Source organism: Podarcis raffonei, chromosome Z (genome assembly GCF_027172205.1).
Source record: "Podarcis raffonei isolate rPodRaf1 chromosome Z, rPodRaf1.pri, whole genome shotgun sequence".
Classification (NCBI taxonomy): domain Eukaryota; kingdom Metazoa; phylum Chordata; class Lepidosauria; order Squamata; family Lacertidae; genus Podarcis; species Podarcis raffonei.
The window spans coordinates 33,725,083-33,847,241 of NC_070621.1; the positions used below are offsets into that span (position 1 = coordinate 33,725,083).

At 45.5% G+C, this 122,159-nt stretch overlaps 3 protein-coding genes and 3 long non-coding RNA genes across 7 annotated transcripts; 4 read left to right on the plus strand and 2 right to left on the minus strand.

Annotated features, from left to right (window-relative positions):
• Positions 1-2,336: 2,336 nt before the first annotated feature.
• XKRX (XK related X-linked) lies at positions 2,337-42,436 on the plus strand. 2 transcript variants are annotated; one of them, XM_053373804.1, is made up of 5 exons: positions 2,337-2,455; positions 18,024-19,243; positions 22,259-22,351; positions 28,306-28,565; positions 41,332-42,436. In XM_053373804.1, the coding sequence occupies exons 2-5, from the start codon at positions 18,882-18,884 to the stop codon at positions 42,075-42,077; spliced, it is 1,461 nt and encodes a 486-aa protein (XP_053229779.1). In that variant the 5' UTR covers positions 2,337-2,455; positions 18,024-18,881; the 3' UTR covers positions 42,078-42,436. The 2 variants fall into 2 exon arrangements, with proteins under 2 accessions (XP_053229779.1, XP_053229780.1); XM_053373805.1 differs by lacking the exons at positions 2,337-2,455; positions 22,259-22,351 and having other exon boundaries at positions 17,700-19,243.
• Positions 42,437-45,794: 3,358 nt separating this feature from the next.
• LOC128406744 (uncharacterized) lies at positions 45,795-62,347 on the plus strand. Its single transcript, XR_008328599.1, has 5 exons — positions 45,795-45,894; positions 48,997-49,076; positions 50,731-50,817; positions 60,606-60,752; positions 62,248-62,347. It is a non-coding gene; the product is annotated as an uncharacterized LOC128406744 (long non-coding RNA).
• Positions 62,179-62,977, minus strand: LOC128406746 (uncharacterized). The gene is made up of 2 exons (XR_008328600.1): positions 62,637-62,977; positions 62,179-62,269 (listed from the first exon to the last, which is right to left on the minus strand). It is a non-coding gene; the product is annotated as an uncharacterized LOC128406746 (long non-coding RNA).
• An 8,493-nt stretch (positions 62,978-71,470) lies between these two features.
• NOX1 (NADPH oxidase 1) lies at positions 71,471-91,568 on the plus strand. The gene is made up of 12 exons (XM_053374248.1): positions 71,471-71,561; positions 72,966-73,076; positions 74,115-74,199; positions 75,969-76,111; positions 76,927-77,108; positions 77,870-78,005; positions 78,624-78,716; positions 83,229-83,464; positions 83,996-84,158; positions 88,376-88,522; positions 90,752-90,876; positions 91,120-91,568. Exons 2-12 carry the CDS (start codon positions 73,017-73,019, stop codon positions 91,244-91,246), a joined length of 1,497 nt encoding a protein of 498 aa, XP_053230223.1. The 5' UTR covers positions 71,471-71,561; positions 72,966-73,016; the 3' UTR covers positions 91,247-91,568.
• Positions 91,569-94,609: 3,041 nt separating this feature from the next.
• Positions 94,610-99,704, minus strand: CSTF2 (cleavage stimulation factor subunit 2). Its single transcript, XM_053374476.1, has 4 exons — positions 99,261-99,704; positions 97,151-98,322; positions 96,125-96,253; positions 94,610-95,051 (listed from the first exon to the last, which is right to left on the minus strand). Exons 1-4 carry the CDS (start codon positions 99,454-99,456, stop codon positions 94,923-94,925), a joined length of 1,626 nt encoding a protein of 541 aa, XP_053230451.1. The 5' UTR covers positions 99,457-99,704; the 3' UTR covers positions 94,610-94,922.
• Positions 99,705-108,937: 9,233 nt separating this feature from the next.
• LOC128406637 (uncharacterized) lies at positions 108,938-110,594 on the plus strand. The gene is made up of 2 exons (XR_008328561.1): positions 108,938-109,138; positions 110,263-110,594. It is a non-coding gene; the product is annotated as an uncharacterized LOC128406637 (long non-coding RNA).
• Positions 110,595-122,159: the final 11,565 nt, after the last annotated feature.

Genomic DNA, 122,159 nt, shown 5'->3' on the forward strand with positions numbered 1-122,159 from the left:
GTATAGGGAAGGGTTGGGTTTTTAATTTTTTTAAAAAATGTTTTATTGTGTTTTATGTATGTTGGAAGCTGCCCAGAGTGGCTGGGGCAAGCCAGTAAGCCAGTAAGATGTATGGGTTATGCACCTATTTTCACCTGAGAAATGTTGACGGTTGACCTCTGAGCTCTATAGCCGCATTGTGACTCGGGATAGGCCCTGCCAGTGAGAAGGTGTTATTTTAGGTACCCTGGTTCCAAGCCATCTCTTTAAATTTGGCCTAGGATCAGACTGGGAGTCCGGCAGCTGGCAAAGTACAGATGTAATGTGGTAAAAATACTCAGTCCTTCCAGTTTAAAGTCTGGACCAACCACAGTTTCTGAGCCATTTACAATACATACATGTTCTAGGTGGTGTTCATGGCACTTTCAATGTGTTTTTTTTAAAAAAACAAACAAACAAACCAACGATTCCAGACCTCATAAGCACACTACTTTTTTAAGAAGTTTTGTCACTAGCAATTTTTGAAGACTGCGTCATGCGGCAGCTTGGAAATTTTGATTTTGAGTTCTCTCCATTCCTTGATTCTCTCCCCCCCCCCCCAGTCCAGTTCTTCGCATTTCTTTATCAGTTTGCAAGTTTTTAACAAGGAGTCCTCTCCAAAATTTGTCTTCATCTTAATGCTAATTCATCCTAATAAAAACATTTTTGGGTATTTTCAGTAATACGTGAAGTTTTAATGCAAACTTCCCCCTAATGCAACCATTTTTGTACACATTTTTGTGGTATCACAAAATTGAAATTTGTAATGGTATAGTTGCTGGGGTCTTTTTAAAAATAATAATAATGGCATGCTACCAGACTATGTCATCATTATTCAGCTTCTGTTCCAGAATAATGTACTAAAAAAAGCACCCCTGCTTTATTTTCTACTGACCTTTGTTGGAATGGATCCTCACTATTTTTCATTTGTGTGACATGTATACAAACATTGTCCTGCTTTTTGTGTGTAGGGGCTGAGGATTGGTGGGTGTGTTTTGGGAGCGTCTGTTTCTTGCAACCTCCCTCTCACTCATGTGGGCTGTCATTTTGCAAGCTCATTCCAGAGGAGAGATGTAGCAGACAGAGATGATGGTATTAGGTCAAAGTACTGCTCATGATAGCTGTTGTTAACTGCAGGCAAAATTACATTACAAATAACCAGGTTGCCATAGGTCAGGCAGGCGCATACCGTAATTTCCCTTCTGATATCCTAAACTCCCGCAAGATTAGAATTCTTGAACAGCAGGCATTAAATGAATAATGAAATAGAAAAAAGCTCTGAAAATGCCAACCCAAATGTGCATATTCATAACAGAAACCTTTGCTGGCTGGAGGAACAAGAAAGGTACCGAAGGGATGTGACAACAGCCACACAACTTTTCTCAATTCAGGCACAATCCACCATTAGTGTGGGAAGGACACACACACACACACACACACACACACACCGTCTCCAATATCAGCAACATATGGCCAAAGGTGCATACAAGCAGCTAAAAATTATTTTTGAAAAACATTACATCATACAACTGTTTACTTACTGCATGCAGAAAGGCCCAGAAATGTGCTTTTGCAAGGATAGTTTTTTCAGTTTAAATGTTGATTGGCATCCACCTGTCTCTGGAGACAGTGGAAGAGTGCAACTTCGGGGCTGAAGTCGAACCGTTGGAGAGTTACGGCGCCTGCTGTGGCTGTAGAGACCGAAATGGGGAGAGACATGCTTTGTTGTAGCAGGGGCAGTGAAGATGTCTGGTTGAGCTAATGCAGGTGTACCCTGGATTTGGATGTAGGCTCACATTAAATTGTAAACCAAACTAATTTCTTCCCCAAGCCTAACTGTGGTGCACTAAAGTAGTATGTTACATTACATTTATTAGTAACTTAGATGCAACTTGACGCTTGGTTGGTTTGCCTGCAACCAAGACTGCTCAATATAAGATTAGAACAGGAGAAGCGGTGTTAGTTTCGCTGGTGACCTTTATTTGGCTGGCTGGCTGAGCAGGCATCAAGTTACACAGCTGGACCTCTTAGCTGGGAGCATTGAGATAAGCATCTCAAGTTCAACAGTCTCTCGTTTACACAAGTGTACAGCTATAATAATCCACTCTCAGGCTGATCCAGAGGAGCCTCATGAAAGCAAGCACAGTTGTTGTCAATTTACACTTGAGTAGTCAGCAGCAGATACCAACCATAGCTTCCTTGGGAGACCTATTGTCTGGACCTTTGAACTGGCTTTGTGATGTGAGACCAGGTTTCCATGGGAACAGTTGCCCAGGGATACGCTCCATAGTAGAATTTGCATCCTTAGGTGATAACAGAAGCTGCTTGGCTGTTAACCAGTTTAGATGAAAAAGAGAGAGGCTCTTTTTCATGTTCCACTGGTCATTCCTTAGAGGCAACCTGCTGTGGAATGGATTCAGAGATGAGACAGTCACATGTGAGTATTTCTGGGGTATAGTTGGCTGTCTTCATGCAGGCATCCTTTTAAGACTTTTCAAACATTTTAAAGCATTTCCCCAGCACTCTCAAACATCTCCTGGTGTTTCTTGAAGATCGAAGACAGAGGACTGCTGATGACAGGCAAGGCCTGCCCATTTGTTCTTGTGCCAGCTGAGACATCAAAAACGAATGGGAAGAGCTCAAAATTAACATGACTAAAAGGGAGCAGGCTATGTCTGAAGTTGCCAGACCCTGGGTGCCTCTAAGACAGGGATCAGCAAAGTTTTTCAGCAGGGGGCTGGTCCACTGTCCCTCAGACCTTATGGGGGGGGACGGACTATATTTTGAAGAAGAAAAAAAGAATGAATTCCTATGCCCCACAAATGACCCAGAGATGCATTTTAAATGAAAGGACACATTCTACTCATGTAAAAAACACGCTGATTCCTGGACCGTCTGCAGGCCGGATTTAGAAGGCAATTGGGCCGGATCCGGCCCCCGGGCCTTAGTTTGCCTACCCATGCTCTAAGACTAGCCCAAGATGCAGCAATTAAACCCGTGGACCATCTTCCAACACTTCATCTCAATGGCAGGGAAATGCCTCACCTGTTACATTTCAGCATGTCAGGCTGTCATTAAAGGGCAGGGCACTTACAAAAAAAAAGAAAAAGAAAAAGAAAGGAAGGAAGTTAGCCATCTTTATTAGCAGCATTTGATTTACCAGGAAGTAAACTCCCTCTGAATGGCAGGACTTACTTCTGATGAAGCATATTAACACAGATCATGAAACTTCTGTGAACATCATTAATGCGGTATAAAAAGTGAAATAGAACAGGTCGTTTTATACTCAGAACACACATTTTCAACAGTGTGCATTTTTCATTCAATTTACAAATGCAGGATGGAGGCGGCGGGGTGTTTATGTGATTTAAGCAACATTTCGGAATGAATGTCTCTATATCTTCACCCGTGTGATATTTATATTTATCAGTATGTATCGGTGGCGTGCGGTGACATTTTTCATAGGGGAACAGTTAGGGCCAGAGGCACTAGCTTGCAAAGGAGTTTCTTTTGGGGGGGGGAGGATGACGTTGTTCCCTTGAGCATTGCTCCTCCTTCTCTAAGCAGGGAAGAAGCTTTGGGAAGGAGGCACCAGGGAAACATTAAGTCCCTCTTGCCCAATGACTGCGCACCACTGTTTAGTAGGGCTTTCCCTATAGTCTATGCCACCATTTCATAGAATCATAGAATTGTAGAGTTGGAAGGGGCCACTGCGGGCCTCTAGTTCAACCCCTGTGCAATGCAGGAATCTTTTGACCAATGTGGCGCTGGAGATTAAGAGCCTCATGCTCTTACTGACTGAGCTATTTTGGCCAAGCCACGCCCACCTGCCTGACCTTTGCCATCAAGCATGACTTGCTTCTGATTACAGTGGTACCTCAGGTTAAGTACTTAATTCATTCCGGAGGTCCGTTCTTAACCTGAAACTGTTCTTACCCTGAAGCACCACTTTAGCTAGTGGGGCTTCCTGCTGCCGCCGCGCTGCCGGAGCACAATTTCTGTTCTCATCCTGAAGCAAAGTTCTTAACCCGAGGTACTATTTCTGGGTTAGCGGAGTCTGTAACCTGAAGCGTATGTAACCCGAGGTACCACTGTATCTGCTCTTGTTATGAACTCATGCTAGTTAGGGTACAGAATCAAGAAGTTTCAAAGCTACCAGCAGAAATTAAGGAGAATAAACAGCTTTTGAAGAATAACATTTAGCAATTTCCTTAAAACCCTTTTATTTAATTAAAATGCACTCAAGCTAGGATTGCACTTAGAAACACACACACACACACACACACACACACACACACACACAGACCCCTGTGCCTTGAAACAGCTGCACAAGGATGGGGACACTCAGTGCTATTTTTCTAGAAAAAGAGGTGCCGGAATTCACCACAAACACCTCCCTTGTTCTCTTAGAAGGGCAATGGCACCCACCTGGGGTGTGTCAGAACTGAGTTCCAGTGAGTTCTGCCTGGAAAAAAAGCCATGGGGACACTCAACCCATCACTTTTACATAAAATAGTACCTGTTAGGATTTCAGGTTGTTGTATAGTTGTAAAAGACACAAGTGCTTGGCACAATCTCTTTAAATACTTGTGCCTTCTCCTCAGTGTTTCCTCCCTGCCCCCTTGCAAACTCTGGCTGGTCATGATAATAAAGCCAGTAGAACTAATTGCATACAAACAAGAACAGACTGGCATCAGAAGGTAACTGTGGCCTGGCTAGTGACTGGGGAAGGAAATGGAAAGGCAGCTTTTGATAAGGGCTTGGGGTGCTGAAAGCGGAGATCTGCCTCTAGTCAGCTGAAGGCAGGAGGGAGAGAACAAGGGGCTTGGTTAAAGTTTAGCTTAGCCTTTTAGATGTGTTACAAGTAAGCATCAGATCCTGGTTTCTGTTGGCACAGGACCATTTGGCCCTAAGCAACGCTGCAAACTACAGTTCCTACTGTCCCCTTTTCTAAATTCGAGTGCTGTAGCTCAGTGCTTTGCATGCAGATGGTCCCAGGTTGAATCTCCAGGTAGGACTGATTGAGACCCCTGCCTGAAACCATACAGAGCCACTGTCAGTCAGTGTTGAGAATTCTGGGCTAGATGAACCAATGGTATGATTAGCAGCCTCCTATATAGACTCATGTAATGCAGGGATACAGAATGTGTGACTCTTCTGTTGTGGGACTACAGTCCCCATCATCCCTGGCCATTGGCAATGCTGGCTGGGGGGCTGATGGGAGTTGGTTCCCAACAACACTTGGAGGGCAAAGAATGACCCACCCCTGGCTGAAATCGTATCTTGAGCCAGAGAGGAAACTTTTCATTTTCTTGTGTTGCTTATTTTAATATTACATTTATACCTCACCTTTCCTTCAGGGAGCTTAAGGTGGCATACATGGTTCTCTTCCTCCCCATTTTATCTTCACAACAACCCTATGAGGTAGGTTAGGCTGAGAGACTGTGACTGGTGTAAGATCATTCAGTGAGCTTCGTGAATGAGTGGGAATTCAAACCCTGGTCTCCCACATCAAGCCCAGCACTCTATTATTCTTATTTTTTCTAATTGAAGTTGCTCAATTTTTTATTTTACGAAAAGTAATCTGAACGCAACTTACAAATACTGGCTTCTCACCATGTACCTATCTGTTGTGGGGCTGCCAGCTGGCCAGAAAATAAAGTCTGGCCTGTTCTTGTCTCTTGCTGTTGAAAACCAACCTTAGCTTGCAAGGAAGAACAGATGTTTGATCTGCAAAAATCATCCGCAGGGGGATTCAACATGACTACCTGCAGCTCAGGAGTGGCCCAAGCCATTTTGCTACCTGAGGTAATGGGCAAGATGGTGCATTTCCCATGCCGTGCACAAAATCTGATTAGACTGGTAGTTGAATCTTACTCCACAATTGGTGATTGAACAAAGTCCTCTACCACAGCCTTGGGCAGCAAGCAAGCTTAGGGGCTGCAGAGCAGAACACAGGGCACACATTTCTAACCACTTTCCACCCCTTGAAATTTGCCACCTGAGGCAGCTACAGCATGTTGCCTCACGGAAGGGCCAGCCCAGTAATTAAAGGGACAACAGCAGAAGCCAATGCAAAGGTTGTAAGTCCTATGCAAGCAGGCTGCTAGATGACCCTTCTTCTAACAGGCAGAAAGTAGTTAGGTATTCTGTACCTATAAAACAATATTAAGAGACAGCATGTAAAGGGGGAAATGCTTACCTATCAGGGCATTACCTTTCTAAGAAAAACAATTGCTGAATATTTTCCTGTTGCACAGCTGTAAGAAGCATATGAGCTCTTACCTGGGGCAGGGAGGAAACCCCAACTTTCTTCATGGGTGGTGCCCATTGGGACTGGTGGAGTGGAAGGCAGGAAGCCCAAACAGAAAGTAGAGTCACAGCCAATGAGAAGCAGAGTCCATCAGTTTCAGTTTTCTCCCCATCTTCCATTCTGAATTCTACCAGCGCACTGCTGAGACTAAGGAAGAGGAAGCTGATAGGCTGTGTCACCCCTTGGACTGCTTGTTAAGTTAGAAGGCAGACAGGCAGGGTCTGGCTGAGGATAGACGGAGGTTGGTAGGGCAGTGCCCCATTTGTCCTAGGGGGTCAGCCTCCACTGGTACAGATTCTAAATCTATGCATACACATTATGTGTACTGGAAGAAGCAAAGATCACCAGTGTCAAAGCAATGATTCTTCAACATTAACTTTGTTGGACTGGTCATGTTGTTTGGATGTCTGATTATCGTCTTCCAAAACAACTACTCTATTCCAAACTTAAAAATGGAAAAAAATAATTCCTGGTGGTCAACAAAGGAGGTTTAAAGACTCTCTCAAGGCAAATGTAAAAAAAAATCTAGTATAAACGCTGACACCTGGGAAACACTGATCTGTGAGCACTCCAGTTGAAGAACAGCCTTTACGGAAGGTGTCGTGGACTTTGAAGATGCTCGAACTCAGGATGAAAGGGAGAAATGAGCTAAGAGGAAGGCACGTTTGGCAAACCCTCACCGTGATTAACTTCTGCCTGGAAACCTATGTCCCCACTGTGGAAGGACATGTGCATCCAGAATTGGCCTCCACAGTCACTTACGGACTCACTGTTAAGACCATGTTCATGGAAAACAATCTTACTTGGCTATGAGTGATCACCCAGGAAGAAGAAGACTGAACACAAACAGATGGCTGGCCTAGGCTCTTGTAGTGCTTCCAGCAAGCACCCCTTGCTAGCAGTCCTTACAAACTATGCAGGCATCAAAGATGCCCCAGGAGGAGGCTACAGAGGCTGCTAGAATGCCTTCTGATCACAGTCATCCTTTGATCACAAAGGGTGCTGGTCAGGCCAGAAGCAAAAGTACACAGTGTGCATTAACATGAATTGAAGACTCAAAACAATTAGCCAAATATGGTTGCCAGTGCTGCTTTCTCCTTACATGGCAGGTAAGCCAGCTCTGGCAGGGATGCTTCAGATACATTATCTTGGCTGGAAATCATAAGTACACCAGGCCTGACTCACTGTACCCATTTGCTGGCAGGTCGGTTTCCATTTCAGAATGGGGGTGGAGAGAAGGAGACGAGTGGGTGGGAGAGTTGCCAGTTTGTTTACTGCCCTCTGCATCATCTTTGTTTGCAAGGGATAAACAGTGATCATGCTTTTTCCCATGCTGCTGAGGGTAGCGGTGGGAAATCTTCACTGGTTAATTCCTGAATACCCTGTGTTCAAGTCACAACCTCACTTTTTCTTTGACCAAAGTATGTGGCTGGCCTCAAGGTATTTTCTGGAACTTTATTCAGGAGTAGCATGCCTATGTTGTAAAATGTTTTTTTTAAATTTTAAGGAAGATGTTGCAGCAATTGCTGCTACAGAATCGTTTGGGACCTTGTAATTTGCCCCTTGTAATCTGACTCAAATAGTGCCTCTGATTAACACTCCTGCTTTCTGATGCCGGCACAAGACAAGCCTACTGAAATTGCACCAAAAAATTGTGCAAAGTTCAGTTGGCAGGAAAATCCTCACTCAGAATAGGAGGAGCCCCTGCTGAATTCACTGGGGCTTAGTAAGTGTACATAGGATTACAGCCTTAAGCAATACCTAAAAAGATATGAACTGGAAGGTAGGCGAGAAATTTGCACATATGTATTTGATAAGGAGAGACGCGGGTGGCGCTGTGGGTTAAACCACAGAGCCTAGGGCTTGCTGATCAGAAGGTTGGCGGTTCAAATCCCTGCGATGGGGTGAGCTCCTGTTACTCGATCCCTGCTCCTGCCAACCTAGCAGTTCAAAAGTATGTCAAAGTCAAGTAGATAAATAGGTACTGCTCTGGAGGGAAGGTAAATGGCGTTTCCGTGCGCTTCTCTGGTTCGCCAGAAGCGGCTTAGTCATGCTGGCCAGTAAAGCGAGATGAGCGCCGCAACCCCAGAGTCGTCCATGACTGGACCTAATGGTCAGGGGTCCCTTTACCTTCACTATTTGATAAGGAGAGCCTGTAGATTCAGACAAATGTCCCCACTCTTCATTGTGTGTTGTGAACCCAGTGTCATTCTTTTTTTCAGAAGCAGATCTGTGAGCTGTGGGGGGGGGGGTATGGGGAAACAGCTGCTTCTAACAAGTTATGTTTCATGTCTGATGCACAGTAACTGCAAATGTCACTGTATACTGAGGCAAGTGTTTGCTTCAATCTATCTGTGAGTGTACATCTCACACCAATGCACAGTGCGAGTCTTTAGTGTAATCCATTGACTCATTTAAAATTGGCAGTGTCAGCCCTTGATAGATAAACGAGGCTACCTCTCCCTGCTATGCCATGAAGAGGAGAGTTAAATTGCCACAAGTGTTTAAATTGCCTTGACCTACAAACCCGGGAGTAAGTACAATTGAACCCCGTGACATCTGAGAAGAAATATACTGGATTGCACTGCTAATTTTGTAGTGCCAGGTTTTAGTCTTCTTTGTTTGCAACTGTTCTGGGATTTGCAAAAGAAGGGCCTTGCTCTGGAATCAATTACTCCAAAGGCCACCTTGTTTAGCTTTTCTTTTTTCTTCTTCTAAATGTTGCTAGCTGGATGCTCCAGTCTCTGGCCTTTGAAGGCTGCCTGCCTCTATAGCTGAAGATTCTAGTGGCAGTTTAGCTATGTGAAACATTCCTTCAGTTCATTGTCTCTAGAGAGTATGAGAATTTAATTGTCTGAAAGGGCTCCGAGTAAAATCAAGCAGCAGGTACATATGCACAATTTTTAACAAATGTGCTTACAGAAACTGCAGGTGACGAAAACCACAATAGAGGCATTTCCTCTTCTTTCATACATAGGAAGAAAGCCTCTTCTAAGATGATGCCTGTTATATATATCTGCATCTTTTAAAATAGGGATAGTGAGCCTTTTCCCAATCCCACAGGTTATTGAGAAAAAAGTGCTTGGAGTGGCGTATGCCTTTAACTGAGCAGCAGCCCTAATTCATAATTATGGATAGACCTGGATTCCATTTATCTAAGCTTTTTCAGAACAGCAACCCAAGTTGGTGGCCACCACAATACCTTGTGGCAGTAAGTTCCATAGGTTAATGGCTTAGCATGTGAAGAAATGCTTCCTTTTGTTAGTCCCGAGCCTACAGTCAATCAGCATCAGTGTGTGACTTCAAGTTAGAAATATGAGAGAGAGGAGGAAAATACATTTCCAGCTACACCATTCATAATGTTATAAGACTTATACTATGCTGCAAAGGTATAATGAATTTAGCCCTCCCCTCCCCCCTATAGTTTTAAAAACCTTTTCTTAACTAATAGTGGCCTGCTTCCTGTTGCCTTCAGAAAGCTCTTTTTCAGGAATTTGGCCTTGTCAAATCAAGCATTATCCACTGCTTAGCACAAATGGTTTTTTTGCGGGCAGATTTAACACTGGTTTCTCTGTCTTCCCTTAGTCACCCATCTGCTTCCAGACCCAGAACTTTACTATATTTGGGAAAGGGACCATGTAAGTCTCTTGGCAGGGTTTACTGGTTTCCTCTTAGAGCCACGCTGTCTCCTGGGTCCTAACACAAACCAATCCAACAGTAAGGGAGCAGACAGCTGTACACTAAAGTCAGGTTGCTTGGGCCTTTAAGGGGATTTAAGTTACCTTCAGTTTTCTTCCAGTTATTGTCTCTTAGATGCTTTTCAGGGCAGGCAGGAGGGAGGCAAAATAAAGATGAATGGCAGGCAAGGGGATATTTAAACAAAAGACTAACTGCATATTTTGCAATCACAGGATTTTTTTAGAAGTCCCACACCCACAAATAGACAAAATCATTCTGCACGAAAAGGAATTCTTTTTCAGACTAATTCCAGACTAACAGCAGCATAGGGAATAAGATAGTCTTCTTTTTTTAAAATAATAATTACCTGGAGCAAACAATAGGGTTAACAAATTAAAATTGCTCTGGATTGTAAACAGAGGGGGGTTGTATTTTTAAATAAATGAGCACTGGCCAAATCAATTTAAAATCAAATCAATTCAGAGAAACATTCTCTGCCCTCATCTTGAAGTTTCCATAAATGCAATGGGACTTATTTACGAAAGTTGTTTGTTTGTTCATTTGTTTGTTTATTTAAATGATCTCTGGTTGATATGAAATAATGTGGGGTGGGGAATAAGGTACTCAAAATCCACTGCTGGCGTGTTATTGATTTACTTTTCTACCAGCCACAAGGAGAGGAAGACTATTAGGATAATGTTGTTGCTCTCTGTTCCATTCTGGGGCAGTCAGTTCCAAAGGTTTGTGATGTGACTAGAGAGAAAACTTGAGCTTGGAAGATAAATACCAAATAGCTTGAAGCTTTGTAATAGTGAAGAGAAGGGTCCCTTCTATCTTCTCGCTTTGCTTTCACTATTTGCCTTTTATTCAGGGCAGGCCTGAAAGAACATGTCAACCAAAAACAGTTCTCTCAGCTGTGAATTTATTCATTACATGTGAATCAGTGCCCACAGCCCTCCTGGTTTTGGTGCCTGTCTAGGACTACATATAGAGCTTGTTAGGCACCCAGCAGGGCCCCATTACAAGGCTCAAGGGCTGCGTTTGGTCTGAAAAAACATGCCTTACCCAGACCCATACTGGGTGCTAGGAACAGTTCCAGCTGTCTTGTGTCCCAAAGTTGATTTATTTGTTGTGGTGTGGTGACTGACCTTGCTATCAGCTCCCTGCCCCCCCCATGGAATTTACCACCTTTGTTCCTTACCAAAGGTTTGTTTTCTGCCAGATTCATCTCTTCTTGTTACACATTGTCTTGAACAGAGGGTTCAAGGGCTTCTCAACAAACCCCATAAGCCAGTTTTGGCAATCAGTCAGAAGTGTGTCCTGCCAAACTTGCTGCATCATACTCCACTTGAACGTAAGAACATAGGAGTCCTGCTGGATCAGGCCCAAACTCTGTTCTCACAGTGGCCAGCCAGATACCCATAGGTAGCCTGCAGACAGAAGCTGAACACAACACCACTTGTGCTCCCCAGTATATTGCTTCCAACAGTGCGGGTAAAATATAGTCACCATGGTTAGCAGCCACTGGCAGTCTTATCCTCCAAGAATAATAGAATTGTAGAGTTGGAAGGGACCTGAAGGGTCATTTAGTCCAACCCCTTTAAATGCAGGAATCTCACCTAAAGCATCTAAAGCATCTCAGCTAAAGCATCTATGACAGATGGCCATCCAACCTCTGCTTAAAAACCTCCAAGGAAGCAGAGTCCACAACCTCCCAAAGGGAGCTGTTCCACTGTTGAACAGCTCTTGCTGTCAGATAGTTTGTCCTGATATTTGGCTGGAATCTCCTTTCTTGTAACTTGAAGCCAATGGAGCAATTTGTTGGACGCTACATTCTTGGCAGAGTTTGAGTTCCAACAGATATTGGGGAAGTCGAAGTCACTCGTGACTACTCTGTCTCTCCTTTTTGAATGTTTGGTAATCTGCTCTAGGAAGGCGCCATCCAAGTCATCAGTCTGGCTTGGAGGTCTTTAGCGGACAGCCACACTAAGGTCACTGTTGTTTCCCTCTCCTAGTTTCAATTTGCTTTCTGTGCTCCAGGTCATGGATTTCTTCACAAGTGTACACATCCTTTACATATAATGCTGCTGCTCCTCCCTTTCTGTTTGGTCTATTCCTTTTGAACAGGTTATACCCCTCAATTCCTACATTCCAGTCATCCCACCAGGTTTCAGTAATGCCTACCAGGTCATACTTGCCATCCTTTATTAAAAGTTCCAATTCATCTTGCTTGTCTCCTATACTCTGTAGAGTACAGTGGTACCTCGGGTTGCAGATGCTTCAGGTTACAGACGCTTCAGGTTACAGACTCTGCTAACCCAGAAATAGTACCTCGGGTTAAGAACTTTGCTTCAGGATGAGAACAGAAATCATGTGGCGGCGACGCAGTGGCAGTGGGAGGCCCCATTAGCTAAAGTGGTACCTCAGGTTAAGAACAGTTTCAGGTTAAGAACAGACCTCCAGAACGAATTAAGCTCTTAACCTGAGGTACCACTGTATACTCATTTGTGTAGAGGCAACTGAGATCATGAGTAGTTCACTCCAGCTGCTTCCTTCTTGTAGTTTCTTGCTCTTTAGCAAGTTTCTGGAGCACCACCTCAGTTTCCTGTGCATCTATGAAGTGATTATCCCCAGTACCAGGTGTTCTTCTGCCACCTGTAAAGTTGTCTCCCTCTCCCTCAAGATCCAGTTTAAAGCTCTCCTGATCAGGTCTGTGAAACTCTTAGCAAGCACGTTATTTGTCTAATCCACTGTTTAACTATGCACTATTTGAAGAAGTAATTTCTTTTGTCTGTCTTGAAATATTTGAGCCTGCAGCTTAAATACAAGTCCCAAGGTCTAGTATTATGGGCGGGGGGCGGGACTTTCCTCCATCTACTTGCCCCATGACATGTTTAATTTTATACATCTCAGTCATGTCTCCTCTTACTTGCCCTATTTTTCTAAATTGAAAAGCTGCCGACTTTATGCATTATGCAACTTGTTACTTCGGCATCAAACCTTGACTCAGCTACCTCCTCCAGGTTGGTAGCTTTGAATTCTCAGCCAGGAGTCACAGGTTGTGCGCATGTGAGTGTGTTCAGTTAGTGTGATGCAAGGATTTCTGGTGCAAGCCATGACAACTGCTCAGAAATTGTCAGATCTTGGAGCAAAAAAAAAAAAAAAAAAAGAAAGAAAAGAAAAAGAAAGCATTTCAGTTTTGAAATCAGTGATTAAAAATTAGTGCAGTTTTGAAAAGTTTCCAATTGTATCCAAGCACAGACAAAGCCTGCTCCTTCTTCTCAGGGACTATCATGCAAACATTGCTTACAATATCTTAAATTTGGTTAAAAACAATACAGCTTTGAAAGGTTTAATTCACCGTCTTGATTCAGAATAGTTTCCAAATGTATCTAGACATAGACAAAAAACTGTTTCCTTGATCTGAGGAATCACCATGCAAAATTTAGCTATGAGACAACTTTTCTGATTAAGGATTCAAATTATAAGAATGGAAATTCCAACTGAACACCAAAGTAACTTTTGGGCAGTAAGAGCTGTTCAACAGTGGAACAGACTCCCTTGGAAGCTGGTGGAGACTCCTTTCATGGAGGTTTTAATGCAGAGGCTGGAAGGTAATCTGTCAGGGATTCTTCAGTTTGATGCCTGCATTGCAGAGGGCTGGACTAGATGACCCTCGGGGGCCTTTCGAACTCTACAATATTATTTATTTATTTATTTACTTACTTACTTACTTACTTACTTACTTACTCTAGTAGATGTATTTTATTAATATTTACCTAAATATGTTCAGATGTATAGAGGTTCTGGCTGTTCTATATTGACTTGCCCATGTCCCCTATCTATACCACCCCAAAGTAAGGCCTCCTCAGTAAAAAAATGACTGGCTATGGGCCTGCACTCAACTCTTTGCTCAATATGATACCCAGTTCCCTCAAACGTTCCTCTTAAGTACCGGTTTCCAGACTCTTTGTCGCCTTCCTCTGCACAGATTCCATAACTGGACAAAGTATTTCAGGTATGGTCTGACCAAGGAAGAATAGGGCATTAATATTCCTTCCCTTGATCTGGACACTATACTTTGATGCAGCTTTTTTTTGCTGCTGTGTCACACCGTTGATTCATGTTGTTGTCTACTAGGACCCCCTAGAACCCTTTCATACATACTGTTGGCAATCCAGGTATCCCCCATCCTGTATTTGTGAAGCTGGTTTTTCCTGCCTAAGTGTAGAGCCTATTGAAATTCATTTTGTTGGTTTGGGCCCAGTTCTCCAGTCTCTTAAGATCTCACCAACTTGGGGAACAACCAGCAATGCTCCTTCAGATGGTCTCAGGGATTGAGCTGGGATATGAGAGTTCAGGCAATCCCTGAGATACCCTTGACCTAAGCTGTTGTTCAGGGCTCTGCAAATTGATACAAGAACCCTGAATCTGGTTTAGTAGTAAATGGACAGCCAATGCAGCTGTTGGAACAATGGTGTTACATGATCTCTGCCAGAAGCTGTCAGCTGTCTGGCCACCACATTCTGCACCAGCTGGAGCTTCCAAGGCAAATCCAAGAGCAGCCCCACATAGAAAAACATACAGCAACCCAGACTTGACCAGTGCATGGACTACAGTGATCAGGGTATCCCAGACCAGGAGTAGTCATAGTTGCAACCTATATGAAGATGATAATAATAATAATAATAATAATAATAATAATAATAATAATAATAATTTTTTATTTATACCCCACCCTTCCCGGTTCAAAAACTGGGCGCAGGGCAGTTAACAACAAATTTAAAACACTTAATTGTAAAAGCAGCATAAAATACAGTATAAAAGCATGCATAACAATAAAATTCAAAATTCAGAAATCAATTTAGGGAAAATAAGCATTAGAATAATCCCCAGGGCTAGCTGGCTAAATTGGTCCTACTTGGGCCAGTGAGGAGGCCAGGGGAGAATTAGCTGTGGGATCTCAGAGCAGGTAATCTTCATAAAAGGGGAGGGGGAAGGAAGAGAAGGGAAATAAAAGATCAGGCTAAGTTCAAATTAAAGGCCAGGCGGAATAGCTCTGTCTTACAGGCCCAGCGGAAGGAGGTTAAATCCTGAAGGGCCCTAGTCTCATAGGACAGAGCATTCAACCAGGTCGGAGCCATCACTGAAAAGGCCCTGGCCCTGGTGGAGGATAGTCTGACTTCCTTAGGGCCCAGGACCTCTAAACTATGGTTATTCATGGACCTTAAGGTCCTCTGCGGGGCATAGCAGGAGAGGTGGTCCTGTAAATACGAAGGCCCTAAGCCACAAAGGGCTTTAAAGGTCAAGACCAGCACCTTGAACCTGACCCTATACACCACTGGGAGCCAGTGCAACTGGTAAAGTACTCCTAGACACAGAAGACACTTTGGCGTCTGGTGACAGAGACATACTTGGGCCTGGAGCATCAGCCCAGCCACATGATGGTTAAGAAGTGCAAGGGTTATGCAGTTGGGTCATCCTGAGAGCACTGGGTGTGTGGATTTCTGCAGCATGCCCTTTCATACACAGCGCTTTCTCAGCCTCAGTTCAGCAAATGGAAATAGCACTGAGACAGATGATTTCCTGTTTCACAACATCATGGCCAGATTTACACAACCACTTTGCAGACTTCTTTTCTTTTTCTTGAAAAAGTTTTGAAAACATCTCCCCCCCAATTCCAACAGTAAGCATGTTTCTTTAGAGGTTAAGTAGGTCCATCCACATTCTACATTTAAAAGACTAGCATACGACCATATGCAGTCATGGCTCCCCCCGCCCCTGAATCCTGGGAAGTGTAGCTTGTTAAGGGTACTGAAAGTTGTTAGAAGACTCCCTATTAACTACAATTCCCAGAGTTCACTGGGAAAAGAGGCTGATTCTTAAACCACTCGGGAAACCTAGCTCTGCGGCAGACACCAACTTTGATGGAGGACGTGGCAGTCAACAACTTCTAGTCGTGATGGCTGGTTACTGCTTCCAGTCCTGGTGGTGATATGCTTCTTAATTAGGCCATGTCCACATTCCTGTTTACTTTGTGTTTCTGAGGGCTGAGAAACATCAGTGATCACCTGATGTTATCCAAAAGGCATGTGTATCTTGTATTTTGTTAGAAAATACAACTGTTTGATGTGTTGTTTCTCAAGCCAGCTTCACACCCATTGGAGTCCCTAAGTTCTGAAGTCATCTCTAGTCAAGGTGTGAACAGCTTTGCATAGGGCACATATATCCTCACCCCATTAACCTCTCCTGGAGTGTACAGAAATGAAGCTGATACTAACGAAGCTGTGCTGATGTGAACAGTTGTGTGGGTGGGTGGGGAATAGCTGTGAAAAAAACTAACTTAACCGAGCTGTAAGTGTGGTATAGAGGTTAGAGGGGTCAATTAGGGGTGGGGACCTGGATCCATTGAGCACACCAGGTCCTTACTTCCTCCATGGGTCATGTTTTTGACAAGTGAGCCCTGCCCACTTGTCACTCACATGATGTCGCAGTGATTCCAGGTGACCCATGATGCAGTTTGGAAGCAAAGAAACAGCATTTTGCAAGTGTTGGTGATCAGTTGGGCAGATGCCAGGCATCCTCATTTGGCCTGCGAGATTGTTCTGGCTAAGCTACATGCACCTGCCCCTACACCTGATATCCAGTGTGACATCAGATGTGAGGCAGGTAAAGACATGGTTGGGCAGAAAGTGGGCTTTGCGGGCCACTGCAAAACCTGCACGTGGGTTGAAATCAACACTCAGCAATGATGCCCACTGGTTGATTGTAGGGTCTGATGGGAAGAGTAAATGGAGGAAAGACACATGTACACCACCTTGAACTTTTTGGAGGAAAGGTGGGATGCAAATGTAATTAAAATGATGGTGGCAACAACAACAACCAGTTGCTATGGAATAACACTGGGAGAGGTTTTATTATTGGGTGCAAAACAGGAAAAAAAGATGCTATGACTCTCAGGCTGTGCACCCAATTACTGTTTACTCCAGTTCCAATGTGCTCTGGCGTTTGAAGTCACACATGTGTTTAGCCACAATCCACCTGTGTCCTTCAGTTTCTTGAGATGCCTTTTCTCTCAACCCTTCCACCCAGTTTGAATATGTAGGCCATGGCTAAGCTGAGGTGTGTACATTTCAGACATCCATTGCACACCCAGATTACAGCGTGCGCGCAGAGGGTGGCTTCATTGAAAAGGAGCTTCAGGAATTGCAGGCATGGGAAAACAAATCAGGCCATTTGCATCAGGTTAAGAAATTCATTTCCCCTCCCTGCAATCTACAGCAAGATTAAATTGTGACATGAAAAGTCTCAGCCTAGTCTTGATCTGATGCAGCAGGCCTCCTGGCTCTCTTCTGCTTTTCTCATCCCACTTCAGTATTGATAATGTTCATAGGCGCACAAGCCAGAGGCTGAAAGGCACTCCCCCCCCCATCTCCTTTAGCAGCAGTGTAGCAGTTAGAAATTCAACAGGTGAAACTTCTTCATCTCATGTCTATGCTGGGATAGCCACATCTGTTGAATTTCTGCCTGCAGCAATTAAAGGCACAGGTCAGAAAGTAACGGCAGACGCTGGTTAAGTTACAATCCTACTGCTGATCAAGCGAGGAGTTGCAGATGGCGGCGTCTTAAGGAATTAAGTCTGCCCTTAAGCAGGCGTGCACTAGGACCCAGCGTTGCCGCCAACAGCGAGTGCAGACACACCTGTTTTCCAAGATAAGACCAAACAGACAGGGCGAGCGAGTGCGCAGGGGGCGAGACGGAGAAGGGACGAAACCTCACGTCTGGCTCCCAATCGGGCTGCGCAAAGGGGCTCTTTCTGGCCATCCTTTCCCTCTGCTTGCTCTGCCAATTCGTGCGCTTAGCGGAGCGCACGGATCGGTCGCTAGCAAGACAGCTGGAAGGAAGCGATCGCCGACGCCTCCAGCCCGACGTCCTTCGTCGTGGCATCTGGGCTGCTTCTCGCCCCCGCCCTCCGCTGCTGACTTCTTGTCGTTTTCTCTCTTTTCCCCTTCAGCGGAGCTGAGCTGGCCCGAAGACCCCCGACGGCGACAGCGCGCTCTGGCGGAGTGAGAGTGACTGCGGACGCCGCCGTCTTCTTCTCAGCGGAGAAGGGAGACACGCCTCCCTCAGTTAAAAAGCGAGGGACTTCGGGTTTCGCTGCGCTTTAGAACCGGAGGGTGCTGGAACTCCCACGTGGTTTTTGGAGCGAAGGAAATAAAAAGCGGCTGTTTCTGGGAAGACCCCCTTCGCCTTGAATCGGTCGCGAGGGACTCAGGACTTCTTCGGAGGGTCGAAACACGAAGTCCCTCTGCAGGATCGATTCCGGAGAAGCCACCGGGATCAAGCCTGGGTTTCTTCGTGTGAATGTTCTTGACCTCATCGAAGCCCATTTCTCCCTCCGAGTCATCTGACTCGCTGATTTCTGGATCTGTCTAGGGTCGCCTTTGCGCTTGGCTTCCCGGTATTGTCTCTGGGAAAGAGCCATACTAAGTTTTCTGGCGTTTTGGAAGAACAGCCTCTGAAGACGCGCCCCGGTTGCCGTAGAAACTCGGTTGCTGGGGTCTCAGTTTTGCGCTTCTCTTCCCTTCCGCAAATGGGTGTGGGTGTAAAGGGGAAAGAACGCTGCTGGAGCTGGACCCCTTAATCGCCAGCTCTTCACTCCATATTGTAGGCTAGAGTCTGAAAAAAGAGAAACCGTGCAGAGTGGTGCGTGTGCTGGTTTGTTTGCAGAGACAGACTACCTGCTGGTGGAAAGAGACTGTTGTCTGTAAAAAGGAACTTGGGTCAAAATTACTGGTCGCCTCCTCTTTAGGGTCCCAAAGCCTCCATTGGAGGAGATCAGCTCTGGACTGGAGGGTCAGTGGGCCCCAGGATGGACACTGTGTGTAACATTTCCAGTGGGGAATGGTCAGAGCAGGTCCTTCCTAGGGTGGCAGGGTACCGACCCCGCCACGTAGTGCGCAGAGTCGCATCCCAGACTGTGACCAAGGTGAACCCGCCCATAGGGATTGCATTTATCACCCTCCTCTACTGTGCAGAGATTTCTTCTGCCTGCGCCGTGAGCTATGCCTACAGCTGCTCCAATGATGTTTTCTGGCTCTCCCTGACTCTCCTCTTGATGCTGATACCTGCCGTCATGGACCAACTTACCCTCATCTTTGTGAACCGGGACCTGACTAGTGACCAGCCCTTTATCCTTTTCATGCATCTTGTGTTGCTGGGTCCTCTCATCAGGTGAGCCGTGCTAGCAACTTTGTTTGGAGAAGGTGCTGTGTAGCTCAGGGGTGGAGCATCTGCCTCACAAACAGGGGGGTCCCAGGTTCGATCCCCAGCATCTCCAGGTAGCATTGGGAATTCCTCCTGCCTGAACTCCCGGAGATACTCCTGCTGTAGATAGTACTAAGCTAGATGAAGCAGTGGCTAGGGAAGGACTTTAGTAGCTCAGCGGTAGAGCATCTGATTTGCATGCAGAAGGTTCCAGGTTCAGTCCCTGGCATCTCCAGGGAGGGCTGGGGAAATACTTTCTGCTTGAAACCCTGGAGAGACACTGCCTGTCAGTGCAGACATTACTGAGCTAGAAGGGTCAATTGCCTGCCTCCATATGGCAGCTTCCTAACTCCCTCCCCCTGCCCACCCCCCTCAACTTAACTCAGCAGGGAGTTTTACCCAGCAGGGAGCTGGAGGGTTCTTTGTGTTAAACTGCAGTCATAAACTCTGAACTTAGAAAGAAGAAAGGGGACACGGGTGGCGCTGTGGGTTAAACCACAGAGCCTAGGGCTTGCTGATTAGAAGGTCAGTGGTTCAAATCCCCGCGACGGGGTGAGCTCCCGTTGCTCGGTCCCAGCTCCTGCCAACCTAGCAGTTCAAAAGCATGTCAAAGTGCAAGTAGATAAATAGGTACCACTCTGGTGGGAAGGTAAACGGTGTTTCCGTGCGCTGCTCTGGTTCGCCAGAAGTGGCTTAGTCATGCTGGCCACATGACCCAGAAGCTGTACGCTGGCTCCCTCGGCCAATAAAGCGAGATGAGCGCCACAACCCCAGAGTCGGCCACGACAGGACCTAATGGTCAGGGGTCCCTTTACCTTTACCTTAGAAAGAAGAAAGCAAAAGGCAGTGGCAAGCTACTGTGTGTGTGTGTCCTGAAAACAGGCAATACCATATTTAATTGAATGTAATGCACACCTTTTTTGGCCAAATTATGGTGTGCATTAGGGTGCGCATTAGATTTGATGGCGCCAGCAAATACTTTTTTGGTTTCAAGGTTTTGAAAACTGAGTTGTGCATTAGATTCGATGGTGCATTAGTTTCACATAAATACGGTAACATCTTCCATAAATGATACAGCACCCTATTATGCTTCTTAAGGTTGCTGCTCCTGCTCATTCTGCTGAGTGGGGCCCTGGACCTTTGCCACTCAGTAGTGGGGCAGGAGAGCTGGAAGAAAATTCACATCTGGCAGCCAATGTGCCCCTTTGGTTTCAAATAGTACATGGGTAGACAAGTCTAAAAAGCCTGGAACACAAAACTTTACAGCCCTCTAGTGACTAGGTTGACTCATTTACGAGAAGTAATGTATTTAGCGTTAACTATGGGAATGTATACTTGATTCTGACTAAACTAATGTCCCAGAGGAAAATATACATCAGGAGGCTGAGTTTGGTCAGAATCAAGTATATACTTCCAGAGTTAATGCTAAATACATTGCTTCTGGTAAATGAGCCACCATAGCTGCTAGAGGGCCATGAAAATTTGTGCCCTGAACTTTTGAGACTCTCTTACCCATGTACTATCAGAAACCAAAGGAGCAAATTGGCAGCCAGGTGTGAAATATATTGGCATTATTTCATCTCTCCTACCCCACCACACAATTCTTGCCTCAGAGGGAGTTTTAGGGTAGTGCAACCCGTTCGGCCACATTGGCTGTTGTGCTGCACGGGACATCACAACAATGCTGTAGAACGGAACGCAGAGGGCACCCCAATTTTAGCATCACACAGGGTGGTGCTGAAATTTGAGAGCCCAAGTCTGTCACTGCTAGCCTGATGGTAGCTCTGGCCAAGTGCCATTCAGAATACTAAAAACTCATCTGTCCATTTGGAAGTGCCATTCAGCACTCCTAGCATCATTGCATAGGAATGGGGAACTTCAGGTCTGGGGGGCCAAATACGGCCCTCTAGACATATCTAAATGGCCCTCGAGACTCTCACTAGGCTACACCCCTTCTCCAGGCCACATCCCCATTCGCAGTGCTGTGCTTTTGCTTGGCTGAAATGTGCCCTTGTTAACAATGCCTTTTACTTTCCGGGAGGGTGACACAAGTGGTGTGTGGTGTGTGTGTGTAGGAACCTTTGAATTTTTTTGCAGCTATAATGTAGACCACTATAGAAATGTAAGAACCACACCTGTCACACCTGTTGTTCTATCCTCTGACCCTGCCCACCACTAGCAAGCAGCCTACCAGAAGACTGTCTGCAAGGGAATGCAGCTCTTGCTCTGATAAAGGTTCCCCATCCTGAATGAACAGGAACCCCCCGCCCCCACTTCCAATCCTGTCTTTGCAAGGGCTAAAACACCAATTTCGCTATGAAACTGGAAAGCTGCAGGATTCATTGACTTGCAGAAGATGCTGCACTTTGGGGCTGTGATTTTTGAAGCATAAAGCATGCACAGCCCTTGGTTGTCCCACACCTTGGTGCAATTGACACATGGCGCACATGGGGCCAGATTGCCCAACGCAAACAAGCAAAACCTAGCCTGCATGGGATGGGGGCGGCGGGACTGAATGGGGCAGCAATGCTGGAAGGAGGCAATTTAATCCCCACACTCCACATGCAATTTTCACATGCAGAATCTATTCTCCAAAGATATTTTTAGTCCCACTGTGGGGAGAAAAGTTCCTGTTCCCACGGTGCTGCTGCCCTGATCCAATTAGGCCTCCCTCCATGAATGTCTCCCAAGTTAAGAAACAAAACAGCAGGAGATCCAATCACATAGGAAGCTGCCTTATACAAAGTCAGACTATTGGACCATCTGCCTTGGTATTGTGTACACTGGCTGGCAGTGGCTGTTAGGGTTTCAGATGAGGTGCTTTTCCTAGCCCTACCTGGAGATGCTGGGAATTGAACCTGGAACCATCCGCATGCAAAGCAGGTGCTCTGTCCCTGAGCTATGATGGTCCCCATTGAACTACCACCCTCACAAATGTATCATCATGTCTACTTTGACCCTCCATCGTTTATACTACTGTAGGACTTCAGACACAGGTGTAGTGGAGGGGCCAGAGAGTGAGATGCAAGTTGGACTGATGGGTAAATTGGGTGGCAGTGCAGGAGCAGGTAAAAGGTGAGCAGCCTGCTACTCGAATCACATCCAAAGGGTCTTGTCCAAATGTTTTCAGATGGGACCCCAGAAGTGAAGGGAGAAGAACTCCAGAGTTTTGAAAAGCTGCTTCACACTAGTTTCTTAAGGGAGCTGGGAGTTGTTAGGAGACCCCTACTCCCCTCACAGAGCAACAATTCATGGAGAAGAGGGATTGACTGTTAAACTGGGAATTGAAGTTCTTTGAGGAGAATACTGTTAAGTTGTGGGCAAACATATCAGAAGACACAGCGATTCCTCAAACAGCTCTTGTTTATTCAAAGGCCAGAACAGAACTGAACTGAAGAGCTCAGTCAGCCTGCTTATATAGAGCTCCAGTACAACGTAACTGTAGCAACTTTCTAAAACTATCCAATCACTGAACGTCACTTTCGATCCTTCATTTGCATAACTACAGTATCCCCCTGCTGGCCCAGGGTGAGAACTTCAGTACATAACAAATAGGGGTCTCCTAACAACTCTTAGCACCCCTAACAAACTACAGTACCCAGGATTCTTTGCAGAAAGCCTGACTGTTTAAAGCAGGGTTCGCCAAACTTGGGTCTCCAGCTGTTTCTGGACTACAGTTCCCACCATCCCTGATCACTGTTCCTGCTAGCTAGGGATGATGGGAGTTGTAGTCCAGCAACAGGGGAGAGCCAGTTTTGGGAAACCCTGGTTTAAAGTATGATACTTTCTTTTTGCCTTGCGAGCACATCCCAGCTGCCTTCAGAGAATCATATGCGCTCTGTAACGATGGGAATTTGCTGTTTGCAATCTGCTTGCTTTCCAAGGTGAAAGGTCGTTGGCTGCCTCCTTTAGGCAGCAGAGCAAGGAAACTGGTTTGATCTCATGAGTCAAACAGGGGGGTGGGTGTCAGCAAAGGCTGTAATTCTTAACCCTGCCTCTGCTTGTCCAGATGTTTCATTCTCCACTCCCCACCCCCAGTCTCTGCTTTGCTCTTCTTTCACCTCTTTGAGTGCAGGAAGGGAAGTGGGTGGGGAGCTCTTTTTGGAATGCTCTTCACATTGGAACCCCACCCCCCACAAACTTTGGAGGCTGCTGTGAATGTGGTTGTTGTGGAACACAGTGCAGAAGAGAAATAACATGCATAAATTTTACATTCATTGTTATAGACAGATGTGGTTTTCCTTGCTCAAGACGCAAGGCTTTATGTTATTAATGAAAAACATTTATATCTGCTTTTGTCACGCTGATGCCCTCCTGACATTTTGGGCTGCGACTGCAATCATGCTGCTGCCAGCATGGGTTGGAGGTTGATGGGAGTTGTAGTCCAAAACGTTTGGAGGGCACCAGGTTGGGGAACGCTGCTTTGTAGCCTGCCATCTACCAGCTTTATAATCCCCAAGGCAGTTTAACAAAATACTTTTGTTTTGTTACTTGCCGCACTTCAAGGCACTCAAGGCAGCGTATATAATTCTCCTGAACTCCATTTTATCCTCTCAACAACCCTGTGAGGTTGATAAGACAGAGAGATAGTGACTGGCCCAACTTCACCCAGCGAATTTCACGGCTGAGTGCGTGATTTGAACCCTGGTCCTAGTCTGCACACTCCTAATCACTACAATGAATTGGCTGCAATTAAATGATGCAACTATCAGATCATCCTCTATTATTATTAGCCAACCAAAGCAGCAAAAGCATGAGCACTCCTTACAAATTAAAATGGCCAGGACACTCCGAAAGCTCCTTGGAAGAGAACTGCCTTGGGTGGCGACCTGAAAGCCAGCAGGGAAGGAGTGAGGCAAATGTGTCCCTGCAAAGGAAGTCTCACAGTTGCAGTGGACTGACAAGGAGTCCCATGTACCCATCTACTGTACTTTGGGTGGTGAGAGCCCATGGAGCAGAGCCTCCACACAAAAAACCCACACCTTAAGTTATCAAACAATCCTATGCATGTCTATTCTGAAGAAAGCCCCACTGAGTTCAATGGGACTTGCTCCCAGGTAAAAGTGTGTAATATTGCAGCCTTAATATACGTAAGAGAAAGGAGCGGATCTGTAGGTATGCTGGCTCCAGATCATTTGGGATTTCAGAATTCAAACTTTGAATTGGGCTGGAGAACTAACTTGAAGCCAGTGATGTTGTTTATGGTTTAGTGGAACATGCACAGGTTGGAACAAGACCAGGCAAGCCCCAGTGTTGTGTGTTTCCTTTCTTCCACGTGGCCAGGTGTACTTCAGCAGTGTTTACTTGCTGTTTCCCTTAAAGTTAGCACGTTCCTGTGTCTGACTCCAGGATTGTGGTTTGCTGCAACTAATGGGTCATTTAAGCAAGCCAGCTTCTTCATGCCAAATGCTTCTTCTTTCTCCAGCTTAAGCCTGAAGCACAAAATCATTAGGGTTCTCCCTCTCCATCCTGCCAGCCCTGTTGGCCAGCATTCCTCTGACTGGCCAAGCCGGGAAGGTCCTCTTCTCTGCCTGCTTTTACCCTGTGCTTTATTTAGCCCTCATTTATTTGCCCTGTGCTGTACCCTTCAATTTCAGTCTTCCCCCTCCCTCTCTCACTGGTGAGGGAATGGAGTGAAGCTGCCGTCAGTACTATTCTTAGCATATGGAACTCGTCAAAGAGCCATTCTTTAAGTTTTCTGTTTGTGGACTTCGCCTCCCTTTCATTCCAGGTTGAACGGAGCTTTGAAAGCATAATGTACAAGGCAGTTTATGGGGCCTTGGGAGGAGTGGGCAAAGACAGAGGGATGCAAATTTAGCATGAGTTGGGGCTGGATCATTCGTGTGAGATGACGAGAGGCTCCCGGATTCCCCAAAATAACAAAAAGTCTCGTGGCACCTTAAAGACTTTAACACTTATTTTGTGACATAAAAGGCAAATGTAGCCAAGGTTGGTCCATAAGGGGGGGAAATTAAATCCAAAAGCTGGGTCACAACTTTTATTAGAACCAACCAAAATGCCACAAAAATGTGGCAACTTTTTGAATTCTCCCATCAGGTGTGGTATTATACAAAGCAGGGAGGGTGGCAGTGGGAGGTAGGAATGAAGGAAAACCAAAACAGTGCAGAAATTAGGCTGGATGTGGTAGCCATGAGGCCAAATTATAGACTTGGTTCCAAGATGGTGATTGCAGGCTGACGTGAGTCCCTCTCAGGTGTTACAGGTATGAAGTCACACACCTATGGTTCTGAGGTGAAGAAGCCATGGCTGCTCCTCCCCAAATTAATACCTGGTTTGTCATTTCCGGCTTCTAACTTGAAGGATTGCCACATTTTCCTGACAATTTGGTTGGTCCCAAAAAAGGTTTTTCCCAAATTTAGGCTGGGTTCAGACATGAGGGTTTACTGCATCCATTTCTAATGCTCCCATTTATACCTCATTTCCTGTCATTTTGATTAACAAGCTGCCACGTTGCACTAAATCTTAGATGGTGGGGAAGAGTAGCATGCTCATCTCATGAGCAGCAGTGGCATGATCATGAGAAACAAAGGGAAGTTAACAGGGCTGTGACATAGACTTCCATGAACAAGGGTTCACTTCATCAGATGTGTGAAGTGGATACACAGACAGACACACATAAAGGAATAAAATGGTAAACAGCGAAGTCAGAAAGTCGGTGAAAGGCAAGGGGTACAGTCTCAAATGTTTCTATGCAAAGCTGAGATGTATACAAAATAAACATATTGACGAATATCTTCCAGCTAAGGACACACCTCATCTATCTGATGTAGGCTCTGGCCTACAAAAACACTGACAGACACATATCAAAATCCGATGCATACTTGCATCTGAGTAATAATTCCCAGGATCTATTCACTTGGAATGCCCTATGAGGTTATGTTCTGCAATTGCTGAACACAGGTTCTGTCTGTACTTTCCTGGTCTCATCCCAAGTCCCTGTAACCTTTGAGTTATGCAGAAGTTTCCAGGTTCTGTCCCCTGCATCTCCAGCTAGAAGCCGGGAAAGACTTGAGTTTCCTGTTTGAAACTCAGAAAAGCTGCTGCCAGTTGGCGTAAACACTGCTGAGGTAGACAGATCAAAGGTTTAACTCTGTATATAAGGCTGCTTCCTACATCTGAGAATCCTGTGTATGGTAGCACAGGGATGGGGAAAGCTTTACCAGTTGATATTCTGGCCGCTGTGTAGCCATGAAAAACACAGGATCTATGTCTGGGGCTGTGTGGACACCATACATTTAAAGCACATGGCTTTTCCCTCAAAGAATCCTGGGAAATGTAGTTTGCTAAGGGTGCTGGGAATTGTAGTTCTGTGGGGTGACTACAGTTCCCAGGATTCTTTTGGGGAAGCCATGTGCTATAAATGTACTTTATGGTGTATATGCAGCATTGGTCAGAGGTACCGCACCTGCTTTGCATACAAACCGCTCCAGGTTGAATAGGATCAAAACAGACCCTGTTTTGAATCCCTAGAGAGCCACTTCCTGTCCACACAGCTAATACTGGGCTAGATGGCCAAAGGCTAGATGGCTTATTCTGATTCAGAATAAGGCAGCTTCCCATGTTCATATGAGTCTGAGTTGGAGAAAGGGGAGGTCTTTGCCTAAAGGAATGACCTCGTGGCTCCCTCAAGACACACGCCACCACCGTCCCCGTAGCTACCTGAAAGGCCTAGCCTCTCTTTCTCTTCTTTTAATTGGCACTGCTGGACCTCAGTGCATTAAAAGTTGTCTGCTTTTATAAAAAAATATTAAAAAAGAAGAAGTTGTCTGCTTTAAAAAAAATAAGCGGTCAAAAAGCCCAAAAACAAAACACTGTCAGGTTGGTGGAGCTGAAAGCATGTCGCTCTAGTCGTGGTGAGTCATTCTGGAGGAGAAGCGCTGCTTTGTCCCCATCAAAATGTCTTGCTGGATCATTCGAAGAGGGTGTGTGCTCTCAGGCTCATATTTTGCCTTGGGAGACAGTTGTGGGTGTGCTGCTTTTAAAACTGTGGGAAAGTCCTGAGCGGCGGACGCGTTCGGAAGCTGGATGTTTATCACCTGCTCGTAGCGAACGTTTGAGATCGGCAGTTTCTTGTTATAGTTACTACTACTTCTGCAGCAACAGATAATGAACCGGAAGGAAATAGGCAACCCCAGTGGAGGCAGAAAGGAGACAAAGCTCTATTTGCAGACCTTTGGGTGATTTGCTATAGATCTGACTCCAAATCATGCAGAAGCAGCAGCAATGACAACAACAACAAAAAAATAAAATCATTTTTTAACTATTCTAAATCAGGCTGAAAAATAGTGGACCTTTGTGTGTAAAAAGACAGAGTTCAGATCTGGTACGATAACCTATTTCTTGGGCTAAAACGTATCCAGAGGTATTATTATTATTAGTATGAAATATTATTTTATTATATTTACATTTCACATTTCCTCCTGGGAGCTCTGAGCAGTGTAGATGGTTCATTCCCTCTCCCTGCAAGGTAGGTTAGATTGAGAAATAGCGACTGTCCAAGGTCATCCATTGAACTTTAATGCCTGAGTGGGAATTTGAAACCTGGGCTTCCGGGCACTAGTTCAACCCTCTAGCCACTACACCAAGTGTTGCTCTTCTCCCTTTCCCTCCACATCACTATTTTACACCTGGCTTTGGTTGAGAATGATGGTGTTGGACTATATCAGAGTTCTTCAGCTTTGGGTCTCCAGGTGTTTTGGGACTACATCATCCCCAACCACCTTAGCCAATGGTTTGGGATGATGGTGGGAATTGTCCAACTACACCTGAGGACTCAAGGCTGAAGAAGGCTGGACTAAGAGTATTCCAATATCCTTTGCAACCCTAAAGTCCTATGGCTGAAACCCTAGCTCAAAATACTAGCTCACCCGTCAGACTTTTACCCTCCCCCCCGCTCCCAAAACAACACATGAATATTCATGAGTATATCTGTTTGCTTCTCCCTTGTGAAGACCTTAAGAGAAGGGCTGGTGGCTTCTATACTGATCCTGACTCTTTCTCTCATGCAGGTGCTTAGAGGCCATAGTGATGTTCTGCAGGTTGGGGAAGGAGGAAGAGCCCTACGTCACCATCACTCGCAAGAAGCAGATCTACAAGGACGCTGAGATTGAGCTGGAGCAGGAAGTGGGTCACCTGGTGCGCAGGCTGGTCACCCACCGCAACGCTTTCAAGCGCATGGCTGTCATCCAGGCCTTCCTAGGTTCTACCCCGCAGCTCACGTTGCAGCTCTATGTCAGCGTTGTGGAGCAGGAGGTCCCCACCAGCAGAGGTAAAAGGCGGAGCAGAGCATTGCAGGTCTTTACTGTGCAGAATGGGAGGGGACTTAAAGGGCACGGGTGGGCTTTGTTTTCAGCTAGGAGCCAGTTTGCTTGTCTGGTGCAAACTATAAAGGGTTTGGGAGGAGGGTCGTGGGGACGTGGGTGGTGCTGTGGTCTAAACCACATAGCCTAGGGTTTGCCGATCAGAAGGTCGGCTGTTCGAATCCCCGTGACGGAGTGAGCTCCCGTTGCTCGGTCCCAGCTCCTGCCAACCTAGCATTTCAAAAGCACGTCAAAGTGCAAGTAGATAAATAGGTACCTCTCCGGCGGGAAGGTAAACAGTGTTTCCGTGCGCTGCTCTGGTTCGCCAGAAGCGGCTTAGTCATGCTGGCCACATGACCCGGAAGCTGTACTCCGGCTCCCTCGGCCAATAAAGCGAGATGAGCGCCACAACCCCAGAGTCATCCACCACTGGACCTAATGGCCATGGGTCCCTTTACCTTTACCCTTTTATACCCTTTTAATAGCCCTGCAGAGTCCTGGCAGCCACAGTTTGTTTACATTGCTGACCTCACAGAATGGCAGTTCCCAGAACTGTTAACAAACTATGATTCTGATGATTATCCAGGATTGCTGGACAGTGACATGATAGTGCTTCAAATGTATGGTGTGATTGTGACCTTTCTCTCTCTCACTGCTCTCTCTTGACTCAAACAGGGTCTAGACTTGCAACAGAATAAGGCATTGCAAATTCTAGGATGGTAAGGGTGGGCAATTGCACTTCAGAATGCATGGGATGCATATTCCTCATTCAAACAATCAAAACAAAAACACAGTGCCAATAGAAAATTAAGGCATATAGCACAGAAGGCTTCTATCCCAGCTTTGTACCTGCAGTGCTAGGTTTCTGTTTGCAGGGAGGTTGTTGTTGTTTTTTAAAATTTTTTAAACAAGATTTGTATAACACTTAATCTAAAAATGAATCACTACGCAGTATAAAATCTTCATTAAATAATATTCATTTAGAGTAGCAATAAAAGTAGATGTAATAAAATTGCTAAAATATAGATACAATCAGATTTTTAAATTAAAACACCCCATATATGATAAAATTACATGTCCAGGTAGATTTGTTTAAACCAAAAAGTGTTAAGCAGGTGGCAAAGACATGTAAGGGAATGTTTAAAAATGCAGCCATGTTGCCCAACTTTTCTTCCACCTTTAATAACCGTGCACCCTGTAGAAAGTAAGCAGGTAGGTGAAGTTTATTTTAGAAGGGAGTTAAAGCATAGCTGTCAACTGTCCTTTATTTGGCGGAAAATCCCTTATCCCAGCGCCGTTTCCCGCTGCTGTCCCGGATTGATGATGTCCCTTAAATTTCCTGGGTTTCAAAGGAAGTAGCTCCTTTCCCTCCCTCCCTCTCTGCTGGCCAGGGAGGAGGGAGGCTCCAACTGTGTTGCTTGGCTGCGTTGCTCACCCAATAAGGAGTCTAAGAACGACTGGGGGTGGAGGTTGCATGCCTCGTGCTGATCAAATCAGCCATGTTGCCTGGGGACTCGCCTTTGCTCAGCGCTTCCCAGCGGAGAGGTGATGGTGGTTTTCCTTGCTGCATCCCCTTTGCCGGGTTGCTGTGCTGTGGGAACCACCGCTTGAGGCTGTGTTTGGCTGCTGGCTAGGCTTTCTGCCTTTGGCTCGGAGGGGCTCAGAAGTTGAACATACCCATGCCCTAAAAATTCCTTGTTTTGGCTGCTGATCCCTTATTTTCGAGACTGCTGGTCCCTTATTTTCAAATCTGTAAGTTGACAGCCATCAGTTAAAGTAACAGAAAAAAGGAAAACTAACATGAAAAAGCTTCAGATGCTTAAGTTAGCATCTGGCTTCTGCTAAAGGCATGGGAGCACGATTGGTAAGTGAAGCTGACAATTCTCACTGAAGTTATTTGTATACTCTGGGCTTCCATCACAGTGATAACCTGCCTTTTGGCTGGTGCCTGCTGGGCTTGCCACATCCCTGGTGAAGTTCATCTATGGTTTCCTTATGGTTACAGAAACAGGCTTTCTCTTTCAAAGTGAACTGGAGCATTACAAAATGAAAGCTTTGCCAATGGGCCTGAAGCAGACCTTAAGAACCCCACCCCAGACAGAACAAAAGGACATTAAATCAATGATATTAACAATTGATATGGTCTGCCCAGCAGAGGTCTATAAGAACATAAGGAACACCTTACTGGTTGAGGCCAAAGTCCTATCTAACCCAGCATCCTCTTTCCCACAGCTGCCAAACAGAAGCATCTGGGAAGGCAAAAAGCAGGACACGGGGTGGGAGGGAGGAAGAGCCTTCTCCCACTGTTGCTCCACAGCAGCTGCAATTCAGAGTCATGTTGCCTCTCATACTGGAGGTAATCGGCAGCCATTGTAACTAGCAGCCACTGATGGTCTTTTGCACCACAATATTTTCTAACCCTCTTTTAAAGCCATGCAAGTTGATGGCCATCGCTGGTACCTCTTGTAAAAAGAACGGCTGGATGCACACCATAAATTGAAAGCACGCTCTCCCACAAAAGCAACCTGGCAACTGTAGTTTCCCCTCCCCTCACAGCGCTACAATTCACAGCACCCTTAACTACAGTTCCCAGGATCCTTTATTTGGGCAGGGGTTGCTTTTGATGTATGGCGTATAAAACTTCTATTTATTGTATGAAGAAGTACTTCCTTTTGTCTGCTCTGAACCTGTCACTGTTCCAGTGTCATTTCATAATCCTGGATTCTAGTATTATGAGAGAGAGAGAGAGAGAGAGAGAGAGAGAGAGAGAGAGAAAGGTCTCTCCTCACCTCTTTTCTCCACGCTATGCATGGTTTTCTACATATCTATCATGTTGCCCCCTTTTTTCCAAAATTTACAATGCCCAAAACATTGCAACCTTTGCTTACAGGGAAGTTGCTCCAGCCATTTTTCAACCACTCTCTCTCCCCCCGCCCTCTGTATTTATAGCCTGCCTTTCCTATAGTGAGCTCAGGGTTTCACGCCTGGTTCTCCCCATCAGTTTTATCTTTCCAAGAGCCCTATGCGGTGGGTTAGGCTAAGAGACTGTGACTGGCCCAAACTCACCAGTGAGTGAGGATTTGAACAGTGGTCTCCTGGGTCCTTGCCCAGCTGCTACACCGCACCTGGAAAAGCACATAGAGCTGGAGGAGGAATGTGAGAAGTGATGCTCTTTCCTCTTTTAGCTCTATGTGCTTTTGGAAGCTCAGTTTGATTCTACTGGGTCTGCGTGCCCAAAGTATTCACACAAGAATCCAAATGTACAGTATGTACCCATGGGACTAAAAAGGTCAGCAACCACCTATCTAACTGATTCCATTGGCTTCTACTGTGCAACCCCAAATAACAACAATAATGGCAATCCTATAGGACTTTTTTTTGCATCGCCCAAGCCTGATTTTCCTGAATCAGGATGTAGTACTAGCCTACCTTGGAAGCAAAATGAAAATTTTAAAATGGGGTCTCGACTTTGAACTTTTTTTTTTAAAATAGCTTTTATTGGGTGGGTTTTGTGTTACAAAGCAAACAGATAAACAGGGGATGGTACAGCTATTGTCTCCACGTCAACTTGTTTTTTAAAAAACAATACAGGGCTGGCTATAGGTCCCCATTGAAATATTGCTGTGGAAGTTGCAGCATCAAGGCTACTCCGATTTCATCATAAGCCGAATGAGGTTTATTGCTTATTTTCAGACTGCAGCTCGTAGAGTTATATAATAGTTCTGGAAAAACTTGTTGATTATGCCTCAGAATATTGTTCCAAAACTAGAAAAATCAAACCAGAATGATAAACTCATTCTATATTTTCCCCACTCTCAAATTTTATCATCCATTTCATTATTTATAGCAGTATACTGCATGTCATTCTGAATGAGCATCGTGCTTTACGGGGGGGGGGGGGAAACCCACAGGTCCCTATCCTGAGGCTCATAAAATCTAAGAGCCAATATATACTTAATCATGACCTTGTTTGTTTGTTAAAATTTAAAAGCAGCTACAAGAGTATTTTTTAAAAATGCAAATGTATTAAAGAAAGGAGAGAAAAAGTAGGATGAGAGAAAGAAAAAACAAACCCAGAGAACCTCTACTGCCCTTCCAGCTCACGTTAACAATACAATACCCCATACATACATCCATCAGAGGGCAGCACATTATTCTTCCTGACCTGTTAATATTTGCATTTCATGTGGTCTTTTGCATGACATAAAAGCCACTCTGGAAATGCAGTTGAATCCCACAGAAGTTTAGTACTCATTTATGTGTTACTTGTTTCCAGAAAACAGCAACAACTGCTTGCCACCCTGTTAAATATTTATATAGGTAAAGGTAAAGGTACCCCTGCCCGTACAGGCCAGTCTTGCCAGACTCTAGGGTTGTGCGCTCATCTCACTCTATAGGCCGAGAGCCGGCGCTGTCTGAAGACACTTCCGGGTCATGTGGCCAGTGTGACGGAGCTGCAACTGGCGAGCCAGCGCAGCACGCAGAACGCCGTTTACCTTCCCGCTGGTAAGCGGTCCCTATTTATCTACTTGCACCCGGAGGTACTTTCGAACTGCTAGGTTAGCAGGCGCTGGGACCGAACGACGGGAGCGCACCCCGCCGCGGGGATTCGAACCGCCGACCATGTGATCGGCAAGTCCTAGGTGCTGAGGTTTTACCCACAGCGCCACCCGCGTCCCGGCAAATATTTTTATATGTATGTTCAAATGTAGCAAGGGTGTTAAGGTCACCAGACTATTGCATAATATATGACACTGTTTGTCCTTCCAGGCTCAGAGTAGAAGTCTCTTGGTGACCGTAAAGTATTGCAAATTTCTTTTCTCTTGCCATTAATCTCCATGCTACAGGACTATAATTGTAAAGTGCATGAACACCTGCAAATATCAAGGATTTTGCCCAACAAATTTCATATGGCCACTACATGGGAATTTTGACAGGAGTATCCATAATCTAATTCATGCCTCCAAGCTCCTAAACGTCCTGCATTGGGGGAACATAATACATGTACAGCATCAGGGTCACCTGAGACTCCATTCCTGGATAAACCAAACCAGCATTCTTAGGCTCACTTACAGTAGGGTCATCTTCCGCAACCTGGTGCTCTCCAGATGTTTTTGAACTACAACTCCCATCAGCCCCAGCCAGCAGCTGATGGGAATTGTAGTCCCAAATGTCTGGAGGGCACCGGGTTGCAGGGTGGGGTGCAGAAGGATATTGGGCAGGGTTGGGGAAGGCAGGTAAGGAGATGGTGCCAAAAGATTCATGGAAAAGGTGGGCTTTAAAGAGGGAACTGGAGGAAGTAGGAGAGATGGCATCCTAGGAGTGTTCTGAGAGACAGTTCCAGGCATAAGGGTCAACTCATTTGTGCAAGTCTGATATCCAAGGCCGATGGAGCTAGAGGAGTGAAGGTCCTAGGCAGAGTTGTAATGTGATACAAAAGTGAACAGGGAGAGTGCAAGATTGTGAAAGGCTTGGAAGGTAAGGGATAAGGGGTCAGGATTTGGACAGGATGTCCCCATAGGGATTTAAGGATGTGCATCCTTTGGCTAGAATGATGAGAGATTTTGCAGTGATGCAGCTTGGTAATTTTAGACTCTGAGCTCAATGGTCTCAGGGAAGCCTCTCTTTGAACTAGGGGTGAGGAAACTTTTGCAGCCTGGAAGTCACACTGCCACTGGTGCGTGGTGCCAGTAGTAAAAGTAGGTGGAGTCATCAATCCAATGCTTAACCTTTGTAGAGTTACAATGCAGCCACATAACAGCCAGCACCTTCTGCACACTCGCCCATACTTCACTGTCAGTGGCGTAGGAAGGCAGGGTGTGGACCGCGCCAGGTGTCATCACTGAGGGGGGTGACGGCAGGGCCTGGCCTGCAGTGCACCCGAGCCACACGTCTCTCCTGGGTAGTGACACGGTGGCTCGGGCACCTGCAGGCTCCGCGCTGCCTGAAACGGCATGTGGGGCTTGCAGACTCCATGGAGGTTCTGCGCAGTGTGCTCTGCCCTGGCTTGTCCTGCCCACGGGTGCGCCGAGCAGCTAGCTACACCACTGTTCACTGTCCTCCATCCAGTCAAGCGAGAGGGCATGGTCACAGTTCAAGATCATGAAGCGGAGCTGGTGAGGAGGTGTGGCCTGGGGAGAATTCTAAGAGCCAGTTAGAGATGCTTGGAGGGCCACATTCAGCCCCGCACTGAGGTTCCCCCACTCCTGCTTTGGGTGGTAATGTGTATCGCTCCACCTACTCCAAAGGATGGAGTTGTGCTTGGAGGCCTTCCAGCTCATTCTGCTTATTGGGGCCCTGGATTGCTGCCCTCGGAGACCTGCCCTGTGCACAGACTGGATATTGGCAGCAGACATTTGGACAAAGATGAAGAGGGCTGAGATGTGACAACTGCAGACTGCAGGGAGGAGAAGGCACCAAGGCAGGAGATGAGACTTACCCATGTTTGGCATTTTCAGGATGGGAGATGAGAGTTAGCCATATTTTCATGGTCTGCTCCCAGGCGGTTGCTACTTTCAGGTGGGATTCCAATTGCATACCAGCAAGTTCAGGTTGTGCTACTATAATTGATTGGGAGGTTTTGCACAGCAAACCCTCTTCCCAAAAAGGTGGGGCTTTTTTTTTTTTTTTTGCAATAAGGGAAGAGATGGAAAAATGCACTGACACAACGTCAGCTAAGCTTCCCTGCAAACAAATCAGAATGACTACTTGTTAAATAAAAACAAAAATTTTTTTTCCTTCCAGTAGCACCTTAAAGACCAACTAGGTTAGTTCTTGGTATGAGCTTTCGTGTGCATGCACACTTCTTCAGATACACACTGGAAGGAAAATTTTTTTTTGTTTTGACTATGGCAGACCAACACGGCTACCTATCTGTAACTGGTACTTGTTAAATAGCTAGGGTTGCAGAATTTCCCTTCCAACAAATCAGGACAAACAATTAATAAACTAGAAGGGTTGGATGCAATGTAGCGCTAGGTTAAAGCCACTAGCAACCTACTGTACTTGTTCCGAGGGTGAGATGTTTCGTGCCAGTATAAGGGTGCTGCAGAGAATAGTAACTTCTTTGCAGAATAGATTGTGCAATCTTTTGAAATGCACAGTGAGTTTCCTCTGGTGTAGCTGTTGCATTGGAACCCTCTGTTGCGTGGCAAGGTCCCAAACCCTCCCAGGAAGTTGGAATAAAGACACATGAAACAGTATTTAGAGTTAATGGGCGGAAAAGACCACAACTTATAGAATGTGAGTGGTATTGGCTTAGGCATTGGAAACCACACGACTATATCTGACTCCTGCCCGTCTGCAGGAAGTCTTGGAAGGGTTAACCACCAGTAGGGGGAGCCCTGCTGATGCACATCAACTAGGAACTCCCCCAGGGTCACCGTTAGGGGTTGTGCTATGGCCCTAGCCCCCTCTCTGGGGCTTCGGACAGAGACCATGCCCCTCAGATTCCTATAACGGATTACCCTTGAATTAGGAGGGGTAGGTGATGGCCACTACCACCATTCACCTTCAACCAAACACTCCAATGCCTAACCATCAAACCTTACAAAGTTGTGACGATTTGCTACGAGGTAGGCAAAAAACCAATTGGCCAGTGCCAATTTGCCAAGTGGAAAAAATTCCTACCAGGCTCCTTTGACAGGTGACCAACCGAGGTCCATAGCAAGGTCAAGAGATAAAGAGCCTAACCTTAGGGAGGGAGGGCAAGAGAACTGAGCAAGCAGGAAGAAAAGGGGTGAGTCTTCGGCCACGGCCAGTTTAAATAACCTGCACCACGCCCCTGGACCATCTGGATTGGATGGCCAAGGAATGACGCTGCCGAGGACTCCCCAATGGTGCAGGAACTATACGTGGGGCAGGCTTGCTCCCACTCTGCAACGTCAGCTCCCCAGGAACGGGAAATGGCTTTGTCTAACATTAAAATTTGCCTTACACTAGCAGACATAGAACATTGGATGGAGCTTGTAGTCTGGAAGCTCCCTAAGTTTATATTCCCTTGCCCCTGCAGTCAAGGTAGTGAGGTTGGGATTGCCTCACTTTGTCCCCAAAGCTATCCGTAAGTAAGCTTTACCACTGAGAAGTGATTTGAACTTAGGTCTTCTCAGTCAAATCCTCTATCAACCACGTCTCCCACAGCCTAGCACATAGATCTTACTTTGTGTACTTGAGAAGGAGAAACAGACTGGCTTAGTTGGTTGGAACAACTTGGGGAAGTCTGACTGAACCTGGCTCAAACAGGAATGCCCAGCAAACTATAATTGCTAATAGTTTGGTGTCATATTCCACTGCCAAGTGTAAATGGCCATTTAGCTTTCCCCCAAGGTTATCAGAACCCCCAAGAGCCCTTCTTTTTAGGCATGGTAGAAGCAGAAGTGTAGATAAGGCCAAAGTTTCAGCTAATAGACAGGCGTGCTTGTGGCTTCATGTTATTCCTGTTTAAGCACTTCAGAAAAGAAGGGATTGTGTACAGGAAGCCTCTGAAGCACACGGTACACTATTAGCCAGCTCTCTCCAGTGCTTGTATCTTAAATTATTGTAGCTAAAAATCAAGCTGTGTGTAAGATCCCCTGCACAAAAGCCTCTTGAAATGGCCTGCATGTTCTCTTCCTGCAGACAGCTGATAAAGCTCTTTCTGGATTGTACCACTTTCATCTTCAGGTGGGAGGGCAGATGGTTGATAGTATTCCTATGAAAATAGTTCACTGCACATAGAAAGCTAGCATATGAGGGACAGGGTTAGGCTGGAATTCTTGCCCCCGGACACTCAGGTTATTAAAGTATTTTGCCTATATGTATGTCTTTTTTAAGGGGAATTAAACTGTGTGGTTATGCATGTAAAATTCAGCTGAGATATGCACATTCCCCAAGACCTGTTGAGTATTATGTAGATAGATTGCGAAATGTGCACAATTCCCTCTTCACAGAAGGGTTATGTATACATTTTCCATGAAGCATGGTGAATGTACACAATGCCTGCTTGTTATGTCCATTAACTGCTCAACTTACATTACACAGACACACACACATAAATATATGTATTGGCAAAGCATTCTGTCCTCTGACCTGCCATGGAACAATCGTGAGATAGCTATCGCTAAATCTGAAGACCCACATGTGGGTCTGTCAGCTGCTCAGACAGCTAAGATATAAATGCAACAAACGCACCTGCCCTTTCTGTGAACTATGTGTTGGTTGTGAAATGCAAAACAGCTTTTCACGTGAATTGTCATTATAGAAAGGGTTTTTCTGCAAAGGATATGCATGCAGTCAGTAATGGTGATCCATCTGGTTAGCTGTTGCATATGTTGCAGCTGCCACGGATGACTGAAAAGTTTCTGCCAAATCACTAGTTGAACCCTTCCCCTGATGTGTGATGCTTTATGTTAGGGTTGGAGAACCTGTGGCTCTCCAGATGCTGTGGGACTCCAACCTCCACCATCTCCAGCCAGCATAGCCAATGGTCAAGAATGATGGGAACTGCCATCAAGTCACATCTAGAGAGCCACAGGTTCTCCATCCTTGCTTTATGCATTAAATTGTAACCCAAACTACATATCAATCCCTCTACAAATCTGTGTGTTCTTTCAATGAGGGCGTGCCAGAAGTGAGCTAAAGGCTATCACAGACTTCTGGCTGATGATGAAAATGCACCTTGAAACATAGGCCTAGATCAGCTACAAGTGGCTTGGCTCGTAAATTCCACAGAAATAGTCAAGAATGAGTCAAGAGTGTCTGTTCTCTTTGCAACCAAGAGTGTGACTCTTTGGGTGTGACTCAGTTCTGACACCTGTTTAATATAGGATTCTGCCCAACTCCCAGGGGTGTGGTTGCAGTAATGAATACCTGTCAAGAGGCAGCAGGTGTTCCCATTGCTTAGATTCAAGCAGTGCTGCTCTGTGCTTTTGGTGCTGGAGATCAGCCTTGGAGCATACAAACAAGAATGCTTCCACAACACTGGCCTGGGTCACACTGCATGTTGAGCCGTACCATAGCTTGATAGGATTGTGTGAATCTGCAAGCTCCTGGAGAGTTCATAGGCTCTTTGCTTCTTCCTGGCCTTTCTCTCTGTCGTGCTGCACTGAGCTAAGCCAAGGTTTAGCATAGCATGCCTTCTGAACGGGGTCTCATGGTTAATCTCTCTCCTCATTAACCAAGGTTTGTTCTTGGCCTTAGCTTATGGTGAGTGAGGAGAGAGTTTAGCACACTAAAAAAAGACACACTGAATCATGGCTTAGCATAGCACAGTGTGAGAGCGAAAAGGATGAGGGAGCAGCAAAGCAGCGGTGAGCTCCTCACTGGGAGCCTGCCCATATGCAAAGTCCTGGTAAGCGTAATTCAGAGCTTTCCAAACTGTGTTGAGACACGTTAGTGTGTCGGCTGCAGTGTGTAGGTATGTTGCGTGAATGCTCCCCGTGCTCCTCCTGGGGGTGGAAAAGGGTTAGTTCAACCTCCGGTTTGCTAGTAAAACTGAATTACTGTGTCGCGAAATGATACATGTCTAAAAAAAATGTGTCACCAACATGAAAAGTTTGGAAAGCTCTGGCCTAATTACTATGTGATGTGAACCATGCAGTTAAATCAGATGGAATAAACAGCTTCAGGTCCCTGCTCAGCTATGAAGTGCACTGGGTGAGTGTCAGTGTCTCTGCCCATGTGTAAAATACCTTTCCCTTACCACTGTTTATGTTTAACTGAACAACCTGAACTTGTCAATACATCTGATGGAATCCCACATGAAAATAGTGACAATCTGGAAGTGCCCAGTGTGGGTCAAGGTGATGGAATAATAATGGGTTTACCAGCTCTTAGCTTCTTTAGGTATTGAATGATGAACAGTAACTCAGCAGCCACTTCTGTGGAGTTAATGCTGCTTGCATAGTTTCCATGTGGGGTGACAGCACATCAGAGAAATGGAAGATGCTTCTCCAAAGACAGTCCTACCCACCCCCACATCACTGCTGCTGGTCTTCCTGTAAATAAGTTCCCAGTGTTACAGAAGACTTGTCACTCTGCAGGTATCTTGTGCCTTTCCCTGGGGCTTCTGCCTCACAATTCATGTTTGCTTATTGTTGATTTGCATAATCTATTTTAAAAGCCAAATGGTATTTCCTGGGAGCAGTATTTGGAACTGGGTGTGACCAAAGCCCTGAGCAGAGCCTCTTTCCATTTGAATGAGACTGCCTAGCCAGTTCTGAATGAGGAAATTCAGAACACATTTCTCCCTATCTAGAGTCCCCTTTGAAAAGAAAAGAATAAAAAGGAAAGTGGCCATGCTAGTAGGTGAGCTGATGATATCAAAATTTACAAATGTTTTTCATCTGTATGTGCAGGAAGACCTGTTGCGTTTCCAGCAGGAAACAGCTGGATTCTTTTTTAAAAACAAACAAACAAAAGCTTGTGCTACACAAAAGATACAGATCAGCCATTGCTTTAGCCATACCTTTACATGAACCTCTGGCTTTGTTTGTATGGTTGTTGTATAAATATTTAGCACAGCAACAGCCACCAGTGACCTTGGAATGGTAAGGCAAATTAAATGAAGGGTAGTTTGCTGGACCAACAGTTCGTGATTGGCTGCTGGCCTGAGTTGGTCCAAAGGGCTGCCATTGTACATGACTGGTCTGTACAATGTGGCTGCTTGCACATTTTCCAGCTATGTTCAGCAGATGATGAGAGAGACATACTTGCCATTGCAGAACAAGCCAAAACCTCTGCATCAGGACATTCTTTCCCCATTTCAACAGAGCTACTACTTAGGCTATTTCAGGCCTGAATATTTAGCGCTCTTACCTCTTTGGCAGCAGCTGACCGAACACCTGCCCTGAGCAATCTCTGTCTAACCATCTCATCTCTGCCATCTCCCAGTGTGTGCCTCTTGCCCCAGCTGACACTCTGTAAACTATCTGAGCAGCTCCAGATTCAACACATTGCAGAGAAGAATGAGCAGCCAGTTAGCACCAAGTTAATAATAAATATAAATAAATTTTTATTTATGCCCCGCCCTTCCCGGTTCAGAAAACCGGGCTCAGGGTGGCTAACAACAAATTTAAAACACTTAATTGATGCAACAAAAACTAACATAAAATACAGTATAAAACGTGAATACCAATAAATTCAGAATTCAAATATCAGTTTAGGAAAATCCATCCAATAAACATTAGATGATCACCAGGGCTAGCTGGCTAAATTAGTCCTATTTGGGCCAGTGAAGAAACCAGGGGATAATTAGCTGTGGGATCCCAGAGTGGGTAATCTTCATAAAAGGGAGTGGGAAAGAAGGAAGGGGAATAAAAGATCACGCTAAGTTCAAATCGAAAGCCAGGTGGAATAGCTCTGTCTTACAGGCCCTGCAGAAGGAAGTTAAATCCTATAGGGCCCTGGTCTCATGGGACAGAGCATTCCACCAGGTCAGAGCCATCACTGAGAAGGCCCTGGCCCTGGTGGAGGATAATCTGACTTCCTTAGGGCCTGGGACCTCTAAACTATGATTATTCATGGACCTTAAGGTCCTCTGGGGGGCATACCAGGAGAGGTGGTCCCGTAAATACGAGGGCCCTAAGCCACAAAGTTACTACTAACGTTTCTCCTAAGTGAGCTCTAATGGGCTAGTAACTTTTGTGGGCTTAATTGCAAGGCAGAAGTACACCACGGTGTGACAATAATTGTGCAGTGAACACTCATTGGGCTGATTCTGTGCGCTCACTCTTTGGCCTTCCTTCCTACCTCTTTTAGCAGTCCTGATGTGCATCTGCTTGGTGTCGGTCACCTATGGAGCTTTGGTCTGCAACATCCTGGCCATCCAGATCAAGTATGACGACTACAAGATCCGCCTGCACCCACTGGCCTTCATCTGCATCATCCTGTGGCGTAGCCTGGAGATCTCCACCCGCATCACCATCTTGGTCCTCTTTGGGAGTGTCTTCAAGTACTATGCCATGGGCATTGGTGGGGCCAACTTCCTGCTCTTCTTCTTCTTGCCCTGGGTGCAGTTTTGGTGGAGTGGTGCCCAGCTGCCTGACAATGTGGAGAAGAACTTCAGCCGGGTGGGCACCGTCTCGGTCCTGTTCTCCATCACTTTGCTTTACGCTGGCATCAATATCTTCTGCTGGTCAGCTGTGCAGCTCAGGCTGGGTGACCGGGAATTGATTGCCAAGTCACAAAACTGGGGATGCTTGGCTCTCTTCTATGTGTTCCGAGGGCTGGAGAACAGCGTGCTGCTTGTCGTCTGGTACTTCTTTATGACGGACGTCTACGCGTACTTCTGTGCCCCCTTTCTGGTGCTGCAGCTGATTGTAGCCTACTGCCTGGCTATCGCATTCATGCTCTTCTTCATGCAGTATCTCCACCCCTGCCGCAGCCTCTTTACGCACAACGTCTCTGACTTCTTGCAGTGCGTCTGCTGTAAGCGGGACGAAGCACCTGAACCCCTGCACCTTGAGCCTCCCTGGGAGCCTGGCGTGAAGCATAGCATTGTCTGATGGGACATAAGTCGAAATCAAATCATAAACCATTCTGCTGAAGGTGGAACGGAAACTATATCCTAACATCTCAACAGGGGCATACGCCATACCTGGCCTCAGCAGGTATAATTTATGAACAAGGGACAATGCAGGGAGTCATAGTGGCAGGACTGAGCCTTCCAGAGCATCGTCTGAACTGACAGATCAAATTGGGATGGGCAATAAGGGGGGCAATTTCAATTTCCTTATCTGCCTGCAGAGCCTGGAGTAGTCTGCATTGCACACCAATGCAGCAGGGTCAGTTATTACGTTCAGAAGGACTGTGTTGTCATTTCTAGATGATAACCATTGACTGATGTTATGTCAGATGTTTGAAGGATACTCAATTGGGTTGAACTCACGGTTAGCTTAAGTAAGGGGAGATCCTTTGGAAGGGTGGTTAATGGGTCTTGCTGCAGCAGCCATCTGTTTACACCACTGCATCCACATGGGCACCATGGTTTGTCTTCAGATGGATAGAATTGTGGCCCCGCATTTTCAAGGACAGTCCTGACAGTCGTGACAGCTGAGGCTCTAAGACTTGGTTGTCCTTCAGCACCCTTGGTGCTCCTCCCCCATTTGTAGTTCTGTGTTTATTTATATGTTGAGCTGAGAATAGACATTTTAAAGTGCTTTTTCCATTTTAAAGGAATTTGGCCTCTTTTTATACTCAATTTAAACACAATTTAGGTTCCTTCAGAACTTCTGGATTTCTGTTGTTTAGTATCTTGACTTCAGCTGTTTTCCAGTTAGCTATGTTTGGGTGACATGAAACATTTATTTTCTTTTTTTTAAAAACTTCTTTTCTTGCTCAAGACCTGGTGGGCCTTCAGGTTACCTTGTTCAAATATATGTTATTTAAATTCTCTTAATGACCTGTGAATTTTCTTTTCCACAAATAAAGTACCTTTATTTATTAGTTATATGTGTTAAGGCAGGGATTTCCAACGCAGTGCCCACGGGCACTGGTGTGCTTGCCAATGCTTTCTGTGGCGCTTGTGAAAGGTCTCAGTAAATAACCCTTCAAAAAATTCACAACACACAAGAGACCATTTGCTCTTCCTGCTTGGTTCCTGCTTGCACTGTCTCAGCCTTTCCTACCTTGAAGACGACTCCTTCAGTGGATGCAAGGACTGGACACCCACCTTCCCTTCCATTCTGAACAGAGTAGAGGAGTAAAATGCTTCTCTGTCTGTAAACACTGCAGTGGGCAATGGATGTGCACTTTCAGAAGTGGCAGCCACTTTGCGTTTATGCCATTCCACCACCACCCCACTCCCCATAGCTATTTTGTGACTACTTATCAAAATTCCAAATGTGTGTCCACTGGTCCCAAAAGGTTGCTGACCCTTAAGGATTGCAGTACAGAATAAAAAATTGGTTGCAGATAGGATCTGGACACCTCATCCATCATGATTTTGAACTGAAGCCTCTCTCTTTCTCATACAACACATGGTACAAAGTAAGAACATATCTCAAGGAAGCCAATTCAATAACTGATAAAGAGTTCCACAGAAACATATCTCTACACCCATGGGTAGAATTTCACAGTCTCCTATCTAGCATGTATCAACATCAGCAATGGAAGACCTAGCCAGAGATAAGAGTTGAGTGCAAACCAGCCCTTAGGAAAATCTTGATCTCAGTTTGCACCTCACAACTTTCTGGTTGTTGATGATTGCTTTGCACCAGACTGACAGACCAACAGGGCTGTGAATTCAGAAAACTCTAGGCTCAGGTGTCACATGTGATATACTCTGCTTTTATGCATGTTTCCTAAAAACAACAACGCATATCTCCCCACAGATTTTCTGTTTCCCAAGGATTATTTAAATGCAGCACTGGAGACCTTAGCCCAGAGGTTTCCAAACTTCCCACTGCCCACCAGTCACTTGAAAACTACTGTTGGTTTTTGCAAACCACTTAATGATTTTTATGCCTCTTCTAGCAATTATAGGGTTGCCATATTTCAAATAGTGAAAATCTGACAGAAAAGTAGTTGTCAAGCTTTTTTTGTTTAGTTTTGCCCAAAGTTGTTGAGCTATTTATGAAAAAAAATCTGCAAAAAACGACACTGCCAACATGGGTTGCCATACGTCCAGATTTTCCCAGACATTCCATCAATTTCCACTTGGACACTGCCTGTGGCTGCAGTATTCCATGCATGTCTGGTACTTTCCGGACTTCTGGCAACCCTAAGCAATTACAATGTGGTGTGATTTTTTATTTTATTTTTTATTGATTCTTTTATTGCTTATATGCATTTTATTGTATTACACAGTTTGCATTCCTCAGAATTCAAGTTGTAAATCATTAAAATGCAATATAAGCAATAAAAGAAGCAACAAAGATACAATTAAAACTAAGTAATGGATTGTTAATGTGGGCATGTTGCTAACTACCTGAAGAAGGCTTATGCGTCCTTAGACCACAGCTTGGGAACCCCTAATCCAGAGGTTTTAGGGTGGCACTGTGGTCTAAACCACAGAGCCTAGGGCTTGCCAATCAGAAGGTCGGCAGTTCGAATCCCCTTGATGGGGTGAGCTCCCCTTGTTCAGTCCCAGTTCCTGCCCACCTAGCAGTTTGAAAGCATACCAGTGCAAGTAGATAAATAGGTACCGCTCCAGCAGGAAGGTAAACGGTGTTTCTGTGCGCTGCTCTGGTTCGCCAGAAGTGGCTTAGTCATGCTGGCCACATGACCCGGAAGCTGTCTGTGGAAAAACGCCGGCTCCCTCGGCCTATAGAGTGAGATGAGCGCGCAACCCCAGAGTCGTTCGCGACTGGACCTAACCTTTACCTAATGGAGACATAGACAGGGGTGGGGACAAGTTGGTCAAGTATTGCAACAAGAAATGTTACAATATGCATTCTGTGCAATCACTTTTCATAATAATAATAATACTAAATTTTTTTATTATAATAATAAAAAAAATTATTTATACCCCGCCCTTCCCAGCCAAGACCGGGCTCAGGGCTCGGGGATGGGGACATCATGGGGATGTCATGGGTGGGGAACCTCTTGTCCTCTGTATATTACTTGGATTACAACTCCAATCATCCCTGCCCATTGGCCATGCTGTCTGGGGCCGATGGGTATTGGAATCTAGCAACATCCGGAGAGCCACAGGTTCCCATCCCTGGTCTACAATGATTGGCAGTGGCTCTCCAGGGTTTCTGGCAGAAAACTTTACCAACCATCCCTAGAAACCCCAAGGATTGAACTGATAGCATTCTGCATGCAGAGCTTGGGCCTAGCGGCCCCTAGCCCTTTCCCCCAGATAGCAGAGTTGTAAAATACAGCTTTTTCAGACTGGAAGAGGAAGATAACATGTTGGAGATGTACACGTTGTACATAGAAAGTCAAGGAAAAGGCTAGAGTAGATTACAGTGGTACCTCGGGTCACAGACGCTTCCGGTTACAGACTCCGCTAACCCAGAAATAGTACCTCAGGTTAAGAACTTTACCTCAGGATGAGAAAAGAAATTGCGTGACGGCAGCAGGAGGCCCCATTAGCTAAAGTGGTGCTTCAGGTTAAGAACAGTTTCAGGTTAAGAACGGACCTCTGGAACGAATTAAGTTCTTAACCTGAGGTAGCACTGTATTGATCTATTGATCTGCTGCTGCTGCTCTGGTGAGTGCTGGGAGGACCGCTCTCTCTCCTGCCAACTCCATTGGGCCTAGGGGGCGGGGCCTGCACTCACTACTACAGTTTAGAGGCCTGAGCAGCTACCTGCAGCAAGTGACAAAAATGGTTTTAAATGTTTTAAGTGTTTTTAATTTGCTGCACCTTAAATGGTTGTTGTTGTTTTTTATAATATATTATTTTATTATTTTATTTCCGCTTGGGGTGGGATAAGTATTTAGTCAGGGTGGGGAGTAGTTTAATTTTAGCACTATTATTTCTTGCTTTGTTTTTATTTTTATTATTATTATTCTGTTAAGTTATTATATAGTTTGTATTTTGCTTTTTAAGGGGAAGGATCAGGGCTGCCTGGGAGTGGGCCTCAGCCAATAGAATGGCTGGGGCAGGTTCCACCACGGGGGGATGTATTGGGACACCCAATCTCAGTGATCACGGGCAGCAGGAGGAGTTATGCTAAGACCAGACCATGTCATTACCGAGGAGGCAGGTTTAGTCGTCGTTTGAGGACTATCCCTGCCTCCAGGTCTGGTCCTGACAGGAAGGATACTGGAATCAGCAAGGGAAACCCACATGACCTGAAAGTGTTGCTGTGCAATGCCAGGTCAAACCAGGTCAATGATGAATAAAACCACTGCCATCCACGACCTGATTGTGGATGGAGGATTTGACCTGGCATGTGTGACAGAGACCTGGCTGGATGAAGCAGATGGGCCTGTCCTTGCCGCTGCTTGCCCACCAGGTTTCTCTTACGCACAGCAACCCAGGTCATGTGGGCGGGGAGGGGGGGTTGCAGTGATTTTTAGGAAGTCATTAGTCTGCACCAGGTGTCCTATTGGGAAGTCCTAGTTTTCTGAGTGTATGTTCTGGAAGTTGGGTAATAGGGGCAGTACAGGATTCCATTTAGTGTACCGACCTCCCCACTGCATCAAGGATTCCCTACCCGAGCTGCTTCGGGTTATGGCAGATATGCTCCTGGAGACACCTAGTTTGGTTGTCCTGGGGGATTTTAACATCCATGCCGACACGACCTTACAAGGGGCCGCTCAGGACTTCGTGGAAAGCATGGCCTCCATGGGGCTGTCCCTGAATAGGTTTGGCCCAACTCATAGCCGCGGACATGCCTTAGACTTGGTGTTTACCTCTATGGATGTTGATCATCTGACACTAACTAAAAGTGAAACAAAAGAAGTGCCATGGTCAGATCACTTCCTGGTGCAACTGGACTTCTCCGCGACCCTTCTCCTCTGCAGGGAGGTGGGACCGATTCGAATGGTCCACCCCCGCTACTTAATGGACCCAATTGGCTTCCAGAGAGTGGTAGGGGATGCTTTATCCCAAGCTGATGGCCTTTCAGCTGAGTCCCTGGTGGCCCACTGGAATACGGAGTTAACCAGGGCTATTGACTGTCTGGCTCTGAAGCGCCCTCTCCGATTGCATGGAGCCCAGACAGCCCCATGGTTTTCCCTGGAGCTGAGGGCGATGAAACAATCACTGAGACGGCTAGAGCGCCAGTGGCGGAAAACTCATTCTGAATCAGACTGGACATAGGCTAGAGCTCAACGTTGAGCCTACCAAGTAGCAATGGCAACGGCAAAGAGGGTCTTCTTCGCCGCCTCTATTGCATCTGCAGAAAACAGCAGGAGACTTTTTCAGGTGGTTCGCAATCTATTGGAACCACCTGCACCACTGGGGCCTGGTAGGGACCCCAAGATCTCCTGCAATGCTTTTGCAAAGTTTTTTGCACATAAAGTCACTCAGATTCAGAAGGAGGTAGACTCCACCGTGGGAGCAGGGCCAGGGCGGGAGAGTGTTAGAGTTCTGTTTAGTCCCTGGTCCTGAATGGGGTAACTGTGCCCCTGAAGGACCAGGTGCGCAGCCTCGGAGTTATTTTGGACTCACAGCTGTCCATGGAGGCGCAGGTTAATTCTGTGTCCAGGGCAGCTGTCTACCAGCTCCACCTGGTACACACGATAAGACCCTACCTGCCCGCAGACTGTCTTGCCAGAGTGGTGCATGCTCTAGTTATCTCCCGCTTGGACTACTGCAATGCGCTCTACATGGGGCTACTTTTGAAGGTGACCCGGAAACTGCAATTAATCCAGAATGCGGCAGCTAGACTGGTGACTGGGAGTAGCCGCCAGGACCACATAACACCGGTCCTGAAAGATCTGCATTGGCTCCCAGTACATTTCCGAGCACAATTCAAAGTGTTGGTGCTAACCTTTAAAGCCCTAAACGGCCTCGGTCCTGTATACCTGAAGGAGCATTTCCACCTACATCGTTCAGCCCAAACACTGAGATCCAGCGCTGAGGGTCTTCTAGCGGTTCCCTCATTGCGAGAAGTGAGGTTACAGGGAACCAGACAAAGGGCCTTCTCGGTAGTGGCGCCCATCCTGTGGAACACCCTCCCTTCAGATGTGAAGGAAATAAGCAGCTATCCTATTTTTAAAAGACATCTGAAGGCAGCCCTGTTCAGGAAAGTTTTTAATATTTAATGCTGTACTGTTTTTAACACTTGATTGGGAGCCGCCCAGAGTGGCTGGGGAAACTCAGCCAGATGGGCGGGGCATAAATAAATAAATAAATAAATAAATAAATAAATAAATAAATTTATTACTGGTCTAAGGGAGCAGAACCTGCAGCCTTCAGGATGATACTGGACTACAACTCTCAAATCTTCTTGGCCGTTGGCCATGCTGTCTGGGGCTGATGACAGTTGGGAGTCTGACGTTTGAAGGCCGCTCTGTTCCCTATCCCTGCGTCATTAAGATAAATATAACACCCCTGATTTAATAAGTACAATAATATATTGCTCATGTTTTATGCTTAGGCTTATCAGCCTTATGCTTATCAGGTGCCTAAAACAGAGAGCAGCAGCAGCCAAGGTAGTTTTGGAACGTTAAGTTAGTGTTTTCAGTTTTCTCTGGATTTGAAACGAAACAGATGAAGAGGACCTCTCTTCTCAAAAGATTGGTCCTTGATCCTGTAATGCAGTAAGGCTAGCATAATAGAACTGGGGTTTTCCAGAATGGTATTTTATGGAATCTCGGGTCAACATGGGTTTAGTAAGCGTCTTCAGTCTAAAACTGAGAAGATGCAGAAATCAACCACTAGATGGCAGCTGTGATTTGGTTTAGGCTAGAAGCAGAGAAAGATGCAAGGCCTCAGAGCGGTGCTCAAAATAAGAATAACTGAACTTTTTAAAACAATATAGTTATATCATTACTGAAATGCCCAATGTGTTTGTATTAAAGGTTGCAGAAAGGCCATAGTTCAATGGTAGAGTATCTGATTTGCACATAGAAGTTACAAGGTTCATTTCGTGCATCCTCAGGTAGGTCTGAAAAGATTCTACTGTATGTCTGACATCCTGGAGAGCTGCTGCCAGTCCATGCAGACACTACTGACCTAGATGGACCAATTCTCTGACTCAGTAGAAGGCAGTTTCCTCTGTTAACATTCTGCTTTCAAGTGTACTGGGCTTTTTGCTATTATATAGAATTATATTATTTGATAGCTTGATTTTTTTAAAGCACCGTTTTACAAACTTAGCCCTTCCTCAACTTCTTTTGGTTTTGGGTGCTGCCCCACTTTCCCCACTGTGACCTAGAGCAAAAATGTAGAGCTGAAAAGAAAGTTTGAAATTGTCCAGAATTTCAAGTTTTGCTATTCCTGTTTGGAATGTGAAATATTGAACTCCCAACACTGAAATATGCATTTTGAATTTGAATTTTTACCTCAATATTCAAGTGCTTTATTCACATTGTGTCTCAGCAGATATCAAATATGGAATCTCAAAAGCTGTCAAATCCTAAATGTATGTTGTCTGTCAAACGCTATCAAGTGCCAAATATTATTTCATGTTAACCATAGTATGCAATCAGACACTAAATATTGCATGCCAACCATAAAATATTGTTGAATCATTACACGACAGGTATTAAATATTGTGAAAGGTCAACTACTGAAACAAAATGTTGTAGGATGTCAAATACTTGGCAGATATCCTACTTAAGAAAATGATCTGGAGACTATTTCACAAAAGTGGCAGAGGAAAAATTCTGAGTTTTTTTGTTTTTTTTGATAAGTTGGAAGCAACTTTCAGTTCAGCTCTACTAGCTGTAGAGTGCGTACAAGCACTATCTTGCCCAAGGTTCTTCCGGGCAAGAAAAACCATGAAACTTGCAAACAAATCAAACCACAGAAAACAAAACAGCAGTGTAAGACTTTGCTTAGAAGTACTTGCAAGTTCGCTGTCTGAGATGTTGGAGAATTCCATCAGCAATAGAAATGGGAGTAGAAATTACTGCACTTCTATGTTTGCTGGAGGTCAGGAACAGAAATCATGCCAGAGAGTATTAGTAGTATTCACTATCGGGGAGGGAGGCACCTGCAAATTATGTTTCTTTCTGCATTGTTTGTGGGGAGGTTATACAACAATGAACATTCATCCTCCCCCCCCATTAATATTTTTTTGAGCTTAAATATTACATTTTGGTGCTGGAGGAGACTCCTGAGAGTCCTATGGACTGCAAGAAGATCAAACCTATCCATTCTTAAGGAAATCAGCCCTGAGTGCTCACTGGAAGGACAGATCCTGAAGCTGAGAATCCAATACTTGGGCCACCTCATGAGAAGAGAAGACTCTCTGGAAAAGACCCTGATGTTGGGAAAGATGGAGGGCACAAGGAGAAGGGGACGACAGAGGACGAGATGGTTGGACAGTGTTCTCAAAGCTACCAGCATGAGTTTGACCAAACTGCGGGAGGCAGTGGAAGACAGGAGTGCCTGGCGTGCTCCGGTCCATGGGATCACAAAGAGTCGGACACGACTAAACGACTAAACAACAACAACATTACATTTTGTCACTCAACAATTGTGTCTAATTCTAGTTGTATCATTTTCTAGCCGTACAACACCCATTTTGAGGTGAAGTGACCATAATAGCATTATGCTAGCAAAAGTTTTATTTTAAATTCCTTTCCTAGCATGAAAATTGCCTGCTTCACAGCTACTGCACACTGCATCAAAATCTTCATCAAGCTATCTACTATGATTTCAAGGTCTCATTCCTGGTGAGCATATATGTGAAATTAAGATATTTTTGCTCCAACACAACATAGCTGTGATGAGCCTGTTGACAGCTATCTGCCAATCACCCATTCCCACCACCATTCTGAGTAATACCCCTCCCCACCTTCTCACTATATAGAGCGATCTGGCAACTTCTGTTCCAAGTGTATCTGAAGAAGTGTGCATGCACACGAAAGCTCATACAAATAACAAACTTAGTTGGTCTTTAAGGTGCTACTGGAAGGAATTTTTTTTTTTGTTTTAACAGTAAAGTAATACAGCATTCTAAAATCATTTCATTATAAAATCAGTTCAATCAAATTAATGGCAACCATTGGGCTAGAGTTCTGTGAGGATTACCAAAGGAGGGGGTCAGGTTGTGCCCTGGCCAAAGGCCTGGTGGAACAGCTCTGTCTTGCAGGTCCTGCAGAAAGATGTCAAGTCCCGCAGGGCCCTAGTCTCTTGTGGCAGAGCGTTCCACCAGATTGGAGCCACAGCCGAAAAAGCCCTGGCTCTGGTTGAGGCGAGCCTAACCTCCCTGTGGCCCGGGACCTCCAAGATGTTTTTGTTTGAAGACCGTAAGGTCCTCCGTGGGATATACCAGGAGAGGCAGTCCCGTAGGTACGAGGGTCCCAGGCCGTACAAGGCTTTAAAAGTTAAAACCAGTACCTTAAACCTGATCCTGTACTCCACCGGGAGCCAGTGCAGCTGGTATAGCACTGGGTAAATATGATCCCACAGTGAGGACCCTGTAAGGACGCCGCGGCATTCTGCACCTGTTGGAGTTTCTGGGTCAGTCTCAAGGGCAGCCCCATGTAGAGTGAGTTACAATAATCCAGTCTGGAGGTGACCGTTGTGTGGATCACAGTGGCTAGGTCAGGGCAAGAGAGGTAAGAAGCCAACTGCTTAGCTTGGCAGAGATGAAAAAATGCCGCCTTTGTTATAGCTGCAATCTGCACCTCCATGGAAAGGGAGGTGTCGAAGATTACACCCAAACTCTTAACGGATGGTGCTGGCACTAATTGTGCCCCCGCAAGAGATGGGCATTGCCCCCCATCCCATATCATCCTGACCCAGCCAAAGGACCTCTGTCTTCGAAGGATTTAACTTCAGCCGGCTCCCACGTAACCATCCAGCCACAGCTTCCAAACATCTGATCAGTGTGTCTGGGGCCGAGTCAGGATGGTCATCCATCAACAGATAGAGCTAGGTGTCATCAGCATACTGATGGCAGCCCAACCCAAAACTCCGGACAAGCTGGGCGTGGGGGCGCATAAAGATGTTGAAAAGCATCGGAGAGAGTATCGCACCCTGTGGCACTCCACACACCAAGGAGTGGCACAATGACAGTTTCCCCCCAAGCGCCACCCTCTGTCCCCAGCCAGAGAGAAACGAGTGCAGCCATTGAAGGACTGTGCCTTGGATCCCCACATTGGTGAGGCAGTGGTCCAGGAGTTCATGACTGACCATGTCAAAGGCTGCTGACAGGTCTAAAAGAATCAGCAGCCCCAACCCGCCTCGATCTAGCTGCCTATGGAGATCATCTGTTAGGGCGACCAGAGCCGTCTCGGTCCCATGACCAGAGTGGAAGCCGGATTGGAATGGATCCAGAGCCAATGTTTCATCCAGAAACCCACCAAGCTGTTCAGAAACCGCTCTCTCAATCACCTTACCCAGGAATGGAAGATTCGAAACCGGGCGGTAATTAATTAATTAAATTGGAAAATAAACCACAAAACATTCCACAGCTAAACAGAACTACCATATAACATACATTCAGGGAAGAAAAACCACCTAAATAGTAGGAGAACAACAATGAAGCATCTAACAGTAAAAAAGCAAAACTTAAATATAATCATGAAACAATGGACTATAAAGAACTAAAACAGATGGCAAAGGAAGGAGCGGGGGGGGGGGGAGAAAGAAAAAAGAAAAATGGTTCTTGTAGCAGATGAAGTTCTTGTAGCATCACACGCCAGCTTGAGTCTACTCAAATGATCTCCGAATCTGCCAACCTGGACAACCAGGCGACATCGGGGGATGGGCAAAACAAGGAGGGGCAGGCTCAGTAAATGCCCTGTTCGATGTTGATGCCATGCCCGATGGTCTCAGGGGGCCCTCCCCTTGGTGTTGCGCTAGCACTTGTAGTGGCAGAGAAAGTGTTCCTCTTAGCATCAGGAGTCCTCTGGTTTCCCCCACAGCTGGTATTCTCAGGGCCATGGGATGATACCTCCGGGGGGGTGGGGGGAGCCTCCATTACATCATCCTTCTCCATGCCAGGGTGGGAGCCACCAGTGTTGCTACCTCCAGGACTGACCGTCCTCCAGCTGCCACCTGGGTAGGTTCAATCTTGGGTGTCTTGAGACCTGAGAGGTTCAGAATTGGCCTCATCCTAAACTCCAGCTGCCACCTGAAGAACGGATGTCGACTCATCCCCAGGTGGAAGGCCCTCACCACAAAGGCCCCTGAGAGCTTTGGCCTCATGTAAGTTCTGTTGGTTACCCCCTCTGCTATGGCCAGCTGCCAGCCCTGTGGCTTAAGAGCCTCTTGCATCTTGAGGGTGGAACCTACTCCCCTCTGGCTTCCCCAGGTGCCTTTCAGTTGAATAATATATCTTGACCCAGGCTCCATGTCGACCATTTAATCAGTCTGTTTCAGTTAGGAGTACAGTGGTACCTCGGGTTACATACGCTTCAGGTTACATACGCTTCAGGTTACAGACTCCGCTAACCCAGAAATAGTACCTCGGGTTAAGAACTTTGCTTCAGGATGAGAACAGAAATTGTGCGGCGGCGGAGCAGCGGCAGCGGGAGGCCCCATTAGCTAAAGTGGTGCTTCAGGTTAAGAACAGTTTCAGGTTAAGAACAGACCTCCAGAACGAATTAAGTTCTTAACCTGAGGTACCACTGTACTGCTGGCATGCAGGACAGTTGGATTCACAACTGGGAATATAGAAGCGAGGCATACAGCACAGTTGGATTCACAAGCTAAGAAGGTAGAGGCAAGCCCAAATGGAACACTCTTGTAACATAGCGTCTTCGGTAGCAATAACCTTTCTCCACCTCCCTTAGTTCATTTAAAACGCCGAGTCAAAGCCTGTGTCAGAGTCAGTTCGGAAAAAAGTTCAGAAGATTAATTAAAATTGTTTAGAGTTATGAGTCCTTGGAATAGGCTGGGCGGTAGCTGTTAAGCTGTTCGACTTTGTTAGATCTAATTTATGGTGCCAGCTTCACAAGTTCTCTGATATAAGACCCCAGGTTACCAAACACATAAAACATACCCTACTTTCGATAAGAAGAGGGTTTAAAAGTTACAAAATTAAAAAGTTAAAAAAGTTAAAAGGAGTAGGAGCCCCCAAGATACAATTGAGGAGAGCTCTAACAAGCGCGTCTAATCTAGCGTACCATCTGGATCCAGTACTCCAAGGAGAATTAGTAGTAAATTCCCTTCCTTCTCTCTCTCGCTTTCTCTCCCCCTTGTTAGTTAATGACACTTTTGACCCTTGAAAACACACACATAAAAATGCTGAATTCCCCTCTGCTCTCATTAAAACCTGAAGCTAGTATTCATGCACTAATTTGAATAGATTGATCACAGAGATTTATCTCTGAACTTCCTGGTAGCGGCAAACCTTTTAAAAATAACAAAAATTGTGGTGTGTTCATATGCATGCCTCAGAAGTAACTCATCATAATCAAATATAAGCCAGGTTTTCCCAGTCAGGCCCAGATTGGTGTAATCTGCTCAAATCATCTTGCCTCAGTGAGCATCTGGGTTGCTGAATTCTGCACCTGCTGAAGCTTCTGAACTGTTCTCAGAGGCAGCCCCACATATAATACATTGCAGTAATCCAACCTAGAGGTTATAGAAAATAGGAAGAGTATAAAGAAAGAGTACAGTTGTACCTTGGAAGACAAACGGAATCCGTTCCGGAAGTCTGTTCAACTTCCAAAATGTTCAGAAACCAAAGTGTGGCTTCTGATTGGCTGCAGGAAGCTCCTGCAGCCAATCGTAAGCTGTGGAAGCCCTGTCGGATGTTTGACTTCCAGAAATAGAGTCGCAAACCGGAACATTCACTTCTGGGTTTGCAGCATTTGGGAGCCAAAACAGTCAAGAACTAAGCTGTTTGAAAACCAAGGTACGACTGCATTAGATAAATTCACAGAGCAGAAGGCTATCAATGGCTATTAGCCATGATGACTATGCTCTGCCTCCATGGCCGTAGGCAGTAATGGTTCCGGATTCCAATTTATGGGAATCACAGGTGGGGAGAGCACTGTTGTACTCAGGTTCTGTTTGTGGGCTTCCCATGGGCATCTTGGTGGCCACTGGGGAACAGGAGACTGAACTACATAGGCCATGGCAAAGAGTGATTTCAAGGTATATCTGGCAGGGGAAGAAGCCGAGAATAAAATTTAAGTTATTGACGGATGTAAAAGAAAGAGGAGGCTTCGCCCTGCCAGATATGAGACTGTACTATGAAGCAGCATGTATATGCTGGATAAAGGAATGGATAAAGCTAGAAAACAATGAGTTACTAGATCTTGAGGGTTTCGACAACAGATTTGGGTGGCATGCGTATCTATGGTGTGATAAAAAAAGGGTTCACAAAGGATTTGGAAACCATATCTTCAGAGGTCCACTAATAGAGGTCTGGGAAAGATATAAAAATATATTAGAACCAAAAGTACCACATTGGTTATCTCCGCTAGAGGTACTGAGTGTTAAGAAGATTAATATGAGAGAAAAATGGGGTACATATGGCGAATTGGTAACCAGTGAAGGAGGAAAATGGAAATTGAAGCCATATGAACAAGTTAAAGAGTATATGAATGATTGGCTGCACTATTTCCAAGTAAATGAAACATTCAAAAAAGACTTGAAGGATAAAGGATATGTTGAAAAAGAATCAATTTTCCAAAAAGACATAATAAATAATGAGTATAAAACTCTGTCAAAAATGTATAAGATATTGTTGGAATGGTATACTAAGGATGAAGAGGTTAAATCGGTAATGATACAGTGGGCAAGGGATGTGGGGCACAACATTCAATTCGAAGAATGGGAAAAATTGTGGAAAGAGAACATAAGATTCACGGCTTGTACGTTACTGAAAGAGAATGTGATGAAAATGTTTTATAGATGGTATATGACACCTGTAAAATTAGCAAAGATGTATAAGGTTGATAACAAATGTTGGAAATGCAAAGAAAAAGAAGGGACGTTCTTTCATCAATGGTGGGAATGTAAGAAAGTGAGAAGCTTTTGGGAATTGATATATAATGAGTTGAAAAAAATGTTAAGATATACTTTTGTGAAAAAACCTGAAGCTTTTCTTTTAGGGATAGTAGGAAAGGACATAAGAAGGAAGGACTGCAAGCTTTTCCAATACGCAGTAACGGCAGCCAGAATTGTGTTGGCCCAGAAGTGGAAACAAGAAGAGATACCGACAGTAGAAGAATGGAGACTAAAATTGACAGATTATGCAGAACTGGATAAACTAACTGGGAAAATTAGATATAGTAAAGATCAAAAGTTTATTGAGGACTGGGAAAAATTTGTGGACTATCTGAAAAATACATGTGGTATTAACACAACGCTAGCAGGATTTCAAGAGGCACTGTAAAAAACAAATAAGTATTGTTTATTAGAAATATTAGGAATAAGGAGAAATATTGGCAATACGAAAAAAGGGAATGTGTATTAAAGGTATAAATATGGATGATTGTCAGAGACGCTGAAGGAAGTCCAAAACAGCTATGATTTGTTATATTCGGGATGAAATGTACAATTTGATGAAAACCAATAAAATTTATCAAAAAAAAAAAAAAAAGAACTACATAGGCCATGTGCCTGACCCAGCAGGTTCTTTTGACGTTCTTACATTTTTTGGGGGTTACAAAACTGTATCACAAAATTAGAAGTATTGAGTTCCAAAGGATAACTGTGTTGCATTTTGCTTATTAGTCCAGGATGTATAAACTAGGTTGGTTTGTAGAACCAAAGAAATCTGCCCTCCACCCCTAGTACCTATATTTTAGAGAGATTAGATAGATGATAGATAGATAGATGATAGATGATAGATAGATGATAGATGATAGATAGATGATAGATAGATAGATAGATAGATAGATAGATAGATAGATGATAGATAGATTAGATAGATAGATAGATAGATAGATAGATAGATAGATAGATATAGATAGATGATAGAGAGATAGATAGATAGATAGATAGATAGATAATGATGATAGATAGATAGATAAATAGATAGATGATGATAGATAGATAGATAGATGATAGATGATAGATGATAGATAGATAGATAGATAGATAGATAGATAGATAGATATGTATGTATGCTGATCAGCATCCTTTTGCTTTCCCCAGTAGGGGAAGGGAGACTGAAAACTACTACTCAGCTCAAAATCCCTGACTACAGTTCTTCCCACTTCCGTCATAATTCTCCAGTTCAAACAGACCCTTCTCTGAAAGCAAAAAGTGGCTCTGCTGTGAAGGTGATTGATATAGTCTATACCAGGGGTCAGCAAGATAAGGCCCATGGGGGTTGTTTAACCAGCCCATGGACCCCTGCCGCCCACTCGGTCGGCTCCTGTGCACCGCACTAAATCAGCACAGAGCACAGAGGGGACTGCCTTCCACGACGCTGACCAGCTTCCCATTGGCTGCAGGAAGCTTCTGCTGCCAATGGAAACCTGCGCATGCCTCCTCTGCGCCGGAAGGAGCGCTGGAAATAGCGTTTGCGCATGCGTGTGTGCACTCCAGCCCACCACAGCGTCTGCGGGACCGTGAACCGGCCCAAGCCCCAAATACTTTGCCGACCCCGGTCTATACTTAGCCTTCTATAGCTCAAGTTTTATTTTGCTTTTAATTGGGTCTTTATAGGCAATATTTATAGGCAGCAGTGACCATGCCATTGCTGGGTGTAGCAATAAAATTTTCATATCCTTGTTCTATTTTTTAAAAACAAGTAATTCCCAAAGAACATTTGAGAAACACAGTATTCCTACTTTACCTGCTAAATTAAACTTGTCACGTTAAAAGGCTGGTCTTCACTCATTAAAAGGGCAGACAAACATTGTAAAATTAAAATCAATCATGCCTGAATTTTTTATCACTACAAGAAATCTATACCCACCCGAAGTACACAGTAAATTATTATAACCTCAAAGTTTTGGAGTGCAAATGTATTGTGGAAGGCACCTCTGAAAGCTGAGAAGTAGCAGTTGTTTTGGCAGCTAAGTCCGGGGTTCAGGTTCTACACTCTTATTGACTAAGAAATATTTAAGAGATATTAGGACACTCAGAAATACAGGATGGCAGCTATTCATGCTTCTGATGTGGGACACACAAAGAGATGTAGACAGACATCAACAATATGATGTGAAACTCACATCTGCTCCAGACTAATGACTTAACTGCACTATACATTTAAAGCACCATTGTACCGCTTTAAACAGTCATTCCTACAAATAATTCTTAAGGGTACTCAGCAGGGTTTTTTTCCCCAGCCAGAACTCACCGGAACTCAGTTCTGGCCCCTCTCAGGTGGGCGCCATTGCCATTATAAGAGAACAAGGGAGGAGTTCATGGTGAGTTCCAGCACCTCTTTTTCTAGAAAAATAGCACTGGTACTGAGACTTGTAGGGGACCCCCTCCCCCAACAGAGTTACAGATCCCACGGTTCCCTTGTAAGAGGGATTGATTGTTAAGCCATTCTGTATTTTGTTGCATGCCATCCCAGTCTCCAAGTGGTTCCAGACGTTTATCCAATCTAGGGGTTCACAGCATTAACATGAATTCCTAGTAAAGCCAGGCTAACTTCCTGGTCAGGTGATGGCCCTCTAAGTATAGGAATTCATAGGATCAAAGAATTGTAAAGTTGGAAGGGACCCATGAGGGTAATCTAGTCCCAGCCCCTGCAATGCAGGAATCTTTTTGCTCAGTGTGGGGCTCAAACTCATAACCCTGAAATTAAGAGTCTCATGTTCTACCAACTGAGCTAATGCCTGCTGGACCCAGGAGTCAGAAGGAGGCTCATGTGTACAGCCTATCCCCACATCCCCTGCAACTCGTAACAACATTATAGCTCCGTCACAGGTGCCTTAAATAGCTTGACTGCAAAGCTCTGGCTCAATCTAGACACGTCAAAGAAGCGATTCAGATAAGCGCATTGTAAACTCATACAGGGAAATCTGGTTGGGAAAGACGGGACTGCACAGCGCCATCTGGTGTCACAGTGTTATATCACATATACAACACATATACAGTGGTACCTCGGGTTACAGACGCTTCAGGTTACAGACTCCGCTAAGCCAGAAACAGTACCTTGGGTTAAGAACTTTGCTTCCGGATGAGAACAGAAATCGCGTGGCTGCAGCGGAAGGCCCTATAAGCTAAAGTGGTACTTCAGGTTAAGAACAGTTTCAGGTTAAGAACAGACCCGAGGTACCACTGTAATACGCTTTTTCTTTACCAATCTGAGTTCTCTGTTTGAAATAACCTCCTTACCCCATTTAAAGGAGGATGTTCCAAATGGCAGTGTGTAAATCCCCAGAGAGGATACCAGATGTTGGGCAGCTGGGTACCCACAACCATGTCAAATTTGGCCTGTGAAGTGGATCCTGATAATGATATGGTTTGTGGAACCAAACAGCTTCCCCACCCCTATGTTGCATTACAAACTGAATGATCTCTGCTGTTGCTATGCCAGCATCCTGCCCATGAAAACACAGGGTCATGATAACACAAGGTCCAGGCTGACATTATTTTGTAGAAGGGGCTCAAGGACATACTGGAACTTCAAGTTTGTTCATTTGATGTGGATTAAAGTGCTGCTGCTCTAACACAACAAATCCATTATGAACCACCTTCACCCCATAGTTTTTGATATTAGAAAAATGATGAGCAAATGCATTAAAAGGTGTGGGAACAATGAACGATGAAAATGAAGATGTTTAAACACCCCACAACCAAGATCAGGATGAATGTTCATTGCCATAACCAAATCAGAATGAATGCTCAATAAAGGCTGTTGACTACCAAACAAATCAGGATGAATGTGAATAAACAGTGTCACACCCACACCACACATTTAAAACACTCTTATACCACTTTAAATGGAATTGTTAGACGACCCATTAGCAAACTACAGTTCCCGAGATTATTTGGGGAAAGCCATGACGTTTAAAGTGGCATGAGAGTGCTTTAAATGTCACGTGTGGATGTGATATCGTAAGTCTGGAGGAGCCCTTTATTAGAAGGATTTATTATTTCTAAGTTGCTTTGAGAAGTTATTGCAGTTAGGCCTGAAAAGCTAGATGTGTGCTGCACCCCATAGTCACCTTTGACAGGACTTTACCATCTAGGGGGTCCTTTACGTTGACCTTTGCTGTGGTTAGAAAGCACACTACAATGTTTACATGAAAGAAACACTTAGAAGTACTCAAATTATTTCATAGAAAGTGTTTATCTATAATGAATCTATAATCAACTCATCTTGATTATTCTGAACAAGTACTTACCAGAACAGAAGTGGGTGAGAAATAATTTTTGTAGCTTCTGGAGTTAACACACACACACACACACACAGAGAGAGAGAGAGAGAGAGAGAGAGAGAGAGAGAGAGAGAGAGCAACCATTTCCTTTTAAAAAGTTGAGCAGGGGAAAACCCAACAATACTTATGGGCTTGGCTTAGGACATCACATCCCTGCCCAGTTCATAAAATCAATGAAGCAGGTGAAAAGAAGCAAACTTTCTATTTCCCAGAAGGAGACTCTACAGGCAGAAGGACTCCTGAGAACAGTTCCAAAAAAGGAAGCTCTCCTAGGGTCACAGGCGTGCCAGATAAGAGACATCGCAGACTCTCTGATGGGGAACTGGGCCGTCAACCATTGGTTTTCAGCTCTTGTGATTGTAAGTAACTCTTGTTAAGTTCTAAAGGGATAGATTTGAGAAGCAAGGAAGATGCCACACTCTGGGAACTGTAACTCTGTGAGGCGAAGAGAGGTCTCCATATAACTCTTAGTACCTGTAACAAGGGACGTGGGTGGCACTGTGGGTTAAACCACTGAGCCTTGGGCTTGCCGATCAGAAGGTCGGCAGTTCAAATCCCCGTGACAGGGTGAGCTCCTGTTGCTCGGTCCCTGCTCCTGCCCACCTATCAGTTTGAAAGCACGTCAAAGTGCAAGTAGATAAATAGGTACCACTCCGGTGGGAAGGTAAACGGTGTTTCCATGTGCTGCTCTGGTTCTCCAGAAGCAGCTTAGTCATGCTGGCCACATGACCCGGAAGCTGTACGCCGGCTCCCTCGGCCAATAAAGCAAGATGAGCGCCGCAACCCCAGAGTCAGTCACGACTGGACCTAATGGTCAGGGGTCCCTTTCCCTTTACCTTACCCGTAACAAACTACAGTCCCCATGATGGTTTAAAGTGGTATGGTGCTGTTTTACATCTTATAGTGCAGATGGGGCCTAAGTTTTAGGTATGTGCTTGAATCACTCCTACAAAATAAAAGTCTTGAGGTACCTTAATAGGACTTCTGTCTGATCTCACAGGGCTCTCCTTAGGTATTTTAAGGAAATTTTACAGTTGTGGTGCCACTACTGAGAAGGCACCTGCTCCCAGTTAAGCATGCAGGGTATCTTTTGACATTTACTAACATAATATGTATGCAGTGCTTTTTTTCTGGGGAGACTCAGGTGTATAAATACCCCTAAACATTTTGTGAATCTAAATTTGGCCTCATTGAGGGGCAGTATTTCAATATGAGTAGGAAAATGAGAGTACAGTACTCCTTAACCTTTTTTAAAAAGAAAAAAAGCACTGTATGTATGTAGAAGGGATCTGTTTTTTGTTTCTGTGCAATTAGGTGGATGCCCTAGAACAGTGATCTTCTATGTTTTGGGGTGAATCATTTTTTCTGAAAGATAACTGGATTTATGTACTCCCTCTCCATGTATGCCTATAAATACATGTCCAAATGCAAGCTGAAGCTAACACTTCATGCCTCTGATGAAGTGGAATCTAGACTGGGGATGGAAGGATCTGTCAATTTCATTTCTCACAAATTCTATTTCTTTTCAATATTCAGTTTCCCATATTTCTGCAGCAATTTGTGACTTTCTTTTTTTAAAAAAATCTTCATCATTTTTGAGTGAATTACTCCCAATAAATGGATTTTTAACAGTTTTAACTGAAGTACACATTTATGCAAGTAATTTCTTCGAATATAATGCAATTTTGTAAACATTGTTAGTTGGAAAACCGTACTGCAAATTTGGATTTGTGCAAATTTTTAAGATGGCTGTGTTTCAGTTCTTACAACTGTTTAGTCTAATATTTTTTGTTTATTATTCATTAATTCATTAATTTTAATTATTACATTTGTATCTTGTCCTTCTTTCGGAAGGAGTCCAGGAAGGCAAGCATTTCTGCAACAACAAGAAAAACAAATAAAGTTAATAAAAACAAATTTAGAACATCTTAAAAAACTGTCAAAAACATCTAAAGCAAATTGAAGGACAGAGGCAACTAAATCATGTGTCAGCAGGGGGGAGTGATGGAAGGCAGTGATGGTGCCTGCCCAGTGTCAATATTATTTATTTTATTTCATAGAACCATAGAATTGTAGAGTTGGGAGGGACCTCAAGGCTCATCTAATTCAGTCCCCAGCAATGCAGGAATCTGAACTAGCTCATACATGACAGATGGCCTAGCCAACCTCTGCTTGAAGACCTCCAAGGAAGAAGAGCCCACAACCTCTCTTGGGATTCTGCTCCACTGTTAAACAGCTCTTACTGTCAGAAAGTTCTTCTTGATGTTCATGCAACCTGAAGCCATTGGTTTAGATCAGGGGTCAGCAGCCTTTTTCAGCCGTGGGCCTGTCCACCATCCCTCAGACCATGTGGTAGACCGGACTATGTTTTGAAGGAAAAAAATGAACGAATTCCTATGCCCCACAAATAACCCAGAGATGCATTTTAAATAAAAGGACACATTCTATTCATGTAAAAACACGATGATTCCCAAACCATCCCCGGGCCAGATTGAGAAGGCGATTGGGCCGCATCCAGCCCACAGGGCATAGGTTGCCTACCCCTGGTTTGGATCCTACCCTCCAGAGCAGGAGAAAAAAAGCTTGTTCCCTCTTCCATGGGACAGCCTGTTTGATACTTGAAGATGGCTTGAAGAAGAACTTACCCAGCTCCTTCAACCGCTCCTCAAAAGGCTTGGTTTCCAGATCCTTCATCATCTTGGTCACCCTCCTCTGCACATATTCCAGCTTGTCAATATCCTTCTTAAATCTTGTTTTCCCCCAGAACCCGGAACTTGAGGCAGTTCACATAAATTAACACAAATACAGATAAAGCACATGTTGCTTAAAGCGCATACAGTACAATGTTACTGTTGAAAATGGAATGCAACAGTGTAAATTACAGGCCTATTAAAATGCAGGTAGTTATGGCAAACACAGACAAACAGTGTAACACATTATTAACACCCTTTTCTTAAAAGCAATTGGTTCCTCATAGTCTGCTGGAATAAAGGAGTCTACACTTGCCAGCGGAAGGACAACAAGGAAGGAGCCAGTCCAACCTCTTTGGGAAGGGAGTTCCAAAACCTGGGAGCAGCCACCAAGAAGGCCATCTCCCACTTCCAAAATAGAAGTGTTGTCACAAGCAATGAGTCCTTTACCTACAGTGATAAAATAAAATCAATATTTACCAAAACAAAGCGAGAAAGTATAAAACCTGTTCAAAACCTCCATAACATCCTAACTTCCTCATACTTTATGGTGCAGGAATGTTCAGGAGCCAGTTGCAAAGTTGACTCAGAAGAACAAATTTGCTCTTCCTCCCTGCCAAGGCTGCTGCTTCTGTGCACACTGAGTGACATTTGCTGGCTGTGGGAATGCAGCTAATGGCCTGAGCAGTAGCTCCAGAGCTTGCTGGTGCCTGCGGCTGTTTCCAGCCATTGCTCTTAATGGAATTTGGATCAGTTCCTAAGTAGTTTGAACCGGAAAGGCAGTTCAAATATGTGATATGGTCAAACATAGAGAAGTTGTAAGTAGTTTACATATTAAGTCTGTACTTGACTGATCAGAAATTGATAAGAGACACATAGCGTCATGAGCACAAACAGTGACGGATGTGGAATAAAAAGGAGATCAGTCTCAGCAGTGGGGCGGTTAGCTAATTTTAGACTCTGAACATAAATGGTTTTTATGGGACTCTCTCTTTTTAGATGGCAATTGCTTCATTTGCTTTATAGCTGACCCTGCTATATTGGAGCTCCCTCCTGAGCATTCTGCTGGATGGGCCCCTGCCCCAGAGTCATGCACCGGAGGCTGAACTGTTCCTAGATATTTCAGGAACTGAACCCAGAACCTTCTGTATGCAAGGCACATAGGAGCCAACTCCTAGGGGCTGTGGGGGATTTGCCCCCCTAAAATATTTGAGGGGGCTAAGCCCCCACAAAATTGATGGGCATTCCCATTCAAATAGTGTGTATTCATTGTGCCATGTGATTTATGTATTTATAAGAAATGGTCTTAACTGATATCCTAACAAGCATGACATTGATTTGATTATTTTCTGCTTGCAATTCTGCTGTAGGCTCACTTGTGGAGATGAAGCCAATCGCTTCTTTTTCTTAGACATTTTCACAGAAATGCAGCTGCTACTATTTTCAGCTGTAAATCAGGAAACTCAGCATCCTTCCAAGATTAGGGCGTTTGAACTCCTCTCCTGCTGATAAGTAGTTGGTACATTGAGTTGAGCTGGAGCTAATTAAGGCTTTCTCCGGGACTTTCCAGGACTTTCTCTAAAACTTTTAGTTTTAGTTTATCGCTCGGCATCTTAGTTATTTTAAACTACCAAGCAATAAACGAAAACTAGTAAAAATTAATAAAAAGCTGATAAAACTAGTAAAAATTAATAAAAAGCTGATAAAACTAGTAAAAACTAATAAAAACCTCACAACTAACGCAGAGCTCAAATCAGTGCTTCCTCTAACGACAGCATCTTGGCTCCTCCTCCTGATAGTCAGGATCATGCCACTTTTACTCTCGCGGATGAGTGGCCTCCTGTCTCCATTACCAAAGTTATAAGTTTAATTGACCAGATGAAACTAGGAAAGGCTGCAGAGTGGTGGGCTCTGATACTAGCGGAACTGTTCACTATGATAGATAGATATGGTATTATGCCTAACTCATGGCAGCAATCTATAATTATTCCAATCTGTAAAAAGGGTGATATAAAGCTGCCGTCCAACTATCAGCCAATAAGTCTATTGTCAAACATCGGGAAATTGTACGCTAAACATCTGTTAAATAAACTAACTACTTGGCTTGATGAAAATAACATCTTAGGCCCAGAGCAGGCAGGGTTTAGGCCAGGGAAATCCACTTTACGCAATTGCATGGTGTTATCCCATTTAGCCGCTAAGTACATGCCTCTCCACAAAGAACATCTCTATGTGGCCTTCCTAGATATTAAGGCTGCTTTTGACACTGTTGACAGGGGGCTGTTATGGACCAAATTGGAGACAATGGGCCTAGAACCCAGATTAATTTACTTGATTAAAAAGCTTTATACAAAGAACACCTGCCGTATAAGAACAACACAAGGGAATGAATGACAGATCCTGTCAACATAAACCGAGGAGTTAAGCAGGGATGTGTACTCACTCCCTCCCTTTTTAACCTTTTTCTTAATGACCTCACTTCTTCACTAAAACAGGTAGATGCCCACAGCCCAAAACTCAATGCATTAAGCATTCCCATCCTCCTATACACAGATGATATGATTTTGCTTTCACGGACAAGAATTGGTTTAAAGCAACCGTTAAATTCCTGTATTGACTATCTGTCCAGAATGAAATTGTGCATGAACTTTGACAAAAGCAAAATAATGGTCTTTGGGAATTCACACAAGAGCTTAACCAGCAGGTATTCAAATTAAACTGTCTGGGAATTACATTCCATCATAGGCTTCTCTGGTCCATGCACTGTGCAACGGTGGTGAATGCCAGTAAGTTGGCTATGCAGGCCATAATGCGTTTCTTCATAACAATAGGTACTGTAATTCACATATCCCTTGGGAGGACCGCTCCCTTTTCTGCCAACTCCATCCGGCCTAGGGGGCGGGGCCTGCACCCACTGCCACAGCATAAGAGGCCTGAGAGAGACCTCCGGGACACGGCTGCTGCTGCTGCTGCTCGCGTGAGTGTTGGGAGGACCGCTCCCTTTTCTGCCAACTCCATCCGGCCTAGGGGGCGGGGCCTGCACCCACTGCCACAGCATAAGAGGCCTGAGAGAGACCTCCGGGACACGGCTGCTGCTGCTGCTGCTCGCGTGAGTGTTGGGAGGACCGCTCCCTTTTCTGCCAACTCCATCCGGCCTAGGGGGCGGGGCCTGCACTCACCGCCACAGCATAAGAGGCCTGAGAGAGACCTCCGGGACACGGCTGCTGCTGCTGCTTGTGTGAGTGTTGGGAAGACCGCTCCCTCTCCTGCCAACTCCATCCGGCCTAGGGGGCGGGGCCTGCACTACCACTACAGTTTAGAGGCCTGAGCAGCTACCGGCAGCAATGGACAAAATGGTTTTAAATGTTTTAACCGCTTTTAATTTGCAGCACCTTAAATGGTGGTTGTTGTTTTTTATAATATTATATTATTTCATTATTTTATTTTTGCTTGGGGTGGGATAAGCATTTAGTCAGCACTATTGTTTCTTGTTTTGTTTTGTTTTGTTCTGTTTTGTTTTATTATTATTATGTTAAATTATTATATAGTCTGTATTTTGCTTTTTAAGGGGAAGGGTCATGGCTGCCTGGGAGTGGGCCTCAGCCAATAGATTGGGTGGGGCAGGTTCCACAGGGGGGGATGTATTGGGACACCCGATCTCAGTGATCACGGGCAGGAGGAGGAGTTATGCTAAGACCAGACCATGTCATTACCGAGGAGGCTGGTTTAGTCGTTGTTTGAGGACTATCCCTGCCTCCAGGTCTGGTCCTGACCGGAAGGATACAGTAATCAGCAAGGGGAACCCACATGACCTGAAAGTGTTGCTGTGCAATGCCAGGTCAATGATGAATAAAACCACTGCCATCCACGACCTGATTGTGGATGGAGGATTTGACCTGGCATGTGTGACAGAGACCTGGTTGGATGAAGCAGATGGGCCTGTCCTTGCCGCTGCTTGCCCACCAGGTTTCTCTTACGCACAGCAACCCAGGTCATGTGGGCGGGGAGGGGGGGTTGCAGTGATTTTTAGGAAGTCATTAGTCTGCACCAGGCGTCCTATTGGGAAGACCCAGTTTTCTGAGTGCATGTTCTGGAAGTTGGGCAATAGGGGCAGTACAGGATTCCTACTGGTGTACCGACCTCCCCGCTGCACCAAGGATTCCCTGCCCGAGCTGCTTCAGGTCGTGGCGGATATGCTCCTGGAGACACCTAGCTTGGTTGTCCTGGGGGATTTTAACATCCATGCCGACACGACCTTACAAGGGGCTGCTCGGGACTTCGTGGAAAGCATGGCCTCCATGGGGCTGTCCCTGAATAAGTTTGGCCCAACTCATAGCCGTGGACATGCCTTAGACTTGGTGTTCACCTCTATGGATGGTGGTGATCTGACACTAACTAAAAGCGAAACAAAAGAAGTGCCATGGTCAGATCACTTCCTGGTGCAACTGGACTTCTCCGCAACCCTTCCCCTCTGCAGGGAGGTGGGACCGATTCGGATGGTCCGCCCCCGCCACTTAATGGATCCAATTGGCTTCCAGAGAGTGGTAGGGGATGCTTTATCCCAAGTTGATGGCCTTTCAGCTGATTCCCTGGTGGCACGCTGGAATGCGGAGTTAACCAGGGCTATTGACTGTCTGGCTCCGAAGCGCCCTCTCCGATTGCATGGAGCCCGGACAGCCCCGTGGTTTTCCCCGGAGCTGAGGGTGATGAAACAATCGTTGAGACGGCTAGAGCGCCAGTGGCGGAAAACTCATTCTGAATCAGACCGGACACGGGTTAGAGCTCAACGTCGAGCCTACCAAGTGGCAATGGCGACGGCGAAGAGGGCCTTCTTCGCCGCCTCCATTGCATCTGCAGAAAACAGCAGCAGGAGACTTTTTCAGGTGGTTCGCAATCTATCGGAACCACCTGTACCACCGGGGCCTGGTAGGGACCCCAAGATCTCCTGCAATGCTTTTGCAAAGTTTTTTGCAGACAAAATCGCTCAGATTCAGAAGGAGGTAGACTCCACCGTGGGAGCAGGGCCAGGGCGGGAGAGTGCTAGAGTTCTGTCTGGTCCTGTTACATGGGATCAATTCCAATCTGTTACCTCCGAGGATGTGGACAGGCTGCTTGGACAAGTGAAACCGACCACCTGTCTCCTTGATCCTTGCCCATCCTGGCTGATAAAAGCAAGCCGGGAAGGGCTGGGCGATGGGCTCTGCGGGGTGGTGAATGCTTCCCTCTGTGAGGGAGCCTTCCCAGACCCGCTGAAAGAGGCGGTCATTAAACCGCTTCTTAAAAAAACATCTTTAGACCCGGGCAATTTGGCCAACTATCGCCCAGTCTCAAATCTGCCATTCTTGGGCAAGGTGATTGAGCGGGTGGTTGCTGAACAACTCCAAGCACGCCTGGAGGAAACGGACCATTTGGATCCCTTCCAATCAGGATTCAGGCCTCACCATGGGACTGAAACTGCCTTGGTCGCGCTGGTTGATGATCTCCGGCGGGCTAGGGACAAAGGTGAGAGCTGTTTCCTAGTTCTGCTGGATCTCTCAGCGGCCTTTGACACCATCGACCATAACATCCTTCTGGACCGTCTAGAGGGGCTGGGAGCTGGGGGCACTGTCATACAGTGGTTCCGCTCCTTCCTCCTGGGCCGTGTCCAGAAAGTGGTGGTGGGGGATGAGTGTTCAGACCCCTGGGCTCTCACTTGTGGGGTGCCTCAGGGTTCTGTCCTCTCCCCCATGCTTTTTAATATCTATATGAAGCCGCTGGGAGAGATCATCAGGGGGTTTGGACTGGGTGTTCATCAGTATGCAGATGACACCCAGCTCTACCTCTCCTTTAAATCAGAACCAGTGAAGGCGGTGAAGGTCCTGTGTGAGTGCCTGGAGGCGGTTGGAGGATGGATGGCGGCTAACAGATTGAGGTTGAATCCTGACAAGACAGAAGTACTGTTTTTGGGGGACAGGGAGCGGGTTGGTGTGGGGGATTCCCTGGTCTTGAATGGGGTAACTGTGCCCCTGAAGGACCAGGTGCGCAGCCTGGGAGTCATTTTGGACTCACAGCTGTCCATGGAGGCGCAGGTTAACTCTGTGTCCAGGGCAGCTGTCTACCAGCTCCACCTGGTACGCAGGCTAAGACCCTACCTGCCCGCGAACTGTCTCGCCAGAGTGGTGCATGCTCTAGTTATCTCACGCTTGGACTACTGCAACGCGCTCTACGTGGGGCTACCTTTGAAGGTGACCCGGAAACTGCAATTAATCCAGAATGCGGCAGCTAGACTGGTGACTGGGAGTGGCCGCCGGGACCACATAACACCGGTTCTGAGAGATCTGCATTGGCTCCCAGTACGTTTCCGAGCACGATTCAAAGTGTTGGTGCTGACCTTTAAAGCCCTAAACGGCCTCGGTCCTGTATACCTGAAGGAGCGTCTCCACCCCCATCGTTCAGCCCGGACACTGAGATCCAGCGCCGAGGGCCTTCTGGCGGTTCCCTCATTGCGAGAAGTGAGGCTACAGGGAACCAGACAGAGGGCCTTCTCGGTAGTGGCGCCCGCCCTGTGGAACGCCCTCCCATCAGATGTCAAAGAGATAAATAATTACCTGACATTCAGAAGACATCTTAAGGCAGCCCTGTTCAGGGAAGTTTTTAATATGTAACGCTGTACTGTTTTTAACACTGATTGGGAGCCGCCCAGAGTGGCTGGGGAAACTCAGCCAGATGGGCGGGGTATAAATAATAAATTATTATTATTATTATTATGCCCTTAAGGTCTTCAATGTCAAAATTATAGCTCAATTGTTCTATGGTATTCCAGTCTGGCTGCCAGGGTGAAATATACTCAGAGTCGCAAAGTGATTTCATGCTCTTTATTCAGCTCATAGTGGTGAGGAGGAATGAATGAATGTCCCCTCAAAGTATCTGCTTTATATACATTATTTACACAATGGGCTGCACATGATTGGCTAATTCCGGAATTCTACTGTAAGCCAATCAGGTTGTGGATTCACTTCTATCTGGAGCATGATTGGGTGGTTCCTGCCAACCAATCATACTGCTGCATTGTTCTAGGACCAATCAGACTGCTGCATTCTGAATCCTATTGTTCTAGGACCAATCAGACTGCTGCCCTTTGGATTCTATTGTTCTAGGAGCAATCAGACTGCTGCAGTTTGGATCCTATTCAACTCAGTACATAACACAGGGTTTACCCAGTTGGTTGAACGAGTGCAGGCAGCTTTCCTCTTCAGGATTTTCGCTGTCCCACACTATGTACCCTATGCAGCCTTGTGTCTAGAGGGAGGTCAACACAAGGCAGAGACTGTCGCCTGGGCAAGATTTCTTCTATGTTGGTTAAACATCTGCCTTACATCAGATAAAGATCCTCTCCTCAGCGAAGTTTTGCTAGACCCCTTTCTTTCCCCAGAGCTACAACAGTTTAACAAGAAGGTATAGCAACTCAGGCTGTCAGTGAACTTTTGCGATCGATGTCCCTACCATCTGCCAAGGCTATAATAAAAACTAGGTTGTGGGATATTGAACGCCAAGAATTAACAGTAGCAGCAGAGAAAACATGTTCCCCTCTTTATTTTCAACTTTCTTGGGCTCATGAAATTAGCCATAATTACCTTGAATTTCTGCTTAACCCTCAAGAAAGAAGGGCATTTTCCCTGGCCAGGTTTAATTCAAATCCATCAAACCTCCTTTGGGGAAGGTTCTCAGGCAGGGTGGAAGGAGAAAGAACTTGCCCAAGACCACCTGGTGGAAACCCTATCACATATGGTTCTCAATTGTAAACTATATGCTGATCTCCGCCAGCAATTTCTAGATCAACTCTGTATCCCCAAATGGAAACCAGAGTCAGAGGTTATACATTTTCTATTACTGGGGAGTGATCAGGAGCTCACCAAGTTAGTGGCCAAATATCTCTATTTGGTTTTTTGTCGTCGAAATACACTACAGATGTCTGATCTCCCTGGAGACCAAGAGATCTGACGATAGACTGCTCTGCCTCCTTTCTTTTAGCAAATGTTTGTGCCACTAGGGAAGTGGTAATTCTGTAGTGATTTGTTTTGGATGTTGTATGTGATGCCAATAAAAGGTTTTATGATACGATACAATTATTTTCTAAACGCACTTGCATCTCTGCTATTGTTTAAGAAGTTGTCCCTTACTATAATAATCTTTCAAATAATGTAACTGGTATTCTTGCCATACATTCACATGATGTGATCTATTTTTATTTTGAAATAAAGGATGAAGTTGTACTGGAATTATTGGTGACAGTCATGGGGCTAAAACCTTAGCCCATTCCCCCAACCCCTAATATTCTAAACAATGTAAGTGTATCGGGTTTAGTAAGCCAACTCAACTATGTTTTCTCCTTCTGTGTTCTAGGCTGCTTGGCTGGGAGTAAACATTTCCCTCTTTGTGGTTTATTTCTTGACATTTGACAGAGGTGAAAAGTACTTCTACACCCGCCAGATCCTTGGGGTGAGCACCATCTCCTCAATTTCTGATTGCCTCTGCTCTTAGGAGATGAAAGATCTTGGCAAAGGATAGCAAGATACGCTTGTTTGAAAATCCTAATTCATTGACAGGATTAATACCCTGCATATTGTTAATTAATATAGCATATGAATCATTGGGCTGTTGGGGCAGAAGGTAAGGAGCCTCAAAAGTAGGTGGAACCTGAGCCAATGGGAGTCAGAGTCAACTAATCCTAGTATTGACACCCCCCATCCTTCTGGCTGAGGAGCAACACCTGAGACTGAGGGTCAGGAAGAGGGAGTTGTTGGTAGTACAATCCCTTGGAAGTTGGAAGTCGGGCATGTGGGGGCTGGTTGGGGGTTGGATAGCACTGCAATTGGCTGTTGGGGATAATAAACTACCTAAATTACAAATGATGGCAAGCATTACCAACTACAGTGGTACCTGGGGTTACAGACGCTTCAGGTTACAGACTCCGCTAACCCAGAAATAGTACCTTGGGTTAGGAACTTTGCTTCAGGATGAGAACAGAAATTGGGGGGGCGGTGTGGCGGCAGTGGGAGGCCTCATTAGATAAAGTGGTACCTCAGGTTAAGAACAGTTTCAGGTTAAGAACGGACCTCCAGAATGAATTAAGTTCTTAACCAGAGCTACCACTGTAGTTAGCTCTTGTGCACAGGCTGAGAGCATGGTGTGAGGAGTAGGCAGGTAGAGGAGGAAAAGTAGCAAAGGTAGATGGGAGGAAAAGACAATTGAAGGCATGCAGTGTAATTTGCATAGAGCAGGTCATATGTTATATGCCCTTGAACAATTTTCTACTTTCCCCCATGCCCCGCCCAGCATATTCCACCTATCAATTTCAGTTTCTCATTTTCCAAATCTTAAGCCCAGCTCTTCTAGGATTGCCATATTGTTGAGCTTTTTTAAAAAAAAAACAACCACCAGGAACACAAAATTTTGATTGACGTATGGCAGACCTCAGCTCTTCACAATTTTGCATTAGTTTGTAAATTTCAATTATTTAATTTCTCTGGATATAAACCTTTTTTTGCAAACAAATTTCCCAAATGTGATGCATTTTTCTATGTATATTTTCACTAACGTGCAGTTTAAGGCACACTTTCCCCTAATAGGCACACATTTTTATTACCGATTATTTTATTGGAGAACTGTAGTGCAAAATTCGGAAAAGTGGAAAGATGCCTGTGTTAAGGTTTGCATATTGTTACAGGAAGTACAAACTGCGGAGTTTCACATTAAAATGCAAACCGAACCAAATTTCTGGGGGTCCCCTCTATCCCTACACTAGAGGCAGCTGCCTCTCTTTACCCGGAGTATAAAACAGTTACAAGTTTGTAGTAAAAAACCCCAACACCCTTCTGCAGCTTCTCCTCTTTTTATTTGTAGTCTGCCCTGGCTTGGGCACGTGCTTCTGCCAAATGCCTCAACTTCAACAGCATGCTGATCCTGCTGCCTGTTTGCCGGAACCTTCTCTCCTTTCTGAGGGGAAGCTGTTGGGTGAGCAAGAAATGGATCTCAGCTGCACCTCCAATTTGTTGCTTATAATTTATTTATTCAACATTTCTGTACTGCCCTTCATCTGAGGATCTGAGGATCACAGGACTGTTTACAATATAAAAAAATAGAGGCCACATTCACACCTTACATTTACAACCAACAGCTCCCAGGATTATTTGGGGGGGGGAGGTCATAACTGTTTAAAGAGGCGTCACAATGGTGTGAATGTGGTCAAGGAGGCTGTCTTTCCAGCTAGGTTTCCTTCATCCAGTTTTCATCATCCGAGGAAATCGTGGTGTTTGGGATCTCTGCGCTGTTTATATCTCTGGGCTCAATATCTGTTGTGTTAATGGACAGGTGAGTTTTAAGGCTGTGCAAAAAGAGGAACCCAACACAATAGTTGTGGCTTGCAGAAAACCATTGTGCAACAGATAGCTCAGCCCCACAACCTACTTATGGATTCTCTTGAGGGAAAATGTTCTGCTGGCGCAAAACATTTCACCGGCGAAACAAGTGCAGCGCTAAGTGACGCTAACACAGCGGTACATTGGATACAACTCTCTGTGTGTTTCTCATACTGTGTCATTAGAATGGAAGAAGCCCTTTAAATCTTGGGAGAGAGACAGAATATAAATACATGAAACAACAACTACTACTACAACAACAGTCCAAACCATTTCCTAAAGCCCCCTTTGCTGATCAGCCCCACATCGTCGTCGTCATCATCATCATCATCATCATCATCATGTTACAATAGTAACAATAATCCAAATAATTTCTTCCATTCCCTTCTGCTGATCAGCTGCATATCACAGGGAGTCCTGTTTGCAAAGGAGCAATCTCCTGTTAAGGTCCTGATTCCTGCTGTGAAATTGCTTTGTAGTCACATATCATGTCAGGTCTGGGGCAGATGAGCGTTGCTTGGGTGATCCTTTGGGTGAAGTTGGGGCCAATGCTGGGGTGCCCACCCTGTGTTATACCCACCTTGAATTTTACACCCCAGTCTGCTAGCTGGCCTGTTTTTTTGTTTCCATTCAGTGTTGCAGACGCACCATGAGGAAACAACTAGATCACAACTTGACCTTCCACAAGCTGGTGGCCTACATGATTGCCCTCCACACAGGTAAAATGACTTCTGTTCTAGAGAAATCAAAAGGGCCCAACATTCATTTTCATGAGTACAATAAGAACTGTAAGGCACCCCACAAATGTCCAGTGATAAACACTGATGTCACCAGTGGAACTAAAATGAACTGGGGGAGGAGGAAATACACTGCCAAACTAGAGCATTTACCGTATATTGTGCTTCAAATTGATTCCCAACTAAGGGTTCTGTCGAGCTCACAGTTTATGTTTGTAATGGATTGGGTAGGTTAATACTCATAACATTTTGCTAAGAACATTTTTAATACCAAAAAAGGGTCTTCAAAATAACAATTTCAAAAGCATTTAACTATTTTTTTATATTTAAAAAATGGGTGCAGAATGATGGGGGCAGAAGTCAGGGTGGTCAACAGTAGCTGGAGCCAAGGGCAATGACTAATTCTTAGTTTGGCCACATCCTCCTTCCTGTTGAGTTCTGCAGGGACAAGACTGAGGGTGGATCTAGACACGGGGCGTGGGGTGGGGGAAGCTATAAATAAGTCAGGAATTAGATCGTTATAACAAAAGAAAGAAATCCCTATGGAAAACCATGTTTTAAAATTTCCTGCTCTATGGCGCAATCTGGTGATGCATGTTTATAGCACGTTCAAATCACCATCCTTATTAACATAGCTGAGTCCTGAGACTGGAAAGGAGGAAGTGGAAAACCATAATATTGACATTTCTGCAAGGAATTTTCATTAGCATGACATACTTTAGTACATTGTTCTCGCCAATACGTGTATTGTTATGTACACGTTTGGGTTGGAGAACTGCATCACACAATGCAGAGAAGTACACATTTCAAAGTATAGTTGCATTCTTCTTCTTCTTCTTCTTCTTCTTCTTCTTCTTCTTCTTCTTCTTCAAATTAGATACTGTAGATTCCGGCATATAAGACAACTTTTTAACCCCGGAAAATCCTCTAAAAAGTTGGGGGTCGTCTTATACACCAGGTATGGGTTTGCTGGGCAGTGGCGATGCTAATCTGGCTTCGCTGAGCAGCTTCCTCTCGGCGCAGAGCGGAGCCCACCACCCACTGCTGCAGCTGCCAATTTGGGGAGTCGTCTTATACGCCCAGTCACCTAATATGCCGGAATCTACGGTACTGTCCTTCATCAAAAGATTCTCAGGGCAGTTCACAGAATAAAGTGCAAGATAAAATACAAGTTATAAATTAAACCAAAGGAGCAAAATAATAACCCCTGTAGGGCTGTAGGATATTAATCAGCCATAGGCCTGGCTGAAGAGGAATGTTTTCACCTTGCGGCTGACGATGTGTAATGAAGGTGCCAGGAAAGCTCCCTGGGAGAGCATTCCACGGGTGGGGAGCCACTGCAGAGAAGGCCCTGTTCTCATGTTGCCACCCTCCTGACCTCTTGTGAAGGAGGCACATAAAGAAGGCCCTCACAGGATGAATCTCACAGAGTCTGGGACAGTTTATATGTGGAGAGGCGGTCTTTGAGGTCCATGATTTCAGTTTGCTCACTGGTTCAGGAAGTGCATATTAGGTAGATTCGTATAAAAATGTGAACTGAGTCACTTTCTCTCCCATACCTACATGGGAATGTGCACGGATGGACACACACACACTGAGCCAGCAAGGGCAGACAGCTACGTGCATTTAGCCCCAATTAGTATAGAAAGAGAACATCAGTATAGAAATATCCCCTTTGCTGGTGTCAGCATATAGTATAATTTGGCTGTCTGCAAGGATGTGGTTCAGGTTTTTCTTGCCCTCTCTTCCAGCGGTTCACATCATTGCTCACCTGCTCAACTTTGAGTGGTACAACCATGCCAAGCAAGCAACAGATGGAGACCTGGCTTCCACCCTCTCTCACTTACATGAGGACGATGGGTTGTGGCTAAACCCCATCCATTCAAACACTACGGTTGGTGCCTCACAAGCTTTGCTCTTTAAGCATCATTGAAGTTCTGAAAGGGAAAGTTGCTGGTGCTTCAGCCTTGCTGAAAGCTTCCTTTCCTTTTGACTGTAAGCAATAACGTGTCAGCATTATGCATTTTGTTCTATTTAGAGCCTACTGGTGATTAGTTTTCATCCGGGTGTTATTAGTTCGTTGGTGTTATTTTTAAGGAGAATTTCAGTGGTGCGCTTTTATGTTCTGGGTTACCAAGATGTGTGAACGCAATCTAAGAGTCTATAGCCCTTATGAAGAAGACACCCCACTCAGCCTTGCTTGGACCAATCACTATCAACCTAACCTAACTCCTCCTCCTCCTCCTCCTCCACTTCTTCTTCTTCTTCTTCTTCTTCTTCTTCTTCTTCTTCTTCTTCTTCTTCTTCTTCTTCTTTGGCTTCCAACAGAGTATAAATATATATATAATACATTAAAATGTCTTCTAAACGTAAAATATTTGTATGTCTGTTTGACATCTGATGGGAGAGTATTCCACAAGGGAGGCACCACTACTGAGAAGGCCCTCTGCCTGGTTCCCTGTAACTTCACTTCTTGCAGTGAGGCAACCCACCAGAAGGCCCCAGAGTTGGACCTCAGTCTCCATGCTGAACAATGGGGATGGAGACGCTCCTTCATGTATACTATCTTTCAGTGTCAAGGACCATGTACACCACCTTGAGCTCCTGGGAGAAAAGGTGGTATATAAATGTCATAATTAAACCTTGTCTGTAAGCCAGAGCTTTTATCAAGCACAACTTTACATGTCATAATCTGGCTTTCATCTGCAGACACCCTTGTATGTGGCATTCACCACCATTCCTGGTCTAACTGGTGTGATCATCACCTTGTCCTTCATCCTTATGGTCACTTCTTCTATGGAGTTCATCCGCAGAAACTACTTTGAGGTCTTCTGGTACACCCATCATCTCTTTGTTATCTACTTTCTGGGCCTCGTCATCCATGGCATTGCGTAAGGCACTTCTGCAATTGTGGGATAGGCTAGCTAGGATAGCTAGGAGTGGGCGAATCTAACCATTTCATGTTCCTCTTTTCCCCAAGAGGAATGTTAAGCTCTCCACAAATCAAAAGCAGTATTTGTGTGTTTCTGTTTGTGTGTTTTAAGTAGTCTTCCTGAAAATTCATTAGTTTTTTTGTGCGAATTTCTCCTAACATGCACATCTTGTGTTGTTTTGCCTAGTATACATTTTTTTTGCGAAACAATTTATCCACATATGGTGCATTTGAATGTTATTTTCACTAATACGTGTTTCTATGTGCACACTTCCCCACTGCTGATTTAAAGCAAAGAGCAACCTTTTTGCAACCCACACCTTATAACTGAAAACCAAACACAATATGAGCTGAAAGAGTCTATTGGAAAGGTTTGCTTAGCTCACATGGCCTGTATGAGCAAACCTCCTTTTCCACTACAGTGGTACCTTGGGTTACATACGCTTCAGGTTACATACACTTCAGGTTACAGACTGCTAACCCAGAAATAGTGCTTCAGGTTAAGAACTTTGCTTCAGGATAAGAACACAATTGTGCTCCTGTGGCGCGGCGGCAGCAGGAGGCCCCATTGGCTAAAGTGGTGCTTCAGGTTAAAAACAGTTTCAGGTTAAGAACAGACCTCTGGAATGAATTAAGTAATTAACCCGAGGTACCACTGTACTGGGCTTTTGTTCCTTTCTTTCACATTTGCAGTTTTGATGGTTCTGTTCTTTTTTCCAGAGGTCTTGTTCGTGGGCAGACAGACAAAAGCTTGGAGGAGAGCAATCCTAAGCTCTGTGCTGGGCAGTATACAGAGTGGGCTCAAGGCAACAGCACTCCTTGCAAAGTGCCTGAGTTTCAGGGTCTTCCTGCTGAGGTAAGAATGACATACCGTATTTCCCCCCCATAGGACGCATTTTTCCCCTCCAAAAATGAAGGGGAAATGTGTGTGCGTCCTATGGGGCGAATGCAGGCTTTCACTGAAGCCTGGAGAGCGAGGGGGGTCGGTGCGCACCGACCCCTCTCGCTCTCCAGGCTTCAGGAAGCTATCCGCAAGCCTTGGGAGCCCGCGGGAGTTCCCGCCGGGCTCCCTAGGCTTGCGGAGAGCTGCCTGCAGCACGCCCCAGGCTTTGGGCCTCGCGCAGCTCTGCACAAGCCGTGGGAGCCCGGCGTGACTTCGCGCTGGGCTCCACGGCTTGCAGAGAGCTGCCTGCATCCCTGCGGATAGCAGCCTGTTCTGGGGGCTGGGGTCAGGGGAAGCTCAGGCTTCCCCCGCCCCAGCCCCGCGCCTGGGGGGGAAATAATTTTTTTTCTTTATTCCCCCCCCAAAAAAAACCTAGGTGCGCCCTATGGGCCGGTGCGCCCTATGGGGCGAAAAATACGGTACAACATGAGGAAAGCACTGAAGTGATGAAGGTGGAAGGTTTCACAAGTGGGAAAATGCTGGCCCCGCAATGAAACTGTCCATTCTAACGTGGATGTTGTTTCTTTAAAGTCATGGAAGTGGGTGTTGGCCCCGATAATTCTCTATGCCTTTGAGAGAGCCTTGAGGATTTGGCGTTCCTGCCAGAAGGTGGTTGTTGTAAAGGTAAGCATCTCTGCTTTCTTCTTCTTCTTGGCTTTGAGTTGGATACATAGGACACATTAAGTGTGCCTCAAGATGGAAGCACACCATACAACTGAAAGCACCCCCAAAGAATCATGGGAACTGTTGTTTGTTAAGGTTGTCAGGAATTGTAGCTCTGTGAGAGGTAAACAACAACAGTTCCCAGGATTCTCTGGGGGAAGTCATCTGTTTTAAACATTCATCAAATGTGTTTTAAATATGTGGTGTGGATCTGCCCTCAGCTAGAGCTCAAGGAAATCAAGACAAGTTCTTCGTGTCAGTGGTAAATTGAGGGCACTTTCAGACTGCTGGTGTTTTCAGGTGGGATTCAATCGTATACCGGTTCAGCTTGTGAGTCAAGGCCCCGCTCCCCGCTTGGTGATGAAATAAGATACATGGACACAAGTATTTGGGTTAATGGGCTAAAAAAGGCCACAACTTTATTGGTTACAGAATGTGAGTGGTATTGGCTTAGGCATTGGATCCGAACAGACTATACTTGACTCCTGCCCGCTCTGCAGGGAGTCATGCAAGGCTTAACAACCTGTAGGGGGAGCTTGATGATGCGAATCAACTGGAAGCTTTCCCCTAGAGCAGCCTTTCTCCACCTTTGGGTCCACAGATGTTGTTGAACTACCACTCCCATCACCCCTAGCTAGCAAGGCCAGAGCTCAGGGATGATGGAAGTTGTAGTCCAACAACATCTGGGGACCCACAGGTTGAGAACCGCTGCCCTAGGGTCACCGGAGTGTCGTGCCATTGCCCTAGCCACTACCTGGGTGTTGGACAGGAACCACAACCGCCGGATTCCTTTAATGGAATACCCTTCAAGTGGAGGGGTGGGTGATGGTCACAACCTCCCCTCCAACACACAACACATTTTCCGATGCCTAACCACCAAGTTGTGACGATTTGCTATGAGGTAGGCAATAAACCAAGCGGCTAGTTCCAATCCGCCAAGTGGAAAAAATTCCTACCAGGCCCCTTGGACAACCAAGGTGACCAGCCGAAGTCCATAGCAAGGGAAGGAGCTGAAGCAAAACCTAGAGGGTGGGTGGGTTGGTAATCCGTGGAAGCCGGAAAAGCAAGGGAGAGCTCATGGGCCCGCGGCCGTTTAAATCCGGCTAAACCACGCCCCCCAGCGAGCCGGATTGGCTGGCTGAGGGGCATGACGTGGGGGCCTAGCCACGCCCCCCCCCCTGGGAAGAGGAGAGGCTTTCTGCAACTAAAGCTGATTTGGAACTGTTATACAGCAAACTTGCCCCCCCCCATCAGACGCTTCATGATAAATCATGGGAAAATGCACTGGTAAGTATGGGGAAATCTTTGCTTGACACAATGTCATCCTACCACTCTGCAACCTGTTTACTGTTTACATCCTGATTTATTTGTTGGGATACTAGACAACGTTAGCTATTTAACAAGCACACATTCTGATTTGTTTGCAGGGAAATTCTATGACGTTGTGCCATAGCAAGTTTTGGCCCCAAGTTTCCAGCGCATTTCCCTATCCCTTTCCTTATCACAGAATGTCTGGTCTTTTGGGGAAGTGGGCTTGTTGCGCAAGACACCTCACCACCACCGTCTATAACGATGCAATATGAGTTTGCTAGAGTGTGATTGGAACTCCACCTGGAAACAGCGAGAGCCTGAAAGTGCTCCTGGCCTAATCAGATTGGGAGGAAAGCTGACTAAAGCACAGCATCGAGTAGACACTGGACTTAAGTGGTCTTATGTGGGGCTCCTTCCGCCTCCTCAGGTAACAGTACAGTGGACGCTCAGGTTGTGAACGTGATCCGTGCGGGATGCACGTTCACAACCCACAGTGTTCGGGACACCCAGCAGCGCGTTTGTGCACACGCGGGTTGTGATTTGGTGCTTCTGCGCATGCGCATAGCGTGATGTAGTGCTTCTGCACCTGCATGAACCCGAAACCCAGAAGTAGCCTGTTCTGGTACTGCCAGGTTTCGGCTGGTTAACCCAAAAAAACGCAACCTGAAGTGTCTGTAATCTGAGGTATGACTGTACTCCCCGCTCTGTTTGGGTGGGGGAATGGGGGGGGGGCTTCCTGCTCATTGTGCTGGGTGGGGTCCTTGGCCTCTGTTCCGAAGTCCTGCATGGATGGGCCACTTCTTTCTGCCCTCTGAGGAAAAAGAACAAAATTTTGAAGAGATCAAGAATGAGAAATGTAATTCTAAGTGTGTGCACATGTGCGCAGCCAACCCTCCCATGAAGCAGCTGCCTTGGGTGGTGGTAGTGGAAGAAGTGTACTCACCCACCCCACTAGCAGCCAAGGTAAGGGAGGCTTCAGTGGTGGCAGGGTGGTACAGCGTCTCGCTGCACAGCGTTGCTGCTGGTCTTCCTCGTCCCCCAGAAAAACCTCCCTTTTGCTGAGTCTTGGTAAGAGATTAGTGTTCTAGGAAACCCTTGGAGAGTTCTCTTGCAGCAGTGGTGGGGTATTTTGCCTCATGCGACAATACATTCCTGGCTTCCTCTATAGCCAGTTTGTGGATAGATAACAGGAATCCTTGACAAAGAACACTGTAGGCTTTAGCCGTTATCTCCAGGACTTTTTATTTACTAAGAAAGTCTGGTGAGGAATAAATGAATAGGGGAGAGGGCAACCCTGTTCTGCAACCCTGGTGTCATATGACATCTGCTTAGTAGGAATAGAGGTGAATTTTTTGTTTTTTCGGGGTGCCCCGCCTGCTTGGTGAGAGCTGGTTGGAATGCATGCTTTTTCAAGAAAGATGGCCTGTTTTGCTGACAATTTGTGTCCAGATTCAGTTGGCTGGTCGAGGCAGCCCTGTGTATCAGGCTTGAACCCTGAGAATTCCCTAACACATCAATAATAATAATAATAATTTATTATTTATACCCTGCCCATCTGGTTGGGTTTCCCCAGCCACTCTGGGCAGCTCCCAACCAAATATTACCCATTTATTGAATGCTCTCCGCAGGGAGGCTAACCTGGCTCCTTCATTACACCTCTTTTGGCACCAGACAAAAACATTCCTCTTCCCCTAGGCCTTTGGCTAATAAAAGAAACTATGGCCTTTTAAACTGTGTGTGTGGTGGTTGGGTTATTGTTTTATTTGTTACAGTAGAACCTCAGTTGTTTAATGTCTCCATTGACAAATGTTTCAGCTTTCGAACGCCAAAAACCCGGAAGTAACTGCTTCGGTTTTTGAACGATTTTCAGAAGCCGAACATGCCATGCAGCTTCCGTTTTGAGCTTCCCTATTGTATTGAGGCTTCTGCTTCCAGTTTTCAGACATTTTGGAAGTCGAGTGGTCTTCCAGAATGGATCACATTCGAAAACTGAGGTTCCAGTGTATTATGTTATGTGTTTTTATACTGTAAACTGCCCCGTGATCCTCGAATGATGGTTGGTATGCAAATTTAATACATTAAATAATAAATAAATGAGTTTTGTTGCTTCTCCACTCTGGGCATAATGTGGGAATGTGGAAGCCTGTGGCTGTTGCTTGCTGTGAGATCCTTGAGCCGCAGGTTATTTATTTATGACTTCCCAGGAGGCACCCAATACAGTTTACAGTACAACAACAAAAGACAAATGGCAGCGGCATGTTTTAAAAGCAGCTAAAATTTTTGCATATATAAAAACCAATTTTAAACAAGTCATATGAATATTTTAAAAAATGTAAAAAGAGCAACCAACAACGACAAACCATATGTCAAACCAATTAAAATCCAATAGAGATGCAAGCCAGGGTAAAAGTCTCCATGTAAAAGTCTTGTTGAAAATGTTCAGCAGGTGCCAAAATGACAATTACAGCTCACGTGCTCCAAGAGGTGGGCGAGGTTTGCGACACTGCGCAGGGCTTCCTGGGACCAGGGTGCCACCCACCTTGGCTACAGGGTGGCCATCACTCTGCCCCCATCTCAGCGTCTTGGGGGGTGGGGTAGGCTTCAGGGACAGGGTTTAGCGTGTGGGCTCACAATAGTGAACTTCTGTACAGTGGTACCTCGGGTTACAGACACTTCAGGTTACATACGCTTCAGGCTAACCCAGAAATAGTACCTCAGGTTAAGAACTTTGCTTCAGGATGAGAACAGAAATTGTGCTCCGGCGGCGCAGCAGCAGCAGGAGGCCCCATTGGCTAAAGTGGTACTTCAGGTTAAGACGTAGCTGTCAACTTTTCCCTTTTCTTGCAAGGAATCCTATTCGGAATAAGGGAATTTCCCTTAAAAAAAGGGAAACGTTAACAGCTAAGGGTTAAGAACAGTTTCAGGTTAAGAACGGACCTCCAGAACGAATTAAGTTCTTAACCCGAGGTATTTCTGTAGTTGGGTGGCTTATCTGTTATCTTTTAGGTGCTTTTAGGTGCCAGGAAAAGACCTTGGGCATTGAGATTTCTGGCCCCAGAAGAAGGCCAGCTGCTTTGAAGTCAAGTCCAATTAATATTTCCTTTCGGATGGTAGAGGGAGTTTTCCTCACCCTTTCGATGTCAGCATGACTTTTGTTTGCAGGCCATTATGCACCCTTCAAATGTCCTTGAGCTGCAGTTGTACAAGAAAGGATTCAGCATGGAAGTAGGGCAGTATGTTTTCCTCAACTGCCCATCTATCTACTATTTGGAGTGGCATCCATTCACCCTCACATCTGCTCCAGAGGAAAAGTTATTCTCTGTCCACATCAGGGCAGCAGGCGATTGGACAGAGGCTCTGATTGACAACTTTAAGCAGCCGAACCCGGTGATGCCCAGGTGAGTAGCTGCGTAAACCAGCAACCATTTGCCTTTGATGAGGCCATTGGGGGGTGAAGCAGCAGCAACTCCCTCTTATGCTCAGGCTCAGGTACATGAGCTGCTCAGTTACTGTGTGGCCTGCAGATGTGAAGGGCTTTGGAGAGGACAAATATCAAGGCAGTCCAGCCAAACAGGAAAGAAACTGCCAAAATATTTCCATCAGTAGAACAAAGTTTGCATTGGGCCATTGAAGGAGGGATTTGGAGACAGGGTGAGGAGAAGGCAAAACGACTGGGAAAAACGTTAAGTGGATAGGCACAGCAGAACTGGTCATAGGTGAGGTCTATGGGTAAAAGGAAGATCATTTGGGGTCTGGCCTGGAAGCGTTAAATGTGGAATAACATTCCTGCTAAAGGTAAACTATCTTTTGCAGACTTTCTTGAGAAGGCTTCCCCTGAAAGGCTGCATACTAAATTGATTCAGTTTGTGGAACTAAATTTTTCTGAGCACAAAGTTCTATGCAGCACATAGATTTTCTCAACTTTCCAGGATTGAAGTAGATGGTCCCTTTGGCACTGCCAGCGAAGATGTGTTCCAGTACGAGGTGGCCATGTTGGTGGGAGCTGGGATTGGAGTGACACCATTTGCCTCTGTGCTGAAATCCATCTGGTACAAGTTCCAGCACGGTGACCAGGGTCTCCAAACAAAAACGGTATGGTGGGATCGCCCCATTGCACTGAGACCAATATGAAATCAATTCAGTTTGCTAGAGAATGCTAGTCTTTGAGTTGCAGGGAGTGAAGACTCCCTCTGACATGTAGTATCTTGCAGTCTCAAACTAGGGACAGGTCATATCCCCACCCTGCCCCTGCTCAGAATATTGAACATGACTGGAAATGTAATTGCATCACCACCCACCTCTTTTCCAAACAATTCTGCAGGTTTTGGATTGCTTCAAATATGTACAAGCCAGAAACACACATCAAGAAACCAGAAAGATGCAAAAAAGAAAAGAAAACGATAGCGAAATGAAAAAGAAATGGAACTTGTTCTCAAAAGTGCCAACCATTTGGATTTATTAGTGCACTTAAAAGCTTTCAGACTGTTACATGCCACACCAATCTCTGAGTGGTCCGAGATACCAGGGGTCCAGGCAGTTACCCAGGGTTCGTGTTTCCTTTGGAAATGAGGCACAGGCAGTGGTGCCTGTAGGATTTATGGTTTATTTGCACAGATATACAACCTGAGCCTATGATGGAGGAGATTCTAGCATATTGTACTCTGAGCCCCCTTTCTCCAGTTTTCTACTACTTGCAAACTGCAACTACTTTTCCTTCTGCGATCTTCCCAAAGACCATAGTGGGGCTCCACCCATTTGCTGGCTTGGTTGATAGCTTTCTTAATGGGTTATCTCCCCTTTGTCTCTATTGATGGAGTCAACCAGGCTTATATTTCAACCTGGCTTAGATTTTAACATTTGCTGGGTGCAGGTGTTAGAATCATACAATTGTGGAGTTGGAAGGGACCACGAGGGTCATCTAGTCCAACCCCCTGCATTGCAGGAATCATTTGCCCAACATGGGGCTCAAACCCCCAACCCTGAGACTATGAGTCTCATGTTCTACCAACTGAGCTATCCCAGCTCTGGCTTTAAAGGTCTGTTCCCCACAAACTCATATCACAAACTCTACAGAGTACATAAAGCACCTTCCAAATATACTACAGCCATACCTCGGGTTACGAATACTGCAGGTTGCGTGTTTTTGGGTTGCGGACTGCGCTGAACCCGGAAGTAGCGGAACGGGTTACTTCCGGGTTTCAGCGCTTGCGCATGTGCAGAATCACAATATGACATCACGTGCATGCGCAGAAGTGCCGAATCACGTCACATGCGTGTGCAGACGTGGTGCTACGGGTTGCGCACATGCCTTCCGTACGGATCACGTTCGCAACCCGAGGTATGACTGTAGCTGTCTTATCTGGCACCATGAGGAAGATGATGGCGTAAGGTAGATAATTAGCATTTGTACAAGCACGTTCAACTGCCATAAAACCTAATGGCTAAGTTGTACTGAGGCATATTAGTTGGCATTTTTTTGAACATAACAAAATAGGACAGAAGCAATGAGTGGCGCTGTGGGTTAAACCACAGAGCCTAGGACTTGCTGATCGAAAGGTCGGCGGTTCAAATCCCCGTGGTGGGGTGAGCTCTCATCGTTCGGTCCCAGCTCCTGCCCACCTAGCAGGTCGAAAGCACCCCTAAGTGCAAGTAGATAAATAGGTACCGCTTTATAGCAGGAAGGTAAACAGCATTTCCGTGTGCGGCACTGGTGCTGGCTCGCCAGATGCAGCTTCGTCACACTGGCCACGTGACCCAGAAGTGTCTTCGGACAGCGCCGGCTCCCGGCCTCTTGAGCGAGATGAGCGCGCAACCCTAGAGTCGGTAGGGCAGGGGTACCTTTACCTTTTTAATGAGTATAACGCGACGCGGGTGGTGCTGTGGTCTAAACCACAGAGCCTAGGGCTTGCCAATCAGAAGGTTGGCGGTTCGAATCCCTGTGATGGGGTGAGCTCCCATTGCTTGGTCCCTGCTCCTGCCAACCTAGCAGTTTGAAAGCACGTCAGAGTGCAAGTAGATAAATAAGTACAGCTCCGGCGGGAAGGTAAACAGCGTTTCCGTGTGCTGCTCTGGTTCGCCAGAAGTGGCTTAGTCATGCTGGCCACATGACCTGGAAGCTGTACGCCGGCCCCCTCGGCCAGTAAAGCGAGACGAGCGCCACAACCCCAGAGTCGTTCGCGACTGGACCTAACGGCTCCGGGGTCCCTTTACCTTTAATGAGTATAACACAATAGGTAACCATGGCTCTGTTGTATCTTCTTAAAAGGTCTCTGTGATGGCACAGGTTGTTGCCTGCACTATGGGAAGGAAGTGGGGAAAACTACACAGTCAAACCAAGCTCTCCTCCTTAACTCGACCGCTGTCACTAAATGGATGTCTGTTTTTATTAAGTAGTGGGCTGACAAGCAGATGACACAGAGATTTCTCCAAATAGTTCTTCATAAGTAAGCTGGAACTGAACTGAACTGAACTGAACACAGCTCAGCCGGCCTGCTTTTATAGGCAGCCGGCTGTCACATTGTAACAACAGCAGCCCAGGGTTTCCCGCCTAAATTAACTGTTGTGGACCTGAGTGAAAACTATATACATAATACCCCTGATGGCCAGGGTGAGAATACATAACAGTTTTCTTTGGCTGCCTCCACTAAACAACTTTTAAAACTCGTGGACTTTAACTGGCCCAACCTGGGTGGAACACTTAAATATTGCTAAACCACAAGCTGCAGACAGGTGTGTGTGTCCCCCAGCATTTTTCTTAAAGCAATAAGTTGGACTGGGGGCGTCGTGTGAGTAGGCCTGCTGGGTGCATTTTTCTGGTGGCGTTGGCAGGGAGGTGTGAGGAGGATGCAACAGGCATGCACCCCTCAAATCAGTCCCGGCTGTGTCCTCCTCACGTTGCCCTCCATGTCCCCCCCCCCCCACTGGGCACCATGAAGACACGCCCTACCACTGAGTTGGACAGTTTAGAGAAAATGGTTTTAGGGGAAAATGCATTCTAATTTTATAAGAACAAATGAAAATAACCAGAAGTAAGTGTGCCCGGCTATGCTTATTCTGGGCTTTTCCCAACCAAGCCAGTAGTTGCCACCTTGTACGCCTCAGTTCATCCCTTCATAATCCTTTCCTAGTTTTGTCTTCCTGCTGCTCTTCAGCTTTCAAAGTCTTGCTCCACGACCTTCTGACCCCACAATAACTGTTTTACTCAGTTTCCTAGCTTGCTTATACAGTGGTACCTTGGGTTACAGACGCTTCAGGTTACATACACTTCAGGTTACAGACTCTGCTAACCCAGAAATAGTACCTCGGGTTAAAACTTTGCTTCAGGATGAGAACAGAAACTGTGCTTCGGTGGCGCAGCGGCAGTAGGAGGCCCCATTAGCTAAAGTGGTGCTTCAGGTTAAGAACAGTTTCAGGTGAAGAACATACCTCCGGAACGAATTAAGTACTTAACCCGAGGTACCACTGTATATGCAGTTTGTCTCTCCCAACCTTCAGCCACTCAGAAGGCGAATAATCTTCTGTTTTACTTTTTATTTTCCCTTAATCACCTGGTTAACTAGGCTGAATCTTTGACCCTCCCCTGCAAAAATTTCCTGAACGAAACTTCCTCTTCACCTTTTAGTTTTGCTTTGAAACTTTGTCTTTCCTGTGCCTTTAAAATGAAAAACAACATTAAAAAAAAACCATTTTGCAACCAAAAGACAAACACAAAGATGGGATGGGCAGTATGCAGTGCTTTTTTAAAAAGAAAAGAAAAAAGTTGCTGGTACTCACCATGAAGTTGTTACAGTATGTGCCATGTTTTTAACCTTTGGTGGAAAAAAGTTGCCAATACTGCGTATCCTTGGGTACCACCAGGAGGGGGTGGGGAAAGCACTGGGTGTATGTGTAAAATGGAACTGGGTCTAATTCTGAAATGCCCTTGCTGTTGCTAAATCTTTGTGTTTCTCAGTTAACAGTTATAAAGGTTAAAGAGAGACATTTGTTCTCATTATGGAGCTCTGGGAAGCAAAAATGTGTATAATTTGTAGCACCAAGTCTACAGTTCCCAGGTGTGAAGGAAGGCGCGACAACTAAGCTATTACACAACCAGTATAAATTTGTAGCATACCCGTAGCCTCTCTCTTGCTTCACCCCCCATAATCCATCTACTTCACATTAGAAAAATAAAAAAAGCAGCAGCAAACACTGCAAAGCCGCTAGTACCGTCCACAGTCAGCTAACCAACCTACTCCTTGCAAACCATTTTCTTAAAAGTTGTCTCCAGTTTCAATAGCTCTTCTCTTCCTCTGTGTTCCTGTGTTCTTAAGATTTACTTCTACTGGATCTGTCGAGAGACAGGGGCCTTTGCCTGGTTCAGGGATCTGCTGGCCTCTCTGGAACAAGAGATGGATGAGTCTGGCTGGGCAGGCATGCTAAGCTACCATCTCTACCTCACAGGCTGGAACAGCAGTATGGTGAGTCACGCAGCATCCCCCTTGTGAACTTGCTTCCATTGGCAGGCAAGCTGTCAAGGAAACACACACAAAACGCGCAGCAGCTTTTGTTTGAGATGTCAGCAACGTACCACATTGTCCTTTTGCAAGGGCTGAAGTTCGAAGCATAGCTGTCAACTTTCAGATTTGAAAATAAGGGATCAGCAGCCTCGAAAATAAGGGATCAGCAGCCTCACCTGTCCCAGGGACAGTCTACGGGATATCTAACAATCCGGGATAGCATTGGGAAACGGCACTGGGATAAGGGAATTTCCTGCAAAAAAAGGGAAGGTTGACAGCTATGGTTCCAAGGCACTTTCACGTACCAGTCTCTTCTAGAGCAGCTATGAGGCAGCGGCACTTTCTGATTGCTGCTGTGCCACCACAACTCTGATCATCCCTGTCCGCTGCTGGAGCTGATGGGAGTTGGAATCCAACAATATGTAGACGGCCAGAAGTTAGGGTAGCCAGTTGTGCATTGCCCCCCCCAAAGAGGATTAGCTTTACAAATATAAAAATAGCCAATAAAAGATGGGATCGATTTGCATAAAATGTATTGACGCAAATCTGGAAATATTTACTAGAATTCAGAGAGAAATATCAATGCAGTAAGCCCGCAACTTAAAATCACTTTTCTTATGCGATGGCATCCCTACACAGGTATCTGAAATAAATAAATAAATAAATAAATAAATAAATAAATAGAGAAAATGCTGAGAAAATCAAAATACACAGTTGAAAAATGTTGGGAGTCAGGAGAATGGAACACAACAGTTGGCAACGGCCATTTCACTCACCTTGGGGAGTGTGTTTGGGCATCGTCAGAGAGTTGGAGCTGGAGAGTGAGATAGGGCCATGCAAAAGCATAGAGAGCAAGCAGTCAGAGGTGATCTGAGAAAGAGGAGGTGCAGGGTTTTCTTTTTGTTTTTTACATTTTTGGGGTTTTTTTATGGGTTGTTTTAAGGTGTTTTCCAGGCTTTATGTGCTTGGACGTTTGCATGTGGTTCCCGGGAGCAGACCCCTTGCATAAATTGTAGGCTTACAAGGGCAGCCACACTAAAAGCCCTGTTTCAAGTTACTGGGGAGCAGACTTCTGAGATCTTTGGAACTTGCAGAAGAAGCTGCAAGTACTCTTTGGTGAGAAAACCCCAGCAGAGATTTAAAGTTTCAAAACATGCGGCAAAGTAAAGCGTGGAAGTATAGGTTGTAAAGCTTTAAAATGTGCTCTTTAAAACAAGTTCCAAAACACTCCCTAAAAAGTTTCTTTCCAAAGTTTCCCTCTTCCCCAAGCATAGGAAAAAGACCACACGTGTGGTAAGTTAAGAAATAGTTTACTAACAAACTCTCCAAAGGTCTATTCTGTACTTCAGAATAGTTGCACAGGCTGCAAAACTAAGCTTAGTTACAAAATGGTGAAAGTTCCTAAATTATTAGTATCAGAATGCAGGCATGGCATGCAACAGCCATGAAGTTGAGAAGGAGCAACCAGCTCAAACCTCTTCACCCGCTGAGCTTCTCAGGTAGACTAGGGGACACCAAAAGCTTGATTACTTAGTTCCTCCCATGGTAAGGGGAAGTGGACACATCTAAGCCTGGCAGAACAGCTTAGTCTATGCTATTAACCCCTTCCTGCATTAATCAGACTTAAGCATGTTGGTTATATGAAGCTCATTTCCCCAAATGCACAAACTTTCCTCCTTAAAAGTGATACCACAGCCCCTTGCCTCTGGAGCAGAGCCTCATAAAATAGCCTGGGCAGGTTCCTCTGGGAGCAGAGTGCTTGTTCAGATACCCAGGGGCCAAGCATCTATAGTTTGTGCAGCAGACAATGGCGGAGGAAGCCTCTCCGGCCCCCAGGGCAGGATTGTGCATGGGCGGCACCCATACGGACACCGTGTGTGTGCCCTCAGTTGCTCTACAGCTGGGGGGGGGAGGCAGCGGGCCATCTTGTCACCCCCCCCAGGGTGGCACCAGGGGCGAGCTGCCCCTCCCACACCTGCCTTTGTACACCCCTGGCAGCAGAAGGAAGGGCAGAATCCTGGAATATGTACAGCCAGACTTAATATTCCATGAAAGCTACTGTGCTGAGATCCATAACTTAGCTCGTTAGCATGAACATCAGAAAGAAGCTGAAAGGTCAATTTTAAGAAATTGTATGAAATATTTATGCAGCTGCTGTGAGGCCTGCCCAATTTTTTGCTGTTTTTCTAGGTTGGTCATGCAGCGGTCAACTTTGACAGGTCCACCGACATGGTGACGGGCCTGCGGCAGAAAACTTTCTTTGGGAGGCCCATGTGGAGCAATGAATTCTCAGCGGTGGCAGCTGCCCATCCCAGGTGAGGTCTGCTGCTGTGTTCCCAGGTTGTCGGAGCGGAGACCATAGCTATACATATAGATCTCCTTTCTATTGCTCCCATTTGTAGGGAATTCCGCAGAAAAGACACCCAGATTCTGTCATCTAAATGGAATGATTCAGCTTGCACAACATTGCTGCATATTATTCTTCTCCCTTTCCTCAAAGCAATCCATTAGTAACATTTGTTTCCTGACATTAATTGCTTCTTCCTTGGGCTTTGCAGATCTGTAGTGGGTGTGTTTCTGTGTGGCCCAGAGAGCCTGGCTAAGACTCTGCAAAAGTACTGCCATCAACACTCCAGCCTAGATCCTAGAAACGTCCAGTTTTACTTCAATAAAGAGAATTTTTAAGTCAAGCACAGGAATACCACTCCTCCCCAGCACGTCTTGCAGCCAGAAACTGGCCAAACTTGTGGACCTGAATGCTGCCAAATGCTGTTGTTGTAGCTTGACCCAGACTCCCACCTCTGCATGGCATTGTTTTGGCCGGACCACCCTTGCCCCAATATGCTTCTTTGGGCAAAAGCTGCAGACTACAAACATTTTCAAGTAGGAGATGGGAGTGTTATTGGGTTGTCCTTGTTTTTATTCTTACTATGTATTTTGTGTTTTTATATTACCATTTTATGTTGTCATTTTATAATGTCATTTTATGTTGAGACCTGTGGGTATAGGGCGGTAATGAAATTTAATAAATGAATAAATAAATAAAATAAATAATTTTCTGATTTAATGGTCCATCAATAAACCAGCAGTTTCTGCAATCATCTTGGCTTTAAAGGAGTTGCCAGTTGAAAAACCAAGTTGTTAACAAAGAGACTCTGAAATGCACGGCATTCTCTATGTTTGATCCTTCCTTAATTTGCACAGGACATGAATCTCTAGTTTGAAATCCTATGGCTGAAAAATGTATTCTGTGGCTAAATATTCAGAACTGTAATGCTCTCTCTTAACGCAGTTAAAGAGCTGATACCTCCCATGCATTGCCCATTAACGGGTAAGGCCAAAAATCAATTCAGACACTAAATATGCATTTGCACACTGTATTAAAGCAATCAGCCTGCCAGGGAGATCTTCGTCCCCTGAAAGGATTCCTCCAGTGAGAAAATTGCAAGGGCAAACTTCATAAAAAGCACAGAGAAGGAATCTGATGAGGAATTGTTTTATTGCTGAGAGATGGACTTCAAGGATCAATTAATCCGGCTGTGTGCAGTCTATGGTGCTGGTGTCCCAAGAAAGGTATATGCAGCAGGGAAAGACTTGTTTGATTTTCCAGGGAACTGGGACTGCACCCCCCCCCCATGAGGGAAGGTGAGGCAACTGCCTCAGGTGGCAAAATCCAAGGGGCAGCAGGTTCAGCTTCTAAGAAATGCATTGCTCAGTGCTGCTGCTGCTGCTGCTGCTGCTGCAACTGTGGTGGCAGACACAGCTGTGGTGTACTCCTTGGAGGCCAGAACGGCTGCCTCCTTGGTAGCATCCCCTACATGCTGCTGCTGCTGCTGCTGTGTCCTCTTGGTGAATGGGAGGGTTCTCCCACCCCTAGGGAGAAAATAGCAGGGGCTGACCTCTGTAGTCTCCTGGACTGTACACTTGCTTGGCGTGATTCAAAGTGGGCCCATTCTCAAAGACTCTATGATGGGGGAAAGTCCATTTGATTCCCCTCCTTGTTACCAGTGTAGATCTTCACCCAACCCTTCTTCCCTGGCAAGGGGCATTTTGTGGTTCGCCTCAGGTGCCCAAATGTCTTGGGCTTGTGCTGTGAGAAGCACAACACAGCCTAGTCAAGGGTGGCTAACTGTGGCCTTCCACAGCTGTTGGACTCCAGCTGCCATCAGTCCTAGGCAGCGTAGCCAATGGCAAGGAGTGATGGAACCAGTAGTCCAACAGCGTCTAGAATATGAGTTACCCACGCCTGACTTAGAGATCAGTCTTCAGCACCAGGAATCTGTGGGCTTGTATATCATAATGTATGTTGAATTTCTTTTTTAAAAAATAAATGAGAGGGGGGATGATGGAAAGCATAAATGGGAATCCTTTTTTGTTTTGCAGGCTAGATGTTGTCCAGAGACAAAATGGTCTGGTGCCACATTCTCACACAAAAAAATTATTGTGAGCATGTAGCCACCTTAGCTCTTGGGAGAACATATTGAAATTAAATGTGGGTCTCATGTTGCAGATTTGGGTTAACCGGCCTCAGAATCTTCAGATCTGTGGTGAGGGAACTGTGGCCCTTCTGATGCTGTTGGACCTCAACTCCGATCAGCCCCAGCCAACATGGCCAGTGATGATGGGAGTTGCAGTCCAACATTGGGAGGGTCAAAGGTCCCCCTTCCCTGTGTTGGTGCATGCATGTGCATGTATGGAGGGAATGAGTGTCCTGACCAGTCCTGACAGGGTCCTCTTGATAACATGCCATGTTAGGACAGAGTGGGTGCACACTTTGCTGACCCTCCTCAGTGGTCATGGAACAAACTTTCCTTAGCAGTGCATAAAGAAGTTCTATTCTGCCCCATTTTTCAGGAGTGCTGTAGGAGTTCCTTGTCTGGATCAGCTTTTACTTTGCTGGTTAGATAAGAGTAGGAGAATTTTAATCTAGTGCCTTTGAAAAAATAATTGGGCAGCAGTAGGGATGACACAACAGGCAGAATGTGTGGGAACGACTTCATGGGAACGTAAGCTAAGCTTTGATCTACAAGGGAGGATGAGGTGACTGGGGAGGCAAGTGCAATACAGATGTACAACAAGCCACACGGTTTTAGTCAATCCAAACTTTTAATTGAAACTCAAGGAAGTAAACAAAATGATGGGAGAAGTAAGATAAACAAGGGCAAGGGAGCCCCCTTCCCCTCAGTACTGATCTGGTTCAGACATAGGAAGGGTGTAGAAACCATTTTCTATGCTGTCTTCAACATGCCATTTGGTTACATTTTTCAAAAGGATTCTACAGTGGTATCTTGGGTTACATACGCTTCAGGTTACAAATGCTTCAGGTTACAGACTCTGCTAACCCAGAAATAGTATCTTGGATTAAGAACTTTGCTTCAGGATGAGAACAGAAATCGTGCTCCGGCGGCGCGGCAGCAGCAGGAGGCCCCATTAGCTAAAGTGGTGCTTCAGTGGTGCTTAACAGTTTCAGGTTAAGAATGGACCTCCAGAACAAATTAAGTTCTTAACCCGAGTTACCACTGTATTAACAAGATGTATTAGGCTCCCATCACACCAATTTACTGCTGAGAATCACCTAAATGTTGAGTTCAGCCAGACAGATCCCTGAAAGGAGAAAGAGAAACAGCTGTTCAACATATGGACCACTAATAGAACAAGCAGCAAAAGCTAAACTGCAGAGAAGTTGGTGAACATTTGTGAGGCATTTTGTGGGCAAAAGACCAATTAGGGACTATGAAGGGTACTGAGAGGGCAGTTTGCTGCTGTTTAAAGGTTGGGCATGCATCAGTTTGGAGCTGCTTGGAGTAAGGAATGGTGCCTTGCTCCATGTCCGGCTGCTGGCTACACCTGCCATCAGATCTTTTGCACCTTTGCAGTTGCCAGTGAGCATGCCTCTGAGTGCTCTTCCAAGCCTGCCATTCAACCATTGTTTTTCTTTAGCTTTTTCAGCATAGTTTTCTTCATATGGAAGGTCTCCTAGAAGTGCTAGAGAAACATGTTGAGGCATATTAAAGAACTGTGCCTCTTTGCCGACCCTTTATAGAAATCTGGGACTGTGGGCACAACCTTTTCCCCCAAAGGTGCAATGTTCCAAGACCCTGAAATGGTCAGCTGAAGATGAGGGCATGGGGGTGTTTGTACACCTACCTTCATTTCAAGGGGGTTTGAACAGGAGAAATAAGTGCTGGATTCTGCCCTTTAGTATAACTGATTGTTCATTGGAAAAAGAAGGTAATGGGAGTACATTAACTAGCACAGCCTTTGCTAATGAGATGATCGACTGGGTGAGACTGTGAAGCAAGTGCCATCCAAGCTGGGCTTGGCACGGTCTTAGCATGTTTTGTAGTGCCCAGCTCCCCTCTTACCCCATGGCGTTGTCGGAGTCATTCAGTGTATCGTCTTTCATTTCGAAATTGTTCAGCCATTCCTCTGAATGAAAATCAGCCAACTCTTCGTCCGTCATATTGAGGAATTCTTCAATGCATTCGGCCTATGGAGAGATGAAAGAAACTGATAAGGATGCATTCAGACCAATATATTTTTTCAGTAGAAAAGACGGTAATGTTTGTGGGATTTTTCAGAGTGGTTATTAAACCGTGGTCACTTATTCTCTCCCTCTGTCCCCCACATAACCATAGCATTAATAACCATGCTGACAATTGCATCTGAACTGGAGATTCACAGATTCACAGAATTGTAGAGCTGGGAAGGATCCCAAGGGTCATCTAGTCGAAATCTCAACACACAGCCCTCCATCCCATTTGAAACCAGACTTACCCTGCTTACCTTTGCAAACGTGCTAGCAGTTGCTGCACCACTAGGAGACTCAAGCGGGCCATTTCAGTCCCATGTTAAGAAATGGGTAAGCTAAGCAAGAAGGGCTATATTGCCTCCAGGATGAGAGGAAGCCTACCTCTGTGTACCAGTTGCCGGATTGTGAGTGGGAGAGTGCTACACCTTTCTTTTCCTGCTTGTGGAGTTTCCAAAGGCACCTGGCTGGCCACTGTGAGAACAGAACACTGGACTAAACAGACCTTTGATCTGACCCCAAATCACCTGCACTCTAATTGGAATCAGTGGTGAAATTCTTGCTGCTCATATTTCTTTTCTTATTTCAGAAATCATAGTTTATTATACACAAGTTATATAGCAACACCCCCCCAATATTAGGACAGCATATTACACTCTAAAAGCTAGTTTGAAAAGATCTGCAAAGCACATTACATCAACATATTAGAGGGATGTGTTCTACCACACTCATTCCAGAGCTTTGGGGTAGCTGCTGAAAAGACCTTGATGCTACTGCCAGTGATATTGCCCCCCAGCACTGGCCAGCAGCATTTAGCTGACCTTCTGTCACTGGTGCCACTGTGGAGTATAGGGAGGGAGGGGGCCCTGAGGTGGGGGACTGGTGGGACCACAGGATTGGCCCCACCAGTGCATTTTGCACTGTTCTGACCTCACCTGTGATGGGTCAGGTAAGCGCTGCCACCCCATCCTGCAGACTGTTGCTGCTTGCCTCTTTAATAGAGAGCTCAAAGAAGGCAACATTGTTTGGCTTACGTCATCTTTATCCAGGTGTTCTTCTTCATCTTGGCCAGGACTGAAGCCCTCAGGTTGGCTGGCTGCTTGCTCGCATGCTTCTTGCATGTCTACATCTTGTTCTGCTGCTGCTATAGGCATGCTGACCACCTGTAAACACAAAGGAAGATTTCAGAAAGTTTGCTGCCCCTCCTCAATCATGTGGTTTACATGGACAACATTCACATGGTGTCTGAAAACAGCTCCAGACACTACTAGCTGCACTACCTCTGGACACTAAGAGCTGGGGGACACACATGGGGAAAATAAAGGGCAGTTATTTTATTAGAAAAGCACACAGGGACATGGTCCACTGTCCCATCACTGGAGGCAATTTAACGTCTGACTACCACTTCAAAAGAAATAAAGTGCCACTCCTGCTCCTTTGTCCAATCCATGGATTTTCCTGCCAACATCATGTAAAGGAGAGGTATGTTGACAGCTGGGGAAAGTTCAGGAGAGTACCGGGCAACAGAGGCAGAAGGGTGCATGACAGCTGGCCTGAAATCCCTGATATAATTTCCAAAGCTAGGAACTTAGCTCTCTCTAATGATCTCTCTCATTGCTGGGTTTTAGCCTTTGCACTGCGAGCAGTTTTCTGCTTTGAAGGTGCAGGGCCTGCCAGAGTGTTTGCCTTTTCTTTCAGGGCAGAAGTTGGGCACCTGTGACACGGACACCTCCCCCCCAGTAATCACTGGCCAAACTGGCTGGGGCTGATGAGAGCTGGAGTCCAGCAACACCTGGAGGAATGCAAGTTCCCCATCCTAGAGTCATATCTAAGTGATAGGTCAACCACTGTAGCCCCCCCCCCCCGCGCGCTGCTCAGGAACAAAAAAGGATGGGGGTAATGATGAAAATTGCACCTACCCACTCCCATCTCCATTGGGAAATAAATCACTATACCAATCGTCTGGCCATGACCCTATGAGGCTGTTCATGTTCTGGCTCCAAGAATGTGTCTAGGAACCCATTGGGGAAAATGAAACAGCACACGGTTACTCCACATACCTGTTCAGGTTCCTGCAGATCAGTTGCTGCCTTGCTCAAAGGTTCAGGACCTTGAATTTCTCCAGTCGTTGGCTCCAAGCCTTTGGGTTCCATGCCCTGGGGAGGCTCTATGGCTCTGGGAGCTATTCCATGAGGCTGTGTGCCTTGAGAGTTCATGACTCTAGGTGGCTCCGTGCCTCTAGGGAGCACCATGACCAAGAATTCCATCCTTCTGGCCCCCGTGCCTTGATAATTCATGGCTCTGGGTGGCACGATGCCTATAGGGAGCACCTTGACCATGTATTCCTTCCATCTGGGCTCCATGCCTTGATGATTCATGGCTCTGGGATCTATTCCATGAGGCTGTGTGCCTTGAGAGTTCATGCCTCTAGGTGGCTCTGTGCCTCTAGGGAGCACCTTGACCACGTATTCCATCCCTTTGGACTCCATCCCTTGATATCCCATTCCTCTGGGCCTTATGGCTCTAGTGGGCGCCCTGTCCCTCACTCTGCACTCCATGACTTGATATTTCATGCGTTTGGGCTCCCCACCTCTAGTGGGCACCATGTCCCTCTCTCCCATCTCTCCCCTGCCGCTAGTGGGCGCCACGTCCCTCTCTCTGCGCTCCATGCCTTGATATTCCATGCGTCCGGGCTCCCCACCTCTAGTGGGCACCATGTCCCTCTCTCCCATCTCTCCCCTGCCTCTAGTGGGCGCCACGTCCCTCTCTCTGCGCTCCATGCCTTGATATTCCATGCGTCTGGGCTCCCTGCCTCTAGTGGGCACCATGTCCCTCTCTCCCATCTCTCCCCTGCCTCTAGTGGGCACCACGTCCCTCTCTCTGCGCTCCATGCCTTGATATTCCATGCGTCTGGGCTCCCTGCCTCTAGTGGGCACCATGTCCCTCTCTCCCATCTCTCCCCTGCCTCTAGTGGGCGCCACATCCCTCTCTCTGCGCTCCATGCCTTGATATTCCATGCGTCTGGGCTCCCTGCCTCTAGTGGGCACCATGTCCCTCTCTCCCATCTCTCCCCTGCCGCTAGTGGGCACCACGTCCCTCTCTCTGCGCTCCATGCCTTGATATTCCATGCGTCCGGGCTCCCTGCCTCTAGTGGGCTCCATGTCCTTCTCTTCCATCTCTCTGCGCTCCATGCCTTGATATATGATGCCCCTGCCATCCATGCCTCTTCCACCTGCATTGAAGACAATTACACTTATACAAACAGCACTGGGAGTTACCTGCCCGAGACCATGCAAGGAGCCCATGCCATACAGTGAAAATGCCCACCTACTACAGGAATAGAGGAGCTTTGAATGAAGCTTCATGTATTTCAGACAGAAGTGGGCTCCCTTCAGACAGAAGAAGGCAATAGGTGTAAGAGTGCAGAGACGCATTTCCTCACACACCCTTGGAAGCAGTGGTGCTGATTATGATGGCACAGGGGGGAATTTTTGGACCTCTTTGTCCTCCCATAAGGTCTACTCTCCCCAGGGCATAATGTTTAAGGAACTTAATAATCATTGCCTAAGATCTAGCAACTCAATCAAAATTGTCACTTTAAATGCTATCTCTTATTCATCAATATTTTATAATTTGGCACTTCCGAGCAGGCATTTATTCTGTTTAGAGCCAATTATTAACAAAAATGTCTGCAGAGAATTTGCTGTTCTGCTAAGACGTTGCATTAGATAACAATAGGAATAAGAGTGTTTCTTTTTCTTGTGGATACTTTTCCGTTTTATTTTATTGAATTTTTATTTTATTTTTCAAAGTATGGATAGCATCATGCTTTACTTTTACAATCTCCATTGAGTTTAAGGAAGGTATGAGGGAACTAAAAATGGATTGCACCAGTCTGGTTTAACACCCTTTGTGCTTTGATTTTGTGTGTGTTTATACTTTACAGGGTTCCTTAGCCAGGGTGTTTTTCAATATGATCCTCTGTAACATGGTATAGCCTTTATAATTATTTATATTCGTTATTGTGCAGTATATTGTATGAGATACAGCATTGTTTATTTTAGCTACACTGCTATTTGTTTCATATATCACCCCTGCTGATGAATCCCTTACTGTGCTGTCATTTATACCGGTAAATGGTCCTTCTTATTTAAGCCTGAAACCTCTTACCTTGGACATCCACCAAGGGCACTTGACTGTGTTCTCTCACTGGTCCGCCACTTGTTACACGGGGTGGCGGTCCACGGGTGTCATAACCAGCCATGCCGTGCATGGGGGGACCCTGGTAGAGAGACCTCTGGTGCATTGTCCCAAGATAATCCCTGCAGAAGAGGATGAGAAGCAAGGAGGCGCTGGGAGAGGACATCAGAAAATCTAGGGAGAGAAGACTGACAGCACAGTACTATTCCAGTTCAAGTGCATCACCTCTGTGCCACCGCTTTGCTCAAGAAGCAACATGCACTGTCCTAAGTCAGGCTGCAAAGGACAAAGTGCCGCCTTTGGGAAATTCCCCCTGGATGTCAATTCTGCCATTGAAATCCCATTCCCAGTCATGTCCAGGAAAATCCGGGCGAATGGCAGCCCAAGCTTGAGAAGCAACATGCACTGTGCTAGGTCAGGTTGCAAAGGGGCATAGCTGTCAACTTTCAGATTTGAAAATAAGGGGTCAGCAGCCTCACCTGGCCTGGGCACAGTCTACGGGATCTCTAACAATCCGGGATAGCAGTGGGAATCAGTGGGAAACGGTGCTGGAATAAGGGAATTTCCTGCAAAAAAAGGGAAGGTTGACAGCTATGCAAAGGGATGGTGTGTGTATCACATGACTGTTATTTTGTATCCCCAAACCCACAAACACAGTACTGTGGTACCTCGGGTTACATATGCTTCAGGTTACATACGCTTCAGGTTACACACTCCCCTAACCCAGAAATAGTGCTTCGGGTTAAGAACTTTGCTTCAGGATCAGTGGCGTAGCGTGGGTTGTCAGCACCCGGGGCAAAGCAAGTAATTTGCGCACCCTAACCCGTGGATTTGCGCACCCTAACCCTAACCCCCAGATGTTGCGCCCGGTGCGCCCGGCCCCCCCTGCACCCCCCACGCTACGCCACTGTTCAGGATGGGAACAGAAATTGTGCTCTGGTGGTGCGGCAGCAGCAGGAGGCCCCATTACCTAAAGTGGTGCTTCAGGTTAAGAACAGTTTCAGGTTAAGTACGGACCTCCGGAATGAATTAAGTACTTCACCCGAGGTACCACCATAATCATAAAACCCCTGCATTCACGTCCTCCAACAGCAAACAACTCAATATGGCTAACCTGACCCAACGACCTACCCCCCACCCACCCCCGCCACCCACACATACAAACAAGCCACACTGCAATCACCTGAATGCAACCAACCAAGCTCAACTCCTTAATCTCTTGCATTATCAATAAAAATAAATAAATAAATAAATAAATAAATAAATAAATAATAAAGGAACTACCCACATGATGCTGACACAAACCCCTACACTAATAAAAGGCAACAGAACAATACCCCCATCTCTTCCCCAACCGAAAGATGTCTATGACAAAGGTCTCTCGCACCAATTGTAAACAAACAGTGAAAAAGACTATGAAATGAAAGGGGAGACAACAGATGTACCATTCACTGTTGAGCTATTTGTTTTGTAACACACAAAAACTTCCGTAAAAAGTTTTTTGAGAAAAAACACACAACAACCCAAATTCAGAAATTGGTAATACCAAGAGAAAGGCTTACACAGTCTAGCAATGTCTTCCTGACATGCCAGTGATCAACCTGCAGGAAACCTTTTGGAAGAGTGGAGCATGCAAAGATGGGAAACCAGCTCCCAGGTGGATCACTTCCGACACTTCAATCAGCAACAAACAGGAGAACCGCTCAATGCTATTCTCCAAACACGCATCACCCCAATAAGCCCAACAACCTCCCTCCCTCCCTCCCTCTCTCATAAAGCTCCTGAAGTACTATACATGAGCTTGTGCAAATCACAATCCCCCCCCCTCATTATTTATTGTAAGAAATATTAGTTGAACATTTAACATTCAATCAACCAACCTAGGACTTCCCCTCCATGGCTTCCCCAAAGTTCCAATTTTTATTGCATATTATATTTATTCTATGCCTTAGCTTCTTCACAAAAAACTCCACCAGACTTTCCACTGCAGTTCTTACTCAAATCCTACTTGCATTTTAACATGTTTCCATTGACTTTAAAAAATCTACATTTTCCAGTCCTCCTTAAAGTCAGTCTCTTTTTGATCTCTAATTTTCCAAGTCAAACTTGCCAGTTGTACATATTCTGTCAATTGCAGTTGCCATTCTGTTTTAGTCTACTCAAGCCATTTTTGTGCATATAATATTCAGATAATATATATTCCCAACAAAATCAACTGTTAAAGCCAGCTATGTTCTTCATTTAGAATATGCTAGTGTCCTGATTCTTCCCAACCATTAAAATCCAGGCAGTGGATGAGGAGGGCAAAAGCACTCTCCAAGACCAGAAACAGAGAGGGACCCTTGCTTTCAGATATTGTCAGTCATCAAATGGAATTTCTCCAGACGACACTGGGTGGCTCTCTCTTTTTAGAGGAGAGCATTGCTGAAGAAATAGGAAAGATCAAAACCTTAAGGCTACTCAGCTCTGTAAAAGATTCCCCTTATTGTGGGCTGGGACCACAATTTCCTACAAAGATAACTCTCACTGCTGTTGAAAAGGACTAGTTCAGAATGAGGAAGGGAAGCCCCTTTGAGATTTTAATAGCATCCCATAACATTGGTTGTGGCCAGCCTAGTTCTACATTCCAAGTCCCAAGTTTTGCCCAGACTCACCGGAGCTTCAGTATCGTGCCTTCTGCGCTGAGAACTCTTGGGAAATGCGAGAGGAGGTCAGGAATAATATTGTGTTGAATCAACTGCTGCATACGCAACCTTGATTCAAAAGAAGTGGCAAAGCATGATTGGCTGCTTTTTCTACCCCATGGTATCTCCAAATGTTGTTATCTGTTACAAAGCTTCTCCATTCCGTTCAAGGATGTCTGGTGTAGCCTTGTTTTTATTCCATCTAACTTTTTGTCCTCAGTGCAAATGATTAAATTATTTTGGTTTCTTCCAGCTGCTCTGGGTGAGAAAACTAGGGGAAAGGATACCCTGCCTTGCTTCCAAAGAGTCCAGGGTTTTCCCCCGCTCACCCAGCCCTGCACAACACCATTTGTGAGGCCGCTTAATGTACATAATGCTAACCCTTGGATTCTTTAACAAACTACAAGCTAACCATGAGTTGTTCCACAGATGTCACACCATAGCTTGCTCTTGCTTTGTGACTTTGTAGTTTATCTAGTGCAATCCTTCACATAGTTTCTTGAAAATGTCATGGAAATAGTCCTAGGTAAGATCTAACTTATATTAAATCAACAGATGGGACCACTGATAACCAACAAGGCATCTAGTGGGTACCCTTTATTAATTCTGCTGCAGCAGGACAGCACCTGGAGAGCCAGTGTGGTATAGTGGTTAAGAGCGGTAGACTCAACTGGGTTCATGTCTCCACTCCTCCACATGCAGCTGCTGGGTGACCTTGGGCTAGACTCTGAAGTCTCTCAGCCCCACTCATTTCACAGGGTGTTTGTTGTGAGGGAGGAAGGGAAAGGAGAATGTTAGCCGCTTTGAGACTCCTTTGGGTAGTGATAAAGCAGGGTATCAAATCCAAACTCTTCTTCTTCTTCTCTAGGTCAAATCCCAAAAGCACTGCCCAAGCAAGGAAATCATCAAGACTTTTACACAACTTTGTAACTAGTAAATTATTAGTAAATATTAGCAAAAAATGCCTCAAAATGAGTGCAGAAGGTTTGCCTCACCCTGCCTCACAGGTGGGCCAGCCCTATGTTACAGAGAGCCTTGGAGAGTGCAGTTGCAGTTGAGGGATATCTTGATAGAAAGTCCCTCCTCACCTCAAACTTGTCAGTAGGTCAGCCTGGAAAAGTGGGATCATAACTAGGCACTGATGGATTATCTGCTTTACCGCAAACTTGTTTCAACATCATCGTGCCACCTCCTGCCATGCCACCTGGGGAGAAAAATAGTCAGCAAAGGAGGCATTAGTGGATTATGAGGATGGGTGGAGGGGAAATGTCAGGAAAAAATGAAAAGCAAACTCGGTGATTTAAAACCACTCTTGCAAATAAGTCAACAACAAGCCTGCAATTTATTTATTTCTACTAGTCTGCTACGAGACTAGAATTGTAGAATCATAGAGCTGGAAGGGACCTCAAGGGTCATCTAGTCCAACCCCCTGCCATGCAGAAATCACCACCTTCTGATAGATTTGAGTAGATGGATTGAGTGTTAAATGAGAATTATTGTGATTTTGGCACAAGCCAAAATCTGCTTTGCCTTTTTCAGTCCTTAGCTGAAAATATGCAAACCACAAGGGTTTTTGGTAAGGAACAAGTGGACAGTGATGAGACAAATTCATGAGGAAGGAGGGTCCACACAGTGGCTGGTGCTCAAATGGCTAAACAGAACATTTACAGTCAGAGAGTCTACGTAGAATAACCAAGTGTCAAGGGTCTTCGCTTCGGGTCTTCCCACTGGGTCACATGCACTGGCGGAGGATCTCTGAGCTCCTTAAATAGGGAGGAGTGTGTGTCCATGCTAACTGTGGGAAAAGGGGGAAGCCTCATAGAAGAGAAGAGAAGAGAAGAGAAGAGAAGAGAAGAGAAGAGAAGAGAAGAGAAGAGAAGAGAAGAGAAGCCTTCCGCTGAGTTCTTTCCTCTTCCTCAAGCATTCTCCATGGAGAAATAAGCTTTCCTTCTCCCATATCTTGCGCAGAAGCTGTAGCGAGGTGTGTGTGTGTGTGTGTGTGTGTGTGTGTGTGTGATCCATCCCTCCTTCCCCAGCTGCCTCGTGCCCCAGCATGGAATTCTAGGTTGCCTGCATCAGATGAGTTGTTTAATAAAAGCCCTGTTTAAAACAGAAAAGCAAAAACACAGCAAAACATTAAAAAAGATAAAGCAATAATTTTTAAAACACCCTACTTCAGCCTTCCTAAGGTTTTGTAACACTAGGCTGGGGAAGTCCTGTGGAGGATTTGTACAGACTGTGGAGGTCCTCATTAATTTAGCTCTTGATTAAGGTTTTATATTATGGGATTGGGTTGAGTGACTGATTACACTGGTCAACAACAAATTTGTTGTCTGCGTTTTTTTCAGCTGATTTAGGACGAATCTGATGCGCTGAATCCAAAAATCACATTGGTTTTGCTCAATCAGGTCAAGTTTTTGAGTTATGGCCACATGTCATTTTTTTACATTTTTGTTCACATGTACGCTTGTGTGGAGCATTTTAGAAGAAGTTGGTGGGGGTAAAATGCCATGTCGAATAATTGTTTTGATTGGAAATGATTATTTTAATGACAAGAAGTATTCAGGTTCGATAGTTCTGGGTGATTATGTCGAAAAGGGATCAGTTTGAAGTCATAAAACCTCGAAATCTTCCATAAATTGGTGCGGCAAAGCATAAATTTGGGGGATCAAAACCCCTGGCTCACTCGAGTACACTGAAGGAGAACTATGAAGGGGTGAAGTATGTGCTGGAGAAAATTGGTTATGATCAGCATAAGTGGTTTATTTGTGTTGACCTGAAGATGGTGAACTTTTTGTTGGGACAACAGTCTGGCTTCACCAAGTACCCATGTTTTCTGTGCATGTGGGATAGTAGGGACCGTGCTCAGCATTACATGAAGAAGGACTGGCCTGTGCGGGAGGAATTGGTGCCTTGCAGAAAAAGGAACGTCATCAACGACCCTCTGGTTGACAGAGGCAGAATACTCTTCCCACCGCTGCACATCAAGCTCGGCTTAATCAAGCAGGCTCTGGACAAGGATGGTGACTGCTTCACTTACTTGTGCCAGGCTTTTCCAGGATTGACCATGGAGAAGTTGAAAGCTGGCATCTTTGACGGTCCTCAGATCCATCAGCTCATCAGAGATCCAGAGTTCGGAAACTCAATGAACGAAGTGGAACTGGAAGCGTGGAAGGCATTTGTTCTGGTAGTGAAGAACTTTCTTGGGAACAATAAGGCCAGAAACTACGCAGAACTTGTCAACAACATGCTGACTGCTTTCAGAAACCTGGGCTGCAACATGAGCGTCAAGATTCACTACCTATTTTCACATATGGACCGGTTTCCTGAGAACCTGGGTTCAATGAGTGATGAGCAGGGGGAGAGATTCCATCAGGACATGAAAGAGATGGAGACCAGGTATCAGGGTCGCTGGGACACAGTCATGATGGCTGACTACTGTTGGACTCTGAAGAGAGACCTCCCTGCCGCTGAGCATTCCAGGAGTTCCAAGAAACGGAAGTTCAAGCCCTGAAGTTTGAAAAATGGTGAAGCAACATGCAATTTACGTGTACTTACCTTTATCAATGCCCACCATTCAGTTTACAGTAATCGATCTTTCTATCAGGTAATCAATATATGTTGTTGGAAAATTTTTTTTTCTCTTAAAAACATATTTAGGATAATAAGTGTTGACAAAAATCAGCTGATAATGCCACAAAAATGTAATCGATTTTGTCACAAGATCTGATTTTTTTCAAATCAACATAGCACAAAAACCTGACCTGATGGAGAGAAACGGATGCCATTTCCTGATTCAGCAGTGCAAAAATACCCTAAATCAGTTGTAGAAATCCAGACAACATTCAAAAAGTAAAAAATTGTTGCCCAGTGTTATCTGTCAGACATTATTGAGTATAGAATTTCGTGGATTTCTAGATTTGTTTCTTAGCTGGCAGTGAATCAAATGAATAAGAGTTTTTAATATGTTTCAAAATGAAAACAAACACACTGCATTATAATTCTCCACATCAGATCTCTATATCTATCAGTTCTCTAAATTTTCTACCTGGCCCCACAACTTAATCTTACACGTGTTTCTTAATAAAGATGTTATTTTACATTCACTGGTGTTTACCAACAGTTAAGTGTGCCTAGGATTGCAGTCTTACCTTAGCTGCCATCTCTGGCCAAATCAAGCCCATTCCTGCCTCAATGTTTCCTCTGTCTCCTTGCTCCTGACCCCACTGACCCCTTTTTAAAATTAAATTTTCTGTTTTACAATTTAAATACTCATTTTACATCCTTAAGATATCAGTGACTTCCTTTTTTCTTTTTAATCCCTGCATATTTTACAAAAAATATAGCAATCAGTATTCCATTATTGCATCAATCAAATTTATTTACACTGCTGAATTAATCTCTTCAGCTGTACACAATTATTTTCCACATATTCAAAAAACATTTTCCAATCTTCTTTAAACGTACGTTCTTCTTGTTCTCTTATTCTATATGTTAAGTCTGCAAGTTGTGCATATTTTGTCAACTTAAGTTGCCATTCTTCTTTGGTTGGGACCTCGCTCGTTTTCCATTCGGGGGCTAACAAAACATGGGCCGCAGTTGTTCATACATAAATAACCTTTTCTGGGAGCAGGAGGGGGGCTCCTGCTCCCAGTGACCCTCGGTCACTGCTAAATCAAGGACAAACATTGGGAAGACTGTTATGTACTGAGTTGAATAGGATCCAAAATGCAGCAGTCTGATTGGCCCTAGAACAATAGGATTCAGAATGCAGCAGTCTGACTGGTCCACAGGAGCTACCCAATCCAGCTGCAGGTGGAAGTGAATCCACAACCTGATTGGCCTACAGGAGAATCCCGGAATAAGCCAATCACGTGGGGCCCATTGTGTAAATAATGTATATAAAGCAGACATTCTGGGGGAACTTCCATTCCTCCTCACCACTATGAGCAGAATAAAGAGCATGAAATCCACTCTCGACTCCGAGTATATTTCAAAGACACACACACACAGAAAGACTCACCTCCTGGAGCCAAGGGGCTGGGGCCAGGCATGCAGGTTGGCATCTACCCTGGGACTGGCACTCCTGCCTGGATTGGCTGTTGCATGAGAGGAGGGGTTTCACTGACATGCATACTCCCCCAGCTTAAAGAGAGAGAAAGAAAACACATTGAGGGGAGCAATCTGCGTCTTGGTTGTCCTAAGTCAGACTGAAGAAGGGTGGTGTGAATTGCACATGACTGTTACTTCACATCCCCAACCCAACCCCACAAATAATCATAAAACACCTGCATACAGAAAATGGGAGTGTCAGGGTTAATAGCGTAGCCATCTCTTCTGACATGCTAGTTTTCAACCTGCAGAAAAAGTTTATGCACTATGAAGCATTCAATTATGGGGCTCTAGCCCACAGATGGACCACTTCCAACACCTCACGCAGCAACACACATGAGAACAAGTGACCATGTGGCATCCACATCATTGTCCACCCAAGCAGACAAGGAAAAGGAAGTACTTTTCCACCCTGTACATGGCTAACTAAGGAATTTGTTACAAGTTGAAGTGATGGCTGCCCAGATTCTGCCAAACTAGCAGTTCAAAAGCATACCAGTGCAAGTAGATAAATAGGTAACGCTGTGGCGGGAAGGTAAACGGCTTTTCCGTGAGCTCTGGCACTTGTCACGTTCCTCCATGCGCCAGTAGCGGTTTAGTCCTCTGGCCACACGACCCAGAAAGCTGTCTGTGGACAAATGCCGGCTCCCTTGGCCTGAAACAAGATGAGTGCCGCACCCCATAGTCCAGCCTTTGACTGGATTTAACCATCCAGGGGTCCTTTACCTTTTACCTTAAAAGGGGATTAGACAAATTCACAGAGGATAAGGCTACCAATGCTAGAAGCCATAACGGCTGCAAAATAAAACAGGCATCATGCCCCCAATTGCCAGTTGCAGGGGAACAACAGCGGGAGAGAACATATGGTTGGCCTCTGTGGGAAAGAGGATGTTGGGCTAATTAATTAGGCGCACATGGCAGCAGGATTGGCATCTCCAGTGGAGGAGCCTTGTGCTCTGGCACTGAGGGGTGGAGAGCAGGGTGGGGCTGGCGCGAGTCCCGGGGGCGTGGTGCGCCACCCACAGGGGCGGGGCGTTCCTCCTGCAGGGGTGTGGCGTCCAGCATGGGCGGGGGGGGCTGCCGTGATGGCACCCCACTGGGATCGTGTTGCCAGGGGCGGTGCACTCCCCCCGCACTCCTCTTCCTCCCCCAGTAGGCATCTGCTAGCTTTTAATGCAGGTGTGGGGAATCTTTGTCCTTCCAAAGTTGCTAAACCCTTAGTCCCATTAGCCCTAGCAAGCATGGCCAATGGCCAGGTGTGGTAGGACTGCAGTTCAGCAACCTTGGGAGGGCACCAAGATAAAAGAAAGATACTGACGGGTGCATCTGCAAGCAGACTGCCTTGCAGAGCTCTTGGAACGAAGAATGTGGCCCAAGAGCTCAGACTCCATTGCGTTGGACAATTTTCCTGGCCGACTAGTTTGAAAGTTAAAGTTTTTAACAGAGGTTCAGGACATATTCAAAGCTGTGATCTGTAGCATTCTCATAAGTGAAAGCAGACTTTTAAAAGAGAAACATAATGCAAACCTCCAATTAGATCAAGTGCTAAACTGCCTACTCTAGATGAGGTTGCACTTTCCCTGAAGGAGCAGGTTTGCAGTTTGGGGGTGCTTCTGAATGCAACTGTCACTGGAGCTACAAGTGCCTTCTCCCAACTATGATTGGTTTGACCGTTATGGCCATTCATAGATTTATAGAATCCAGATCAGGAAAACCTTGGCACCGGAGTTCCTTATCTTTAAACCAGATTTGTGTGGGATGTAAGCATCGAAAACGCCTATGCAAAGGGTTAATTACAAGAACTGCAGAACTCTGTGATGTCGTACACTCTGTGTCCGTTATAGAGTTGGTACAGTTATGGCAGTTAGTGGAACAGTCTCAGCTGACCAGCAGATATGTTCCGTTGTGCTGCTGTCTGCCTCAGAGTTAGATTCAGGTGGAAAGCCGTGTTGATCTGTCAAAGTCATAATAAATAACAAGATGGAAGGTGGAAAAATCTTTTTTAATAATTCCAGTGGCACCTTTAAGATCAACTAAATATAAGCTTTCAAGGTATGAGCTTTCATGTTTAATCAAATTAGATGTTAAATGTTAGGATGTTAGATGTTCTAGCAAATTAAGTATCATCTACCTACATTGTGAGGGACGCAGGTGGCGCTGTGGGTTAAACCACAAAGCTTAGGGCTTGCCGATCAGAAGGTCAGCAGTTCGAATCCCCGCGACGGGGTGAGCTCCCATTGCTTGGTCCCTGCTCCTGCCAACCTAACAGTTCGAAAGCACAAAGTGCAAGTAGATAAATAGGTACTGCTTTGGCGGGAAGGTAAACGGCGTTTCCGTGCGCTGCTCTGGTTCGCCAGAAGCGGCTTAGTCATGCTGGCCACATGACCCGGAAGCTGTATGCCAGCTCCCTCGGCCAATAAAGCGAGATGAGCGCTGCAACCCCAGAGTCGGCCACGACTGGATCTAATGGTCAGGGGTCCCTTTACTTTTACCTACATTGTGTATTTTAATCTACAAGTGCAAGTAAACTAAGTAATAGTCGTATGTTATTTTAACTTTAAAAGAGAGTGACTTGCATAGTTTTTATAGGAGAGAAAAGAGAACTAATGAAAGAGTCAAAGGCCCCAGGGCTGTCTTCCACATACTCTGGCAAATGGGAACTACAATGTAATTCCCACAATTTGGACTGGACGCAGCTTTCAAATAGAGGGCTGTCCTCTGTAAAACGGGGAGCATGACCACTCTGCACAGGTTCCCCACCTGAGTTTTAAAGGACAACATATCTGATAATCATCAAGCTCTGTCCACCACAATAACATGGTACAAGAATAAACACTGAAGACAGCATTACACATTACACACACATGACTTATTCAATTTGTTTTTGAATAACTGCTTTTATGCAGCCTCTCATAACAGAAGTTCTCTGGATGTTGCACAAAGTAACCCTTCCAGTCAAAGTATATAAAACAATAGAAATGACAACTAAATTAATTTTTTAAAACTGAAACAATTAAAAAGCTATGGATTAGATCAAACTAGGTTATATAGCAGACCTGCTGAAAATAGTGGGCTTACTCTGAGCACAGCTAATGTTGGATAGCACCCTACATTTCTTTTCTGCATTTCTTTAGGGTTATTTAAAAACTTATCTTTATTTTGAAATTGCCTCTTAGGAGAAAAGCTGTAACCCAGTGAGCTTCAGGGTCAAACTGGCAGGACCATGAAATGTGTACAGCAAGACTTTATGTTCCCTGAAGACTACTGCGCTCATAATAACCAGATAACATTCAACGCACAGTTGTGTCAAATGGAAGCTTTCAGTGAAGAATTAGACATAACATCCTCATTGGTGCAATAATAATAATAATATAGGAAAATTCCTGCATGTTAATATCCTTGGGGCAAGTATTCTTTGGTGAGAGAACCCCAGCAGAGATTTAATGTCACAAAATAGTGTTATAGACAGTTTAAACCTAGAAATTAATAACTGCTAGGATTTTGGTTATTTGTGGTATGAAGGGACAACGCAAGCTGCAAAGAAATTCCTGGGCTGGCTTATGCAAACCAACCTGGCTGGCTGGAGGAAGAGCAGACCTGTTAGCATTACAAAAATGTGTTGATAGGCCATAGAAGGATCCTTTGGCCTGGGGAGTCAGATGCCACAAAAGTTGCCAGGGTAACTGTGTGTTTGAGGGCACAGGAAAAGGGAGTTTGAAGCAAATGCTTCTAGGCAGAAGAAGGAAGAAGCAGTAAGGCTGGGAACCATCTTTGAGGGAAACAGCCTGAAGGTTACTTGTGCTGCTGCTGCTTTTGGAAATGTGCAGGCTTTACGATCTAGACTTCCTCCATGCAAACCTCTTCACCCGCTGAGCTTCTCAGGTAGACTAGGGGACAGCAGAAACTTGATTACCTAGTTCCTCCCAAAGTAAGGGGAAGTGGACATCTAAGCCTGGCAGAACAGCTTAGTCTATGCTATTTCCCTCTTCCTGCATTAATTAGAAAGCAGGTTGGTTATATGAAGCTGGTTTTCCCATAATCTGCACAAACTTTCCTCCTTAAAAGGATACCATAGCCTCTTGCCTCTGGTGCAGAGCCTCAGATAATGGCCTGGGCAGGTTCTTTTGGGAGCAGAGTTCAGATAAAGGGGGGAAAAACGGTAAAAGGTAAAGGACCCTCAGACGGTTAAGTCCAGTTAAAGGTGACTATGGGGTGCGGCGCTTATCTCGCTTTTCAAGCCAAGGGAGCCGGCGTTTGCCCACAAACAGCTTTCCGGGTCATGTGGCCAGCATGACTAAACCGCTTTTGATGCAAGTGGCACCGTGACAGAAGCCAGAGCACATGGAAATGTTGTTTGCCTTCCTGCTGCAGATTTATCTGGTGTGATTTGGAACTGCTAAGTTGGCAGAAGTTGGGACAGAGCAATGGGAGCTCACCCCATTGCACAAATTCGGACTGCCAACCTTCCAATCGGCAAGATACCCGATATATGGATACCTGGGGCTAAGGAATCTATAGTTTGTGCAGCACAAGGAAAGGCAGAATCCTAAAAGGGAGCTTCCTTATAAGAAGGTCCTCTTTGCCATCGCTTATCGCCACTTGGTAGGCTCGTCAAATTGAGCTCTAACCCATGTCTGGTCCGATTCAGAATCAGAATCAGTTTTCTGCCACCGGCACTCTAGCTGTCTCAGCAATTGTTTCATTGCCCTCAGCTCTGGGGAAAATCATGGGGCTGTCTGGACTCCATGCAAACGGAGAGGGCGCTTCAGAGCCAGCCCTGGTTAACTCTGCATTCCAGCAGGCCACCCGGGAATCATCTGAAAGGCCATCAACACGGGATAAAACACCCCCTACCACTTTTTGGAAACCATTTAGATCCATGAAGTGGCGGAGGCAGACCATCCAAATCGGTCCCACCTCCCTGCAGAAGGGAAGGGTTGTTGAGAAGTCCAGTTGCACCAGGAAGTGATCCGACCATGGCACCTCTTTTGTTTCATTTTACTTACTGTTGAATCACCCACGTCCACAGAGGTGAACACCAGGTCTAAGGCATGTCAACGACTATGAGTTGGGCCAAACTTATTCAAGAACAACCCCATGAAGGCCATGCTTTCCACGAAGTCCTGAGTGCCCCTTGTAAAGTCATGTCGGCATAGATGTTAAAATCCCCTAGGACAGGGATGTCCAACCGGTCGACACAATCAACAGGTCGATCCCCTCTTGATAGAAGTTGACCGCAGGCTCTATTTCCTCCGCAGGGGGGAATGAGGCCTGGCCCTGCCCCCTCACTCTGTCCATTATTTGCACACAATTTCAAGAACGGAAGACGGCGGGATTAAGCGTGTTCTCCTTCATAGAGAACACGTGTTGCGGTGGGATCTGAACAGGCCACCCCTCTGTTGCTGGGCGGGTTAGTATGGATGACCATCCGCAGTGATTGGGTGGTTGGGTTACTGGGCAAATTTTGGTGTTGCCATTTAGGGGGATGGACCAAAGGTTATAAAATCAAGTCACGCAGCATTGACTGGGCCCTTTTGCTGCGTGCATTGGATCACCTGGAGCACTTGGACCGTCTGGAGGACAGTGGAGCGGTCTGGTTACATTTCTTTATTTCCCCCTTCTTTTTAATCCTCTCTAGTTCCTTAATTAATTTAATTCCCCTTTTTCCCCGTTTGATTTCCCACCCCACCCCTTACCCTGCCCTTTGGAAAGATTCTCCCTGTATCTGTGAGCGCTGCCTGCGTGTAATCCTCCTTGTCTTGCCTTTCCCAATAGGGAGAGAGCCCCCATTAGGGCCTTTCTTTCGCAAAAATGTTTCCTCCATTTTGCCAGTTTGTTAATTGTGGGGCTAGTCAGGGCTGTTCCCAGCTTAGCTGGAATCACTTTCGTTTATAGTATCCCAAAAGGTTGGCTTTATTTTGGGTGCGTGCAGTGCCGTTTGCTGAATTTTAATCTAGCCTTGGGCGGGAGCGCTATTTTGAGCTTCCTTTAATATTGCAATAAGACAAATATTCTCAGGAGCAGAAGCAGGGAGGCCTTCATGGCCTGCACATATCATTCAAGCCTAAGCCTGCTACAGTTAGCAGTACAGTAAGTTGTTAAGTCTCTGTGACACGTGACTCATTGTCTCTATAAGAATGTATCTGCTTGCAGGCTCAGTTGTTGCTAATGTATATCTGAGGCAGACAGAGGGAGCCAGAGGCTCTCTGTGCCTCCAATGATTATGAGCACTCTGTGTATGCTCTTGAACTATGCTGCTTCTGAATAAGTTTATTTTCTTCTAGTTTGTTTTGCTCTGATAGTGGCAACCGCCATTTTAGAGACGAGCCACTGTGGTTTGTGGCTAGAGTGCAGGACTAAGGACCTGGGAGACAGGGTTCATATCCCCCACTTAGCCATTGTTATAACAAAACAAAACAAAACAAAACAAGCTTCTCCTTTTGGACTACGGTGGTACCTCTGGCTACGTAATTAATTCGTTCCAGAGGTCCGTTCTTAACCTGAAACTGTTCTTAACCTGAAGCACCACTTTAGCTAATGGGGCCTCCCGCTGCTGCTGTGCTGCCGTCACACGATTTCTGTTCTCATCCTGAAGCAAATTTCTGGGTTAGCAGAGTCTGTAACCTGAAGCGTATGTAACCTGAGGTACCACTGTATTCTGTTGCTGGGTAAAGGTAAAGGGACCCCTGACCATTAGGTCCACTCGTGACCGACTCTGGGGTTGCAGTGCTCATCTCACTTTATTGGCCGAGGGAGCCGGCGTACAGCTTCCAGGTCATGTGGCCAGCATGACTAAGCCGCTTCTGGCGAACCAGAGCAGCGCACGGAAACGCCGTTTACCTTCCCACCAGAGCGGCACCTATTGATCTACTTGCACTTTGACATGCTTTCGAACTGCTAGGTTGGCAGGAGCAGGGACCGAGCAATGGGAGCTCACCCCGTAGCGGGAATTCGAACCACCGACCTTCTGATCGGCAAGCCCAAGAGGCTCAGTGGTTTAACCCACAGCGCCACCTGCATTGCTGGATAGTTCGGCCCATTTGTGATATTGCTCCCAAAAAAGAACTTTGAGTTTTCCCCATTCTGGTGGCAGCACACATCTGGACTGAGGAGTTAAGGGACCGTTGGGTCTGTCTTGGTCTGATAACCAGGCAGTGGTGAGCGTCCTGGCAAAACAGTTCTCATTCTCCGGCAGAGTCTTCACCCCTTTTATGTGCTTTCCAGCTGCACTGCTTAAGGTTTAATATTGTGTTTCTGCTCTCTTTATTACGGGATCATCTAATGTTTTCGCTGACACTCTATCCCGTTTTTTCAGTTGGAGAGCTTCAGATCCCGGGCGCTGGACGCCCAGCTATAGCCGGATTTTTCTGGAGCTCCTATGGCACAGTAGTAGCTTACGTTTCCCCTTCCGCTTTTAGGTCTTATGAGAAGGCCTGGACTGATTTCTTAGCGTTTAGCTGGCAGTCCTTGGCCATTCAGAGGAACTTGCCCCCATCCTCTGAGCAGGTCCTGCAGTACTTGGCCCAGCTGCTGCAGATCGGATGCACTGCTAAGGCTATCAGCATTCAGTCCGCTGCAATGTCTGTGTTATGTACTGAGTTGAATAGGATCCAAAATGCATCAGTCTGATTGGTCCTAGAACAATAGGATCCAAAAGGCAGCAGTCTGATTGGTCCTAGAACAATGCAGCAATATGATTGGTCTGCAGGAGCCACCCAATCCGGCTCCAGATGGAAGTGAATCCACAACCTGATTGGCCTACAGGAGAATTCCGGAATTAGCCAATCACGTGCCGCCCATTGTGTAAATAATGTATATAAAGCAGATACTTTGAGGGGGCATTCATTCCTCCTCACCACTATCAGCTGAATAAAGAGCATGAAATCCACTCTCGACTCTGAGTATATTTCAGTCTGCTACAGTAAAGCTTTAATTTTTCAGAGACCCTTGTAAAAAAAGGGTCGTGCGCAGGGCCTTGGAAGGTTGGAATAGGCTCCAACCTTCACAGGACAGTCTAAATCAAAAGTACTAATTTTCTCAAAAAGTCGGAAATCCTATAAGTGGCAATTAGATGGAAAACCTATTGAACAGGTCTATAAATTTCAATACCTGGAAGTTTTTCTCCAATATAATCTGGGTTGGAAGGCGCATATTGCACATATTTTAAACAAGGCCAAGGCCCTATCCTTTGCGCTTCTGCGCTTTTTCTTTTCGGACGGGGCTCTTCATGTTCCATCTGCCTTGAAAGTATTCAAAGCTAAAGTAATTGCAACATTGGCATATGCTGTTCCTTTATGGGGGACCGCAGTAAACTTGATGCCCTTGGAGGTAATTCAAAATCAATTTCTAAGACGACTGCTAAAACTTCCTCAGTGTGTTAGTAACGCAGCTATTCGCTTAGAATTAAAAACTACATCTTTAGAAAATACTCTTTGGAGGCGCAGCCTTTGTTACTGGTTGTCCTTAAGGCATAGGCTCCCGAATCTGTATCTGATCCAATGCCTCTGGAGAGATGATTTTCCCGTCCTAGGGGCAAAAGAGATCCATTCTAAAGTAGTGACCTATGGATTGTCTCCATCAGAATTATTGGAATTGGACCTAGCCACAGCAAAAAAAAAAACCTCATTCAAAAACTTGAGGAGATTGACCTACAACAAAACACCATTTTGGGTAGTGGCACTTGCTCACCATTAAATCTTGGCATAGTGCCCTCACAGCAGATACCATCTTATTTGACTTCTTTGTCTGTAGCGGCCCACAGATATGCCTTTATTAAGGCAAGATTTAACGCCTTTCCTTCCAATGTCTTGAATAATAGATTTTCCAATGGTCAGATCTCAGCGGTCTGTGTATGTGATAATAGATCTACAGAATCTTTACAACATATACTATTCTGCTGTTCACTACATTCAGTTTCTCGGATCAGATTTTTGTCCCCTTTATTATTGGAAATTTCAGGTGACTCCTTGGAAACACAGCTAATACATTTATTGCAAGATTCTGATCCGAGTAGGTCCCTTTCTGTTGCCAGATTTCTGATAACAGTATTAGCTTATAAGAGGAAAAATGGATTACTCTATGATTATTGATTTTGCCTAAATAATATTGATTTATACTGATAATTTGATATTTTAAGCGCTATATTGTTCTTATTTTAGTGGAATTTAGAAACTTACGGTTTGAGATGTACTTGATTTAAACGTATTTTAATTAATTAATTTTATCTTGTTATACCTGTTTTACCTGTTTTGCTGTATGATGTATTGAATATGGGCCTATGGCCGTAATAAACTATCTATCTTCACAGGACAGCAAGCAGGAAGCCAGTCAATTTTTGACCTATGCAGTATCCGCAACAAGTTGACTTGTCTGCTGGTTCAAGATCAAGGCGAGACTTCTTTCAGTATTCCATTGTAATTTTGGTGTACTAAGGGTTGGGGAAATTGTGTTGGAGCCAGCACAGGGCTGAGAGTCTGGAGGCTTATTTCCTCAGGACTTTTCCTTATCTGCTTTGGAGCTTGTCATAAGTGTCTGGAGCTCTAAGTCAGACCTAGTGGGCAGGGTTGCCACCATCAGGTTTCTAGTCACGGGTGAGGCGGGCCCTTGCCCTGTTATTGGATACCGGAAATATTTGGCTTTTCGTTCCCCTGGGGGCTGGCTCGATCCTAGTGCACAGAAATGGGTTCCGGTTCGACAGGCATCTAATTGCTCACGTCGTGCGCCAGTTATTGCAGCCTGCGGCTTGCCTACCGCTGAACACTCCTCATTCCTTCCAAATAGGTGCTGCTGCAAAGGCTGTGCACTGGGGCCTGTCAGTAGACAGGATTGTGCATACGGGTCATTGGAAGTCTGACGCTGACAAAGGTTACGTCAGGAAGCATCATCAATGATGCCTGTGCTGATGCCTGTCTGTTATTTCCTTTTTTCATAGGAGCAGCTGTGCGCATTTGGATTGTCGGCCACAGCATCATGCACTGAGCTGGCAAGCACGCTGACGAGCCTGGACTGGGGGCGCCATCTTGGCCTTCCTGCCCATGTGAATGTATCCCGGATGTTCAGATGGGGAATGCTTTGGGAGGAGTTCCTTCCTTTGGTGTGGTTGAGTGTGATCTATGTAGGTCCCCCCTGCAGCGCATGTGGTGCAGCAGGGCGAAAATGATTTGCTGTCTTCCCCCGGCATTTAAGTTTGAGTCCCACATGCATGAGGACTTGGATGAGTTGATGGCAGCTCTCCCTGGATTCAAAATATTTTGGTCACAATTGCTTTAGCGACATGCGTGGTGCGGTAGCCACGGCCCACCTGCCACCGAGAGGGCCAGAAAGCGTGTGGATAGCGCAGTGGCCATGAAGGTCCTTGCCTTGGGAGGTGTGGTTGTCTGCCATGCAATGCAGGAAGCACACTAATAGTGCTGTGGCTAAGAGGGTTTATTCCTGAGGGTGGGTGGGTGGGTGGGCTTAATTTTGCACCCTGACATTAGCATCAAGCTTCTTCTTTTTACAGGGATGATGGAGTGCACCTCTCTCCAGCTGGTTACGACATTTGGTTTACTGCCGTGTTGTTGGGGTTGAGGAATTGGGTGCAGTTGTGAGTGGTTTGGTGGTGAGCGTGAGGGCTCGATTGGCGGTTAGGCATTGGTTAAAAAATTGGTTGGTGGAGGGGTAAGTGCCTGCCCTCCAATGCTGCTGCGGAAAGGGAATTCCGTTAAAGGAATTCAGGGGCTTGCCATTCTTTTGTCCGTACCCCCGAACGGGGCTTAGGGCTGCGCAAGCCCTCGGGAGCATGCGGGGGTGGGGGGATGAGGGTCTGGTGCCCGGCTCCATGCTCTCCCCATTATTGTTTTCCCTCACTGGCTTTCGCTGGAATCCAGAAGTCAGTTCTGGCCCTGGGCGTGGGGACAGATAGTCATAACCAATGCCTAAGCAACCACTCACATTGTTGTGGCCAAAATTATGCCAAAAACCTTAAACAAAAAATATGTGTGAATTGTGAATTATTTAGGGCTGACTTGGGGGACCTCGACACACAACTTCTTGTTTAGCGATCCATGTTGCGTTCCCCCCCAAAAGTGGCAGAAGTATTTGCTTGCCCCCCTACAAAAAGCTCAAAAACTTTGGGTGTCCCCCCGCCCCCAAATGGGTAGATCACTGCTAGTTGTTTTTTTCCTGGGAGTAGATTGCAGTCTCTTGGAAGTTGAGTGTTCCTGCCCTAGGACAACCAAACTAGGTGTCTCCAGGAGGACATCTGCCACGACCTGAAGCAGCTTGGGCAGGGAATCCTTGGTGCAGCAGGGAAGTCAGTACCTGAAAAGGAATCCTGTACTGCCCCTATTGCCCAGCGTCCAGAACATGCACTCAGAAAACTGGGCCTTTCCAATAGGATGCCTGGTGCAAGCTACCGACTTCCTAAAAATAACTGCAACCCTCCCCTCCCATATGATCTCGGTTGTTGTGTGTAAGAGAAACCTGGCAAGACCACGCCCATCTGCTTCATCCAGCCAAGTTGCTGTTACACATGCCAGGTCAAGTCCTATATCCATGATCAAGTCGTGGATGACAGCGGTCTTGTGAATCATTGACCTGGCATTGCACAGCAGCACTCTAAGGTCATGTGGGTCTCCCTTGTTGGTTCCAGTATCTTTCTGGTCAAGACCAGACCCAGAGGCAAGGATAGTCTTCAAACAATGACTAAATCTGCCTCCTTGGTAATGTCATGATGTGATCTTAGCGTAACTCCTCCTCCTACCCGTGATCACTGAGATCGGGTGTCTCGGTGCATCCCCTCTGTGGAACCTGCCCCAGCCATTCATTATACCATTTCCATTCCTTTATAATAAGTTTGTTATCCTGATTTCTTATTCTTCTGGTAAGTTTCACCATTTTTGCATAGTCCATGCGTTTTTGTAACCAATCTTTCGTTCATTCCTTCATCTTTCCATTTTTGGGCAAATAACATTCTTGCACCTGTGGTTTCATACATAAATAAATTTCTATACTATCTATACTGTACCTATAATTCCCAAAAGAAAAGCTTCTGTTTTTTTAAAACAAATGTTAACTTAAACAATCTTTTTCCATTCATTATATATCATTTCCCAGTACGTTTTTACCTTATTGCAAGATGACCACATATGATAAAAGGTGCCTTCTTTACGTTTCCAACACTTGTTTGATTTTGATTTATACATTTTTGCCAATCTAGTAGGTGTTAGATTCCATCTATATAACATTTTCATAGAGTTTCCCCTCACACTATAATGTGCAGTAAATTTTATATCCATATTCCACAGTCACTTCCATGCATCAATATCAGTGTTATGACCCATATCAATTGTCCAATGTATTGTTGAAGATTATACCATATTGGCCCGAATATAAGCTGCACCCGAATATAAGCTGCACCTTTAAAATGAGGGGGGCGGAGAAAAAATACTCAAATATAAGCTGCTCCATTCCTCACTGCTCCTGGCTGCATACTGGGCGGGGTGGGGGGAGCTGTGCTGCATTGCCAGCGGTCTTTTCCCTTCCTCGCTCTCTCCCTTCCCGGCCTTGGGGGAGAGGACGGGGGACTACGCGGGGGGGGGGGGGCGCTGCTTTGCTCCTGGAGCTGCTTGCCCCATGCTCCTGGCTGCATACCATAAGGTCGCTAATATAAGCTGCACGATTGGAAAGAGACCTGCTGGAATGTAAAGTTAAAATGTTGATCAAAACATATAAGATATTATTGGAATGGGAAACAAAGGATGAACAAGTACTGTATTGGCCTGAATATAAGCCTCACTTTTTCTCCAAATTCCAACCGTGAAAAGTTAAAGTGAGGCTTATATTCGCGACCTTATGGCATGCAAGCCCAGGAGCTGCAAATGTATTTTTGCCATGTGTTGAAGCAATCCATATTGCTAATCACCGTTATTGATTGAAAGAGAAATAACATTTTGGGTAATACATTTGTTATTATAGTTGACGCTCTTCCCACCAATGAAGGTTTCATCCTGCCCCATACTTGCAAATTTCTTTTAATATCTTCACAAGTTTTTAAATAATTGTCTTGAAACAAGTTTGTATTATTTTCTGTTAACCATACACCTAAATATTTAATATTTCTTTCAATCTTTAAGCCTGATACATCTTGTTATTTATTTTTACTCCCACCATTCTTATTTTTGATCAAGAGTTTGGTTTGGTCTTTATTTATTTTAAGTCCTGCTACTTCACCAAATGGCTGAATATCAGTTCAAATTTTGCAGATCCACAAAGGATGCATCTGCACACTATACTAAAACAATCAGCCTGCCATGGAGATCTGAAGGCAGCCCTGGATCAGGTGGTTTTTAATGTCTGAGGTTTTACTATGTTTATATATATACTGTAAGCCGCCCAGATTGGCTGGGGAAACCCAGCCAAATGGGTGTGGTATAAATAATAAAAGTAGTAGTAGTAGTAGTAGTGGTAGTAGTAGTAGTATATTATCTTCATTCCTGAAAGGATTTCTCCAGTGAGAAAATTACACAGGCAAACTTGATAGAAAGCACAGAGCAGGGCTCTGACAAAGGATTATTTTATTGCTGAGAGATAATAATAATAATAATAATAATAATAATAATAATAATAATAATTTTTATTTATACCCCGCCCTCCCCAGCCAAGGCCGAGCTCAGGGCGGCTAACAAGCAATAATAAAAACAAGTTGAATGATTACAATTTAAAAACAAAATTAAAATACAATATTAAAATATTGAAACATTAAAATATTAAAATGTAGCCTCATCGCGGGAGGAGAAAAGAAAAAAGAAAGAGAGGGAGGGAATCAAATTGGCTCCAAGCCAAAGGCCAGGCGGAACAACTCTGTGATGTACTTCAAAGACCAATTAATTCGGCTGTGTGCAGTCTTTGATACTGGTGTCCCAGAAAAGGTACATGTAACAGGGAAAGACTTCTTTGATTCTACAGGGAACCGGGACTGGTCTACCCGTGAGGCAACTGCCTCAGGTGGCAAGAACCAAAGGGCAGCAGATCTAGCCTCCAAGAAATGCATTTTTCAGTGCTGCTGCAAACACGGTGGCCCTCAGCTCCCAGGCTGCCCTTGCATACTGTTATGTACTTAGCTGTATCCTAGACCAATAGGATCCAGAATGCAGCAGTCTGAGTGGTCTGCAGGAGCCACCCAATCCAGCTCCAGGTGGAAGTGAATCAGCAACCTGGTTGGCCTGCAGGAGCAGCCAATCAGGCTCCTGAATGAAGTGAATCAGCATCCTGATTGGCCTACAGGAGCAGCCCGGAATTAGCCAATCATACGGGGCCCATTGTGTAAATAATGTATATATAGTTAGACGTTTTGGAGAAAGATTCATTCATTGCTACTATGAGCTGAATAAAGAGCATTAAATTCACACTCGGCTCTATTTCACATACAGTAAGCACAAGAAAGGCCAGTGCAGAGTTTGCCTTCCCAGCCTCCCACTTGTCTGTCCATTCTGAACAAGCAAGGGCTGGCAGACTGGCTGGCTGGCTGGGCTCCCTTGCCTGCTTGCTTACTTACTCTGAGGCTGCCTCAGCTCCTGGGAAACAGCACCCCTGGCCAGACCCAGAGGCACCATTTGCCTGCAGAGCTGGTAGCCAGGGCTGCTGCAACAAACAGCTGTGCAAGCCTTTGGGAGACAGAGATACGAGAGCGCATCAGAGGGAAGGTAAGAGGGACAGAGACCAATGTCTCCCGCAGGACCCCTGGCCATCATGTAAGGCACCCCAGGGTGCCACGGCACACTGATTGAAAACCATGGCTGTTGAACCTCAACTCCGATCAGCACCAGCCAACATGGCCAGTGATGATGGGAGTTGTAGTCCAACAGCATCAGGCGGGTCAAAGGTCCCCCTTTCCTGTGTTGGTGCATGCATGTGCATGTATGGAGGGAATGAGTGTCCTGACCAGTCCTGACAGGGTCCTCTTGATAACATGCCATGTTAGGACAGAGTGGGTGCACACTTTGCTGACCCTCCTCAGTGGTCATGGAACAAACTTTCCTTAGCAGTCCATAAAGAAGTCCTATCCTGCCCCATTTTTCAGGAGTGCTGTAGG

What these genes read in the sequence shown, in the direction of transcription:
- NOX1 (XM_053374248.1), top strand. Translation starts at nt 73,017, where the DNA reads ATGCTGATCCTGCTGCCTGTTTGCCGGAACCTTCTCTCCTTTCTGAGG. An exon ending in CCGAACCCGGTGATGCCCAG is followed by an intron (nt 83,465 to 83,995) that starts GTGAGTAGCTGC and finishes TCAACTTTCCAG; the next exon opens with GATTGAAGTAGATGGTCCCT. An exon ending in GTGGCAGCTGCCCATCCCAG is followed by an intron (nt 90,877 to 91,119) that starts GTGAGGTCTGCT and finishes TGGGCTTTGCAG; the next exon opens with ATCTGTAGTGGGTGTGTTTC.
- XKRX (XM_053373804.1), top strand. Translation starts at nt 18,882, where the DNA reads ATGGACACTGTGTGTAACATTTCCAGTGGGGAATGGTCAGAGCAGGTC. An exon ending in AGTGCAGGAGCAGGTAAAAG is followed by an intron (nt 22,352 to 28,305) that starts GTGAGCAGCCTG and finishes TCTCTCATGCAG; the next exon opens with GTGCTTAGAGGCCATAGTGA. An exon ending in GGAGGTCCCCACCAGCAGAG is followed by an intron (nt 28,566 to 41,331) that starts GTAAAAGGCGGA and finishes TACCTCTTTTAG; the next exon opens with CAGTCCTGATGTGCATCTGC.
- CSTF2 (XM_053374476.1), bottom strand. Translation starts at nt 99,456, where the DNA reads ATGTCCTCTCCCAGCGCCTCCTTGCTTCTCATCCTCTTCTGCAGGGAT. An exon ending in GCCCTTGGTGGATGTCCAAG is followed by an intron (nt 98,323 to 99,260) that starts GTAAGAGGTTTC and finishes TCTTCAATGCAG; the next exon opens with GTGGAAGAGGCATGGATGGC. An exon ending in AACACCTGGATAAAGATGAC is followed by an intron (nt 95,052 to 96,124) that starts GTAAGCCAAACA and finishes ATCTCTCCATAG; the next exon opens with GCCGAATGCATTGAAGAATT.